The following is a 144,179-nucleotide window of genomic DNA, read 5'->3' on the forward strand; positions in this document are numbered from 1 at the left end:
GCAAAATGGTAAAATGTTAAAGCTTTGTGGTGTGGACCTGAGTTCAATCTCTGGCTATGCCTATCAGCATACTTTGGGACACGGGCGAAATGTTGTTGTATTTGTGAGCCCCGGCTGAGGTGGGCGATTCCTATGCGGATGAGGAATTGACTGTCTTCCATGAGGGAGATGTGGGTTCTGATTGGTTGGAAAAAGATTGCCTCTATGAAGGGCCATGCTTGACATACTGTCTTTTTTCAAAACAAATATCTACCCAAGTGAGATGTGGGCTCTGTTCGGTTGCCTCTATGAAGATCCAGGTTTGACATGCTCTCTTTTTTACAAAACAAATATCTACTCAACATTGATAAGTGCGGTTGCTGAGACATTTCCAACTCTGCTCGAGTCAGCTCTCTTCAAGAGGAGCATTTAGAAAATAAAGTCATGAATTATCTCTGGTCATTTACCATGAAAACTGAAACACTTTGCCTTGATGACGTGGGCAAACTGTCCTAATTATGCAATAAATGGTACATATTGCAATCAATATTTAACTGGTTAATTGACAACAATATTCACTGCTCAGGAAATCGGTCAGGTGGAGTCTGATGAGACATTTTTCAGTCCGCATGTAACTATATGCTCTATGTGCTCAATAAGGCAATAAGGATTGACCATATTCATCCTGATAATGTGCTTACCAGTCCCCCAAAGCTTTGTGGATATCAGGAAAGCATGCTCTGCATTTCAACTGATTTTACAAGAAACAATGTTTAAAGTTGGATTGAGGCATTCCATCTTTTCCATTAGTAGAGGTTAATTTCCACTTCCAGCCTGCCGTGCGGTTTTGAACTTCTTGTCCAATGCGGGCTAAGAATGGACAAATAGATATAGTTTAGGAAAGGAGTCACACATCTGCCTGCTTTGGTGCACAAAGAATCTTCTATGTACTATCACTTGACAGTGGCCCAACACCAACTTTGGATTGCATGGATTTGCTTCTGTAGCATTCACCTGAAAAGTTGCATGCAATTGAAAGCCTTCACATTCTGCTTGAATTCCAGAAAAACCCCTTGTGTTATCCTATCAAGAGTTTACAAATCCTGTGATGGGGCTCTTCCATCGTACTTAAGAGTCCACATTTGTAGTTTACAGAGTACTTGAGGCCAAGGCAAAGCTGAAAGCCTTTTGTAAATGGAAGTCTAAGAGATACCTGCCCAAATCAGCTGCATTTGAGTTCAAGGCAAATCTGAAAGACCATTATAAGTGGAAGTCTTCAGGATTAATGCATTGTGCATTTCAAAAGTATATCTGAGGTATAGGGGAACATTGAGAAAGTGCATAGGTTCTTAATTGTCAAGATATTCTCCTTTCTGAGCAGAAAATGGAAAAAGATAAAATTCCACACACACACACACACACACACACACACACACACACACACACACACACGCGTGTGCGCACGCGCATGCACACGCACACATGCACACACACACATGTATGCACATGTGCAAGTATGCAACAGAGTCATTGATGGCAGGAGTGCTTGGATAACTGAGGTTCTGTGCTCCACTTTGCATGATTATGTTTCAGGGAACTCTACAGCAATAAGATCAGTGGAGACATTCCACCAGAACTAGGAAATTTGTCTCAACTGGTGAGCCTCGATTTGTACCAGAATAGTTTTACAGGCAAAATACCAGACACTCTGGGGAAGCTCAGCCGACTTCGATTTCTGTGAGTTATTTTTGCTTCTTCACACAATCAAAATATCATGGTATATTTATGCTGTCAAATATAGTGCTAGAAAGCTTATCATAGAACAGCTTTGAGATTTAGGATGCACAATCTATAGATTTGTCTTTCACTATTACGAAAAACAGATTTGACTTTCATTCAAATCTTTGTTTAAACAATCCACTGCAAATTTATGAAGGTAGGAATGTTTTCTGCTCTACTTTGTGTAACTGCTGCCTGGTTCTTTGCATGTCGCACAGACGCTTGAATAACAACTCTCTGAATAGCAACATTCCTGTCTCATTAACCGCTGTCAACACACTTCAAGTGCTGTAAGTATTGAGCGCTAGACTGCTCTTTCAAGGCAAAACTACTGATGTATTTTTTAATTATCCTATTGCGATATCTTTTCCAGTGATCTTTCAAACAATAACCTCTCTGGACGAGTTCCCACAAATGGATCTTTTTCCCTCTTTACTCCAATCAGGTAATCGAAGTTGTTGTTAGTGGGCCTAGATTTTGAGTTCATAGTGTGCATTGTCTGCTGGAACTTTGTCATTCAACTAATCTGTGGTTATATGACCTACATGCTGTTTGTGACAATACTTCTTATTGGTGACATTGCAATGAAATGACAGTTTCTCTGGAAATAATTATCTTTGTGGGTCGGTTGTTGGAAAATCTTGTCCTGGAGATCCTCCTTTGCCTCCACCACCACCCTTTATACCACCTCCAGGTCCTTCAAACAATGCAAATAATGGAGGTCAGTAAATCTTTCTTTGATTATTGGTGTTAAAACTTGATGGCTGGCTAAAAAGTGTTGTAGCTTGACTTTTGAAGTGTCTTTTTTTGCTAAAATGGTAGTGTCATATTTGTCCTAAGTGATGCAGTGGATCGTAACTAGTTAATATTTTGGTGTAGGGAGGCAAGCCTCGTCAAGTACAGGGGCTATAGCAGGTGGAGTTGCTGCAGGTGCTGCTCTTATTTTTGCTGTACCTGCTATAGGCTTTGCGTGGTGGCGACGGCGTAGGCCTCAAGAGCATTTCTTTGATGTTCCAGGTAATGATTTACAGTCGATTGCCCTTGCAAAATATAACGCTATTGAACGGACAATCCTTTTTTCTACGTTTGCTTGTTTGCTTAGGAATATGAAGCAATTGTGAAGGGATGGCACATGCATTTGCTCATCTTCCCACATTGGCATACATAAACAAGGGAGGGAGGCAGGCAAAGAGGGAGAAGCTAAGTTACTGAATTGAATGCATGGTGACCAGCAGGTCTTGGGTTCAAGTTCTATATCTGTATGGTCATCTAGTAATAGAAAACAAAGAGTGAGATTTGAACCCAGTTCTGTGTGTTGATAACATAGTGGCTTACCACTAGTGTAGGATGACACAGCAAGCAATTTGACATCTTAAGGATGCCCTTTTGGTTTCATAACCTACATCTTCTATTGTTAGGAAGGTTTGTTAGAGACTCATCGTGCCTAGAGTTTATAGAACACTTCAGGATTGCCCAACTTAATAGGGTGTCCCTTGAGTCTTGGCCTAGCTGTTGGGCTTCTAGCCCACCATGCTTCTGTAGTGGAATGCCTTCCTTGCAACATGGTTTTTGTAAGACATGGGATCCTAAATGCACAACTCAAGAAAAGATGAGAATCCAATAGCAGAAACGATCCTTAAGTTTTTATTATAGCAGTAATGCGCATACAAGTTATGGCTGCTACAACATATCTGTGCTATGCTCCAGCCCCAAGCACCATCCAGGATGCTAACACACTTAGTATTTGCAGAGCAGCTCCTTGCCCAATTCAGGACTGTCCCTCAATCAATCTTGACTAGCCTTTGACCAGCCTTCACCCCTTTTGCATAGCCTTGATCGCACACCAAGCTCTTGTGCTCATCTTGACCCACGAACCTCGGGTTTGGGTGATTGCCGCCTTGCATTGCTGATTGCTCAAGCCTTGATCACCATCACCAGACACGACTATCCACTGACCGTGACAAAAGCAGCCCCTAACCACAATCTAAATAGATCATTGTTTTGCTCAACACATTAATAGCAAACCACTTTGCATCTGGCCGAGGTCCCATCTGAGTTGTTGCTTGCCATTGTGGACTGCAAATCCCACCTCCCGGGCACACTTGGTCCTTTTGCTGACACTCCATGGCTGGCACAACCAAATCTTGGTTCTCTTCCACTAGGGCTCTGAGAGAGAGAGAGAGAGAGAGAGAGAGAGAGAGAGAGAGAGAGAGAGGGAGCATATCCCTGAGGAAGGGCTTTACCGTCTCTTTGCCATACATATAGTTCTCTTGTGACTCCTGTATTTCATGTTCATAGTAATTTGTACAATGACCCATCGGGACCCATTGAGAGAGAGAGAGAGAGAGAGAGAGAGAGAGAGAGAGAGAGAGGGACCATTTCTCGATTTGTGCGTGTCATCCTTGCGCAGGGACCCATTGAGAGAGAGAGAGAGAGAGAGAGAGAGAGAGAGAGAGAGAGACTGATGATAAGTTTGAATGACAGCGGAGGAAGATCCTGAGGTCCATTTGGGACAGTTAAAACGATTCTCACTGCGTGAACTTCAAGTGGCAACAGACAACTTTAATAACAGAAACATATTGGGTAGAGGTGGTTTTGGTAAAGTATATAAAGGCAGGCTGGCCGATGGAACTCTGGTGGCTGTAAAAAGGTTGAAGGAAGAGCGGAGCCCAGGTGGAGAATTGCAGTTTCAGACAGAGGTTGAAATGATTAGTATGGCGGTACATCGTAATCTTCTGCGTCTCAGAGGATTTTGTATGACCCCGACAGAGCGGCTTCTTGTGTATCCTTTCATGTCAAATGGAAGTGTTTCTTCAAGACTGCGGGGTAAGTTTGTCTTGTTTATCTTGGGTTCTAATCTGTTACAAAGATTAAGTTGAATATGTGACTTCCTGTGGCAAGCGTGGCCAGTATATACACTCTACCAGCTGATTAAGTGTCGGAGTGGGTCTCAGGGTCTCAAGCTCATCTTGCATACTTTTTTGCAGATAGAAATCCGGGAGAGGCACCTTTGGATTGGCCTACAAGAAAAAGAATTGCACTAGGTTCAGCTAGGGGCCTCTCATACCTGCATGACCATTGTGATCCAAAGATTATTCATCGTGATGTGAAGGCAGCAAACATTCTTCTGGATGATGAGTTTGAAGCAGTTGTTGGAGATTTTGGGCTAGCAAAACTCATGGACTACAAAGATACCCATGTAACCACTGCTGTGCGTGGTACTATTGGCCATATTGCTCCCGAGTACCTTTCAACAGGCAAATCATCTGAAAAGACTGATGTGTTTGGTTTTGGAATAATGCTTCTGGAGTTGATCACAGGACAGCGAGCGTTTGACCTAGCTCGGCTCGCAAACGATGATGATGTGATGCTACTTGATTGGGTAATGTGTCGAGAGCTGCTGCTTTTATGGTTGTAGAATTATCTTGTGCAGATTGTGTACTAATCGGTTGGTTTTCATCATCATCGTCATCATCATCATCATTGTCCAGGTTAAAGGACTACTTCGGGAACGGAAGATTGACATGCTGGTTGACCCAGACTTGAAGTCCAATTATGAGACCCATGAAGTGGAGCAGCTGATTCAAGTAGCTCTGCTGTGCACGCAGAGCTCGCCAATGGACCGGCCGAAGATGTCGGAGGTGGTGAGGATGCTGGAAGGGGACGGGCTGGCGGAGCGCTGGGAGGAGTGGCAGAAGGTGGAGGTGGTGCGGAGCCAGGAAGTGGAGCTGGTGCCACCGAATGGCCGGAGTGACTGGCTTGTGAACTCAGTGGACAACCTACATGCTGTAGAACTGTCAGGCCCCAGATGACTGATTCTCTTTGTCTGATTGGGTATATAGAAGCTTACAAAAAAATCAGTCTTCAAACCAGGGGCGCGCAACACATTATTATGAAGAGGAGCAGCTTGCTAACCCACCACCACCACCACCACCACCTCCACCACCCTACGTTCCACAACTGATATAACAGCAGGGAGAATCAGATGATCAGCGGCTTTTCTTTTCTTGTTTTTTCCTTTGTTGCATAAAGCAGACGGTGCGTGTGTAATGAGATTATGAGTCAAGCTGCGTGCGTTTGTCTGTGTCCTCTCATTCGAGCCTAGAGGGCTACCTTCCAGGAAGAGGAAGAAGAAGAAGGAGAAGAATTGGAAGAGGGCATCCATAATTATGCCACTTTCGGTGTGTTGGCGCTGCAATCTTGTACCAAAATTCCGTCTAACAGAAATCCGTTTCACCAATCAGAGCAGTCATTTTCTTGCGAATCTGTACAATTGATTTGGCCGAGACAAATGAATACACTGCAAAGGGTCTTTTCGCCACTCTCTTACTAGCAGCGACGGAGACCCCTCGTCGCGTAAATTGCCCAGAATAATGATATCGGAAAATGGAAATGTTAAGAAAAATAAAATGCCATGCGAGGTAGCAAAATTGGAAGAAAAAAATTACTAGATATTACGAGGCGCGTTTTTCTAGCAGCTAAAATTTAGGGTCGTCGCCCAACATGTTTTGGTTTTGACATCTTCTAAAAGGTGTTGGGCATTCTCTGGTTGGGGTATTGCTCCTATGCAATGCAAACCAGGCAAACGTATATTGTTTGGAGAGAACCTACTCAATTGGGTTTTTCAACCAGGAGAGTAAATCATAACTTTGCATCTGTGCTCAAGGGGATTGTAGCCCAAGTGTTCTGAGTGTGTGGGTGTGCGAGTCCAAACCTTGGGTACATCCCTTTGAGGCATCTTCCAAATTTCAAGTCTATTCAAGAAAAAGAAGAACAAAGGCACTTCTCAAGCGTTTGGAGAAGCAATGAGAGGGAAAGCACACAAAATCCGCAAGTTTAGAAATATATTGCTAAAGAGAAAATTGGCAAAATATTCATTGACAACAGTGTTGGTTCATTGGTTAGCCAATCAATATGCTATAATCACCACTCACCAATGTGGTTCTTTGTTTCTAGATGGATAGAAGGATATGTGCACACATTCCTTGCCCTAGCATTGTATTGTGATAATGAAAACTTGCCATAGCATTGCAAATTCCTCGAGGTCACTTCAACATTTTGATTTTTGTTTAGAGATATTTTATGGCACAAATGTAAGGCTTATTGTTGTATGGATGGTTTGAGAAGATTGAGCAATTGATTGTTAAAATTGGGTGTTATCTTTATGAAAATGCAATTACCACCAAAGAGTTATCTCATTAGTTCAAAGATTGCAAGCCCTACTAATTGGTCCCTTTGTTTTAATTGGTGAGAGTATATGAATGGATTGTTTGATAATCACTAAGTTGATGGCTTTCAGATATTAGTCTAGGAGCTTGTTTCGTATTTGATGCGTAAGTGTCATGAAAAACTTGTGTATCTTTACTTTGATTGGAGAGAAAAATTGTTAATAATAATACTATCCACTTTTTTTTTGACAAAGTGGAGGCAATACCAATTACATTGCAATGTTGGAACATGTCTATCACTTGGTAGTGAGGCTTGCAAGTGGGAGATTGATGTATTTCATCAAGCCATGTAATCCAAAAAGAGGGATGAATTTCTTTGGTTTGTGAATTTAAGAGAGCCATACTATTGGATAGGAGCTTCTGTGGCTCTTGTAGCAAGTTCTTGTTGCTCCAAATATCTTATGTGGCTTCCTTGTGGTTGCATTATGTGGCTTCTTTGACACAAATGTGTTCAACTTTCAATGGATGCTTAAAAAGTGAGTTTCTTCTAGGAGGGATATACCTCAAATTGAATTGGATGGATGCAAAATATTAACCTTTTAGTAAGTCAAGTTGCAAACATGGAGGGTGAAATGAATTTTGCACAACGAAGTGTATCTAATCAAACAATTGGTCAACTACAAATAATGCTGTGTTTTTAAAATTGAGCAACACAGATATTAGTAAGAGGCACTTGAGGTGTGTCAAATGTGCACAAAAGGACATTAAAAAGTTGGGAGTGCTTAGGAGAAAAGATGGACGTGCTAAAAAATAAAGTGGGATGCTATCTAGCAACCCCTCTTCATGGTATCTTTAGGACAAAATGAAGTTGGGGACACACAAATGAAGCTCGATGGCAACTCCAAAACAACAAAAGAAATTGAGGTCTAAAAGTAGTTCCCTATCACTATCAACATTGCTTAGGATCATGACTTGCTTTGGACATTAGAGCATGGAAGGAGTAATAGGGTAAGCATCACGTCTCAAAAAGTGTGGTAGGTTTGTGTAGGTGTTAATTCCATACCAAAGAGTCTAGGGGTTGGTACTTGGATTTGGAACTCACAACTTTTGCTCTACTTTGGATTTGGAACTTGAATATCCTTGAATCTTTGGTAAATCCTCCAAACATATAAAGTAATATTCTCTAACATTTGGGATGTTGACATGGATTACGTCCCCAACTTATAGAGAGTTAAAAAATAATTTGCTAGAACTAGTCTAGGCCCACATGGGACTAGGATGCTCCCCCTTTGAGATTGGAAAGACACTTGCTAGCCGACAACCCGAAAGGACTAAAACGATTCCCTTGAGGTGAAATGTATTATTGTGAGATTTAAGTGTCTGAAAGACCATTTATAGAATCTTGTAAACTTCTAATTTGAAGTATCCTTTGAAGGATCTCCCTCTTGTGATAGCGCCATGATATGCTCTATAATGATAAAACTTGTGAGTCTTTGCAAACTCCAAACAAATAGAGTAGTGGGCTCTAATAGGATCCATATGCAAGTAGTTCGTATTGATGAGAGACAGAGTGAAACTAAGCAAGATAATGAAGAAGTAATGCATGATGTAATCTCCATTGAGTTGAGCCTCTTTAAAAAGGCATAGGTGCATCAAGTTAGGGTATAATAGATACTTATCCTTTACAGATAAGCTGCAGGTCATGAATGTAGGCTTAAAGGAGCAAAGCACACCACCTTAGACCCAACAATTTTCTTTAATTCTACTTGATAATGTATTGTACTCCCTTGAACATAAATGTGGTGGATTAGTCCATGTGCAAGGTGAATGGAGGCATAGTGAGTTGTTGTGCCTTGTGTATTGTCATTGACTAATTTCCACAATTTCTTATGCATCAAGAAAAAAGTTACTTGTGTGGACCAAGTGTCAAGATCATGGTTATTGAAATTCTCAAGGGAGACATTTATATTAGAGCTTGCCTTTGAGGAGAGGTCTTACTTTGTTGCGACTGTCATTGACTAATTTCCACAATTTCTTATGCATCAAGAAAAAAGTTACTTGTGTGGACCAAGTGTAAAGATCATGGTTATTGAAATTCTCAAGGGATACATTTGTATTAGAGCTTGCCTTTGAGGAGAGGTCTTACTTTGTTGCGACATAGTAGTATCTCACTCCCTTAGAATGAGAAGAGGAACATAAATCACACACAAATTGACAAATGACAAATCCTTAATGTATATAGAATTGATTTGAAATACAAGATGATAGCCAAAACTCTAGTATTGAAATTGTTGCTATACAAGTGGACTATATTCAAATTGGACTAGGATTTCTTGGGTTTATTGGATGTCTAAATGGGTACTTTTCTGGATGATATTGAACTTATCTTGGATATGACTTCTTCTTGTTGCTTGGCCTTGTTTTGATTGGTTAAACATTCAGTTTCAATGGCCTACAAATAATATATTCATGGAAAGATCGGCTTGAGGATAAAACATGCTTGTTGACTTAGCATAATCGATTAGAAGCTTGAAATTTAAGAATTAACTTTTCTTAATTATACAAGTGGTAATTGAAACCTAAGCTCAAAAAGACAAACCGCAACTTTTGAAGCTCACATAACATTCGGATATGGTTGCACTTTTGGCTCGACCAACTTGGAGGACTTTAATAAATAGCTACTTCAACGATTTTCCAATTACCAAATCTTGTAAAAGGAGGGAGCTTAAATATGGTAGATTATGTCTTTAACCAAATTTCTACCCCATTGCCTTGCTGCCACTACAACTATCAAACATGTAGTTTTGTTGCCTTAAACAAATCAACTTTGTACAATCTATAGCTTCCCAGTTCCAAATTGTTATGAAGGGAAAAACGAGAGCTTTTTGGTGCTCTTCAGGATAAGCTGATGATCATGTCTCATGGTTGTGTGTGTAAGAATCTATGTGTGATTTATTAGAGCTTTGTCTATGTAGTATATGGCATATTGTTTTCTAAGATAGGATTAGAGGACTTCTTGAAGGCCTAAAGACTTGGTATGCCATTATTTTCTAAGATAGGATTAGAGGACCTTATGCCATCTACATTCCAACTCTAAAGCAGGCCACATCACTTCGAGCTTGGTTTTGGTGTTTGCTAGGGCCATTTCAATCATAGAGTGGGCCATCTACTTCATAGTCCTTGAGGGGACATCTATATCAAGTTCTAAAGGGGGCCATGCACTTTAAATTCCTTGAGGGGGTCACCTACTTCATAGTCCTTGAGGTGGCATTTATATTAGGTTTCAAAGGGGGTCATGTACTTCCAATTTTGAGAGGGGGCTATCCTTATGGGGAAATTGTAATTTGAGTGGGTTACTTTTTGACAATCTTAATACAATTTGCAAGAACAATCAAGCTTAACACTTGAGAGATTATTTAGGATGCGTACTTTCTTTTGTAGAGGAGTTAATAAAGCTTTGATGAGAGATTAAGTTCTAAATCATGATCGAGCTAGAGTTCTAGTTTCCATATATATTTGTTGTGCATTTGTGAGGCAACGTTCTAGAAGTGGGGAAGCATGCATTATATATATATATATATATATATAATGCAACCAAACCATTGGAAGGGTCATTTGGTTCGGGTGGTGAAGATTTAGAGGCTGAATTTAGAAATCTACCTTTGGGGACTTTTTACTACATCTTAGGCATGGATTGGCTTGTAACCACCAATTTTGACATCCATTTTGGAAAATTCCTAGTGAAATTTGGGATCCACAAAAGAAAAAGTACAAACTCATGAAAAGATAAGGTCACCAAAGATTAATTAGCTAAGGGAAAACACCCATGAAGGAAAATGAGGCAAGGACAATTGGTTTATGTGATGAAGCTAAAGAAGAAGATAGAAGTTCCCAACACTTTAAGAAGACCTGACTTAGCTTACCATTCAGAGAGATGTGTTTCTTGAAGACCTTACTAGTTTACCACGTGCTTGTGATATGGACCACAACATTAAATTGACCTTAGGAGTGGAACCATCCTGAAAGATTCCTTGCAATATGTTTATCTTAAAGGCTAGTGATCCTAATGAAAAATTAATCATTGATATTTATGAGAAATTAAAGCAATTCATAGATCAAGGATTTATTTGCCCTACCATTCACCTATGGGAGCACCAATTATTTTTTAGAAGAAGAAAGATAGATCATTGATGTCTTTGCATTGGCTACACAAGGCTAAACTAGGTCACTATCAAGAATATGTGTCGCTTCATTAGTGAGTTACTTGATAGTCTTCAAGGAGCAAAAAATCTTGACTAAGATAGACAATGTCATAATATTGTTAGATTAAAATCAAACAATTAGATATTCCAAAGACCACCTTCAATATACATGGCCGTTATGAATTTGGAGTAATGCCATTTGGGTTAACTAATATCCCATCTACATTTTGTTGGCTAATGCAATATAGATTTTCAACCATACTTGGATGACTTTATCCTACAGTTCATTAATGATATCTTGACATATTTAAAATTAGTGCAAGATTATGAGAAACATATACTCTTAGTACTTGAACTCCTTCATCAACATAAACTTTGTGCCAAAAGGAGTAAATGCATATTCTTCTTTGACAAAATTGAGTATTTGGGGTACATTGTGTCTAGTGAAAGAATAATTGTAGATATTTCCAAGATCAAAGATGTATTGGAAAGGTCCCCATATAATTTAGGAAAGGGCATTTGAGGATTTCTAAGTCGTAGAGGATGCTATATACCTTTCATATGAGATTGTGCCAAGATTATTACCCCTTTGATCAACCTCCTTATGAGAAATACACATAGATCCAAAGGAAAGAAGTTCATCAAGTCTATATTGACTAATTAATTTCCTTATTTCCCCCCTTGTGCTCAAACTTCTAATAGTACTTTTGTACTTCCAACAAAGTATCTATATCATTTTCAACACACAAGATTGTGTTTATGAGTCCAAGATTCCATCTTGGAACCTTATTCACTCGTGTGACATTTGGTCTTGATGTCTATTACCTCATGAGCTCACTCTTCCTCTTTCAACCTCCATAGCAATGCTCTAGATTCAACATTTTTACATGGTATCAGAGTAGTCGGTAGGGCGTGGCTCAGCTCTACAAATCACTCCTTCAACTCCTCTCAACCTTTGGTTAGCTTAGCTTGACATAAACCCTTCATCTTCCACCTCCATCTTCACTCTATCTCTCTTGGTTGCCATAGACAACACCTACCTACCTCTGTTGGAGCAGCCATATCTCTTCAATCATGCCATCTATCTTTGAGATTTGTTCTCAAAAGTTGTTCCTTAGGTCACGGGGATCTTTCCAGTCCAAAATTTCTTGACATTGTGCAACATACAGCTAGGCATGATTGAAAAATACAGATCTGGTGCAAATTTCACTGTTGTAAATTGGACATATTCTCTCTATAGGAGATTTGCTGGTCATATAGGTGACTTACTTCAGCTAAGAGGGATTGAGAAAATTCCACTCCAGCAGAGAGATATTAGAAGATTACTTAGAGGTGGTATTGCAGGAAGCTATAGCCAGTAGCCTACTATTGTTCAATTGATGGCGCTATCATCAGGCCTCACAATGTCAAGGGATACCATAGGGCTTTTGAATTTTATCATACGGGCTACCTCTTGACAAAATTTCAACTCAAATGGTCCACTAGGTGAGTTGCTACAACCAAAATATCAGGCTGTTGTCCTGAAATGGTAACTAGCAGCCATATCCAAGTTTCATCTAGCTTATATTTTTACTTTTTTTTCTTCACCAACTGAACTCAAGCAAGGTTTTGACCTTTAGATCCACTGAGTTACTAAAACTTTAGCAAGATTTCAGTATCCAACAAGCAAGCCTTGGAAAATTTTTGAAGATTTGAAGCTTTCACAGAAGGATAAACATCAAGGATAGTGAAATTTTATGCTACCACTGCTTGTGTTTTTCAACACACTGCAAGTCAACTTGGTTACTGATCAACGTCAAACAAGTGAATCCATTTTGAAGCTGAGAAGATTAATGAAAAATTGAAGATATTGAGAACTCAAAGTTCAAGCAAAAAACATTAAGTTTTACTAGTATCTCTTGATACTACATAGTGCATTTTTCACATTTCTTTCACGTGTTTTTTGATACAAATTGTATGCCAAGTATGAAGTATCTTGAGTGGTTACTGCTCATGAAAATCAACATTATTCTTGTTGTCCATTTGCACTACATGGAAGACCTGTTTGACCCACTTGCAGGAAGACATGGAGCTGCCTACATCAAAGAACAATCAATGAACTTATTTAAAGACTCTCAACACATTCTTATTGCCTCAAAGATGATGACATAGTACATATACCTATCTAAAATCATTATTGAGGTACACTCTTTAGTACCACAAATCATGTGTCCTTGTCTCTTCTCTCTCTCAACCTGCATCTCTATACAGAAGCTCCATTATTGTAGCTAACTCAACAAAGTGGTATTAGAGCTTGGTTCAGGTAATTAGGAGCTTAGCATTTCTTTAGGTGCAGGAGCTTAAAGTTGAAGAAGAGTTCACTATGAAGAGTTTTCAGGCAAGGCAACAAGGTTTGAAGCTTCTTCTTGAAGCTTGAAGCCTCCCTCTTCATTTGAGCTTGTTGGCAACCCCATCATTGGCAACTTGGGGACCCTCCCCATCATCCCCAACACTTGGACCAACATTCCAATCTCTTTAGGGCTGAATGCGCCATCAATGTGGGTTTGCAGATTTGGTTTTCAGCATGCTCATGACCTACAACAGTTGCTTCTCTTCATTTGGCATCATGATTGTGCTCCAGACTTTACATCTAATGCTTAGCATTGGGCATTGAAGTGTAGTATTACACTTGGGAGACTGATATACATTCAGCTTTAGGTCTGAAATACACAGTATTCAGATCTGTAAATAAATGGGGCAACAACTATTTCTTGAGTAAATAATTCTTATGATTCACTTATATGACGATTATTTGATGTCCATTTGGTACTACATGACTTGGAGATGTTATGTCCATGATTAGAGATCATTTTGGGGTGACTAGAGTCATCATTTTGCTTGGTTTTGACAAAGATTTGGCTGCTAGAATAACACGACTGAATGACATTTTGAGTGCGTATGCACTATGTCTTGCTTCTAGACTTGGTCTCGAGCATTCTATGCCATGCATTCATGCTTATGGTTGATGTTACATGCTTGGATTTAATTCCGGAATGCATTTGAGTAGTGAGTAAAGCTCATTTTTGGATCATCTTTACCTACATGTCTATTGCTGTACATTCAATATAATTTCTTGCATATTCAGGATAGCATACCTCACTGTTAGGAAATTTGATATGTTTCTATTTTAGAACATTATGGTGATGTTTTGAGCAGCTTTGCATGATTTTTGAAGCTCAATCTCAAAGGTTAATTTAGTTCTGAATTTTAGGATAAATTTTTCATGAATGTCAGACTGCACTCCTAAATTACAGGAAAACCACCTGTATTGTTAGGAATTTCAGGACTGCACTCTATTTTTGACAGGAAATTGGTATGTTTACTATCATTGAATGCTTTTGAGGCATTTTTGGCAATGCTTTGATGTATGTTCTTGCTGTTACATACTTGGGGATATTCCTAACATACTACTGAGTGTATTTTGGAGCTTCCATTGCTTGGCATTAGTTATCATTTATTATCATACAGTTATTTGGTGAATCATGGCTAACAGTAGTGACAATCATCTTATGCATATCAAGAAGCTTGAAGGAGCACACAACTTTCCAGTTTGGAAAAAGCAGTGCTATAATATCCTGCTATAGAAGAAATAAGTAAAGTCGATTAAAGTAAAGGGAATAAAACCAGCTGATGTAGAGTAGGATGACTGGGATGAGCTGAATGAGCTTGCACGCTCGACCATTAAGCTATCAATTTTTGATGCCTTGCTATTTAACATTGAAGGGTTGGATTTTGCTTATGTCATTTGGAAGCGATTGGAAGAATTGTATGCCTAGAAGAGGCAAGCAAAGTCTACTGGTTGAAGAAACTCATGGATTTGCATATGAAAGAGGGTACTGCAATGTCTACTCACCTTAGTGAGTTTAACTCCATTTTTAGCCAACTTGCCGCTTTGAAGTTCAATATCGAAGACGAGTTCAAAGCTACGTTCTTGCTTTGCACTCTGTCAGAGAACTAGGATACCTTTAGGAACGCTATGAGCAATTCTAATGCTATGCTTTTGTATGCTGATGTAGATGTTGGGGGTAAAGGCACCTTTGCCTAGCCACCCGTGTATTACTACACTGACAGTACCTGCCACGCACTGCAGGTGGCGGGCACCTGTCACCATCACTTTATTCTTTATTCTTTTAGTGACAGTTTGAATAAAGGAAGGCCCGGTCACACATTGTGACTGTTGGAGTTCCCATTTGTGTCTCTCTCTCTTCTTGCTCTTGCTCTCCGCCATAGCTCACTTCCAAGCAAGCTTCGATCATTCTCACCTTTCAACTGGTATCGGAGCTTTGGATTAGAGCTTGATCATGGAGCTTGGCCTGGCATTACTTCAACCTGAATTGAAGACCTAGAGCTTGGAGCTTCAATGCCAGTCATGGCTTCTTCCCCTTGAGGTAATATTTCATTTTTCGCCTCTCCTTGGCTCTCATAGGCTCTTTGTAGGTGTTCCTTGGCTTCATCGGGTGCCTTGTATGCCCCCATTTGCCCCCTTATCCTCAGCATAACCAGCAAGCCCCACAGTTAGCTCACATTTTTTTTGCGCCTGTTTTAAAATCTGACTCAAAAATCCCATTTTTTTCTCATATCTCGGGCATCTGGAACCCGATTTAGTTAAGATAAGAGTCTAACTTGGGGTTTTAGCACGCTCTGAACGCGATGGTGATGTCAGATCTGCCAAATTCTGATCACAACATTTTCTGCAACAGATCTGAGTTGATTTACAACAAGAAAATGTCATGCTCTTAGCTTATATGATGCTCCCGAGGCTTGGTATTTGATGCTCAAATACTTTGGGGATGTTTGTCTAATGTTTTGAGATGCTTCGAGACTTGGTTTGAGCTTCCATAGCTCGATTTATGCAGGAATTTATTGATGTACATTGTTTGGGTAGCAAGTTTTTATTAGGGATGGCTTATGCATAATGCTCTTTGTTGACATTTGGGTGTCCTGTTGGATGTATTGATGCTTGATCATCATGGTTTATGCCTGGATATGCTATTTGAGAGCCATTGAGCCTTGATTTGGATGCGTACACTTCATTGTTGGTTGGGATTTATGCTACCTCGGTTGACCGATTATTTTACCTCCAGTTTGGTTATGCCTATTGGTTTCGGGCTATGTCTTTGGGATATGCAATGAAGTATTGACCTTCGGGGTATGGCATTGTGCTTGTCTTTGGTTCAGGATCTTCATTTGAGCTTGAGCTTAGCTTTGGAATATATTTGATGCTCCGTCTTGGATGTACATATGACATGTATGTTACCTATGTCTAACCAGTCTTGACATGCTTGGCCTATGCCACTACTACACGCTACTTACATTGTTTGGGCCGATTGCTACTAGTGCCTTGTCTTGTCTTGCATGTGGCTTCCAGGAACTTGGGATATTTCTTGGCTTGCCAGAGTTGTATTTGGGATACAGTTGATGTTTATGGATACTCTAATTGGAGGCTACAGAGCCTATATGCTCATGATGCCTTATTGATATCTGGTCTTGGATCTTTCACCATTGGTGCTCTCGTATGCCCTTCTTGAGCTTCTTGGCTTGATCCATACGACTTTTGTGCTAGTGGGAGCATGGTTGGATGTTTGACAGACATTGAGCAGGTGGTTTATGCTATTGAGCTTTGAGTCTTTTGAGACTGGGATCTTCTTCACTTGGATGTTGCATGGTTGATATGCGGTGGTTTGCATACATGTACTTGGGCTGATTTGGGCTTCCCACTCCTTGAGCATACACCTCTTTGTGTCAAGTCTTGCCAGTGTTGGGTACACTTTGCGCTATTACAAAGGGGGTATCTTGGCTTACTAACAGATTCGTTTGACATGCCTGGGTGTTTGCTGGATGTCCGTATGACTATCATATGCTGATTTATGCCCGCTTGATGCTGGTTATGCTTTGACAATCCAGTGGTTGACCTGGTGTATTGATTTTGCCTAAAGTTTGCTCTCATTGTACCTAGTTGTAATTTATTACAGCAAGCAATTATGTATGGACTGATGTGGAATTTTCATGATGCTGAATCATCTTGATTTTATGTACTTTTGATAATACTTGGTGGGCAACATCATTAGCTATCAGTTCGTGGTTATTTTGCCTTGGTTTTGGTGGTATTTTTGGCTGTTTATAGCAGAAAATAGCAAGTAGTTTTGAACTGTCTACACAATTTTGGATTGCATTATGGGTTCTTCTTCCACTGACAGTGCTATCTTCAATATCACTAAGCTTGATGTTATGAAGTATGCCTATTGGAAGAGCCAAGTTTGACAGGTGTTGGTGTAGAAATCGCAGATAAAGCCACTAAGGATGCATGGCGAGTAGCTTGAAACTATGATTGATAACAAATGGGATGAGCTTGATGAGTTATGCAAGTCCACCCTCATCTTGTCTCTCACTGAATAGGTGCATTATAATGTGGTTGAGGAAACACAGAGTGCTTGACAGCTTTAGGATAAAATTAAGAATCTCTATGACAAGAAAAGTCCAACAAGTCAGATGTATTGGTTGAAGCAGCTTATGGACCTGCGCATGAAGGAGAATATGATAATGTCTACTCATTTGAGCCAGTTCCATGATATTCTCAAGAACTTGACTTCATAGGATATTACCTTTAATGATGAGGTTACTCCATTGTTTTTGATTGGGATTCTAAGTGAGTCATGGGATGTATTCCGCACTACCTTATGTGCTCCTGCTACTATTTTGAACTTGCCTTATGTAGAGAGTGCTCTTCTGTAGGAAGAGATGAATCGTAAGAACTTGGATGCCTCTCGTGTGTCGCATGCTTTGATTGTTAGAGGTAGAGATGGTAATGGCAAGAATGACCGGGGAATGGTCGTGGCAGAGACTCGTAGAAGTCTAAGTCTAAGTCACGTGGTAAGTCACGCAGCAAGTCTCGTGGGAGAAATGCTAATGTGACATGCCATCATTGTGGCAAAAAGGGTTATATACGCCCACAGTGTCATGAGTTGTGCAATGAGAAGCGCAAAGAGAAGGGGAAAGACAAAGTACAAGAAAAGTCCTCTGATCATAGCATTATGCCTACGAAATCTAGTGTGAAAATCGAGGAGATAAATGTCATGCAGATTGATGATTCTGATGAGGAGTATATACTCGCAGCTAGTTCTTAAGATGCTACGTCATTGACTAATGTTCACTCTATGTATGCGCAGTGCTGGCTTTTGGATTTTAGTGCTTCATTTCATGTTACATCATGTCGTGAGTGGTTCCACTCCTACCACACTGTCTCTGGTTCAGTTCTCTTGGGTGATGACAGGTCACTTGCTATTGTTGGCATTGGAGATGTATGACTGCAGTTCTCTACTAGCAATACTTTTTTGTTACAGGATATACGTCATGTATCTGCGCTCACACGCAGTCTTATGTCTGCAGGGCAGCTTAATGATACTGGGTTTCATGTTTCATTTGGAAATTCTGCCTAGAAGATTACCCGTGACGGACGTGCTTGCTAGAGGTGCTAGATGGCATCCTCTATCCTCTTGTAGTTGATGGGTCCTCTCTTGACCATGTTTTGTTAGTGGGTTCCATCCCACATGTATCTCTTTGGCATGCCCGTTTGGGCCATATGTCCTTGAAGGGAATGCAAATGCTTTCTAGTTTGCAATACTTATCGCCCCTTGACTACACATGTTTTGATTCATGTGAGCATTGTCTTTATGGCAAACAGACTAGGAATACACGTAAGAAGTCTGGTAGGACACGCATGAGTAAGCCCCTGGCATTGGTACATTCGGATGTTTGTGGGCCCATGCCCTGTTAATCTATGGGTGGTGCAAAGTATTTTGTGACGTTCATTGACGATTGTTGGGGGTAAAGGCGCCTTCGCCTAGCCGCTTGTGTATTACTACAGTGATAGTATCCGCCACTGCACACTGCAGGTGGCGGGCACCCATCACAGTCACTTATTCTTTATTCTTTTAGTGACAGTTTGAATAAAGGAAGGCCCGGCCACACATTGTGGTTGTTGGAGTTCCTAGTTTTGAGTCTCTCTCTCTCTCTCTTAGCTCTTGCTCTCCATCTGCCATAGCTCTCGCCGCCAAGCTTCTTCCTACTGGGTTCCACTTCCCTTTCAACTAGTATCAGAGCAAAGGCAATGGAGCTTGCCTAGCATTCTCTTCAGATTGGATTTGAAGAGCTTTAACCCGAGCTTCAATGGCAACAATGGTACCTTTATTTGCAGGTATGTTTTGATCTCCTGCCTCCTCCTCAAGCTTCGAGACCTTCCTTGGCTTCTTCCTAGGCTGCATTGGAGCCCCCTCGACATTGCCAAGTGCCCTTGAGGATTATTGAAGATCCCACAACCCCCAGGAACAACTAGCGCAAATTTCGGCGCATTTTTAGGGGGTTGGTGGATTGATTTGCTCCTGGCATTTCCTTGCTCTTCCTCGGCTTCCAAGCACTCTTGGCAACCTTCCCGATCATTGTTGGACTCCCCAACATTAGTGCTTGGCTCTCGATGATCGATTCGAGTGCTTTCCCCTTCAACCCTTGCTGTGTACACAGTCCCAGGATTGTCAAAACAGGCCAGCACTTGACATTTACTGTTTGATGCTTCTTGGCATTGCTTGTTTGATGTCTATTGATGCCCAGTGATGCCCAGATGTTATGGGATGCTATGTCTATGCTTTGGGACTCATTTGGAGCAGATTTGGACTCCGTTTGAGCTTCACTTAAGAGTAAATATGTTGCTATAATACAGTGGGCTGAAGCTCATTTACTTGGTGTATGCATTGGTTCTTGGATACGGGGTGCTCACTAGAGGTTTGAACAATCATACCAATGTATTTGGAGGTTGTCAAATGATTCTTCTTGGTTTTGGAATGCTTTTGAGCTTGGATTAGGCTCTAAATTGGTCGTTCTTCACTGGCATTTGGCTTCAGTTGGTATGCTTGGGACTGGTTTATGCCTATTGTCACTGCTTGACATTTAGGCTTCTTGGATTTATGCTTTGGTCAGATATGGATGCCACTTGGTTTTCCCATGCTTGACAATTACTTGGAGCTTCGTTTTCGGATGTATTTGAAAATTTTGGATCTACTGGGGCATTACATTTGGTTGTCAGTTACATGCTCTTTGAATGCTTTTAGGCTTATGCTTTAGAGGTCTGAGATAGCTTGGGATTTATGCTCCAGATGTACCCTACTGGGATTTGGCATGTCTGATGCTATGTATTTGATGTATTAGAGTGTTGCTTGCTCTCTTTGAATCTGACTTCACTTCTAGTGGGAGCCTCTTGGTGTATTCGGATGTACACAGAGTCTTATTTACACTTGAGCTTGAGCTTGTGGGGCAGTTACATGCATTTGCTCTCTTGAGAGCTTTATGTTTGCAGTAAGTCTGTAGTGGGTTGATTTGATACGACTATTGGGGCAAGCATTCACAAGTTTGTCAGTTTTGTATGCATCTTGGACGGTTATGTATTGAGCTTTTTACTCTATTAGTTGTGCTTGTGCTTGGTCTCTTCTCTTACCCCGAGACCCATTACATGCATGGCTTCTAGACCTATGAGATGTCTCTTGCCTGATAGGTTATTGGTTTGATAGTTCTTGGTACTTTCTTTGCCCCTTGACACTCACTGTTGGATATATCTTGCTACCTGGCAGTTGCAGTGACATGTATTAGTGATTGCTTCACCTTGGGATAATTTTACATACTGCTGTCATTTATTACAACAAGGTGAAATCTGTAGATTTGGAGCACTTCTACGAGGGTAATGATTACTATTTCATGTTATCTTGGTCATATTTGGTGGACAGGTGCTTCTCTTGGTGATATCCACTCTTTCAGCCAATTTTACCAGTGGTTTTAGTGCATTTTTTACTAATTATAGTAACCTAAAATTTTCCTTTTTTTGCTTTGATTTGGGACAGTATGGCTGGTCATCTAAAAGACACAACTCTCTTTAACATTGCCAAGTTGGATGGTACCAACTATGGGTATTGGAAGTCCCAAATATGGCAGGTTTTGGTGTAGAAATTGTAGATTAAATGCTTGGGTTTCAAGGGTGTTAAACCCGAGGATATGGATGATGATGTTTGGATGGAAGTTGATGAGCTATGCAAGTTTACCATTATCTTGTCACTCTCAGAAAAGGTCTATCATAATGTTGTTGAAGATGAAAATCAGAGTGCATGGGATTTATGGGAGAAGATTCAGAAGCTTTATGCGCAGTAGAGTCCTGCGCCACAGATCTATTGGCTGAAGCAGTTAATGGACCTTTGCATGAAGGAGGGGACATCCCTATCATCTCATTTTAGTTAGTTTTATGCTATCATGAAGAGTCTGTCGTCACAGGGTATTGAGTTCAAAGACAACTTGCACCCGTTGTTTCTACTTGGCACATTGCTTGAATCATGGGATGTCTTCCGTACTGCCATATGCACAAACAAGCTTGATGGGCTGAAAATCAAAGATGTTGAGACTGCTTTATTGACTGAGGAAATCAATAGGAGAAACAATAATGCTTCCTGCTCTTTACATGCATTGACCGTTAGAGGTGGTAGACATGGCAGGTATGATAATGATCATAAGGGCGATAGGGACTCTCAGAAGTCTAGGTCCAAGTCACGTGGTCGCAGTAAGTCCCGTGGTGGACGGAAGTCTGATCTTACCTATCATTATTGTGGGAAAGCAGGACATATTAGGCCGCAGTGCCATAAGATGGATGATAATAAGCACAAGGAAAAGGGAAAAGAGAAAGTGTAGGAAAAGTCTTCTGAGCGCAGTGTTGTACCTGCAAAGTCCAGTGTGAAGATAGAAGAGGTTAATGTCATGCAGGCCACTGATTCAGATGATGATTACATACTTGCAACTTCTTCATGCGATGCCTTACAGGCTTCTGAGATACATTCTTTGTATGCGCAGTGCTGGCTTTTGGATTTGGACAGCTTGATGATGCAGGGTATTTTGTGTCTTTTGGACACTCTGCATGGAAGATTACTTGTGGGGAAGGCTTGTGCTTGCAAGAGGTGCCAAGTTTGGTAGCCTCTATCCTTTACTTGTATTTGGAGCTACATTGGATCATGTTTTGTCTGTGGGATCTATTTCCCATGTATCCCTTTGGCATGCTCATTTGGGGCATATGTCTCTCAAAGGAATGAAAATGTTCCGTGCTTTGCAATATCTTTTGCCTTTTAACTCTTTGCATTTTGATTCTTGTGATCATTGTTTATATGGTAGGGTAGACTAGAAATACACATAAAAAGTTTGGTAAGAGACGCATGGGTGAGCCCTTGGCTCTTGTGCACTCAGACGTATGTGGGCCCATGCCCTGTCCGTCACTTAGTGGGGCAAAGTACTTTGTACTTTCATAGATGATTACTCACGTAAGGTTTGGGCTTATCCCATAAAGAGAAAATCGGATGTCTTAGACACATTTCAGTGTTGGCTTGCATTGGCAGAGAACCAGTCTGGGAAAATGATAAAATGCCTAATGTCAGATAATGGGGGTGAGTATGTATCACACACTTTTGAGCATTTTTGTGATGAGGGGGGTATTAAGCGTCAGTTGACCACCCCTTACACCCCTTCCCAGAATGGTATGGTTGAACGCATAAATATGACCATTCAGGAAAGTGTCCGTAGCATGCTTAGTCAGGCTAGCTTACTGCAGTACTTTTAGGCTGAGATAGTTACTATTGCAGTGCATCTCATTAACAGGTCGCCTAGTAGTGGCATTGACTTCCAGGTTGCAGAGAAGGTATGGGCAGGCAAGCCCCTCCCTTATGATCATTTGTGTGTCTTTGGATATGAGGCATTCTGCCATGTGCCCAAGGACAAACACAATAAGTTGTATCCTAAAAGTATCAAATGCATTTTCATCGGCTATGGAGATGCAAGAGAGATGGGTTACCATCTATGGGATCTGCAGGCATGGAAAGTGATACGCACCCATGATGTCATCTTTCATGAGGATAAACTACATATGCAGCCTGAGAAAGTGGTTGAGGTATGCAGAGTTATCTTTCAGGAGGAGCCACCTGCTCCCGTTTAGCCCACTCCACAGCCAGCTAGACATCATGCAACATCACCTGATGCTCATGGGCCCAATGCTAGACATGCTGATATTAGACAAGATGTCGGTCAGGCAATAGAGCCTGGGTTGAGGCGTTCTAGTAGAGATAGACAACTTCTTGACCGTTTTGCACCCTCTATGGATTATGTACTGGTTATAAATGCAGGAGAGTCTCTCACTTATGATGAGGCTATGCACAGGGGTGATTGTCACTCTTGGGAGAGGGCTATGTAGTTTGAGCTTGACTCATTGCATAAGAATCAGACTTGGGATTTGGTTTTCTTGCCTTAGGGTAAGAAGGCTTTGCCATGCAAGTGGGTGTACAAGCTGAAAAGTACCCCTGGACACCCCAAGCCGGCATACAAGGCTCAATTGGTTGCTAAGGGTTCTAAGTAGGAGCATGTTGTTGATTTTGATGAAGTCTTTTCTCCTGTGGTCAAGATGACCACCCTACGCTTAGTCTTGGCCTTGGTTGCACAACTTGACCTCGACTTGTACCAGATGGATGTTAAGACGGATTTTCTACATGGGGACTTGCATGATGAGATTTACATGGAGTAGCCTAAGGGCTTTGTAGACCCTGGTAGGGAACACCTAGTGTGCAAGCTAAAGAAGAGTCTATATGGATTGAACCAGGCACCTAGGGAATGATACCATAATTTTGATGCATTCATGTAGTCACAGGGCTACAACCGCAGTGCTATGGATTCATGCTTGTACACGAAGAAAGCCTGTGACGATTCTTTATTGATTTTGGTACTCTATGTGGATGACATGCTTTTAGCAGAGACAGCTCATGAGGATCTAGATGCTCTTAAGGCTCATCTCAAAAAGAGCTTGTAGATAAAAGATTTGGGACATGCCTCTTATATACTTGGTATGCGCATTACGCGTGATAGATCTTAGGGACTACTCTATCTGTCTCACAGAGGGAGTACATTCATAAAGTCCTTGAGCGCTTCCATATGAAGGATGTTAAGCCTATCGGTTGTTCCTTACCTTCTCATGTGAAGGTTTCACAGGCCGATTGTCCGCAGATAGATGAGCAGAGGGCCGAGATGGCCAAGATTCCCTATGCATCAGCCATGGGCAGTCTTATGTATGCCATGATAGCCACCCGTCCAGATATAGCTTTTACAGTTGGGGTTGTGACACATTATATGGCTAAACCTGGCAAGAAACATTGGGATGTCATGAAGGGTATCATGAGATACCTGAAGGGCTACACCTGGCAAGAAACATTGGGATGCCGTGAAGGGTATCATGAGGTACATGAAGGGCACAACAGATATGTGTCTTTGTTATGGCAGCCAGGATATAGGAGTCGTGGGGTACACTGACTTTGATTATGTAAGACATGCAGATAGTAGGAAGTCCACTTCTGGCAATGTGTTCACTTATGCTGGAGGGGCTATCTCTTGAATGTCGAGGGTGCAGAAGTGTACCGCCCTTTCTACTACAGAGGCTGAGGATATTGCAGCCACAGAGGCTTGCAAGGAGGCTATTTGGTTAGACGGTTTGATTGCTGACCTTGGTATGACGAATGCTATGACTACACTACATTCGGATTCTATGAGTCTCATTCAGTTGGCAAAGAATCCGGTCTTCCATGCGAAGATGAAACATATCAAGGTGAGGTATCACTTCATTCGCAAGGTCGTTGAGGATAGGTCTATTGACCTTGTCATGATTTCGACTAAGCAGAATCCTGTAGACTTGCTCAAGAAGAGCCTCACTATAAGCGCTTTGCCTTCCTTAGGAGATTGATGGGCATTGGATGAGATGACGTCTTTTTTCTTATCTTGTTGTACATGTGTACATGTTATACTGTCTTTTTTGTTTTCTCTCTCACTGGGGCATATTCGCCTTTAAGTGGGAGGTTGTTGGGGGTAAAGGCGCCTCTGTCTAGCCACCCGTGTATTACTACACTAACAATACCTGCCACTACACACTGTAGGTGGTGGGCGCCCATACAGTCACTAATTCTTTTTTCTTTTAGTGACAATTTGAATAAAGGAAGGCCCTGCCACACATTGTGGTTGTTGGAGTTTCCACTTTTGAGTCTCTCTCTCTCTCTTGGCTCTTGCTCTCCATCCACCATAGCTCTCACTGCCAAGCTTCTTTCTTTTGGGTTCCACTTCCCTTTCAACGATTTTTCGTGTAAAGTCTGGGCTTACTCCATTAAGCTTAAGTTTGATGTCTTGGCTGTATTTCAAAGATGGCTTGCATTTGTTGAAAACCGGACTGGACATAGGCTGAAATGCCTTAGGACTGACAATGGGGGAGAATATGTGTGATATGCTTGTGAGCAACTATGTGACGAGAGGGGTATTAAGCATCGGTTGACCGCCCCCTATACCCCATCTCAGAATGGTTTGGCTGAGTGGTTGAATCGAACCATCCAGGAACGTGTACACAGTATGCTTAGCTATGCATGCTTACCACAAAGCTTTTGGGCTGAGGCAGTCAGTACATCTATGCATGTCATAAATAGATCACCTTCTAGTGGTCTGGATTTCTAGGTTGCAAAGGAGGTATGGACTAGAAAACCTCCATCTTATGCGCATTTACGTGTCTTTGGATGTATGGACTAGAAAACCTCCATCTTATGTGCATTTACGTGTCTTTGGATGTGAGGCATTTTGCCATGTGCCCAAAGACAAGCGTACTAAGTTGGAACCCTTAGAGTGTCAAATGCATTTTTCTTGGCTATGGGGATGCAGGCGAGATGTGTTACCACCTTTGGGATTTGTGAGCACACGGAAAGTCATCCGCAGCCATGATGTAGTCTTCCATGAAGATAAGATGCATAGGCAGCCTGAGAAGGTGGTAGAGATACATAGGGTTATATTCCAGGAGGAGCCACATGCTCCTGCATAGCCAGTTGGACAGCATGTAACAATAGTTGGTACACATGGCTAGGGTGTTGGACCGGAGCTTCTATAAATAGTCCCTCGTTCAAACACACATTCACTCTCTTCACTTTCTCTCACACTCAGCCTCTTATCCTCTCAAGCTATAAAGGCAACAAGGGAAGAAGAGAAGGAAGCATGAGGAGAGTCACTTTTTCTATTTTCAACTATGAGCCATCACTTACTATTTTTAGCACTTACCTTTGTGATAGCTACTAATTTGTGATGATTTGTAAAAATTGACACTTCCAATAACTCCTAATATCCTTGCCATATTTCTTTCACACTTTTGACTACAATAATTGCTATTTTTGACAGTTTTCATTTTAAACAATGGCTAAGTTTAGCAATTCTTGAATTTGGTTAACAAGGAAAGAGGCAAGGGAGAAATTTATCAATGTGGTAACATCATCATAAAGGAGTTTAGAAAGCTTATCACTAAGTCACCTTAGGGTCATTTAATATCTCTAATAGTTATCAATTGGATCTTCTTTTATTTGTGCCATTGGCATCAAAGTGGATAATAACTACAATTTTCCTAACATGTGTCCTTCAAAAACCAATTTGAGGTCCTCTAGAAACTTGGATCCATAGAACCTCAAGTAGCTACACTTACATATCCCATAAGATGTGCACTCTCTTGCCATCCCTAAGGTTGGTCAATCATTTCTAATGGGTGTCCTCCACAAATCAATTTGAGGTCCTCTAGAAACTTGGATTCATAGAACCTCAAGTAGCTCCACTTACCTATTCGATAAGATGTGTGCTCTCCTATCATCCCTAAGGTTGGATGGGAGCACTAGCATGTACAATAACTCCCACAAGTATGCTAGGAATTATTCTAATATCTACCTCAAAAAAGTGTAACCCTAGAGAGCAAATCAAGCCTAGGTATTCTAAGATGAAAATGTCATTTGAGAAAAACTATGCAATTTAGATAGCAATGTACACACGATTATCATAAAAGCTTAGAAAATGAATCTAAAATCATTTTGTTTGGGACTCATGAGCACTTAAAAAGGATCCCTCGTCCAACTTGGTAGTGTAGCAAGTTAGAATTCACTTGAAAAGTTGCCAAAAACCATTTGAGAAACTCCTTCAAAGGGAGTCACCACATGACATATATAAGGATGTTCATCACAAAGTCATAGTATTTAGCTTCCATAGATAATTTGATTATTGCATTGTAAACTTGCTTTTGGGAAAATATTAATTTTTTTCCTTGGAATGATTAGCCTTCTCCATGTTTGCCGCAAGTGCATGCACAAGTTGAAATCTTTACCCTTAATATGCATCACATAGGAATCACTCTTTTAAATCTTCAATCACCAACTTTTGTATTTTGAGGCTCTTTAATGCAACTCGTTTCTTTGCACCCCTTTTGGCATGCATGCAACCTAGGCAATGAATGCCTAAGGTGCACTCCCTCCAACCTATTCCTCAACAAGGCTTTCCTTTTGAGCATGCTCCAAATCTTTAGTACCTATCAATCTAGCACCCATTGAATCATTGACTATACCATCTTTTTTTTGGCCCTTGATAGATCTCAAACACCCCTTTTTTGTAATATTTAAGGGGATGAGAACTTTACAAGCACCTTCAAATGTATAAGTTTCTATGTAAGGCAATGGTAAGTACAATGAATAAAAAATATGATATCATAGTATTAGAACTTTCTAACACCTATGCTTCCTCACCCTTTTTTTGATGCCTATGGCCTAAACTTGCAAATACTTATTATTACTCTTACCTTTTTGTTGCATATATACATCTCAAATCTTGGTGTTTTTGCAAATTTAACAAACAATTACTACTAATACATCATTGCACACATGCGTGCATGTGGGTGTGTACAAATCTAGAGTGCATGCACTCGTGACAAGGTACTCCCTAGATGGATACTAGCACATCACCTTGTTGAAGAACCATCCCTATGATCATTACTCTTTCAAATCTATAATCAATATTAGGATCATGCTCAACCTTGAACTCCATAAATGGCCTAGCATAATAAGACTGGTGATGCATTGAAGTAGCAAAGTTGCCCTCCATTCCTTGCCATACTGTAGTTATCGTTGAGTATGATAGCTCAAGGCAAAAGTGTCGACGAGACCAACTCATTGCTTTACTGCCATTGTAGCTTTAGCAATTTATATTCAACTTTGGATAGAGGTCTACTCTTCTCTAGATATAGCATGGGCAAAAGAGGTATTGATGCTCCATCACATCTTGAGTTCTAAACTTGTAGCAAGTGCTTTAAGACCTAGATTTGCTTGGTAAGGTTGTTGAATATTCTTCATTGTAGCCTTCATAGTTGCAAAGTTGGGGAAAAAGCACCACCTAAGTTTATGGAAAGGAGGTTTCAAAATTGATTAAAGTGAAACCATCTTGCTAGTTGTAAGTTTGGGAAACACCCTTGAGAACCTTGCAAAAAGCTCATTGGAGCTATGGGTTAAAGGCTTTTGTATTAGCTCTCATTTATGATTGTCCAGAATAGTATTGACCAAACAATAAGGCATGGAATAGCAAAGGGTTGCTCTACAATAGTGATTTGTAGTCGATGTTCACGAAAAACAATTTTGATAGTAGATACAAAAACCATGGACTCGAAATTTTCGAGGGATTTTTAAAACAAACTACATGCATTTGCCATTTTTATACGTAGACATTTTGTAAAAGCTAAGGCTTTTAAAATTCTTGTTTAAATTTAAAGGTTTTTTTTTTGAATTTTTTGCAATTCATTTTACATTGAACCTCGGTTTTCTGTGAACACTGTAAATTGTAGTTCACTTTGATTGAGATTCATGTCATTCACATCAGTACAAGACGCTCCCTAATAAATAATAACATTCTGGCACTAGGAGCTCATGTAAGAAACGTGGGACTGCAATGCTGAAACTCTCTCTATAAAAGGTAAAAATGGACAAATTGTGCAATCCATGTGACCAAGCGCCTGCCATATAAAGAGCTTAGAACCTGGATGGGGTAGCGGTTTCTATTGAACTAGTTCCCATCGAACCGGTTTCCTGCAGCCAGTCTAAGAGAAGCTGGTTCACTTCATCAGGTATTTCATCATGTGGACAATGACCTGCCACCAAAGCAGAGCCCACAAGCCGACTCAGAACCCAAGGATAGCTCAACAAACAGACAGAAGGCAGTGCAAGCAGAACTCGTACCAGCATTCACTGGCTTGATTACTACATTGCTGCAGTAAAGCTTCAACAGTTCTGTTCTCTGCACACCGTTGCTCAAAGGATCTTTCATCCCCTACAATCAGCTCAAAAGAGAGACACATAGACATTGGACCTAAGCACCTGCACGCTGATGTACTGATGCACAGCAACAACAACAACATGCTTGCCTTGTTCTCAGACGCTTACTTGAATCACAAAGACCTTGTCCTTGTACCGATCGATGAACCAATTTAAAGGCAGTGGCCGTCTCAAACAAAAGACGCTTTCAATCACAGATTCTGCACCTGGATCATATGCCTTTTTGGAGGATTGAGGACATCAGATAAATAAGAGCATCATCAGATAAATTAGAGCATCAATCAGCCCTACTATCATCCTTAACTAGCATCTATCTAGCATGAATTGACGAGAACCGTAAGGATACTGCTCTCAACACCTCTTCTGCAAGCCAATCATCTGCCCTTAAAGGATTCTGCAGGCAGTAACTTACATCAGATAACTCAATAATGGAGTCTGTAGTGTGCTGACAATACTGTAAGGAATCACCTACCACACAATAGCATTTCTTCAGCAGCCGAGTGCTTGACCACTTCAGAAAAAGCATGAGCAATTGAGCAGCTACCCGTGTAGCTCCAGTTCTTCCTTTTGGCTTCAAATATGAGATTACATTGCATACATCAGCCGAACAAAAAAAAAAGGATTCAGCTACAAATCCACACACAGGGAACACAGACTTAACAAGTATTTCAATCTTGACAGATTAAAGCCATGGCACTCACCAGACCTTTTCTGGATGAGAATGACTTCCTCTTTAAGAAATAGAAAAGGTTTAGTAAATCATACATGAGAAAGAGATTCTCATGGGCATCATGCGGCCACATTATTGTGTCGAACCGACTTTGTGGTGATGAATATCTTTGTAAGGCGGCTAAGTCCATGCAATCGTAGAACAGACAATGAAGTGTGAGAGTCCATTGTCCCGTTAATTGTATTTTGTTATTCTGCGACAGCAAAATGACGCTGGGTTTGGTCTGAGGAAACCTGATCTTGTATGACAAGTTTTCCTGGTTACTGATTGAGGACTATGCAGTGAAACGTCATCGACAAGAACTGACTAAGGTAGAACAGCTTCAAAATGAGGAGCTGTTGCATCTTTAGAAACCTGGAAGAAAGTGAGCGAGTTCCCATGTTTATGTGATCGCCACATACCAGGAGAGGAGAGGAGAGGACACAAATTTTCCCAAAAAACAGCCGCTGAGCTGGCTCAACAGTTTTGTCGAGCAGTCGAGAGGTTTTTTGAAAGTGAGCTTATGTTCTTCTGATCATTTTCAGTTGGTTGAATAGATGGATGGTGGATCAGATTTCTGTCCTCGAGAGACTGACAACACAGGAATCTTACATTTTTATGGTCGATTAAACTCCTATTTACTAACCATTTTAGTGCTGTGATATTACTCTCATGCCGTTCATGTATTGACTTCAGCCCTGATACACTGTTATGGTAGGAAGGGAGGACACTGGTGTGTTCAACGGTTTTCCCTCACCCAGTTGTAGATATCACACCCCACGCCCTCCCTCCCATCCTCACCCCAATCTCCCTCTCCAACCCACATCACCATAGTGCACCTACCTCATCCCCTTGATATCAATGCCCTCCCCCTCAAAAGACGCATTTAAGGGCTTTGTAGGTATACCATGGCATTGCCTACAAAAACACCTATATAAAGAGTAATGGTGACTTTGAGCCATGCTTGGTTTCCACTCTATGTGTGATTCCTTATACCCAATGGTGAACTCTCACATGTGTGGTATCACGAGGGTGTAGTTCTCAGATATGCCTATGTTGTATTGTTTCTTTCATTGAATAATACAAGAGTATACCTTGCTCTCATGTATTATGTTCTCTCTCTGTGTTGTGTTGAGTCAGTGATTGAGTGCAGGTGCATCACACTTGGTATCAGAGCAACTCTTGCTTGGAGTTGAGTGCTCATAGAAGTAGGAGAGAATATCTAGTACCTTGAAATTATGTTACGATGCCCCACATTGCATCACCCCACATCGCAATATCATGGCATGATGCTCCATGGCACGATGCCCCATAGGGTGACAACCCCAGTATACCATATCTAAAGACATGACGTGGCTTCCCTACGGCATCACCACCGCTCCAAGGCGAAATGCAACTTCTTCACAACGACAACCTTGGAGCCTAGGTGCGGCTTCCCCATGATATACCATTTGGAGTTGAGGTGTGGCTTCCCACAACAATATGGAGGACAACGGAGAGAATGTACCCATCCCATCTATGGTAGTTCAAGAGAGGAATAAGAGCCGAGGTCAAAAAAGGAGAGAAGCTCAAGAAGAGAAAGTAACAGGATTATAGAAGCAGTTAGAGGGCATGTTAGGCTTGTTGGATTCAATTTGGAAGGGCATGCACACGAAGGAAGAAGATAAGGAAAGGAGAAGAAAACTTGAAAAAGAGCAAGGGTATAGGGAGTGGATGAAACAACAACAAGAGGAGGAGAAGAGACGAATTACAAGATGAGATAGATAGGTTGACAGGTAGGCTAGCTATGGAAAAAGTATCTAGGAGGTTTGAAGAGATGAAAAAGAACAAATAGGAGTCTGAAGTAGGAGACAAGAAGAAGGATAAGAAGAAAGACGAGAGACAAAGCACCAATAATAGAGAAGAGAGGGAGAGCTAAAAAGATGACTATCAAAAGTTCAAGATGCCCCAATTCACTAAGTACAAGGGAGAGAGAGATGGGCTGATTTTGAAGAAGTGGATAGCAGAGGTAGATAGGTACTTGAAGTATGTCAGGATCATTGAAGAGAGGAAGGGAGAAGTGACTGCCATATAACTCAAAGAGGATGCAACTACACCGTACCATCTTCTCATGGGATGAACTATAGGAGCAAGGATTACTTCATTCCAAAGATGGAAAAATTCAAGGTTAGGGATGAGTGAAGAAATCTCAACCAAGTGCAAGGGAAGATGAATGAACATATTAGCAAGTACTAAATAGAAGAGGTGAAGGCTAAGAGAACACCACATGGCATATATACATTGGTAGAAAGGATCATTTTGTGGGAAAGAGATTGTACATCCCCAATAGTGTAGAGCTAAAAAAGATCATCTTACATGAGGTGCATGATGAAAAACTATGGGGGAAACAAAGGTCAAAGCAAGTTCCTAGAGGCCTTAACGAAACAATTCTTTTGGCCCAACATGAAGGAGGAGGTTATAGACTATGTCAAAATATGTCCCACTTGCCAGCTAGTGAAAGCTCCCCGCACCAACCCAGCTCCTCAAATGTAATTGAGTTGAGGATGGACGGGAGCAAAACCAATAGAAACAAAAAGTCTAGTAGGTAGATACTGTTAGCGAGTCATTCCCTGGCCACGTCAGCAGTATGGACAGCAAAGGTGCCACATTAGCAGTATGGACAGCAAAGGTGCCACATTAGCAGAGCATGTAATAGCACGAGCCACGTCAGTTGCCACGTGGCAGCAAACTGTGCAGTCGGGCAACAATTTGTGCACAGGACAGTTTTATTATTGGGCACTATTCTTTTCCGACTATTTATAGTCAGTTGGTGGCATACTCTCACACATTCTAATCTTGAGATTTGACAGAGACAAACTGGAGAGACGGACAGCACCCAGGCTGACGGAGATCGAGGTCCTCAAGGCGGAGACACACGCAGATATTTTCTCTGCACCCATGTATATTTCTGCATTCCTATACAGCATACTACACTGCAGATTTTCTGTGTTACACTGTCTCCTTTTCTCTCTCTCTTCTCTCTGTGTTCACCCTCTCTTAGTCTTTGTCCTACGCTTCCGCATCGCTGCACTCTGACATGGTATCAGAGTGGTGAAATTGGACTCGCTGATTGAAGAACCCACTTGAAGAGCAGATTTCAGTGCGTCACAAGGCTGTGTTTTTCAGCATTCGAGGGTGAGCGGAAGGGCTGCGCATCGGAATAAGGCTGAAGCGAGTGTGGGCGTGTGGGAAAGGAGTCTAGTTGATGAATTTTCTGCAGGTTATTGCTGTTCGAAGGGGAGGAAGGCTGTGTTTTAGGCCTTCCACTGCAGATTTTACCTTTTCATCGCCTCTGGCAACTGAAGAAGGTTTGGGGAGTGGAGGAAACAGTCCTAACAGGTTGCGTTTACACAATCAGAGGTGGCTGCTTTTGCGTTTGTGCAAGCATTACAGGTGAATATGTCTACAGAGATTGATTTGGAGTTCCAAGCAATCATGGACAGGAAGGTGCCTACTGGCTCTTCCATCAAATCAGAAGCCTGATGGTTACAATTACCGCATCTAGAGGGTGATGATGTTGTTCATTTTGGAGTCTTATGATTGGCGGAGCTTGTGATGGAGGAGATTAATAGGCTCTCGGTAAGAGATGAGTCCAAACTCTCTTCCAATGCTCATGCGGAGTTGACCAAGGCCCAGTCTCATTGGGACAAATTGAATGCCAGGATTCATTCTTTTCTTTTTTTGTCTTGCACTACAACCGTGATAGCTCACATTGAGCACTTGACGGTGGCTCGAGAGATATGACTGGAGCTTGACCAGATGTATAACCAGATGACCCTGATGAAGAGGGTTTCTTTGGAGGTGCAGATGAGGACCTTGTCCGTGAATAAGTCTTCTTCGCTTTGGGAATATATCAACAAGCTTCGGCAGCTTCAGATGCAGGTTCAAAATGCGGGGAAGCCTATTTTCTCCGAAGACATGGCGATCACTTTATTGTCCCAGTTACCGCCATGATTCGGTACCTTTGATTCCGCTCTTATTGCATGAGAGCGGGAGTCGACTCTTCAGTGGGAAGAGTTGGTTCCTATGGTCTTGGACCAAGAGGAATAGTTGAAGGAACAAAATGCTTCCAAATCAGAGGCTTTGGTTGGTCAAGCCTCTCAAAACAAGGTGAAGGACCAAAAGAAGGAGGACAACAAATCCAAGAAGGACAAGGAGAAGGAATTGACCTGCCATATTTGTGGTAAGACCGGACATTGGAAGAAGGATTGACAAAGACAAGAAGGACACGAAGGATTTTGGAGCGGTGGCTGCACCCTCGTTAGCTGCTTTTCTACATTTAGCGGTAATTGAGGATCCTACACCAATGACTTCTCATGCTACGATGGCAGCTCCCTAGGCTCGAGAGTGGATCGTGGACAGTGGTGCCTCACGGTACATGACTTCTCCAGTTGGTGTTGCCCATTTGCGACCTTCACGTGGGCAAATTCTCATTGGAGACAACTCTTTTGTGTCTATTGTTGTGCTGGGTGAGACACAACTGATTCCAGATGGACGTAGTGGTACCCACACTTGTTGCATGTGTCAGGCTTAGGGTATCATTTGCTTTCGGTCCATAAGATTTGTTATCTTGGCCTCTTGGTCGAGTTTGACAGTGATGCTGTTCAAGTCCTTGATCGTGGATTGAGAAAGGTTCTCTCTGCAAGTTATGAGGAGAATGGCATCTACAAATTGAAGTCTTCTACAGCTCTTACCTCTCTTCTTTTTACTTCTCAGACACAGTCCAAGCTATGGCATGCTCAGTTTGGCCACCTGAACTATGAGTACCTTCGAAGGCGTCACGAGGATCGTTTGTTCGAGGTTTGCCGGACATAGTAGTGAGTCATCAGCCATGTGTCACTTGCATTCGTGGGAAATTGCATCGGGATGTGATTTCCAACAAAGTTCGCGGCGGTCTACTTCACCTATGGAGCTTGTATCTACGGATCTTTGTGGCCCGATGAGGACCGAGTCTCTGAAGGGGAGTTTGTATTTCATATTGATCATAGATGACTACGGCAGGATGACATGGGCCTATTTCTTGACATTGAAGTCGGAGGATTGCTCTCACTTCAAGGATTGGCTTCTCTTTGAGGAGAACCGATATGGCCGGCGACTGAAGACCTTGCGTTCCGACAAGGACGGTGAATTTATGTCTAATGAGTTTGCTCGTTTTTGTGCAAATAGGGGCATTCACCAGGAGTTTGCTAACACCAACACTCCTCAAGAGAATGGCATTTTGGAGTGGAAGAACCGAAGTGTGATTGAGATGGCGCGCACCATGATGGAGCGCTGACATACATCTTAGTTTCTGTGGGCCGAGGCAGTGACTACCGCAGTTCACATCCTCAATCAATCTCCCACTTCGGCCATTGACAAGATGATTCCTTTTGAGGCTTACTTTGGGACTAAGCCTGATATCTTTTATTTCCGAATCTTTGGGTGTGACGCCTATGTGCACATTCTGAAGACGCACCATGATAAGTTCGAGACGGCTTCCTGACGACAAGTTTTTATTGGCTACAATTCTCAATCCAAGGTTACCGTCTCTTTGATCCCATCAAGTGCGATGTCTACAGGAGCCAAGATGTGCGGTCCATGGAAGTTCCGGCCACAGAGGGGAGTGAGGAGCATCCTGTCCTTAGAGATCCAAGGAAGAGTTGGGCTCCTGAGACAGTTCCTTCGAAGCCAAAGCCTCTTGATGGAGATTCTTCTCCTGAATCAGAGTCTTCCCTTCCATCGGCCACCCCAGTGGAGCTTTCGCTAGTGAATTTACCGGAGTCTTCAACAAATGGAGAGCGATGGGGAGAGGTCTGGCCTCCTTCTCGTTGGGCCCATGATATACTCCGAGATTCAGGGATCGAGGGGGTCCCTAAGGAGTGGAAACCGCAGGCTGGACCACGGAGGTCATGGAGGAACCAGGCACATTCTACAGAGCTTGTTTGCTCTAACTATTGTTTGATGACCCGTGTTATGCAGGATCGAGAGCCCACTTCCATGAAGGAGGCTTTGCAGTCTGACCATTGGCGGAAGGCTATGAAAACCGAGCTGGAGGCTATTGAGAGGAATGGCACTTGGTCTCTTGTACCTCATCCCTCTCACAAGAAGGTGATTGGTGTCAAATGGGTCTTCAAGACCAAGTACCTTAGCGATGGTTCTTTGGACAAGCACAAGGCTCACCTTGTTGCTAAAGGTTTAGCTTAGTGCCCCGGCATTGACTTCCATGATACTTTTGCCCCCACTACTTATATGGTGACTATTCGAGCTGTTCTTGCCTTTGGCTGGCCAAAGGAGATGGCCTGTCTATCAGTTGGATGTGAAGTCGGCCTTTCTCAATGGTGACTTGCAGAAGGAGATCTATGTTGAGCAGCCTCCTGGCTTTGGATCCTTGGATGGGAAAGTTTACAGGTTGAAGAAGGCCTTGAATAGCCTCAAGCAGGCTTCGTGTGCATGGAACGAGAAGATTAACTCATTTCTTCAGTCATATTTGGGATATCGATGCTCCACGGTTGGATCCGCAACTTTATGTGCACACTTTCGAGGCTGGTCGTGTGTTATTTTTGTTGTATGTTGATGATTTGATTCTGACAGGGGATCATGCACAGAAGGTCCAAGTGACCAAGACAGCTTTACATCGGACGTTCGAGATGATGGATTTGGGGTTTTTTCATTTCTTCTTGGGTCACGAGATTATCAGTCTTAGAGGGGGATTTTCATCTCTCAACAGCGATACATTTAGGAGCTCTTGGTGACTTTTGAGATGGAGACTTATCGGACCATTTCTACTCTATGGATCTGAACTGGAAGGCCACTTCACACTTAGATTCTCCCTTGACGAATGCTTCCTGCTACCGTCAATTGATTGGATCCTTGATTTGGCTCCTCAACAATCGTGTTGATCTTTGTTTTGCTGTGGGTCTTTTGGCGGGGTTCATGAGTGAATCCAACCAGGTGCATTGGCAGGCTGCCTTGAGGATTCTTCGGTATTTGAGGGGGACTTCTGACTTAGGGATTTCGTATCCCACAAGTACATATGCTTCAGATCTTGTTCTTGCAGGTTGGAGTGACTCGGATTGGGCTGGCGATGTGGACCACAGGCGGTCTACTACCGGCTACTATTTTACCTTGGGTGCAGGTGTTATCTCTTGGAGTAGCAAGAAGCAGCCCACGATAGCCCTTTCTTCTACTGGGGCGGAGTATCGGGCTACGTCTTCCATCACATGTGAGGTTGTGTGGCTTCGGAGATTGTTGGAGGAGCTTCAGACTCGCCCTACTCTTCTGCGGTGCGACAGTGAGAGTTGCATTGCCTTGGTACGGAATCCTATATTCCATGCCTGGACGAAGCACATTGAGATCTAGTATCACTTCATTCGGGAGAAGCTTCTGGATGGAACCATTGATGTGGAGTATTGCAAGACGAAGGATAATCTGGCAGATTTGTTCATGAAGGCACTTCTCCAGACTCTTCTTCGGCGACATGCCAGATCCCTCAGTCTTCTGCCCTATCCAGGATCCGAGAGGGGGTATTAGTGAGTCATTCCCTAGCCACGTCAGCAGTATGGACAGCAAAGGCGCCACGTCAGCAGAGCAGGTCACAGCAAGAGCCAAAGCAGCTGCCACATGGCAGCAGACTTTGCAGTCGGTCAACAGTTTCTGCAGTGGACAGTTTTATTATTGGGCACTATTCTTTTCCGGCTATTTATAGTCAGTTGGTGGCGCACACACACACATTCTGATCTTGAGATCTGACAGAGACAGACTGCAGAGACGGACAGCACCTGGGCTGACAGAGATCGAGGTCCTCAAGGCGAAGACACACGCAGATATTTTCTCTGCACCCGTGTATATTTCTGCATTCCTATACAGCATACTATACTGCAGATTTTCTGCGTTACACTGTCTCCTTCTCTCTCTCTCTCTCTCTCTCTCTCTCCTCTCTATGTTCACTCTCTCTCAATCTTTGTCCTACGCTTTCGCATCGCTACACTCTGACAGATACCTGCTATCTTGATAGAAAAAGCTATGCTAAGACCCCTCCAAGTCATAGTGCGGCAAGCATTGACCAGCTTGATAGAATGAGCTGTGTTAAGACCCTGGAATGGGTCAATAAAAACCACCCTTAGATTGCCAAGGATAGCAGTTCATTGTGCGAGGGTGAGTGTAAGGGCTTTGTAGATATACCATTGCATTGCCTACAAAAACACCTATATAGGGAGTAGTAATGACTTCGTCCTCATTGGTTTCCACTCTCTATGTGATTCTCTATACCCAGTGGTGAATCCTCACATTTGCGGTGTCACGAGGGTGTAGTTCTAGGATGTGCCTATGTTGTACCGTTTCTTTCATTGGATAATACAAGAGTATACCTTACTCTCACGTATCACCTTACCTTTTTGTGCTGTGTTAAGTGAGTGATTGAGTGTAGGTGTATCACACCTTGGGGCCACTTGCCCAAGGCAACGATGTCGGAGTGCGCAACGGAAGAAGAAACACGAACACAGAGGAAGAGAGATAAAGCAGAAAATAAAGGAAGAAAATCTGCACTAATTGAGATGAATGCTGAATACAAAGGTGCTGCACGCAGCTCGGAGCGTAAGTGAGGGCACTAGATCACGCTGGAAACAACGGCAGCACCAATGCGGGAATGGGAGAGGAGGGAGAGTGCTGAAATCTGCATAATAGTGTCTGGGACTGATGGGGGGGGGGCGGCTATATATAGGCCCCCAACCTCCAAACTGGCCGACTTGGCCCAAAACTGGCTGACCTAGCCTAAACTGGTCGACTGCACCAAAAAAAGAGACCTAAAATGGCCGATTGCCACACGAGAAGGAAATGCACAACAAAAACAGCAACATGCAAACTGACAGAGCTCCATGAAGAGATCAGCTACATTGTCCACCATGGGATAGTAGGCCGCCGCTAGCTCCGAATCCACGATTTGCTCTCGAACATAGTGGTACTGAACCTCAATGTGCTTCGTGCGAGCATGAAACACCGGATTCTTTGCCAAAGCAAGGGAACTCTGGTTGTCCACCCACAGCTACGTAGGTCCTGTCTGGGAAAAGCCAATCTCTGCCATCATACGACGGAGCTAAACGGCCTCCATAGCGGTCGAACATAAGGCCCGATACTCATCCTCTATAGAAGAAAGTACCACAGTAGGGTGCTTCTTGTTGCTCCAAGAGACACCACTAGATCCAAGGGTGAAAGCATAACCTTTAATGGATCGTCGCGAATCCACATCACCTACCCAATCAGAATCACTCCAGCAAGAAAGAGTGGTCCCATCTCCATACATGATCCCATAGGATCGAGTCCCTTGCAAATACCGAAGGACACGTAAGGCTGCCCTCTAGTGATCTTGAGTAGGAGTCTTCATGAAAGAAGACAACAAAGCCACCACAAAAGAGATATCCGGTCAAGTGTGAATAAGCTAGATAAGTGAGCCAACAAGACACTGTAACGGGTGGGATCAGTAAGGGGAACTCCAGCTGCCAAAAGCTTAGACTCAGGGTCCATGGGGCATGAAATAGGCTGACACTCAGCCATACCAAATTCTGAAAGAAGCTCAGAAATGTACCTATGTTGCAAGATAAAGATGCCTTGTGCCATCTAATAGATCTCCGGACCAAGAAAGAAGTGAAGGATCCCTAGATCCATCATGTCAAACTCTTGCCATAGAATAGACCGAGTGTGCTCCACTTACTGAGTGTCGCTCCCTGTAATAATAAGATCATCCACATACAAGATCAACAAAATACAAAGGTCACCCACAACCCTAAAGTAGAGGTTGGGGTCATGATTGGAGCGCTGAAAACCACTTTGTAAAAAGAAGCGGTCAATCCTCTGGTACCAAGCACGAGGAGCCTGCTTCAGGCCATAAAGGGCCTTCCGCAGCCGGTAGATATGATCCTCCTTCCCCTACACAAGAAAACCTGGAGGTTGTGAAACATAGATCTCCTCCTCAAGGACACCATTTAAAAAGGCTGACTTGACATCCATCCGGTAAACAGGCCAACGGTGGTGAGCTACAAGAGCCAAAAGAACTCGAATGGTGGACATCCGAGCTGTACGAGCAAAAGTCTCAAAGCAATCCAAACCCGCCCGCTGTGCAAAACCCTTGGCAACAAGCCTAGCTTTGTGCTTGTCCAAGGAGCCATCTGCAAGATACTTGGTCTTAAAGACCCATTTCACACCTATCACCTTCCGTTTCTTGGGACGCAGTACAAGGTCCCAAGTCCGATTTCGCTCAATGGAATTGAGCTCTGCCTACACAGCCTATCTTCAAACATCCTGTGCAAGAGTCTCCTCAACAGTGGAAGGCTCGGAATCTTGAAGAATCTATGACATAAGAGCATAGTTCACACAGAGTGAACTATCCCGCAGGGCCCGTAATCAGGCTAATCTGCATGAACCTGTAGAAGAAGCAGGAAAGTGAGTAACACTTGAATCCTGCATAAGCCGGCGATACCACAAAGGAAGCACCGAGTAGCCTTCGGAACCTGCAAAGCACCTGTCGGAGAAAGAGACTCCTCCTCACCAAGGGAAGGGAGATCCTCCTCATCTGAAGAAGGCTCCCCATCAGATGGCCGTGTATCCCTAGAAGACTCCTGAGGGAGGCTGAAGGGGTGGAAGTACTCGAAGAAGGAGTCACATCCGTAAAGGGGGAGTGGAAGCTGAAGTAGAGGGAACACAAGAAGGAGGAATAGGAGGGGGAGGAGCCAAAGGAGGGGTACTAAGAGGCATCCTGGAAGGAAGAGTAGGGAAAGAAGGTGGGGGAGGGTCCATCGATGACGAAGAAGCACCTGTAAAAGAACCATCAATCGAATCTTTGGAGGCTGAAGCCTCATCGAAGATCACATCCCTGCTCACCTCAATCTTCCGTGTCGTCGAGTCGTAGAGTTGATATCCCTTCGTGGTCGTGCTATAGCCCAGGAAGATAAGTTGTCTCGACTTAGAGTCGAGCTTCATCTGCCTCTTTTTCTTGTCCACATGGACAAAAGCATCACATCCAAAGATGCGAAAGTGAAATGCGGAAGGCTTCCTCCCAAAGAAAGCCTCATAAGGAGTCATGTCCTGCAATGCTGAAGTCGGAGAGCGGTTGCGAATATGCATCGCTATAGATGGGAATACTCTACCAGAATGCTGTGATCCCTGCAAAACTAAGAGAAAGGGTGAGAAGTGAACTTGCTATCGTGATCAACTCGAACACCACAAACTTTGGAAGTAGTTTGTGTCTCCACAAACACCTTCCACTCGCAGAAACATCGCCTCGCTCTTGTACTCCAAGAAATAAGGCCACACATAAAGACTAAGGTCGTCCATGATTAGCATCAGATACTTGGCCTTCCCAAGGGAGGCCGTGCCCATAGGTCTGCAAAGGTTAGTGTGAACCAACTCGAGCGGTGAAGAAGCTCTCTTGGAAGCAATTTATGGGTGAGGCTACCTATGCTGTTTGCCCCTCAAGCAGCTGGGGCATAAAGTGTGAAGAGGAGGGAAATCGGGAAGTCCCTCCACCATCTTCCTCCTGGAAGCCCGCTGTATTGCATCAAGGTTCAGATGCCCGTAAAGAGCATGCCAAAGCAACCCAAGCTCGTGGGAAGCCCTCTCAGCCAAGGCTATGAGCTCATAAAGTCCACCCTCCTGTGTACTTGTCCAAAGAGCATCACTGGTAGAAGCATCCTCCACTGTGACCGCATCCTGGATAAAAATGACTTGGGTACCTAGCTGAGTAAGACCATGCACATACAATAGGTTAAAGCCCAAATCAGGTACATAAAAGAACTTTAGCGGAAGAAGACCGCCTATCTAAAAACATAGGTAAAGTCCCCACGCCTCAAACAGAAACTGTAGAGTTGTCACCAATGGTGATAGTGCCCCCTCTCGAACGAAGATCCTGAAGCCAATCCTGCCGAAAGGTCATGTGAGAAGATGCTCCGATGTCCACTAGCCGAGGCTTCTCCTGAGTGGTAGAAGCTAGGGTTGTATCCTCCTCAACAAAGACATGCACAAAAGCAGACTCTGTCGTGGCTAGAGCCGCCTTCGAGTCCTTCTCCTTGGGCTTTAAATGGGGGTACTTCTGCCAACACTTCTCCTCGGGATGAGTGCCCTTCCCATAGTGTGGGCACTTGGGCTTCTTTTCCTTCGCATTCTTCTTGTCCTCCTTCTTCCTGGCCTTGGCCTTCCCCTTCTGCTACTTCTTCTTCTTGCCGCTACCAGTATTTGCAATAAAAGCCTTGGTGGAGCCACTGGCACCCACATCTTTGAGACGCTCGTCATGCTCCAAGACAAGTAGGGAAAGTTCCTCCCATAGGAGTTTCTCGCGGGTCCTCGAGGTGATGAAGCTGGTATAGAAGACATCATACTAGGGTGATGGCAGCTGAGTCAAGAGAATCATCGCCATATCCTCCGACGAAATCGCCCAACCAAGAGAGGCTAACTCGCCTCACATATCCTCCATCTTTGTGATGTGCTTCTTCATGGAAGAAGAATCATCAAGACTGAGCATCCGCAATTTCTTCTCCAAAGAAATCTTGTGGGCGAACGTCTTATGCTAATACAAAGACGCAAGCTTCTTCCACACTTCCGCCGCGGTCTATAACCTGTGAACATGAACAAGAACAGAGTTGTGAAGACTCATAAAGAGAAAGGAATGGACTCAAGGGTTGAGCCTATCCCACAAGGCTGCACGGTCCATAAAGGCCCCATCTGACTGATCCACCGGGGAACGGTCGATGGGTGAAGAAACAAGCTCCCATAGGTCGAATGTGTCTAGGATGCACTCCACCTTGCACAACCATAGGGAGTAGTTGAAGCCATACAACTTGTCTTCCTTCGGAAAGGAAGGGAGAATGGGCACCTGTATCGAGGGAATCAAGGAAGGCATACGGACATCTGAAGCAGTCTTTGCCAATGGAACCTTCACGATAGATGGAACCCTCTGAGATACATGGACTAAAGAAGGACGGGTGCAAGGAGACTCCTCGTGTCGTTGATCACGAAACTCTTGACAATCCGGTCTCCGCTCAGAGGAATGAGGAGAAAGAAGCTCATCCTCTGAGTCATCGAAGCCTAAAAACTGGTAAGACATCTTTCAAATCTGCAAACACCAAACACACCAAAGAAAGTTTGCCGATGCCGAGTGATAACCACTAGAAGGGTCACCAACCACCGATCAGACTGTGAACGGCAAGAAACTGAGGTCGCCAAACACCAGAAGCTGTAAACGCAACTGGAGATACAAACGCTGATGCAAAAGCCGTCAGACACCCAAACGCAGCTTGGGGTGGAGTCGCCTGCAAGAATAGGGCCGCCAGATGAGGAGAAAACCGCCTGAAGAACAAAACGCCACCAAGAGGAGTGTCGCCCAACTGATAGAAGGCCGCCTTGCAGCAAAACGCAACCAGGAGGAGGTAGATGGTGACGTGGCAGCCACTAGAGAAGGCGCCTGCAGCAAACGCAAGGGTTGGGACCTGCAGGAAGAGCAGCCTGGCTGATGGGGAAGAACTAGTAGCAGCAGACGAAGGGGATGGTGTCTCTCTGTTCATGGAAGCTCCTCCGTGCTCTCCATTAGGCGATGATACCATGTCAGAGTGCGCAACGGAAGAAGAAACACAAACACAGAGGAAGAGAGATAAAGCAGAAAATGAAGGAAGAAAATCTGCACTGACTAAGATGAATGCTGAATACAAAGGCGTGGACTGATCAGTCCCTGCACACAGGCCGAAGCATCAGTGAGGGCACCAGATCAGGCTGGAAACAATGGCAGTACCAATGCCAAAATGGGAGAGGAGGGAGAGTGTGCTGAAATCTGCATAACAGTGTGTGGGACTGATTGGGGGGGCTGCTATATATAGCCCCCCAGCCTCCAAATTGGCCGACCTAGCCCAAAACTGGCCAACCTGGCCTAAATTGGTCGATTGCACCCAAAAAAAGAGACCTAAAATGGCCGATTGCCACCCGAGAAGGAAATGCACAACAAAAACAGCAACACACAAACTAACAAAGCTCCTCTGTCTCCTGCCAGACTCTGACAGGAGCTCACAACCAGGAGATGACAGACTGACAATGAAATAGAGCACGCTAACAAACGATTGAGTCCCACACCCCACTAACCTTGACAATAGTAGAGTGGCCTTGGACTCCATGGTGGAAGCACCACATCCCCTACAGTAGGTTATTCCTTTCCTCACCATGCTTAGCTCCCACAAGAGCTCTACTGTTATCACAAAGACATGTATTTTGATTGCTTAGCTTTGGCATTATTAAGTTATGCACATACGAGGTAAACATGTGAAATGCAAGTCAGTTAAGGAATGGTAACAATCTAAAACCCCAAGCATGCACTGGGTGACAATGGCAAAGGTTGTTATAACTTGTGCTGGACAGGTACTTGTGGGTATTTGGTGTTAGTTTGGCCCTAGAGCATTAATTTGACCCAAGAAATATCCTTCGATGACATTTGAGCTAGCCATTAATTGATTAATCAATGCTAGACAAATTCCAATTAAAGTTGGAAACAACTTTTGGTTCCAAAGGGCTTAGCACATTAAATGTGGATGGGCATAAGACAAGGGCATAAGACAATTAATGGGTAGAGGACAAGAGAATAAATAATTCTCAGCAATTAATTAATTGCTGGAAATTAAGTCTAGATGCTGAGTTTCAATTTAGAAGTTGTGCCACTTGGCATTTTGGGAAAGTACCTGCCCATACAAGCTAGCAGAGGCTATCGGGGACTGCCTAAGGCTGCAGGAGAGCAGCTGAAAGAGAGGGAACATCCAAAAATCAGGCACCAGCTGAACATGAGCTTCCAGACAGCAAACGGCTGCCCTAGAACGCTATCAATCAGCAGGCAACAGCATCCTGAGGGTCTATAAGAGTAGGAGACAGTATTTGAAGGGCTTAGAGCTAAAGATGATAGCTGGTTTGGCTATTCCAGCAGAGGCAGCAGCTGATTCCAGCCATTTTTGGCAACAAAAGCCTGAAATTTCTTTCTCTACAACCTTCTGTCATCTCTCTGATAATTCCCTCAGCCATTGTCAGCAATTTACAGCCATTGGAGGCAAACAGCAGTATCTGCTGTCAAAACCCCTAGTTTACAACAGAAATTAAGAGTTTCTCAGTCATTTCGAAGACCGTGCCCATTGATTGAAGACCGGGTGATCAGAGTAGTAGATATGATTGAAGGAATTGCAACTGATCTGAAGGGTTTGCCCATTCCCATTTGATTGTACCCGCATATAAGAGATTGAAGATCAATTTGTGCCCAAATTGAAGCCTAATCAAGGGGCAAATAGATTTCAAGAGCTGCTGGTCATTTGTGATAGCTTGTTGTATTGAGATTTGAAGAGAGATCAACCTATATCTCCATGCACTTCTAATTGGAAGAGGTAGAGGAAGAGGTGGTAAGAGAGGTAGAGGAAAAGGAAGAGGAAGAGATAGAGGTATGGAGCTTGAGAGGGTGAGGTGAGGACTCGAGCCTTGAGGAGTAGAGAAGAAGCTTGAAGGTAGACAGCTTGAGGATGAGGAGTGATGTGGGAGAGTGCACTTTGAAAGGAAGGCCAGCCAAAAAAGGGGGATCATTTTGGGTTGCAATGTTTAGAAAAGTCAAACCAGCACTTTTGGTTCAAACTGCCAATGGTCACATTTTGTGTCCAGTCCAGATTCAACAAAACTTGATGGATTGGATGGAATGGATCCATTCGCAGACAGGATGTAACCCTGGTTGGCTCAATTAGGCATACTCCACGGTTCAGGGTGTGAATGGAGTTTGTCCTCTAAACCAGTCAACAAGCACCTCTACATGGCTTTGTTCCCCATCTTTCGCTTTGATGATGTCAAACAAGAGACTATATGGCAAACCCTAGAGTTTTCCTATGAGCATACATCTGGCATCTTGGAACATGAATAGCCTCCACTTTACTGTAAGTATGGGGTCCTAGGAAGCTGATTGTTCCATAGGAGCTGCAACTAGCACTTGCAAGTCGCATCGACATTCTACTTCTATAAGAGCATAAGCTCCCTCCCTCTTAGGCCATCAAAGTTGGAAAGTGTTTCCAAGAGGTCCTTGTAACTTTTGAACATTGGCACTCATGGTCATAGTGGAGCAGTATCCACCTTGATTGGTTGGAGTCTAGTGTAATCATGTGACTATCATTGCAAGATGAGCCTTATGGGTTTGGCTCGATAATGGGAATTCTTGCATTGGAATCCTCAATGTTTGTGCACGACGGAGGTTCCAGCATAGGCTAGGTTCTGAACAGAGGTAGTGGTTAAACTAGCTAAGGTGGAATCTTAGATTTTTGGAGGTGACTTTAACAACCTTGAGACTTTAGAGGATTAGTAGGGTAGAGGTACAAACTTCTAGGGCGTAGCAAATCATGAGTAGGTGGCTTGGGAGACTTTCATTTTCACAATTCATGCTCAGGCTGTCTGGAGAGACCTAGCTTTCCGTAGGCACGAGGGCAGCTCATTGGACTTCTCTTAGAGCTATAGACACTTGGGAGGCATCCTCCTAGGGTGGCCGGATAGTTTCTATGTAGGTGATTTGGAAGGGCAGATTGAGTAGTTGATAGAGACCATACTATTGGATCATGCCCTATTTCTTCACGGGATGCACATGCTTCAGCCCGTGAACCATGCTCACGTCAAAAGTCAAATTCAAGATGCAATTTATGAGTGAGAGGAGGTGCATGGATAGATTAGACAACTTTGGGCTAGCGATAAGGTGCAAATGGAGAGATTGCAGAGGAGGTGACACAAACCCTGGGAGTCGACTAGGATTCATCAGGTTGCAGCCCTCCATGCGAGCCAGCAATGCTAGGAGGAGAAGAGGGCCCTCCAATGAGATTTGGCAGCCATCTAGCGGCTGCTACAAGAATCTCCTGAAGACCACATCCTCCATGCCCTGGATCTGCAGGCACAAGTAGCTCTCACAAGCTTGGAGGACAAGAGGACATAGTTATCGTTCCACACCTAAACTACGTTTTGGGAGCAAAACGGGGATACAATGTTCAAAGAGTTTTTAAAGGTGCACCAGCCTAGCTCCTTGGGAGACTAGATGCACGACTCACATGATTAGGATGGGAGAGAGAGATCCTACTTGAGGTTATAAGGCTCGCCATTGACTTCCACAAACAGCTTTTTCAGCAGGAAGAGATGATCTTAGCTCATGCTTTCAAGTGCAAAGAGTAGGTGTGAGACCACATCCGATCTCTTGCAATAAGAGTTATATGGGAGAGGAAAGGTACAGAGTTCCACCTAGCGCAATCAATCAAACAAGGTTGCCCTCTTGCTTCCTACCAGTTCTTGTTGTGCACAAAGGTGATGTCCTACTTCCTCCAAGCAAGAATCATTGACCTAAGGGGACTCTGATTGCTTGTGAAAATAGAGGTAGAGCTATTAGATTCGGAGCATTTTGATGACATGGCCCTTTGTGTCCAGGATGATGAGCTGATGTTAGAGAGAGTGAGATTGGCATTGGAGATTGTTTATAAAGTAGGTGCAAAAATCAACTAGTGTAAGTCGGTTGGTTTTCTTACAACCCTCGACTCCAACACTATTTAGGGAGTTCAATTGGGCTTTAGGTGGGTAAGCAAGGGTCATATGGTCAGATACCTTTGGTTTTTGATGGGGTTTAACGCCACATCAGCCCAACAATTTGTACCATTGTTAGACTCCATCTGATGGAAGTTGACCTACTAGAGCACAATTCGTCTCCCTCTTGTTGGCAGTGTTCTACTGGAGCACGATTCATCTCCCTCTTGTTGGCATTGTTCTACTAGTCAATTAAGTCCTACTGGTGACAACTTAGTATATAGCCTCTTGCTTGTGCTTCTCACCATCATGTGTTGCTTGATTATGCAACTTCGTTTGGAATTTCATGTAATCCAACTCAAATGGGTCCAAGGACTCCCACAATAAGGTGGCCTAGCAAACCATCATCACACATTGCTCAAAGGGGGGCTTGGGGACCATTGATCTAGAGCTCCAAAGTCGTGCCCTACAAGGCAAGCTCATGGTCCAAGGGCCTCACTTCAATAGCCATACATGGATATTCCTCCCTTAGGAAGGTTTTTAAGAATGTGGATACCACTTAGGACAAGTGGAGACCATCTCTAAGTTGGATCTTTGCCACAACATTGACAACACTACCTAGATCATCCTTTCTTCATAGTTTGCTACGAATTTGATAGAGTTTGCAAAAGGTCCTAGAGTAAAGGGCCCCAATGTCCTAGGAGAAGATTAATATACAACCAATCATCTGGAATCCATAGGTTCAAGCTTGCGACAAATGCAACTCAAGGAGCACATGCACATCTAGTGGGTTAGTTGGCAGTTTGGCCTTGCCCACTCCATTAAGATATGGAGAAACATCTACAAGGGTGCAGATTTGGAGGTACTTCAACATATAGTAGGTTGACAGAGAGGGTAAAGGCCAAAGAGTAGTGATTCCCCATGATTGGCTAGCCCCTCCTCACCAAAACCTTATGCAACTGGGACATCAATGGGCAACACAATTTTCAACTATGGGCATCCCAAGTGCATAGCGTTATAGGTGCCCCCCTAGACACTTTCTTTTCCGTGCAAGAGGGTGGCCAATTAGCTTTCGACAAAGAATAACAAGGACTTGCCTTCCCCTACATTCCTTGGAAGAGGATAAGGGTCATAGGCCACCAAGGGAAGTCATGTTAGTTGGATCCACACAGCATGGTTAGACATCTAGGACTCACTACTTTGGACCAAGGAGGGCAGGCCCCTAGATGAGGTGCACTAGGATCCACGAGAGTGGTTCTAGCCTACTTTGTTGAGAAACCAAGTCATTCAATACGTTTTTCCCTTCATTCCTATTTTTGGTTTCCATTTACAGCCCCAACAAGGGTTTTTGGGTGCCACCTATGAGAGCCAGGGTACCACTTGAGCGACTTCAATGGGTGTCACTCGAGAGAGTTGGGGCACTTGAGACACTACGCCTATAAGAATGGCACTGACTCCCCTCATTCTTCATCCCACACATTCATTCCTTTTGACACTCTGTCACTTTGTTCCATATTCTTCTCTCCTTTCTCCATCCTCTCCATTGCCGTGTACACCCTACAAGGAGGACATTATGGTTCATGACTTTTGCATCTATCTCTACTTGGCATTTTGTAGCCTACATCATCTAGCGTCATCCCTCCTCCCCTAGAGTCATCATCAAGCTTTATTTACAACAAATTCAGGCAAATTATCAGCCCTACATTAGATACCTGTGTTTTTGTGTTTTCTTCAATCCTAAAGGGTTGCCCAACAGCCACCTAACTGCAGCCACTTACACACAAAGATCTTCATCAAATATTCTTGCATTTTCTTCTCCAACTAGCTGCCCAGCACTTGCCTTGATAGCAGCCATCATCTTGGAGAGATTTCAGCATATCCTTCATCTCTATGAAGATTGCGTTTCGCTCCCTTCATTGCGCATATTATCTACAAGTGCTCCCGCTTGATTCAGATAGGATAGTGCAGTTATCTTCAAAGCTTCGGCTCCATTGTATCAACTTGATTTACTTAGCATGATTTAGTGGTTCATCATTCATCATCTTCTTCTTCTGTGTTTTTTGAGTTTCTTCTCTCTCTCAGTGTTCGCCATACACACTGTGCTTCCCTTCACAAGCCCTATTGTCTCTTTGGTTTGCTTTCACAAAAGTCATATTTTGACATGGTATCAAAACCAGAGGCACTCAAAGAGCCAAGAAGATCCTCAGCACTGAAGAAGGCAAAGATAGGTTGCAAGAGCAGCAACATCTTCTGATTACCTCATTTTCATTGCATTGTCTTCAAGAGTTATCCTTATCTTCTTCTCTCTCCCACCCTCCCTCTTCCAGGTTGACACATTGATGCTATGGCTTCTCCTCACGGACAATCCATTGGGTTCTCCTATTGCAGCACGAATGGTCTTTTTGGGCCACATTGATTATTTTACATCAGCTATTAGATTTTTATGCTCAAGGGAATAAGATGCATCCAATGTGCACTAAATCCTTACAAGCAAAAGGAGATCTAAGATCTCATCAAGCGCTACGACCTCATGGAGACCATTGCAATGTGCTATAGAGGTTTCCCCCACCTATTTTTAAATCCAATTGCTTCCACAACTGCAGCCTGCAGTTTTATAGTCTGTTGCACCGATAGACACTAATTGTTGGATATTGATTTCTTATCTGTTTGCTCCTTTGAGAGATGGTAGTGACTCCTTTCTCTCCTTCAGCTCTATAGTTTGCTCCATTGAGAGACAGTGGCTGTTGCCCACCCATGGCTCCACATGAGCTACCTATTTCCTCACATTCCTTGTCTTGCTCTACAGACACGGATTCCTAAGTGGGAGGAGTTTTTGTGTGATAGCCCTCCCTCCTCTACTCAGGTTCGAGAGGCCATCTCTAGGAGTTGTTTATCTTTGGAGCCCCAAATACCTTCTTTGGCATTGCCAATGGCATATTCTTCGTCATCTTACTCTCTGGAGGCCGTAATCCATGAGTTTCTTGATTCCCTATCTCACACTGATAGGGATTCAAAGGGGGCTCATTCTTCTTCTGCTTCAGAGGGGAATCCCATTCCTTCTGCTTCAGAGGGGGTCCCTACTCATCTTGTGGTTCTTCACACACCATGTCAACAACCGTTTACCTTCTTGGAGTGATTGACATCTCCATGCCATCTCACCCACTGATTCCCATTTCTATTAATCCCCATTGATACCCACAATCTACAAGTTCTTCCTAGTTCGGGGCTTTGGATGTTTCAACCATGGCTTGGTGGCTAGGCCTTCGTATATCTTCCATCATGGAGTAACAGAGCTTGTGGCTTCTTTCTTGAGGTTGAGTTTTGGGTACTATTAGCTCATCATGTCTACTATTCTTCACTACAAGTCACCTTATAGGTGGAATTCTAGGATTTCAGGGTTGATCTTCTCTCTCTCTCTCTCTCTCTCTCTCTCTCTCTCTCTCTCTCTCTCTCTCTCTCTCTCCTCTTTTTTGCTCTTTTTTGGGCCTGAGAGGAGGTGTTGAGAAACCAATTCATTTAGTACATGTTTCCCTCCTCCATTCCTATTTTTGGTTTCCATTTATAGCCCCAAAAAGGCTTTCTGGGCGCCACCTGAGAGAGTGGGGGCACCCCACAAGAGACTTTAGTGGGCACCACTCCAAAGAGTTGGGGTACCACTCGAGACAATATGTGCCTATAAATATGGCACTCACTTCCCTCGTTCTTCATCCCACACATTCATTCATTCTAACACTCTGTCACTCTCTTCCATATTCTTCTCTCCTTTCTCCATCCTCTCCATTGCTGTTCACACGCTGCAAGGATGACATTACGGTTTGTGGCTTTTGCATCCATCTCCACCTAGTGTTTTGTAGCCTACATCATATGCCGTCAGCCCTCCTCACTTGGTGTCATCATTAGGCTTTGTTTGCATTCAATTTATGCCATTTACAGCAGGTTGCACCCTGTTTATCAGCCCTATATCATATACCTACATTATTGTGTTTTCTTCACTCCTAGGGCCACCCAGCAGTTGCTTGTCTGCAGCCACTTACACAGAGAGATCTTCATCAAATATTCTTGCATTTTCTTCTCCAATTGGCTGCCCGGCAGTTGCCTTGATAGCAGCCGTCATCTCAGAGAGATTTCAGCATATCTTTCATCTCTGATGGCTCCTAAGGTGGCCTATGTTTTGCTCCCTCTACAGCTGGTTGTCCTTTCCTGCACGCTTCAGCATTTAGCTTCAATATCCTACTACCAGAAGACTGCATTTCACTTCACTGTGTAGATTCTCTATAGGTGCTACCGCCTCATTCACATAGGATAATGCAGTTACCTTCAGAGCTTCATCTCCACTGTATGAGCTTGATTCACTTAGCATGATTTAGTGTTCTCTTCTCTCTCAGTGTTTGCTGTACATGCTGTGTTTCTCCCCGCAAACCCTATTGTCTCTCTGGTTTGCTTTCGCAACAGTCATACTTCAGTAGTCACCCAGAAGCCAATGAGTTTCTTTGCTTACATAACTTGGATTTGTAGACACAACTTGATGCAAGTCCACATGGATTGAGCCCCATCATGCAATAGTCCTTAGGCAGAGCATAGCATCAGGAATGCTTTCCACCAAGTAGGCAGCCAAGAAGAGTCTCCTATTTCTTATGACATGTGGCACATACAAGGGTATAGTAGTCAGCAAGCTGGTTGGGCTAGATGCAGCAGTTCGCAAGTGCTTCCCATTGCAACACCTAGAAACTCCGAAGCATTGCCTATGGTTGTGCAAGGGGCCACATCTAGTGTGAGTGGTGCCTATCGGCTACTTTGTCAAGCAACACCTAGCCTAGGGTGTATCTCATGAAGGGCCTTTTGTTGGCCGATAGTGAGTGCGGGCCGCCACCTACTATATGACGTAGAGATCGATCATCGTCATCAAGGCTATGGCTCATGTGCCATAGTGGTTTTGGAGCATTTGTACTTTGTTGTATTTTTCTTCTTAGTAATATAACTAGTCACATCTTTTGACACAAAACACAAGAATCTTTGGGGTAGATTCGTTAGTGCACATGTACACTATGCATAGTACATGAGTGCAATGCATGTGCAATGGACTGAATGCAGGTTGAGTAGTGCATGTCTGCACTAATGTGTGCAGAAGGGAATCCACTAGTGTAGTATAGATGTGCACTAGTGGTGTATTAGTACACATATGTGCATTAAGTTGGGTGTTATGCACGAGAGTTGACTGATGTGGCCTAAGCATTGTGTTATAGGTGAGTATAGGTGCACTAGAAAGGTTTAGAACACAAGGCTAAGTGCACATGTGTGAGTTTGTGCATGCTAGTGCAGTGCATTAGTGCACATGTGGAGTGCACTGTGCATGTGTTTCGAGGATCTACCTAGATGTATAGATTCCCAAAGATGAAATATCTACTCCAAGATGCTATGCACTCCATCAAAGATTGTCTAAGCAAGAAGGATAATTTTTGGAATCATTAAAAAAAAGATTAATCACCTTGGCTAGGATCTTGTAAATGCTTTATAGCAAGGTGATCAGTCTCCACCTCCATTGCTATGGTTGGGAATGAGGTGAATCAATCCCTCAAATGGTCTTTGGCAATCATGCCAAGCACCATAATCTCCTCAAAAACCTTCAACATCCCTATATATGATGATCTCCTGGTAAGCCTAACAATCGCTTTGTCTAGTCCATCCTCTCCTCAAATTATCCATCCTACTCAAAGAGGCTTTGTCCAAGAATTTAGTTGATTGGATAATATTGTTACTTCCTGGGATATTACAACTCTCGCTAAATGCAGGAGACATGATCTTAACAGCTTGCTTCTTGACCTTGATAAGGACTCCCAAATCAGTCTATCCTATATTACCTCATGATAGAGCTGATTAGCAATTTCTAGTTAGTACAATGTTGCAGATAGGCTTTTTATAGTACGAGAGCATAGCCTTCAATATATCCTATCAATACATGAGTCACACTCACTTGAGAGGAGGTTGAAGAGGTGGCTATTAACTATTATATTACTTTGTTTGACTCCACAACCAAACCTCTTGTTTGGAGGCTAGGTGGATAGTGTGGCAACATACAGTGAGGGTGGCCATAGAAAGCATAGGAGCAGCACTATTAGCACCCTTCTTTGACGGGGAAATTTTTAGGGGCACTTGCAGCCTTCCAAGGGAAAATGTGTATTTGCTTTGCCTAGGATCTTGTAAACGGATCCTAGCAAGGTGATTGATCTCTATTGATTATCTCCACCTCCTACCCTTAGAAATGAAGTGAGATCAATCCCCTGGATAGTTTTGGGAGTAATGGCGAGCCTCAATATCTCTTGAAAATCCAGCAAAAGCCCTCCGTTGATGATCTTTTGATATGCCTATAAAAATATCCTATCCAATTCACTGTCCAGGACATTTGCCCTCTAGAATGACTATAAGTGCTCTCAAAGTCTCCTCCCCTGAGAAGGGTATCAATAGTGCTGTTCCCATGCTATCTATAAACACATTCCTAGTGCTCTGCCACAGTGTCTACCTAGCCTCCATTTATCTAGGTAGATTAGTCATTGAGCCAAAGAAGGTAATATAATTGTCGATGGCTATTTGTCCAACCTCCTAGAGTGGCTATGCTACAGGTCCATCTAGCTTCCTCAAGCGTTTGATGCTATGCCTAGGCTCAGGCAAAAGAAATCCCTAGTGACTATGTCTCCCATTTGAGTCCAGAAAGAAGCTCTCACATAATATTTGTACCTTTGTTTTTAGCATCCTTTATGGAATCCAGTCTCTATCCTAGTTGCATCTAACTTCTATGCCATCCATCTTTTTTATGAGCCAGTCTCTCTTCTGTAAAAACTTCTCCAAACTTCTGGCAGCATGCCCCTTTGTAAAGGATCTAGTCCCCCCAAATCTAGGCATCACATTGATCCATGGATAGGCTCAGCAAGCACTTCAACACCCCCGGGGGTTCATGATGTCTAGTCATGTAAGGATGGTCATGTTAAGTTGCAAGATAAATTGCTTCAACTATAAATAAGAGATTGCTTCCAAGTTAGGTTTAGCCTGAAGTTTATTTTTTCGGTTCTCATATAGCTCCAAACCAGAATTCTACATCAATTATTGGAAAGACAAAACTTGAGAGTGTTGGTAGGATAATTGGCTCAAGAAGTTCAATAAAAGGGATCCATGGGCTGGCCACTCTTCTCCTATTAACCAATCATGCACCCTTCACTTTTTTTGCCAACATCCATCCCCCTAGCATTATCACCAGCCACCTGTGTTTGCTGCCTAGCCTCATCAGTACCAGCCTGCCTGCCTCATCATCATCTGCTGCTGCCTGGCAACCTCTACTGCATTGACGTCAGCATCCTCATCAATGCCACCCTACCTGCCCAATCATCATCTGTCACTGCTTGGCAACCTCCTGTCGTGTTGACATTATGCACAGCTTGGCGACATCATTCAGCTGTTGGCAACACCCCCTGCTTACATTTTCACTGCTGGTGCCTGTATTCCAGCTCTTGCCCCTGGCAAGCGGCTTTCCATCCCCAGGAGAGCCACCTGACTGCTGCAGTTTGTAGTTCTGCCTGCTGTACAGCTGGTCTGCATCTTGTTGATGTGTTTCTGCACCATCCAGCTCCATTGTATTTTCTCTGATCCAACTGTGTTTCCTCAGCCTCATTGACGTACATATGCTCTGGAACTGCTGCATTTGGTAGTTTCTACTGTTATTGCTGCTACCTAGACTGCCAACAAATTTGGCATTGAGAATTGGTGGTTTGCTGCATTTCAGATCCATCAGAATACAACACACTCCTCCAGCCTCCCTCAATCCACTCCCACAAGAGCCAATGGCTGTTAAACAGCTGTCCACTCCTTCAGCTCACTGTATCACATACCTCACATACTTGGTCTATTCTTTGAGTTCATTGTTGTATTCATTTATTCTTTCTCTCATTCTTCATTTGTATTTGTCAAGTTCATTCATTAGTCATGTTTGTAACACAATTGAACTTCAAAAATATATTTGATGAAAAAAAATTTGGAAATATATTGACTAAAAGTACAATCAATTGAGACCCATTTCTCCTCCTCTACATATTCTCGGTTTGACTCCATCTACTTCAACAAAAGCTATTGAGCAAGTACACTTCAAGGCCTTAATTAAGAGAAAATTAGCATGCATTTTGACCTCCACAAAAACAGCCTAAAAAAGATTTGTGTAAAAAAAAGGCTTTTATTTTAGGAGAGCACAACAAATGCCCAAAAACCTCCTGTAAAAGGACATGATATGGGCATCCATCCTTTCTCTCTCAACGTTATCCTTTTGCCATCAGCCATCAGCCACTCTCACCTTGTCTTGCTATAATGCCCTTACTAGGAGCTGCCCACATTTTGAAGGTGCTGCCCTCTGTTTGGAGGTGCCACCTTGCTCTCTAAGTTGCTGCCCTGATCACCAGGTGCTCTCGCTAGCCTGCTCTAGCTGCAAACCTGCTTGGAGGAGCTGTTGCCAACCATGACAGCCCGCCACCTATTATCCCAGCCATGTCATCATGACATGGAGGGCCTCATTGAGCCACTAATATTACGCTTGCACCCAGTCATAATTGTGGTGCATTAGCCTCTAATCTAGTCTCCTTAAAACAGGCCCAAAAAGCAATTAATTCAAAATTACCAAAAATAAATGGCTTATCTATGACAGTAGGACAAGTGCACCCCCAATCCTCTATAAATACTAGTATTGTGTTTGTTCATCCTTAATCCCCTCGTTCCAGCCAGCTCCCTTCAGCACTCTCACACCCCTTCCTAGAGGATATCTCAATTTGTGGAACCTTCCTAAGTGTTGCACATGCTGCCATGTGGTCTTCCCAGAGCCAGGCACCTTGGTTTGGAGAGGTCTCTCAGGTTCAGCATCATCATCATCATCTAATCCTGCCTTCTACAGGCTTGCTGCAGCCCCACGACCTATTCCAGCAATCAGTACAGCCGTTTTAATTTGTGCACCAGGTTGCCCAGCTGATCTGCTCCACCTCTGAGAGTTCTACCCTGTGTTTTGCAGTCCTATCTAGCCACCCAGCATCTAGACAACCTCAGACGGCTGGCAAAAGATCCAGTAATTGATACTCACAGCAGTTAAATCTTGTTCAGCAAAACACCCAGTAAAAGAGGTATATATACAGCCAAGGGTTTGTTTTTTAAGGATGCACTCCCATCCAAACTCCTACCCTCAAGGCCATATGACCATAGGATAGAGTTGGTCCAAGTGCCGTGCCTCTTAATAAGCTCCCCCACTTTCTTTTCAAGGTATGGAGAAAGAGTGGGATTGGTAATTAGACAAGTTGCTCAGGTCAGGTCTATTATGCCTAGTCCCCTACCCCTTGCAACATCAGTCTTTGTTGGCTCACAACAACAATATAGATAGATTAAAGGTTCACTATCTCAGCAAAGTATACAATTGCTATGTACAAAACAAAAACCAAAATGAAGAACCTTATATATGAATCCATAACCTATTAGCGTTTATGAATGAAAACGTTTAATGAGGATTATACCAGCAAATATTTGAAGGAAAGATAATTGGGCACAACAGCACCTGCACTGTTCAGCAAGATCAGATTTTTCACAATAGGGGGCCACAAGCCTGCAACAACGCTGACCATGTAGCCTGCATCCAAGTAACCACTTTGGCTTCACATGCAACAAGACTTTAACAAAATATGAGTACAACCCCCCTCCACCCCCCAAACCCTGCTCTCCTTCTTTTCAAACCACAAAGAAAGCACCCCGCTATGGCCCCTTTAACTCCAATGGGAAAAATGGATAACAACAGTACTCCTCTTCAAAAGATTACAATAAGATTCCAGAGGAGAAAGAATTCTGAATACATTTTGAAAATACAATTATTTACAAACTGATGCATCATTTTGTAAGAGCAATAAAACCAGAATGAATAAGCTTTGAAGCACTGCTGATATGGTACATAAAGAAAGATGCAATAAACAAAAGAAACCTCCAATGGAGTTGCCCACAAGGCTAGCTGGTTCACCAACAACTTCTACAATGAAGTCTCTGATCATTTCAGCCCAAAAAAGCTCTGTGTAGACAACATTTGGTTTCTCTGATCTTCCAAATCCTAATAAGGTCAAGGCCCAGACTCTGTTCACCTCAGCTAGACCTTTAATGTTATCCCTGTAGTGCTCCCAAAAAGCCCCAAATCCGTGCACAAGAACTATAGGAGGACCAGACGTTCCCATTGTGTTGTACTGCACATGAGAGACAAGACTCTAGTTACATGAAAGTAAGATTAACATTGCCTTGTTCCAATCTAGCCAAGTACAAACAAAAATTTGAAAGTCTATTTCCACTCAAGGATCCCCTTCTCTCACTCTCTATTCAACAAACATATGCATGGAAATCCTTTGAATTATGTGAAAAGGATTCGTAAATACTAGAAAAACTTCACTGGGAAGCATGGTTTTACAAAAGGTTTATTGGGTATCAAGCAACCACCTGAATGTGAAAGCCTCGCCAAATCCAAGTTTTAACCTGCCAACCTCTCTCTTTGCTTTCCTCCTCAGTAACTGCTGCAAGCATGCGGTACCACTGTAAGAACAGGAGCTTTAGGTTAGATATAAACTGCCAGAAAATTTCTTCGTGACCAAATTTTGGGCTTCATTTACTCAGAATCATACACAGCAACGAATTAGCTAAATTAAACACCATATTGCATGCTTCCATACTTCTATTGACTTTATTTCTTGAACAGCAGCTGCAGCAGTGAAAGTTGAAAATCCAAAGGGAGAATTAAATCCTCCATTGCGGCCCTTCTCATACTCAAATGCCTCATGATATATTCTCCGACGGGAAATAGTTCCTAATATAAGAGCATTTCTGAATAATGTCCTGAATGAAGTTCCCCTAGCCCCCTTGTATTCTGCAACCAGTACTTCTTCATGTAGCCTGGTGGAAACAATCAAAATATCATTAGTTCTGTGAAAGCCATGACTAGTACCTTAAGGCCTAGTATGAATGTAAGTACATATAAACCTGCATCTGCATCCAAGCTGGAAAATGAGGCTCACTTTTTCCAATCATTTCTCCGTGTTGGCTCCAAGAACCTTAAATATCCATTCAAAGCATCCAAGGTAACATATACTCCCACTCTAGGACTTTCCAGCCCAGCTTTCTCATTGGCTTGTATGGCTAGCTCCTCTCTCCTCCTTTCCAATGCCTCATAAGGGCTAGCTAAAATGTATCTCTGCCTCCACTCAAAAAAACCTTCCAGTATGCCTGTCAAAACCTTTGTTTCAGAAGGAGCTTGCACTTGCTTTTTTACTCCTCCAGATGTCAAGAGTGCTTCAGCACTATCAGTTCGAATGCTTCCAAGATTTTTGAACCGTGAATCTTCTTTGAATGCACAATGGATATCTTCAAGGATAGATGCAACTGATGGAATTTCTCCTGAAAGAAGTCAAGTCATAAGATTCATACAGTTAATGTCCTTCAAATGGTCAATCCTGCTGAAGCATGTAAGAAAAAGAAGCTCTCAAAAACCTTTGTCCAGTTCTTTGGGCAATGCAGGCAAAGAGGTAGGAGCTGCCAAAGGCAAATTGACTGGACACTTCATCCTTCTCAATTCTGTGTATAGGGATAGAGACTGTTTTTCCTGAACGTGGTACAATGAAGAACATGTTTACAACAGGATATCAAAACTGTAAATAGGGGGAGAAAAAATAGACTTTACCTTGAAGTTATACAAAGGAGCACTCCAAGTTTCAAAATGCTGGACTGGATTTAGAAGTAATTTCTCCTGATAGCTACCAGAAATAGAGGCTGGCAGTGTGCGCCAACTGTCCTCAACCTCCTCCTCACTTATGATGGCATTAGATTGCACCTGCAGGAAAGAGTTTAAAAACACCAGAGAACCTGTTTGTGCATAACAAAGAGTGATGTCCAAGTACTTTATAAAATATGACATCCCTTCATGTGAATTATCAACATTTACTGCCAATATTACCTCTTGTGCCAGAAGACTCAGTTCATGTTGAATGCTCCCCCTCCTTATGATTAGGTCTGATCCCAAACCCTGAAGTGCCACTTTCTGATTTTTCAAAGCCTCCACCAGTGCTTCCAACAATTTTGTTGGCCATCCTGGTAACAAAAGCTGGTTGTTAAGTCCTTAGGAGATAATTGTTGAGCTAAAAATGCATTTTAAACTTAATTAGCTCTCAATAACAGCCCCAAAACTCAAAATTACCAAACTTTTATTACAAAGAAACATGATCCTAGAGAGTTTCTGTGTCCTGTAAGCCAGATGCTAATTTGGGAGGACCCATCCATCTATAAATAGACAAGCTGCCCATCACTCAGCTTGAAAACTGTTTTGCAGATTGCTGGCCATTGTCTTTGCTGTCCACACCCCGTTTACAGAGGATGTCTCAAATCAAGCTGCTGTCTACTGCTGTCCAACATCATGCACCTGCCATCAAGCTATCTACATCAGCTGGCGACCTGTTTTTAGCCTGCATTTACTGCTGTACAACCATCTGCTGCTATCTTTTGGGCCGATTGCTGTTGCTGGCTTGCCACGTGGCAAATAAGCTGTGTTTTGCTGCTTTTGCAACTGACTACACTGCCACATGGCCTTTCAGCCTGCATTTTGCTGATTGTGCTCATCACTAGGCTGCCATGTCATCATTTCAGCCTGCATTTGCTGATTTCCACTGCTGCCTGCCCCATCCGTCAAACATCTCCAAAGACCAGCTACCATGTTTTGGAATCCCTCACAGTACGACACACTCTTCTGCTCATACTTTGTGCCCCAGACCTTGAGACTCGGGAGTTCGGGGTTAGTGTTTCACCTTTGCAAGTGTGTTTGCTACATTGAGCATCATACATATATTCATTCATTATCTTCTTCAATGCTCATTGTCTTTGAGTTCCTTGAATTCTAACCGTGTTCTTTATCAGTCTGTGCTTTGTCATACAATTGTATTTGTTATTTATAGTCAAGTATTTCTTTACATGGTATCAAGACTAGGTACTCATTGAATAAACCTAGGTTTTTGATTGGAGTGCATGTAAGAAGAAATGGATTCATAGAGGGAAGATGACTTTGAAGACATCCACACTACTTTAGTCTTCAAAGCCCTCCATACAAAGACCCGAGAAAGAGTAGGGTTCACAAGTTGCTCAAGATGGATTTGGCACAAGAGAAGAGACATCGGACTACCATGGAGTCCAAAGATCATATGAGATTACACAATCCGAGTACAATCTCATTCTTATGCATTGGGCTCAATAGCTACTAGAAGGTAAACCTTTCTTATCCCCTTTAGATTGGGTGTGATTTTGCAAAGGGATGGACACTTCAGGTGGGATAGGCCATTCCACTGGAGATACCAACACGAAGTAGAAGCCTTAATTTCCTACCCCTCCATTCACTCCTATGCCAAGTATGCCTATTTATAGACTATAGTTCATATTTTCAAGTCCCTAATCCTTAGCAAGATTTTGGTGATATTGAAGAGGATGAAGGAATAGTGAAATCAATCCACAATAGTTTAAGTCTCCAAGAGGATCGACTTCTTTGTGTAAACACAAGAAGAGGTGCATATAAGAAAAGATTAGTAAATCCTTCTGTCAATTTTCCTTGTCCTACTTTTCCTTCAAGTTTTGCTTCTCAAGGTCAATTTGAAGTAGATGAAACATCTCATTCTTCATTTCCATCTTCATCCACATTTCAATTTCGAAGGTTAACTTCACAGAATCAATTTAATGGATTTACTCACAGATCATCACCTTAATTAAATTTCCCACCCATTCCACCCACTTCTTCTATTGCATTACCATTCACTCCATTCACCTTTCCTATGCATACCCCATCAATGACATCTCACATCACATCAGGGAATTCACAAAACACGGATATATCTTATAGGACCTTTTCGGGTGGTGCAAATGCACCAATGAGGGAGGCTCAACCTCCGTTTCACACACTTTCCCGCTTTCTACATGGGATACTCTCCCAAGCTCTCTTGAGTGTGGATCAATTGATACCATAGTTCGCCCAACTAGCTTTATCTAGTGAATGGTTGACTAGTTATGTGCATGTGCCTCAGCTTATAGTTGGGCCAAGCTACGGAGTCCTGATGCCTCCTTAGGTAGCATCATTTGGACCATCAAAGCCTATTCTTGCCTATCCATCTCCTTTTTCTTATTATCATCCTTGTTGTTAGAGTGTAGCGAATGTGGAAGCATATGGACAAGACTAAAAGAAAATGAACACAAGAGAAAGGGAGAGAGAAAAGAGACAGAAGAACACAGAAATCTGCAATCAATGAATGCTGAAATGAAGAGAGTAGATGCACAAGGACTGTTAGTGTATCTCCTTGAGCAAGTTCTCTCTTACCAAGACCTGAAAGCAAAAGTCAGGAGGGCAGGCTGAAATGGTGCCATATATAGCGAAGAAAAGAATGAAAAATATAGCAAGCCGGCCAGCCAAATCTAGTCAACTGATGCCAAATCTGGCCGACCTGCCAAATCTGGCCCAAATCTCACTAAATTTGGCCGCTTGCAAAGCTGCAATATGTGCGACCGGCTTGTCTGCCTACATGGCACTAGACTGCCTGCCAAATCTGCCCAAAATTGGCACTTGCTAAAAAAAGATGCCCAAACAACTGATAGAAAATGAGTGCGTAAGTCCCTCTGAGAGAACTAAATGCACCAACTATGTCCTGAGAAATGCTAGTCCAAGGGATGACTAATCTTTAACACCCCCTCTAAGATCCTAGACACAGCATTAGGCTCAAGGATCTAGAGTGCTGTCAGAGAACAACTTGAGGAAGTGCCTTCGTAGAAAAATTTGCTAGATTATCCTTTGTCTTGCAGTAAACCACATCAATAGTCTCATCCAATATCTTCTCTCGAATGAAATGGTATTGTATCTCAATGTGCTGCGACCAAGCATGAAACATTGGGTTCCATGCCAAAGCAATGCAACTCTCATTGTTGCGATGAAGGGTCGTAGGACCTATCTGACAGCAACCAAGCTCTCCTAGCAATCTCCAAAGCCACAGTGACTCACATGTGGTAGAAGATGCCGCTCTATACTCTGCCTCTATGAAAGAAAGGGCAATAGTGGGCCACTTCTTGCTACTCCACAAGATAACACTTGTACCCAAAGTAAAGCAATATCATGTCGTTGAACTCCATTGGTCGACATCACCGGCCCAATCTGAATCCATACAGCTTGTAAGAACCAAAGATGAATCTCCAATTCCTATTGGATAATGAATGCCAAGATTGGGGATCCCTCTCAGAAACCGCAAAATTCTCATAGCTGCCTGCCAATGTACCATCTTGGGTTCACTCATAAACCTGGCCAATAAACCTACATGAAAGCACAAATCAACCCAACTGTTAAAAAGCCAAATCAATGACCCAATCAATTGCCTATAGCCGGTAGCATCCGTTGCCGAGAATTTGCATGGGTGGTAATCTTCGAGGTCAAATTGATAGGAGTAGAAATGGCCTTACATCCCTCCATCTCAAGCATGGCCAAAAGCTCTTGCACATACCACTATTGAGAGATGAAAATCCCCCTTGGAGTTTGGTAAATCTCATGGCCTAAAAAGACATAGAGAAGGTCCATATCCATCATCTTGAACACCTCATGTAGTGCCTCCTTTGTCTCCTTGACCTTCTGGGCATGGTTACATATCAAAATAAGATCATCCACATAAAGCATGAACAACGCATGCCCTCCAGTTGAGGTGTGGACATACAACTTGGGATTAGAAAAGGAACATCAATACCTAGCTTCCCTTCGAGGAATGAGTCTATCTTCTCGTTCAAGGCACTTGGAGCCTGTTTGAGACCATAAAGGGCCTTCTTCAACCTAAAAACCTATCTATCTGATGCGGAAAAGCCAGAAGGCTGCTCAACATAGATCTCCTCCTTGAAATCGCCATCTAGGAAGGCAGACTTCACATCAAGTTGATAAAACAGCCATCTCCTATGGTTGGCTAAGGTGGCCCTAATGGTAGCCATCCGATCTATACGTGCAAAGGCATCATGGAAATCCATCCCTAGCCGCTATGCGAAGCCCTTTGTAACGAGCCATGCCTTGTGCTTATCCAAAGAACCATCACTATGATATTTAGTCTTGAAGTCCCATTTACACCAATCACCTTCCTATGAATAGGCCTAGGCACAAGATCCCAAGTGCCTTCCACTCAATAGCATCCAACTCTTGCTCCATAGCCTTCTTCCAATGTTGTGACTACATAGGCTCCTTCATGGAGATGGGCTCCTTATCTTGTATGGCACAGGTCATCAAACAATAGTTAGTACAAATAAGCTTGGTGGTATGTGTCTGGTTCCTCGGAGGCCGCCATGGGCCATCCTGTGACTGCCACTGCTCAGGGACTCCCTCAATCCCTAAATCATAGTGTGTGTCTCAAGCCCAACAAGGAGGCCAATACTCCCCCCCACCTCTCCATCTACCAAGCCTCTAGAATAACCACCAAGGTTGACTCAACAAGTGAATCCGAAGGTGAAGCAATCTCCTCCTCCACTGAGGGTGGAACCTCTGTAGGCAAAGGCTGTGAAGGCACTAGAGCAAGTGCCCAATTGTCACCTAGATCTCCAAGAACAGGATGCTCAACACCTCCCTCTGTAGCTAGAAACTCCATGAATGGAACATCACGACTCATGCACACCTCTCGAGAAGTGGGACCATAAAGCCTATATCCAAACACCCTAAAATAAGAGACATCCAGATTCTATCCAAAATAAGCCTCAAAAGGGGTCATACCAACCATGGCACAAGTAGGGGATTGATTAAGAATGTGGATAGTGGTGGCCACTACTTCGGCCCAAAGACATTAAGGTGTCTGCTGATGCTCCATCATAGCCTGCCCCATCTCAATCACACTACAATTCTTCTGCTCTATATGTCATTCTTCTAAGGGGTATTTGTGTTGGTAAACTCCTACTGAATGCCATGATCAACACAAAAACGAGTTAGCTCATGGGAGACAAAATCCCCTCCCTTATCAGAACGCAGGGTCTTAAGTTTCTTGTCATACATGTTCTCTTCAAAAATCAACCAATCCTTAAAATGTGAGAATGCTTCACACTTCCAGGCCAAGAAATACATTGATGTCATCCTACTAAAATCATCAACAATTAGTATAAAATACAAACTTTCCTTAAAGAACTTCGTCCTCCATGGGTCCACATAAGTCCATCGAAACAAACTCCAAGGGCTTCTTAGTTCGTCATGAAGCCTTGCCAAGAATAGCATCCCTATGTTGCTTGCCCCAAATAAAAGATATACATGGTGGGTGGCTCACCCCAATCTCTAGCGGTCCATATACCAACTAACCACGAATTGCCTTTCAAAGGTACTCGTAGTTGAGGTGGCCAAACTGAGTATGACAAAGCTCGGTTTGAGTCTATGAAGAAAGAAGAAGAGAGGAAAAGGCAAAAGAAGGCTCCATCTTGTAGACTCCATTCTCCTCATGTTCTACACAAAGAACCCGTCGAGAAACACTACCAAGAACTCGAAAGGAGTTCTTATCAAACTCAACTGTCAAACCAAGAGCACAAATATTATGCACTGAAAGGAGATGATACCCTAGACCCAGCACATAGATCACCTCTTATGTGTGGACACCGCCTTGCCCATTCGAAATCAGTTGCATATCAACCTTTCCATATGAGGTTTTCCATTCTTGAAAGGCTAGAAACATCTCCACTAACACTGAGTTGATGCAGGGATTACTCCTAGGGTTTCACTATCAGTTACAACATTTTGACCTTGCATCGGAGTTGTGGGAACACTTGATTGATTGCTATGTGGCTTGAGATAGGACCCATCGTATGAATCTCAACCATGAGCTCCAAGAATTAAGGATCATTGACCATGATGAACATAAGGTCAAGTTAGCTGAATATCCATGCTACCAAATAGGCTCCTAAGTCCCCTGACGACTGGGTCAGATTGTTCCTAAACAAGCTTCCTAAAGAATATTTCAATTTCATATAGCAAGTGATTTCACAACCGACTATGCCCATGCTCTATGAGTTTGAGTGTCAACTACTAAGTTATTCTATCAATTCCATAGTATGTCCTTAGAGGGCGCTCTTGTCATCACCTCTTAGAGAGAGCAACAAGGGCAACAAGGGCAAGGCATAAAGACACAAAACCAACATCAAAACTACCAAACCAAAACCCAAGAATTAGACCCCCGCCCCTCAATCAAGTGACCCCTAACAAGGGAGACAAAGTGGTGGCAACCAAAATCAAGGTCTCTACAAAGTCAGCAAAGGATAAAAGCTTAGTAGACGTTCACAAGTTATCTCTTTACAAGGCAACTGCAGAGGTCCACACTACCCAACTAAGCATGTCTTCACGTGTTTGGATTGTGGATAGTGGAACCACCAATCACATGATCCCCCTCTAGGAAATTTTTCTCTCTCGAGCCCCTGCAACTAGGAATGTTCAATGTGGGAAAACCTCCTCACTCAAGATCCATGGTCTATGTCACATCAAGTTTGATATTGATGAGAACAAGGATCTCACTTCGTTGGACGATGTGTATTATATCCCCCAACTTGGGGTGAACCTTCTCGCGCTTTAGCCATCACACATGAACCTTTGAACAATGATCACGCATGGCATTTTCACTTTGGACAGTTTGGATATGACCCGCTCTATGAGCTCTCATGCCATCTTATGGTTGAGAGCCTTCCATGTCTGAAACTCTCCAAGAATGTTTATAGAGCCTATCAACTTGGGAAGTGCAGCATGGTATGCCATTCCCTCAATAATACATAGAGTTAAGGAACCCTTTAGATTGATTCATGTTGGTATTTATGGACGAGCATCCACTACCACCCTTAATGGCACATTGTACTTCTTTTTTATTGTGGATGATTGTTCAAGGTATATGTGATTGTATTTCTTAAAGCATAAATTTGATACCTTTGCATACTTCTCTACACGGGTGAATCTTGTACAAAATCAAATTGATTGTTGTATCAGAACCATGAGGAGTCATAGTGATGTGAGTTTACCTCCCATGAGTTTTTCAAGTTCTTACACGAGCACAACATCTCTCGCTAGCTCACCTCTACCAACTCCACCTCTTAGAATGGAGCCGTAGAGCATAAGAACTAGACTGTGATGAACATGACATGCTCTATGCTATTCATAGCAGAGCTCCCTAGTACCTATAGACTGAGATTGTTAACACATCAATGTATGTCCTCAACCAATGCCCTACTCTTTGAGGCATTCTTTAGTCTCTCATCTCCCACTTCATAGTCTTTAGGTGTCATATCTACATGCACATGCCTGATGATAAAATAGGAAAGCTTGATTCCCAAGATGATCTCTTAATCTTTGTAGGATACTCCTCCAAGGAAAAAGCCCCACTTGTCCAATCCTCCTACGTACAAGGTGATTACCTGAAGAGATGTAGTTTTTGATGAGAGGGATATAGTACAGCCCATTGCACCAACCTCTGAGCCAATTCCTCAGCCTACATCATCAGAGATACTGTCATCTAAGGCGGATTTTACTTCCCTCTCCTGACCCACCTGTAGTGTCTTCCCTCACAAGCCTCCTCCCAAGGACCTATTACCTCAATGATCATACAGGATTCAGAGACTCTTCAACTAGATTCCATCCCAAAGATTTCAAGAAGATCTACCCGTGTGTCTACTCCCTCATTTGTGTCGATCTTTACAACAAAATACATAGTGCAATCTAAGCTAGAGAGTTGACACGAGGTTCTAAAGCATCCCTAGTGTTGTGAGGCAATGGAAAAGGAGCTCGAGAGCATTGATGGATTGTCCAGGCAACAAGAAGGGCATTGGGACTAAGCGAATCTTTTGGACCAAAATAAAAGCTGATGGGACTTTGGAGGTTCCATAGAATGGATGGGTTTCTAGGAACTCATGATTTCTATTCTACCCCTTATGGCCCAAACTTATATGTCAAATCTACTCCAAAGGGGGTTAGCTATATCTTACTCTACATAAATAATTTACTTATCACAGGCTCATATTCTATCGCCATTGCAAACATTAAGGCTCAACTTAGTTCTACATTTGAGATGATTGACCTTTATCAAATGGCTTTATTTTGGGGATGGAGGTACTTCACTTTGGGTATTCCATTTTTGTCTCTCAACAAAAGTATGAATTTCAGCTAGTTAAACAGTTTTGAACTAATCAAACACGACTTGTGGCCACATCTCTAGATCCCACTATGAAACAAACTAAGGATTCCCATGGTCAGAGCACACATATAAATCCTTATTCTCTTGGTGGTGAAAAGATTTTAATTACAAATTGCTTCATTGATATTATGATTATTATTATATTATTGTATCATCATCTACATCATTAGGATGACTATGATTATAAAAGGGCACTTTGGCAAGTGAACAACTCCCCAAAGAGGGCACTATTGATGTGGCACCATTGCATGGCATTTTGCATGAGCATGATGATTTGCATTGTCATTTGCATTATCCCACACATTGGTATTCTGTTTTTGTAAACATGCATCTATGTGCATTTATCCCTTTTTAATTATTAAGTGATCAGTTTTGGATCCACCATATTCACAATAACTTACATAGCAATCTCCTAGGGCAAGTTTCTTCCTTGCTTGTTAGATAACTTGTTTGTTTTGTGATATGTTGAGTCTAACCATTCCTTTTATTCTCCCCTAGGGGCACAAATCACTAAATAGGACGAAAACTATCATTGAAAACACTTAAAACTCAAAAGGGAACAAAAAAGGTTCAATGTGGTTCCATTTGCCTGTGCAAGTCATGGTAAGCTATTGGACAACCAACGAGCACCCTTTGTCCGATACCTTGGCCTCTTTGGGGTGATCACTTGGACCACCTTGGTAAGATAACCATCACCTTTGTAGTTTTGGTAAGTCAGTGGGCAACCAACAAGTACCCTTTGCCCAATGCCCTAGCTACTTTGTGGTGGGATGCCTTGGGATAAAAGAAACTTTGGGCTTGAGCTTTTTTGACTACCCCTTTCCTAGTTCCAGTTTTAGGCTTGAGAGGGAGTGTTGAGCTAAAACTGCATTCTTAACTTAATTAGCTCTTAATAACAGCTCCAAAACTCAAAATTACCAAACTTTTATTAAAAAGAAATGTGATTCTAGATAGTTCCAAGTCCCATAAGCCAAACCCTAATTTGGAAGAACCTATCCATCTATAAATAGACAAGCTGCCCACCACTTAGTATAAATCTTATTTTGCAAATTGTTGGTCACCATTTCTATTGTCCACACCCCGTTCGTGGAGGATATCTCAATTTGAGCTATTGTCTACTACTATCCAACATTAGACACCTACTGTCCAGCCATGTACAGTAGCTGGTGACCTATTTTCAGCCTGCATTTACTGCTGTACAACCATCTGCTATTGCTATTTGGGCCATGGCTACTGTCGCCAGCCTGCCATGTGGCCTTTCAACCTGTGTTTTTCTGACTACATTCATCGCCAGGCTGCCATGTCATCATTTCAGCCTGTGTTTGCTGATTTCCACTATCGTCTACCCCATTTGTCACCAATCCAGCTGCACACTACTGTGCTGCCAAACATTTTCAGAGATGACTGTTGCATTTGGGATTCATCAGAGTATGACAAACTCTCCTGCTCATACTCTCTGCCCCAATCCTTAAGACACAGGAGTTCAGGAATGAGTATTTGCATAGTGCGTCTGCTGCATTGAGTGCTGTACATATATTTATTCATTATTTTGTTCAGTGTTCATTGTCAAATCCCAACCAACCCTTACTGCCAAGCTCTTATGTGCCAATAGCCAAAAGAAGAGTAAAATACCAAGTCCCAACTGACCACTTACTGCCAAGCTCTTATGTGCCAATAGCCAAAAGAAGAGTAAAATATTCCTCGTCCTAAACTGTCTTCCAATCTCTCCTGAGTCTGTCAAACACAGCTGGGAGATACCATACCAATGCTACCTAATACCAGGAATATTTCTAATTCTCCTCAGCTAAATTCTGCTTCCCAATGTGGTCATATATCAAAGAGAGGGATGCTTAGAGCCCTCTCTAGAAAGAGACTCTTTAACATACAAACAGCAATAAATGTTAACACTTCTTTTAATAAAGCACTTCAACAAAATCAAAAAGCCAAAATGCAAACCAGCTAGATTATTCCTGCACAATTGCACACTTTCACCAAGACACCATATCAGATTAGCCCAAAACTTTGCAACCCCTGCTATTGGCACCATATTTGCCAAAAACTTTGTGCCCCTCGCGTTAATTTTTGAAATTTATCCAAAGAGAATCAAGTACCATAGATGGCTGAATACACTCAAGGTGCCCAGACGAATGCCTAGTAGCCCTTCCCATCGACTGCACCTTGCTGGCTTGAGGAGTCCAGAACATAGAAAGCCCTTGGAACTCTTCACACTGTCAACAACACATCCCTGCATCCAGCATAAGCAATCCTCTCTATACATCAACATTGAACTCAAACACCGATGTGCAAACTACACCCTCTGCAGATCCAAACAGCAGCATGCAACATCAGATACCTTGCTATGTGTTATCAAAACCACATGCATCCAGCCAGCAACAAAAATGATGCTGGTTTTGGCCATGAGACAAAGAGAAACCACCAGTTATGCTAAATGTCAAATGACTGCAGTGCAGGCTCTCACATAGCAGCCACGACTGCACAATCCCAGATGCTTATTGCTTGCCCCCACAACTGTCCACAAGGCAACCATCAGCCAGAACTGCTGTCTCCCAAATGACATCAAAACCAACAATATCTTTTCACATATTAAACTTTAAAACCAAAACATGGCTTTACAATCAAAAATCAGGCGAGGCCTGCATGCCACATCAGCACTACCATGTCATTATGATGAAACATGGTTATGTTTATAGTCAGATGAATGGACTCAGAATCCTCATTTTAATGATGGAATTTTTAAGAATAAGTTCCAGCTCTATCAAAACCCCAATTCTCACTCCATCCATTGTCCAAAGCTAGCAACTACAATGTCCACCACACAATCCTATATGCATAGCAGTCTTTTTACACTACCACAGATACTACACATTAGGGTTACACCCTGCTGCATTAGGGTTAGGGTTTATACGCAGACTATATATAATCATAGATTGCCAAAATTATTCAAGGTTGTAACACACTCTCTACGACCCCAATGGTGTCATCTTGATGATGCCCTTCATCGGTTCCTGTGGAATGCTGCTTGACAGCCTTTTAGAGACCTTTTGTTCCTGTACAAATTCTTTTGATAGCCTTGTGGCTTCATGTGTGTTGTTGCTTGGTTGGCTGGAAGGCCTGCTGTAAATATTTCATTACATTGATTTAAACTTCTTCACAAAAAGCAAAAGATCAAGAAAAATGATTCTTTGCTATTAGACAACGAGAGGTTGTACCAGCCTTAGAGAAGAGGAAGCAATGTTGATCCATGTTCCTTTTTTCTGGTTTTTTTCTGGGGGAAAGAGGGGCTCCCTAAAGGCCAGGCTGTTATCATGGTGTGGGCGCCAGCACTCGATAAACTGTTTCTGTTTTTCAATTCATTTGTGATTTCTTAATTCTGATTTAGAATTTTCAGATCTGCAATTAGCTAGCGTTCACATGTTGAAAAACCTTGGGAAAGCAGCAGAAAGACTGCTCTTGTCATGGTGTGGTGATCAACACTCAATAAATTGTTTCCCTTTTAAATTCAGTTCTGATTCCCATATTCTAATTTCAGGATTTTCAGACCTGCAATTAGGATTTACATGCTTGAAAACCTTAGAACAGAAGCCAAGAACACCAGACAAGCATCTCTCAAACATGGATTGGGCTCTTCACCAAAGAAGATATCCTTCCTGCAGTTGTAGCCACCATTGGAGAAAGTTCACAAAGGATTAGGGTCAGCTCATTGTGACAGGACTTGGTACCTAGACCCAGATCCTGAGACATGCATGATGGATGGCTGGAAGCACTGAGCATACAAGAGGAGGCCTCTTTGGAGGCCACAATGGGAAATTGGCGAGTGGGACGGAGAGGCGACAAATTTTTAGCATGGCTGCATTTGGCGGTCAATATATAACAAGCAATAATGCTAGCTATGAGCTCCCATCTGTGTGACAGTGTCCCTTGATCCAGAGTCGGTGAGAAATCTGGCATTGTTGATCTTGCTCACAAGTTGCCCCGGGACAAGGTAATCATGACTCCACAAATTGGGCCTCTATTTGACCCATGCAGCCAACCCCATGTAACAATCATAGAGTCTGCAGTGCCATGAAACACCATCCTAGGGCTCTCTCCAAACCTACAGAGCTAGGGCAATCCCAAAGGCAGTGCCTGTGTCTCCTCTAGCTCCTTGCATCTAAACAAGGGACATTTTCTCTGGTAGAGCAAAGCCATGTATTGATTGCTAAACTCCTATGTCCTAGTAAAAGTGTGTGATCTTTCTTGGTCTAAAATTGTCCTCCAATCTCCTCCAAATGTCAACAACGACTCCCAGTTTCGTGAATCTTGTTGAAGTACTCGTATAACAAAAGGCATACATTAAGTTTGGTAAAGGAAATTAACTAACTCATTCTTTCCCAAAGAAATAGATGATGCAAAGGATGCATAAGGATGTCCTTAGCTTTTTTCTCTCTGGTTGTTGGCCTTGTTCACTAGTTGAAATTTCAGTAATCTTCATTGCTAAAATAAGAATTCACTTCTAGCCAGTTTGATTAATCAATGAAACCAGGGTTTATTCTAAAGGTCATTGACATTACAGTTCTGAAGTTTAACAAGATTACGGTCATCTAGATTCTACCCTTCATGGTCTATAATTGGAGGGCTTTTCCCCAAATTTTTCTGCTGGACTAAAACTTTTTGGGATTTTGCTTCAAAAGAAAACGCCCAAAACAAATTCTACTAAGATATTGATGGACATTCCAACTCTGATTTTACAGCTTGAAACTGAAGCTTAACCAACTTTTCTATGTTATTTTCCAAGCTGGTATAGATATGGAATTTTCTTTAATACCTTCCTCCAGAGGATCTATCATTGGTTCAAAAACCTGGCATCTTCTGATTTTGAATCCTTAAAATTTTCTATTTTATTAGCTCCAGGATTAAACTGCCGTTGAAATTTAAATGACACAAATTTGGACTATAGCCATCAGCCAATTCATGTAATTGTTTGGATCACAAGTAATTTTCTTGTTGTCAATCAGACTTCATATATGTCCTTCCACAAGCCGATATTGTATACATCACACAAGAGATGCCTCAATTGCTGCCTAGGCCCTAAAATCCAAAAGTTCTTTCTGAATTTGGACAAGTTGCATCTTTTCGTGCTGGCTGTTTTTATGGAATGTCTTCTAGAATCAGTGCATCCACTTCCCAATTTCCATGTAAAATGGCAGAAGCAATGGTTCCATTCATAAACAGAAGACCAATACTCCGACATCTTTTTCAGCCAAGAATTCATTAGGAGGGAATAGAAAGTAAGCGTGATAAGATACAAAATAAACGCTGCACATTCCAACCAGAAAAAAGAAAAAAAAATCTATGCTTCTTTAATTTATTGTTATTCCTAGTGTAGAGAATTGGTGATATCTAGTTGTCTATGCCTTCAACAAAATTCATCAAAAGAGTGGATATCATCATATCGAGATTGGTCTGACGATATCAAGATTGGTCTGAAGATATTGAGAAAATAGCTTTCACAACAACATTCAGTTTGTACGAGTATTTGGTGATGCCTTTTATCTTACAAAAGCTAAGTTACTTTCAACAAGATGATGGAACAAAGTTAAGACACATTAAAAAATATGCGTATTCATTCTTTGATGACATCCTCATCTATTCAAACATGAAGGATAAGGATAAGTGAGAAAATTTTCTGGATTGGGAAAAATAGAATGGTATCAATGGAATAACGATTGAAGTCTTCCTTATGAAGATCCATTATTTGAGGCATTTCTAAGAGCCTTCTTTGATTGTAACTTGAGAAAGTATAGGCTATGGTGGAGATGCCCATGTAAAAGTCAACACAATGTTTCCAGTTTTCTTCTTGTTATCATTGGTGGGTTTTGCTAGGATGCAGCTCCAAGTGGACTGTCAAAGAAATGAAAGCCTCCACCTGGACTCAGAAAGGTGGCCAATACAAGGCCAGCAGATTTAATCATACTAGATCTCCCAAAACCTTTTGAAATCATTGCGATGCTTCAAGAGATTGCATGGCTGCAATGCAAACCAACAAGGGCATTTTGTTTGCAAGATTGTTCTCAATAGGACAGTAGACAATTATGACTTCATTAGTTTGCACCTTCTCACGAATGAAGTAATGTCTGGTATCAATCTGATTGGTCCTTTGATGATCCACTAGATGTCTACCCAAAGCAATGCATACTTGGTCATCACAAGCAATATCAGTGGGACGTGCCTGTGCTAGGCCAAGATCTCAAGGAACCAGCAAAGCCAAATTGCCTCACACACTGCTTGTGTAACTGTCATATTCAACTTCCATCCAAGATAATGCAAGAGGCTGCTTCTTACCAGTCCACCATATTGTCCTGCTGCCTAGGGAAAAGGCATATCCTGTTATGCTCATCTTATCATGACTGCCTACCCAATCACAGTCACAACTGCCATGAAGGCAAAGCTGATCTGCATGTCTCACGTAGCATAAGATGCATTTGGCTGCCTTTTCATGAACTGCCTTTGGATGTTTCATAAATTGACTTGATGCACTGACTGCATATGACAAATCAGATTGGGTCATAAGTGAATAGATCAGCTTACCCACCGATGTCCTATACAGTGTCCCACCAATGTCAGGTTCATCAAGGTCGGATCCCAACTTCATTCCCTTCTTTATGGGAGTTGAAATTGGTTTGCAATCATGGATATAGAACTTTCACAATAGTTCATGTGCATATTTGGTTTGCCCGCAAAATGCCAAGTAAATATGTCAGTAGCCCCAATTCTATCATTTCAAAGTTACTGCACAGCGCTACCTTGATAAATGATCATCATTTGAGATCATTGTCATACAAAACCACAGTGACAATGCTGTCCTCATTCAAAATGCTGATGTGACATCCATTTGCCAAATGGGCCGTGACATTGAGCTGCAAACACCATGATGGTTCTCACAGTGTTGGCTTTAGCAACAGGTGCAAAAGTCCCATTGAAATCCGCCCCCTCTACCTCTGAGTGGTTACCAATCAAGCCTAGCATTTATCCAGTGTCATCTGCCTTAACTTTCTTCTTATAGACCCATTTCCATCAATGACATTTTCTGCAGGTGGTAAATCAACCACTGTCCATGTGATTATGTTTGATGGCATCAATCTCCGAATCCATGGCAAGCTTTTAGTGATCATGCTTGCTTGCATATGTATGAGGACTATCCAAGTCCACAAGTTGCATTAGGAGAGCTGCATTCTCCCTTTGCTGTTGTAAACAGGCTGATCACATCCATGTTGAAGATGATTCAGTTATATCTGTGATACTGAAATCCTTAAAGAGTCTACATGTGCCATTTGGGAAGACTCTCTCTCGGAGTAGGTGGTTGTGTGGGCTGCTGGTTACTGCATCTCTGTACCACCATATTCTGCATTGTCATGTGGATTGAATGGCCTGTCCATTGCATCAAAAGATGGTGACATATTGTCTGAGCAGAAGAGGGATTCATTCTCTCAGAAAAGAACATCTATGCTGCCTATTATCTTCTGTATATCAACATATTACAAGAGATCAGCTGTATATTGTCCCAAAAGTGCCCACACATTGTGTACACCTCAATTTTGCACACAAACGAGACAAACAAAAATCTGTCTAGAATTACAGCCACCTGCAAATTCTAATAATGTGACTGAATTTCCAAGTTATGAACATGACTATGGCAGATGTGGTCTTAGGCCGTGAGTGGTTGCTATGCTTGGCCAGCACTTTAACCAACATTGGTAGACAGCAACCCTCCTCTTCTCTGGACAATGCTTCTGCCACAAAAGCAAGCTCTAGATGTTCAAAAACGAGCGAAAGAAAAATTGAGCTAGAGTTTGTAGTTTTTATTGATTATCCTCTTTTACTTCTTTAACAATGATTTGTAGACAATATATTAAGTCTAAGGTGTCTGAAGATTTAACCTGTCCCTACAAATTAGTTAAAAATTATTTCACATTTTGGTTCCTAGCACTTAAGACGCACATTCCAGGGTCATTACACACATCAGTACACCTATGTGCAAGCGTATCACTCCAGTTCAACATCATCCCACATACACATACATTGACCATGCACGTGTCAGTCAGAATCTCCATCGCATCTCTTTTATTTGCCACATAGCACATGCAATTGCATCATCAGGAGGTCCTAAGATCAGAGAACTGCCCATCTTTCTGATTCCAAGTCACTCACTCTTTACAACATTGTTTCCTATGGCTAGGCAAGTGTCAATAATTGGAAATAAAAGGTGATACTACATTTAACCTAGATTTTCTGGTTAAAGAACATAATTAGACTTACAAAATAGCATATTAGTATCAATCTAAAGCAATACATCGCTTACCACCTACAGACAATGCAAACTTAATATAGGAATGCAACCTCGAATTGTTCATTAGATTCACCAGTTCTAAGGCTTGAGTCATAAACAATAAATCTCAAATAAAGTCGAGAAAACATGCGCAATATAGAATAAATTTTATGTGTGCATATCAATGCAGGATCGATGATGACTCCAAGAGAATATGTTTTGGTGTGCTCATTGTCATCTTTCTTGCTTTGTGACAGGGTTGGCGTAGCCAACATTTGAGGGACACATCCTATCTTAGTTGACATGAACAAACTAGTAGCACACGTGCCATTAGTTCTTTAACTACTAGTAAGCTGTCATGTGACCCGTCATATCATCTCGCTAACAAGTTACCTCACTTTGCTCCACAAGGACATGTAGATAAGTCATCATTACAGGCTTCACATGGAAATCTCTTCATTTAACAAATCATGTCATATTGTAGTGCATGGCATTTCATACATCATATTTTACCATGTGTCATTACACACTTAGGGTTAGGGCTTCTGACTCAAGTAGGGTTAGGAACATATGACATCATATCGTAGTGCATGGCATTTCATACATCATATTATACCATGTGTTAGTAAACCCCAATGCATTCATATTGTTCACACAAATTATCATTTAATTGTGCCACAAAATTGGGAGATTGCAAAACTTCAGATTTTCAGTTCAGCTTTCAATTATGCTTTTGAATCATGTGATTCTAAATGCACAATCATTGTAATTGAGCTGTGAAATCAGTAACTAAACATGCTCCGACACCACTAGGACTTGTAGTGTGCATGGGATTTGTGACTGCACATTATCCAACCCATCCACAATATTAAGCTTTTTTAAAAACAAAGATGTACATGGGATGTGACTCATCCTTATCTACCACAAAGTTAGTTTAGATTGGCATTAATTAATTGGTAGTCTCTAGTGTCACCACCGACACTTCTTGGCCAAACCACTGTCCTAGGGTCAAATGATTCCAATTGACCAACAAAACCCGGTCGGCATAACTTATCACAACTTTTTCCTTTGATAACCCCTGCATCCTCGGGGTCCTTGGTATGTTACTATGGAATATCTGCCATGTGCATCACATGTGCTTAAACAACCTTGCACATTTGATTAATCAAATGTTATCAATAAGATTAAAGCATCTCAAAATTTCATGTCCCCATAACAGCCTTCCCCCTTGAAATCCCTGCAATCATCCTCAATTGCATTGCATTGTGCCAAAGGAAAAGCATATTGCACTAGGATTTCCATACGGCATCACAGTCACAACATTGCGCACTGTTGTCCAACCATGCTACATCCCCCAAACCTTGCTGAGAATTTCCAACTAGCACAAACAATCCAAAAATGTTGCTAGAAACCCATTGGATACATCCATAACTTATGTTTCTAAACCGTTTTGGCTTCAGAACCACAATAAAGCATATTTTCAGCATAAACCATGACTAAAACTGTCAATGGCATTTACTAACATGCTGTTGTCCATGAAACCAGTTGTAAACCATTGAAAACTGATCATTTGCTAACTTAAGAATTGATTACAAACTGCTATAAATGTGACCCCAAACTGATTACAAACTCATTGCAAAAATTGACTAGCAATCAATGCAAAATCGATCCCAAAAGTGACCATAAACGGTTCTCAAACTGATCAAAAGCTAAGCTGAAATTGATCAGGATTTTTATCTCGAATATGAGGCAAAATTCATGCTAAACTGATCATAAGCTAATGCAAAAGCATAGTTTCAATGCCCGAGTGAAACTCATACTCATCTACATACATCTCATGGTGACTAGTACACTAAGCAGTGACCCCATGATAGACATACTATCAGCACAGTACCTTGGATGTATGCTAAATACATCTAAGATCCACTACATACAAGAGTTGTTCACAATTGGTGGAGTGAAAATGCTACCTCCCCCTTGAGCATCAGGCAATACTCCAGACCCTTGCTTTGCCGAACCTACAAACTGAAGTTGGCTCTAACTAAAAGGCATCTAAGTAAAGCTACAACAACTGACAATCGACTGCCCACTTTTGCTTTTCCTGTGATCTCTGAAGTGCATGTTTTATCTTCGTATAGCTTGCATCCAAGTTTTCCAAATAACAATCAGCCTCAAAGATCTTATCCTTAATTTACAAGATAGGTGGTATCTTCTTGCCACCCTCAACCACCTCAAATGGAGCTTTGCTAGTGAAACTATGCACTGTGTTGTTGTACGCAAAATCAACCAAGGGCAAAAACTGCTCAAACTATGTCTTGTGGTTTGAAACATAGCACCTCAAAAGATCTAACACTATGAAATTTGCTTCCTCGAACTCACCACTATCTACGAATGGAAAGATAATGAGAATTTCAATGTGGTATTCATATTCTCAAACAACCCCTTCCAAAATAAATTGATCATCCGAGGGTCTCGATCGTTAACGATCAACTCTGGTATATCATGATACTTAAAGATGTACTAGAAAAACAATTGTGCCATATGATCAGTCTTTATTTTCTTCCTCGCTAGAATAAAGCAGGCTTGTTTGCTAAACCTACAAATGATAGTCCATATCCCATTATTCCCTGTAGGTGTCCTAGAAAGCTCAAAAATAAAATCCATTGCAATGCTCTTACAATGCCTATCTAGAAGAGACGAGGGCTGCAACAAACCCGGCATCTTTTGTCTATCATGCTTTACCTTCTGACATACAATGCATGTCCTAACAAACTGTTCTACATCATGTCTCAAAGATGGCCAATAAAATAAATGCTTCATTGTCTTGACCGTGGCATCAATACCTCTGTGTCCTGTATATGAAGGAGCATGACTTTCAGTGATAACTCTAGGCCTTAATTGCTTTTTGACACACAGTTATCCATGCACCATCAGAAATCCATCTCTTAGCATAAAGTGCTCATGCCTCTGACCATTTTAAAGATGATCATAAACATTAGCAAAGTCTGAATCAACAATATATTACTCTTCTATAGCATCCAACTCAGTGTGATAAACCATCCTAATAGCTGAATGTTGTGGCTTATGTGACAAAGCATCAGCCACAACATTCCTTTTACCATCAATATGTACAACCTAAAAATGAAACATAGAGAGAAAATTTGCCCATCTCATAGCTTCTTTAACAACTTTTTCTATATTAGAAAGTATCTCAAAAATTTGACGGTCTATTTGCACTATAAAATCAGTCCCCCAACAAATAGTGTTTCCACATAGATAATGCATGAATTACAACCAAAAGCTCTTTCTCATAGACCTGCAAATTCTTTTTGCGCCATTGAGAATTTGGCTCTCATAAGACACAACTCGGCCATCCTGCATAAGAATAGCCCCAATGTTGTTACCACATGAATCACACTGAACTACAAATGACTTTCTTAGATCGAGTAACACAAGCACAAAATCTAAAGTCATCTTTTCCTTCAACTTTTCAAATGCTGAAATTCCCACTATTGTCCATTTAAATGGCACATCCTTCTTCTGCAAAGCCTGCAATGGAGATGCAATTTCAACAAACCCGCATACATACTTCCTGTAGTAAGAACATAAACCCAAGAAGCTGTAGATCTCATGCACATTTCTCAAAGATGGCCACGATCGTATTGCCTCAACCTTTGCAAGGTCATACGAATACCATCAGCCGATACAATATGCTCCAAAAAGTGGATTTCATGCAAAAAAATGCACTTTTGTTGTCATTGACACCCAACCTATACTCACATAGTTCATTGAACAAATGTCTAAGTTTCTTCTATGCTCTGCCTCATTCTTGGAATAGACAATCATAGCATCAAAGAGAGTGCCCACAAATCCTCCATGTGGCTTGAAAATGTGATCCATCATCGATTGAAAGTGTTCTAAGAGCTGTCTTAAACACATCCTCCTGTCTTATGTGTACTAATGATACCCATTTTTCAAATCTATACGGCTAAATATGGCTGCCCCCTGCAATCTATCCATAATATCATCAATCCGAGGAATCAAAAAGCAATTCTTTATCGTAATCTTGTTTAGAGCAATTCTTTATCATGGTCTATTCTTTTTTAGCACCAAAAGCATTGCAAAACAAAAAGGAGATGAGTTGGGTTGAATTGGCTCTTTTTCTAACAACTCATTTACCTAACTCATAATCTCCTCCTACTGGGTTGCATTGACTCTGTAAGATGAGCTACTTCCAAGGATTAGATCTATGCCATGATCTTCCAGCCTTTCAAGCAGTAATTTCCCTGGAAGTGACTAAGAGATGCAATCAACATACATTTTTAGAAATAATATGCGATCCTTCTCTAACTTAGACATATTCCCAACATTCTCACTATCATCTTTATCCTTAGTAAAAACAAGTACATTGAAAGATAATGTTTCATTACTTTAGAAATGGCAACTGCAAATATAGCAGGGAGAGATTTACCTTTCAACTTTACATCAAGTGTGAGTGTCTTTCCCTTACGCTGAATAGTGATCTCCTTTGCACAAGAATTAATCATTGTATGCATACGATGACACCATGGCATACCAAGCAATATATCACAACCCTCAAGTGGAGCAATCTCCTCTTCACTGTCCACATATCCTTGTACATGCAACCAAAGGCTTCCAATGAGTAGTGTGACAGGCTTTGCATGGCCTTTACATACCATTCCAACTTTTCCCATGGATCCCATCTCATCCTCTCTGATGCCTAGATGGATTGCCATGTAAACAAAGATGAAGTTGGCTCATGCACCATTATCAAAGAAAATCAATGCATACTAATCCCTAATTTTATCCCATGCTTTGCACAACTTAGTAGCATCATCATTGGGCTGATCGCTGAAAACATCGAGCACCAATCCCACTGATGTTTTGGGTTCCTTCCTTTAGAATCTCCCGGATTTTCTAATTTTCCAACTTGCTGCCTATTGGAACAGTCCCTTGCAATGTGACCTCTTGTTCACAAATAAACCATTATTTGCAGCCATCAACTCCCTACGTTGTATCAATGTTTCCGAACCCTTTCTTTGCTGTTTTGGCCTCTATTCAAACTGATTTTCAATTCTAACCCTTTTCTTAGCCTTAAACAACTTTTTTATTTGGCTTCTCCCCACTCTCTCAAAAGCCCGAATCCTTCCCAGGCAGCAAAGCATTGGTTGTAACAGCAGTCTCTATGAGCTAGGACATACTAGATACAGTGGATTTAATGCAAAAATCCTTGATTCCTTTAGTTAGCCCACAAACATATTTTCCCACTTACTCATGAAGGGATACAGGGCGATAAGAAATAATAGGCAGCAATGCATCCCAAAACTTCTTATTGTATCGCTCCAAATTCTTGCATTCCTTAGCATCCAGCTTATTCCAAGTTATCATGATGTCCATCTCAAAGGTACTTGTCAACCAATTCGATACAAACATTTACTTAAATTGTACCCACATTGACAGTGCTCTACCTTGCATCAAAAGAGTGGACCACAACTACAATGCATTCCCTTTCAAGAAAATGGTTGCCTTTCAAATCTTCGAGGGCTCAATGAAGTTCCCCCCTAAATAGGTTGCATCAAACTATTGAATTAAGGTCGAAGCTTTCAACCTACCTTATGCACCGCTGAAGGACTCAAACTTCACTGCTTTTCCACCCTCATAGTCTTTTGCTACCCCTTTGGGTGTCAAGTTGTCATACACTCGCTGTTGCAAAAAGGGTGCATTTGCTGAATTTACATCAAAACCAACACCAAACAAAGCATTTGCATAACTAACACTCATTCCTTGAGGCCCATAAGCATTCCAGGATGCAAATGCATTACCAAACATGCTACTTTATGTCCCAGGCATCAAACCAATGTTGCCATACATAGGGTTTTGTATATTTTCAGCCATACCTGAATACATTAGGCCTTGCATACCATGTATTGGCCGTTGCATACCATAGAGATTTGTGCCATACATTCCCATATACAATCCTTGCTTAACCATAGCATGAAAAATCATGCTTCCACCAAAGTATCTTGGCTGCCCATCATAGCATGCATGTCCTGCTGTCCGAAATCCATTGGATTGGCACTTCCATAATGGCCTGGGATTTGCATTCCTTGCCTTGTAGGAACCAACTGTTTTGCTTCATTAGCATCTTTTGGAGCTTCAAATGAAGGCTTTGGCCTTACCTTTAGTGCACCCTACTATCCTAAAGGTGTAGAAGACGTTTTCTTCTTCTTGTCCTTGTTGTCCTTCTTCGGAGCATTCAAAAATCAGGTAAATTGATGATTCTTTGCCAATTCAGCAAAGAGATTTGCTACTTTCCTCATCTGAATCTTGAACTGGTCATCAAATTCCTCTTCACTTTGTTGGTCATCAGCCTCATTATGCCTTGAAGGCCCTGTATCTTGCCCAACAGCAACATTTTCAGCTTACTCTCCATGGTTTGAGCCTTGTCCAAGATCATGCATTGCATTTTTTTCATTCCCATGTGAATGTTCATACTGAAAGACATCATCACTGCTTGATTGCATCCCACTGTGTGAAGACATATTGCTGTAATTTCTCAGCTAAGGGCAAAAATCAACATTAGCACAAAGCTTTGATTTGCAATCAAGTGCCTTAGGCCCATTAAATCAAGAGATTGAGTGATATCCCAGCAATGAAACCATGAAACCAACCTTTCTTCTTGGAAAGAGTGATAACTCCCTGATTAAGCACTTAATTACAACAATCAACAAATGAACATAACTTGAAATGCGCAAAATACCCTAATAATCTTGGACATTAAACACCCTATTGGCCCCAAAACCGGCATTCCTTTCGGTATTTCTTTAACTTTATTGCTAATGGAATGAGTACAAACTAAGATTCACAATCTCCTTTGCTATTTCAAAAGTCCCTTGCTGTAGCAACAATCAACAATCAATTCGGGCCGATTGCCCCTTGATTTTTCACCCAGGACTCGTACAAATGGAACCACCAACTGGCCAAATGCTGCCCAATTTACAATGAATGGGCTAGCATCTAAATTCCCTGACAATTACACAAATTAAGTGCTGAATTCAATGTACAATGCCTTCACCAATTGGCACGGGTCGTCCCAAGGTGGCTGTCAAACCCTAATTTCCACAAAACTTTAGGGTTTACAACAGTGATCTCTCTACTGTCCACCAAATTTGACTGAAATCTGATCCAAAAGGCTAAAATATACTAAGGATGACTAAGCACAAGCTAGAGAAAGTACGAGAATGCCGAGAGAGAGAGAGAGAGAGAGATTTCTAGAGAGAGAGAGAGAGAGAGATTTACGAGGAGAGAGCCGTCGACGGGGTCTGAGCGTGGAGATGGCGGTCGTTAGCGTCCTGCCCCTGCGCCCTCAGACGAAGCCCTAAATCGCCTGCATCGTCGCTGCCTGCCTACCTGCGAGCGCCCTCCTGCACGCGCGCGCCTTCCTGTGGCGGAGCAGAATCCGCCGTCGACGCCCGTGCCCACCAGGCCCGTCGCCTCCTCTGACGCCGTCGTCGCCTGCAGGCCCGTCGCCTGCGGCTGAGCCCCTCACCTGGCGGCCTGTAGGTCCCTCGATTCCGTCCGTCGCCTTGCCATCGCCCGCCTGGGCTGCGGGCTCTGCATCTGCGTTTCGTCCGTCCGCCCTGCATGTTAGGGTTTCTGCGGGCGAGGCCCCTGCCCTGCCCCCTCGACTATCCCACGTTGCCGTCAACTGCCAGCCCTCTGTTCCACCCTCAGGCCCCTGCTCTGTTGGGGTTCCGCCCTGCCACACGCGTTCTTGGGACAGGCCACGACTGAGGCTGACAGGTAAAGTTCAAGTTTCATCGCCTGTGCTTGTGGAATCCGCCCTTGGACAACGCCGCTGTACAGAAAAGAACGAGAGAGAGAGAGAGAGAGAGCACGCGAGCGAGAAGACAGCAGTATGGCTGGCCTTGATATGGATTTTCTTGACCGGACGATGGCAGCCCTTGGCCCTGATTCCGATGCAGAAGAGCCAGAGGATATGGTGCCATGCACGGAGGAGCTGCCTCCGGGTTCTGAATTGCCGGGTGCTGAACTGCCGCCTGCTGGCAAACGCTCCAAACATACTTCTAATGAGCCAATGGGTCCTCAGGAACATTCCTATACGCAAGTGGCCTCTGATCCTATAGATTCGCAGGAAATTGACTGGGAGCATTTGCTAGACTTCGCCAATACTCTGCTTGGCGATTATGTCCAGCATAATAATGAATCTTTTTCTGAAGCGGGAACGGATGATGTGCTAGAAGCCACGGTGAACCCCAAATCAGTCTTGCGATCCTTCTCGGTATTTTATGATCGTGCGGTTATACTTTTCTTCACTGGCAAGATCCCAGTGCTGTCGCATATTCGCCAGTGGATGCACCATTTATTGCAAGGGGAGTGTGTTGAGGAGATCTTCCTTGGTCCTCGCGGCTTTTATGAGGTGTTGTTGAAATCGGAAATACATCGAGCTGAGCTCCTGTCCAAGTTGCCACTATTCTTTGATCGCCGCTTGGTCCATGTGGTGCCCTAGCGCCCCATGGCCGACTTCCAGCGTCTGCTTCAACGAGAATGCCCGGTGTGGGTGGAAGTGGAAAATTGTCCCGCGGTCTATTGGCCAATGTTGAAGGATGCGATGGCAGTTGTGGGAACAGTGGTGGTTCCCCCAAGCCTCAGGGCAATGAACCGCAACCGTTTATGCATGTTATGGGACACGGCCAGGAAAAGGCCCGCGTGGCTTCGCCTCAATTGTTCAGGCATGCACCCTCTGCATTTTCGCTTGAAATGGAGCAACTTTGCGGGACACTGCTTCTCATGTGGTAAACTGGGGCATTTCATGGCTGAATGCCCTGAAAGGCAACCGTCTTCGGAGGATGCGCAGGTGGTGCTACCCAAGGATGACATGGTGCTTGATGCCCCGCCCCAGGAAGCCCTTCAGTCACCTCATGTCATGGATAAAGGCAAACAACAGGTCCTGGGTTTGGATTCCCATCGCACTGACTGGATTGAGGCACGTCCAAAAAAAGGTAAAAAGTTGGATGCAGGCCTGGCGGATCCGGGGCCTTTTGCTGCCCAAGATTCCGTACGCACGTATACGCGCAGAAAAGAAATGGTCACTTCACAGCAGGCTGCGCGTACCACGGCCCCGTTTGCCCCCCGTAATCAGTCGCCAAGGAAAGCCTATACCGACGGCCCCAAAGGCCCTCCTGCTAAGCTGGCATTTGATACCAATGGTAATGTGATTACGCCCTGGGATCGGCGTTATCCCCGCCCCACTCCCAAGCCAGTGGATTTCCCTTCTACCTCTAAAGCAGGTCGCCCGAATTCGTTTGCAGTATTGGCTGATTTTCTGGATGAGGGCGTCTTGGATGCTCTTGCGGAAAAGGTGAAATCGAGGCAACAGGCGCCTCGTTCCTGACTTCCTTTTTTGAAGATATATGAAGCTAGCCACGTGGAATGTGTGAGGCATTTGCTCTCGCCATAAGCAACATGCCATGTGGACCGTCTTGCATGAGAACCAGTGGGATGTGTTGTGTGCAGTTGAGCACAAAAGTCATGGTGAAGCAGGAAAAGTTGTGGATTGTCATGGCTTCCATCTGTTTTATGCAGGCTCCCATGCTACGCACTATTCAGGCGTGCTGATGATTGTCCATGAGAAATATCAGCCTGTCCTTATTAAAAATGATGTGCAGGGCCGCTTTTTGGTTATCGAAGTCTTATTTGAAGGAGAGATTTTATGGTTATTGGGCCTCTATGCTCCGAATGATCCCGCATCCCGCCGGGATCTTTGGTCCACTTTGCAGGCCTCCATGTCCCTTGGCCGAAGGGGGTTTTTGATGGGAGATTTCAATATGTGTGTTCACTCGTCTCAGTCCACCTCAGGGCATTCGGTTATGGATGCGCCGGAAAGCCGGGTGTGGAATTCATTTGCTTTGCACATACTCAAGCAGGATCTTTGGTCGTGGCTTCACCCTTCTTCTTCAGGGTTTACTTTTCATTCCACACAATATGCAACTACTTGGTCGCGGCTGGACAGAATGTATATCATGCAGGGGGACGATTTTCTTCCTGAGATGCTGGAAATGAAGGTCTTGCAGCAGTATGCGTTGTCGGATCATTTCCCCCTCCAGCTGGAGATGCGGGCACAGTCTATTGCACCTTTTAGGCAGTTGCTGGACCGGCTCCCTTTACGTTTCAACTCCTCTTATTTGAAGCATTCAATTTTTCAAGGCTATATGCAGCAATTGATCGAGAGGTTCTTATTGGACTTCCCTTCTGAGGGCTTGCCTTCATTTGCACGCTTGCTCTCTAATGTACAGCGGGTTGCTCGGTAGTATGGGATCTATCATGCCTCGCTTTGTCGCCGTCGTCGATCTGCAGCAGAGGAGTTACTGGCTTTGGTCCGTTCCTTGCTCATCGATTCCCCGGATGATGATTTTCTGCTGTCATTGGAGAGGCGTTTGGCCCATCTTCTTCAAGTATTTCAGTTGAAATCTTATCAGCAGGCCAAGCTGCATAACTTGACTGACACATTGCAAGACAGTGCCTGCCAGTCTCATAAGTTCTTTCGAGCCTTGCATGCGTCTCCGGCTCGCGACAATATGACCAGACTCCAGGATTCGGAGGGTTGCATGGTCGCTGATCCGCAGACCATTGTCAATATGTGCAGAAATTATTTTATGGAACTTCTTGGTTCTTCTCCCTTGCCTTCTAGCCAGGATACGCATGCCCGCTCGGTCTTCTATCATCTGGTCCGCCAGCAGGTTCCATTGGATATGCAAGTCACTTTGGAGGCGGATATTTGCGAGGAGGAGGTTATGGATGTTTTGTTGCATCTGCCGACGGATAAAAGTCCTGGCTCGGATGGTCTCACTAATGAATTCTTTCAGAGCTCGGCCACACAGTTGGCGAAGCCATTGGTGGTCATGTTTCAGCAGGTTTAGGAAACAGGGGTCATGCCCTCCTCATGGAAAGAAGGCCTTATCAAACTGATTCCAAAGGTCCCTTCGCCGTCAAAGCTGCAACACTGGAGACCAATCTCTTTGATGGGCTCCATGTATAAAATCTACTCCAAAGTGCTGGCAAATCGGCTTCACAAGCACCTTCCCGCTATTGTGCATCCTCTCCAATATGGTTTCATTAAGGGCCGCAACATTCTGCATAATATCTTGAATGTGCAAATGGCTATTGACTATGCGCGACACTCCGGTCAGGAAGTGGTATTGATCCAATTGGACTTGGAAAAGGTGTTTGATTATGTGGACTGGTCTTTCATTGCAGATCTCATGTCTGCCATGGGCTTTGGTACCCGGATGTCCCGATTGATCTACACCATTAGTGCTGCGGCTTCATCCAGAGTTATGCTCAATGGTGGGGTTACAGAGCCCTTTGTCCTTGCACGCTCAGTCAGACAGGGTTGTCCCTTGAGTCCTCTTTTCTTTGCCCTGGCGACTCACCCGGTCCTTTCAATGTTATCCTCCATGGCAGATTCTACTCAGCTGGCAGGGTTGTCTCTTCCGTTGGGCCAGCACTTCATTAGCCAATCTTTGGCTGATGACACCTTTATGATTTTGCAGGCGGACAGGGACAACATTCGCAAGGCATTGGATGTTTGGACGCTTTTTGGTCAGGCCTCTGGGCTTCGCATCAATGCCTTTAAGTCAGCCATTCTCAGTTGCACGGAGCCCGATTTACAATCATTAGGCTGGCAAGGCTAGGTGGTTTCCCGTGGCTCTATTGTCAGGCATCTGGGATACCCATTGGGGGTGGATGTACGGCCAAAGGACCTGCTGGAGTGGATTTCGCAAAAATTGGCGGCAAAGTTTATGTATTGGAAGTCGCAAGCGTGGCCCTTCCATGTCCGCCTCAAAGTGGCTCAGTCAATTATGCTCCCAATGCTAACGTATTTCCTGCCATTGTTGCCATGGACGCCTACTACTTTGAAGACTCTCACTCATCCCATCCGTTTTATGCTATGGAAGAAGGATTCACTGAAGGCAGGCATTTCATGGATTTCCTGGTCACATACATGTACCCCTAAGCGCATGGGTGGTGGAGCTCTTTTGGATGCAGAAAACCATATGCTAGCTCTCCGTTGGTCCCTGTTTCGTGCTATGTGTGTGGATCATCACCCATGGACCATCATAGCCCGTTATTTTCTTGAGGACAGCGGGCTCCGCCATGGTAACACCCGGCTTCGGGCCTCCTGGTGGCATGTTCTTAATGCAGACTCCCGTTTTTCCAGTCCCTCTTCCGCTTTGTTACTGCACTTGGTCGGCTCTTGGAAAGTGGTGCTCCAAAAGGCCCGTTGGCACCCGGGAGGGGACCGCTTGCAGACTAACTCCTTTCAGCTGGAATTGTTGGCAGTATCGCGACTACTTTCATGGGAAGATAAACATCAGCTCAGACTGAGATTTAACCGCATGGCCCGTTTAGGTGTGACGTCGGTTGCGGATGCTACCCTTGCCACTCGCAATGTCCTTGTATCGTTTCGGACTGCTAGACGACTTTTCAAGATCCCGCACGGATACCGTGATTTATGGGGAAAGCTTTCGTCTGAGCTTCAGGGTAGGCAACCCTTTCCTGCCCTAGCTGTGGATCGCCCTTGGCAGGACTGGGACCTTGCAGGCCGGTTGAGTCTGGAAAAGGCCTCTACTAATCAGGTGTACCATCTTCTCATTCAGGATCACCAATGGCTGGGTGACAAAGCTAATACTGTTTGGGGACTGCGGAAATCGCTGACATGGTGGCAGACAACGCTGATGGAGGGCTGGCTGAATAAGGCACCTTTGAAATGCAAGGTCTTTCTTTGGCGGGTAATGATTGGTGGTCTTCCTCTTGCCTCGGCCCTTGCCAAGCGTTGCATCTCGAATGGCACTTGTTTCTTCTGTATCACAACGGCGGAATCGGCCCGACATCGTTTTCTTTCTTGCCCGCTCGCCAAGAATATCTGGTCCCTCTTGTCGCATATTTGGCGCACTGTGGTGGGGTCCTCACTATCTCCTTTCGACTAGGTTTTTGTGCGCCCGAAGTATCCCACACCGCCACAGTTGCATATGAAGATCCTATTTCACTTTTTCAGATTCTGGGGATGCTGGCACATTTGGACCACACGCAATGCTTTTCTCTTTGATTCGGCCTCTAATGTACCGCGCCATATTGCCAGGCTTAAAGGCCTCTTGCATTGGCAACTAGATCTCATCCGACACTCAGACTTGCTCCCTCCGGAGGATTTGCTTCCTTGGCATATGGCAATTGCCTCTGGGTCGCTGCCATGATTGGTGTAACTTTTTAGTGCATTACTACGGGAATTTCTCACACGTTGGCCTAGGGCCTTCGTGCCTCTTGTAATCAGAAAGAGACACAGAGAGAGTGGCCTAGGGCCTTCGTGCCTCTTGTAATCAGAAAGAGAGAGAGAGAGAGAGTGAGAGCACTTCTTCACCTGATGGCTTAGTGTCATCAACTATCTTGTAATCAAGTAATCTTGTATTTTTTCGTAATTAATACAATTACCTTTTACGGAAAAAAAAAAGAGAGAGATTTCTAATTTTCACACAAGAAAGGCTTGAAATATCATTGTTGCCTGTACTAGACAGCATTTAATGTTGTCGCCAGTTGCCAGGAGACCTCAAACTATTGTTGCCTACCCCAATCAGCTACGGCCAGCTCTTGAAGGTCCAAGAATTACTGTTGCCTGCATCAAATGGCTTGATTCTTGCTGCTCTAGCCTCCAGAATATCCTTCACAACAAAAAACTCGGACCAACAACCTATTCTCTCTCTTTTTCTCATCGTGAATGAACTAAATCTCTCTCTCCAACCTCCAAAAACGTTTTTCAAGTCTGGCACGGGTATTTTTGCCAAGTAGCAGACCTCCAAACTCATTTTCTAGCATTATCCAAACATTTAACTAATTTTTACAATTAAATAATTCTAAAATTTAAATTCAACCCTTCTGACCTTGCATAAAATTAAATTCAGCCCTTCTGACCCTACCTAAAATTAAATCTGCCCATCCATAATTAAATTGGCTAGGCCATTTGCAACCTGAAGCGGCCCCCAACCTCTATTGACCCTTAGATTGGCATTAATTAATTAATTAATGCTGATCTCTAATGTCACCACTCACACTTATTGGCCAAACCACTACCCTAGGGTCAAATCTAATTCCAATTGACCAGCAAAACCCAATCAGCATAACTTATCACAACTTTTGCCTTTGACACCCACTTCATCATCTGGGTCCTTGGCATGTTACTATGGAATATCTGCCATGTGCATCACATGTGCTTAAACAACCTTGCACATTCGATTAATAACTTAATTAAATGTTATCACCAAGATTAAAGTATCTCAAAATTTCACGTCCCTATGACAAGGTCCTTGTCGTATCCAAGCCAAATGCCAATTGCTAAGTCCTTGTGAGCTAATAGCCATAGAAAGAGGAATATCTTCCTAGGCCTAAGGCTCTCATCTCATCTCCTCCAAAAGTTTGATAAGAAATATTTTGAGATGCCCTATGAAGGGATATGCACAGCAAGAGTGTAGTGTGTGCAACAGTAAGAGAGTGCAAAGAGAGCAAAAACGTGAGTAGGGTGTATACTAGTGTGGTACACACAAAGAATAAAAGGTCGTATTTATAGTTAGGGTATGGTACACTTACACTTATAGCATGTACAAGTAAATATATACACGGGAAGCAAAACGAAGAGCCTTTACACCCAATAACCTCCCACTTAAAGGTCCGAGTGAACCTTTAACCAACTCCCACTAGTCCAATGAAATGCTCATGTTGAGCTTTTGCAAGGCTCTTGGTGAGAACATCTGCAAGATTATCCTGTGTTTTGATCTTAGTTAGTGTGACTGGACCATCATCTAGAACCTACCTGATAAAGTGGTACCACACGTCAATATGTTTGGTACGTGCATGAAACATTGCATTCTTAGCCAAGCATATAGCACTCCTGACTATCACATCCAAGTACAGGTGTTTTGGTGAGCAGCCCGAAATCCTTGACCAAACGGCCAAGCCATATAGCTTTGTTTGAAGCATCAATGGTTGAAATATATTTAGCCTCGATGATAGAGAGTGCTACTATCTTTTGCAATCTAGAGCACAATGAAACTGCCCCACCTGTCAAGGTGAAAATATAACCACTAGTAGACTTGCGAGTATCCAAGTCACTTGCCATGTCTACATCACAATATCCTTGCAAATCTAATGTACCCTTTCCATAGCATATACATCTTCTTTGTGTGCCCTTAAGGTACCCGAAGATGCATTTCACAGCGAACGTTCAATCACGGTCGATTCACTAGGATCGACTTGAAATCTGGGTTCCAAGTGCTCAAGGTCTCCTGATAACATTCTAGAGTTGGGTCCTAGACATCCTACTTTACGCAGAGATACCCAAGCCAAAGCAAATCCATGTCGCACTTGGTTCAAAGAGAATGGGAAATGAGGAATGCATCGCTTAACCTCCCTACCCGTAGAGCATAGTCCCATTCCGGTTCCCTAAAACGGCATGAACCGGGGTTCTAACCTAACAACTACTAAGGGTCAACCTTGTGAGAAGCCTCCCAGTTCTCTGGGACCACCCTGCCATAGGACAGACCCGTTGTCGCCATAGGACAGACCTATCGGGAAAATAGGGTTTGTTCACGTAATTTATAGCACTGACACGAAAACAATGCAAGCAGTCCTTTTTACAAACAAGTTCCTTAACTTAGCTTCCAGTTAATCTTTGTCTCCTGCCCATACAGAAGAAATTATATATCCCTTTTGCCCTACAGAAGTACCCCGTCCAAATCACATGGCACCATGATTTCCATCATTTATCTAGAATAGGATCTTCCAACGCCACAGACGTTGGGGCCATGGCAGTCTCCAACTCCGTTCCGGACGGGTAAGGGGTGTCCAGGGCTCCACCTGACCCACAAGCTACCTAGGAGTGAAACACCATTCCTGTGGTTGGCCTTTTCACCACTCGATCTTCGGCCCGTGAATTGAGTAGTGTCCTTGGGTTAATCCGTGGTGCGATCTTGGAGGTAATCCACCCGTGCAAAGAACAATTAAATCCTTTAAGAATCAAGCACAAGCAAGGCAAACAACCTAATATCATCTTCCAAGAAATCATTCCTTATTCCCATGGCAATTTGTCATCACAGACCCCTACCATGAATTTATCATAAAGCACAAGCACTTGAAATAATCATCCAAACGATAAACCAACAAGCGGTTGAATGTAAAAGCATTTAGGATGTTGTTTGATCAACCATAAAAAACAATTGTATTTTTTCCAAACAATGCAAAAATAGTCGCGATAACATTTCCATCGCATATCTGCTCTCCCCCTCGAGATCTAAGAGAGATACTATACAAAAATATTTTTTAAAGTCCTTCGGGTAAGGCATATGTTAAGGTCTTATACAACTGTGCAAAATGTAAGTCCTATTGATCACTTGCATTGATCGGCAACCCAACCTTTTTCCCAACAAGTTTGGAAGTATTGGTCTTTACTTGGTCCTACGGTTTCCTAATCCCTTGAGTTCTTCACTTGCCTTTGAGGCCTAGAGATGTTGTTTGTATCTAGCCCAACCCCGAAAAGGATTGATAAACATAGTAGCAATTATCAAACGGATTTCAAGACATCTTAGTTTTAATCCTTATGATTAATTTCTTGTACTAGCTCTAAGTCAAAGCCATGAAGCAAACAGGAAATTATTCTCATATATCAAACATATTATAGACATAATGTGTAAATAGTTGATAAGATAAGTAAGAGATAATCAATATGGCAGAGCATTTATGCCTCTCTCTAAGTGACATATGCCTTTTTGCCTTTCCCTAGCGCAATACTATGTAGAATTTTAACTTCCTTCCTCCTATGGCAAAGAATGCGAGACAAATTTGTAACGATGCAAGACTATCTTCCAATGTAAAATAATTCCTGAATTATTGTGTGAGTTGTAATCAACTCATGGTTTTGGCTACACAAGGTAAACTCCTTAACCATTATTTTATACGAAACCTTCATAGGACAGATGCAAGACTTTTAATGCAAGATTATTTCATGTACTATTGATGTATATTTCATATAATCTTTCCCATGTATGTACCGTCTATGTGCATGACCCTCAAGATAACCTTATATGATTTTCATGCTACATATGATTTTGTCGCATAGCGCCGGGATGCAATGATTGTATTTGGGTACAAGGATTTGTGCAAATCTCAGTGCGCTATATGCATTAATCTATGCAAGATCCTTTATGGTTATGGAGAACCTAACACAAAGAATTATCCTACGATCCCCTATGAGTTCATTAACTATTGAAAAGTAAATACAAGGTACTTGTTAAAATGAATTCATGCGCATGCCAAAGCGGTATAACCTATGTCTCAATGAATAACAGAGATGAAAATTAGTATCTGGATATTCAGAGGTGAATTATCCATACCCAACGTTGTATTCGTATTAACAGTAACGCCCTGACCGGTGGGTCCACTGTTGGACGTGGGATTACCATTGGTGCGTGTCTCCCTTCATTTTGGGGCCATACTTTCAGCTTAGAAATCTTTCTCTCTCTCTCTGGTCGGAGAGATACCGTGCCAAGGCATCAAGGCCTCCTTTAAATTGCCATTTGGAGGGGGAGCGAGGGGTTTTATAGTGGGAGGGGTGGGGAGGAACCTAGAGCGGTAGCGGTGGTGGTCTCCCCCACCTACCACCTGTCATGGCAGCGCTGCTGCAGATTGGTAGTGGTAGGCCCATGGCCTCCCCCCTCGTCGAAATCATCGTCTTCTTCCACTTCGTCATCGTCGATACCATTGTCTTCTTCCTCTCCAACGTCATCTTCCACTTCTTATTCCCCCCCAGCGTCATCTCCTCCTCCTCCCTTGTCATCGACTTCTTTCTCTCCCCACCACCTATTCGGCGACAACAAGGGGGAGGGGGATTTTAAAAAATCAACTAATTTAATTATTTAGGGAGGGGGGGTTCCTACACGAGGGCGGGGATATTACATCCTCTCCCCCTCAGAGAACTCAAGATGTCCTCATCTCGAAAGAATTGGGGATTTCATTTTGGAACCTGTGGGGTAGGATCCATCACGCATTCGTTGCAACACTCTAACCACTTGTAAGCATGCGGTCTTTTGAACAACAACTTATTGTATTTGATATATCCAAGGTTGGATTACAAGTGAAAAGTTTATTGTAGTTACATCTCATGGATATCCTCTGGGTTGTTCCTAAGTATCTGATAATTTCCTGGTAGATTCTAGATCACTGAAGCTTGTATAACTCCATTTCTTGTACGTTCAAGTTCTCTTTGAGTCTTGTTGGGACAATTAGCGTGGATATGTTCGATGTTGTGGCACTAGGAGCATCGGTGTTTAGGGTTCTTTGGGCATTCCCTTTTGAAATGACCCAACTCCTTGCAATAGAAATAGCGCAGAGCTTTATCACTTGGAGCCACAAGATTATTGGTTGTCCTTGGCAGGAGTTTCTTCTTTAGACCAAATTTTCCTAGGATTAGGCTGAATTCAGCTATCTTTTCAATGAATTAATCTAGCTCTTATACTTACCAGCAATAAGCATATCATCCACATAAAGCACAAGACTAATAAGGCTTCCATTATCAGCCTTCTTTGTATACAAGCAAAGATCTGTATTGCTTCTCTTGAACCCATGCGAGTGCATGAAGACATCAAATTTCTTATACCATTGTCTAGGAGCCGGATTTAGACCATACAAGCTTCTCTTAAGCTTGCACACCAAAAGCTCTTTTCCTAGCATAATAAAGTCTTCTGGCTGCTTCATGTACAGCTCTTCTTCTAAATCACCATGTAAAAATGCAATTCTAACATCCATCTGATCAAGCTCCAGATCCATAGATGCTACAATGGCAAACAATACATGCAGAGTAGTTATCTTGACAACAGGTGAAAACACTTCCTGAAAGTCAATCCCCTCAGTTTGTGTATAACCCTTAGCCATAAGCCTAGCTTGGTATTTGGGTTTGCCATCACACAATCCTATAGACCCATTTGTTAGGAATGGCTTTCCTATCTTTGGGCAATGGAACCAAATCCCAAGTATCATTTTGACAAAGATTTCATTTATTCCTTCATAGCTAGCTCTCACTTTTTCTTTAACTCACAAGATTGTGCCTCTTTGAATGTGAGAAGGTCACCCTCATCTGTGAGTAAAATGCAATCCAAAGAGGGATCAAAGCTCTATACAAGTCTTTTGACACGTGTAGACCTTCTCACCCTATGATCTGTAATCTCAAGCAATGGGTCTACATCCAAAGGAATGTCAGTAACCTCATTATTTGGCTATTGAGCTACATTTTCAAGCTACTGTAATTCATTTTCAAGCTGCTGTAATTCATTTTCAACATGCTAATTATGCTGCCAAAGCTGATTTTCAACATCCCTTTGCTGGCCATTTTCATCTAGCTCAATAATGACACGCTGATCATCAAAATCAATATCAAACGAGGCTGAATTTTCAGTGCTAATGGTTGTTCAAGTGGCTAATCATGCTGAAATTTCAATTTCTTCTTGTCTAAGTCACTAAATGTGCATTTTTCAGTAGTTCTTCATCTCCATAACCCATGAAGATGCCTTTGATGGATTTCATGTCAAGTTTGGTTCTGCTATCAACAGGTACATGTACATAACATTCACAGCCAAAAACCTGTGAGTGGTCATATTAAGAAAGTTTGTCAAACCAAACCTCTTCAGGGATAACATTAAGAAAGTTATGCTATCAACAGGTACATGTACATAACATTCACAGCCAAAAACCTATGAGTGGTCATATTAAGAAAGTTTTGCTATCAACAGGTACATGTACATAACATTCACAACCAAAAACCAAAGTTCCTTTTTTACTGCCTCTAGTAACAAACATGGATCCTTTCTGCACCTTCCACATTCCACCACCAAAAGTAGTAAAGTAACCCTTGCTACCTAATTGCCCAATTGAAAGCAAACTCTTCTTGATACCAGGTACATACCTACCATCATGAAGAATCAATTCCTAGCCATCTTCAAGAGCCAGGTGTATGGTGCCAACTCCCTCTATGTCACATGCATAGTTATTCCCTAGGTAAACTTTCCCAAGGTGACCTACTGCATAAAAAGAGACACTCCAAAGATACAGCTACATGAAACAAAGCACCACTGTCAAGAATCCACAATGAGCAGACAACAAGGCATCTATCACATCCTTTTTGGTAATATACATGTCTTCTATTGTCATAGCATACACATCTGAAGATGCAACTAGCAAATCTGCAGTATCTTCATTTCCTTCTATCTCTTCAATGACAACCCTAGATATCACATTTGCCTTCTCTGTTTCTTTAGGGATAGAGTTGCTTTCTCATTATTTTTGTCTTTAACATTTATCTACTTTTTGTGTTCTTGTTCCTTTTTAAAATGCCTACAATCGCGCTTTTTATGCTCTTTGCATTCACACTCGTAGCGAGTGACAACTTATTGTTTTTCCTTACTTTTGCTACAATTTTTGTGTTTATTTGCAACATTTGACTTCTTTTTAGTCCTTCCTCTTACATTATAGATTGATCCACTACTACCCCCACTTGCCTCGCGTCTAATCTCCTCATTGAGAATAGAACCATGCACACCATCAAAAGTCAAGTTGGGGTTGTTGCTCAAAGAGACAACCGATGCTTCCCATAAATCTAGTAAAGTCATAAGCAAGAAGACAACCTTCAACTTGGGATCAAAAGGCAGCACACTTGCATCCTATAGCTGACTCAAAATCCCAATAAATACATTCAAATGCTCTAAGGCATGCTTAGACTCATCAAGCCCCAAGCTAGCCAACTTCCACATGAGATGGACCTGATTGACAAGAGTCATATTCTCATATGAAGCTTTGAGTTTCACCCAAACTTCATGTGTAGTGGAGATCTACCAAGTTATCATCTATGACTACCATTTTGATGTAAGCAATAGTCTTCTTATTCATCTTGGCCCATTCCTCATCTAACAAAGCAACATGCTTTTCTTGTTTCAAAGCATTATCACAATCCTTCAAAAACGGGATAGCCGGCATATGATATTTCCAAAAATCGAAGCCGTTGCCATCAAATTTCCGAATCTCAAAAAGATTCTTTGTCTTAGAAGTGGATGCACTACCAACCATTTTCAGCAATAAATTTCTGCAATAAAGTGCTGAATATTGTCAGTCAATAGCAAGGTTGCTGAATATAACAGCAAGTACACAAAATGCACTTCCAAAGGTGCTCAAGAGGCAGATAATTTGCTGCAATTTCAGTCCAAATAGGCTGATTACAGCATATACATGCACAAAATGCAATAAGTATGCATAAAAGACAACTCCCGCTTCAATAATACATCACCGTAATGCCCATATGCAACAAGCCAAGTGCTGTATATACCACTATTTCACTGCATGATGAGCAATCAACAATATATGTACTAAAGGAAGCTGCCTTTTGACAACATTTGACAAATCCCAAGTAAGAATTTCTCCCACTCAACAATGAATCTACTGTTATTTCATTGCCAAAGCATGAATTAATGCAAAATACATCACCCATGTGAACAGTCCCAAAATTTCTCCAACAAATCTGCCCCAATTGTATTAATATAGGTTCCCGAGTGCCAAACAAGGGCAAATGTTGCAGAAATTTAACAAATTCTGCCAAAGCCCCAAATTTCTGGAGTCCAGACGTACAGCAATGTCAATGAATTCAACTCAACTAAGCAAATTTTCACTAAAACATGAAAAGCCCCAAATGTTCCAAAGCCAATGTGTACAATGTTTGCAAGTTTTGGGTCAAACGTCACTGCACAAGCATTCACTGTGCAAAATCACAGAAAATCCAAAAAGGGCTGACTGTTGTAGTGTCCAGAGATAGCTCCAGATTTTATGAATGTCAATCCAGAACTGATAGCAGGACTGCCACGTCACCACAGGAGGGCCTAACAGCTGTCACACTGTTCCAGAAGGTACTACCAGCTGTCCTATCTGATTTTAGGGTTTCAGATTGTCTGTCTGAGCAAAAACAACCTGCACCTATCTGCTTGAGCAAAAAACGACTTGCGCCTGCTTGCCTGAGCAAAAACAACCTATGCCTGTACCAAATTTAGGTTTCTGGCCTGTCAACTGATAGCAATCCAGCACACACATGACCCAAAAAGTGACCATCTGATGATTTTCTCACATCAAATGAGCTAGATCTAACTCGCACGGACTTTGAGAAGCACGCACACCTTGGCCGAAGATCTGATACCAGTTTGAAGGGGGCATGCACAATAGGAGTGCAATGTGTGCACCAGTAGAGAGTGCAAAGAGAGCAAAAACATGAGTAGGGTGTGTACCAATGTGGTATGCACAAAGAATAAAAGAATGTATTTATACTTAGGGTATGGTACACTTACACCTATAAGGGTGCGTTTACATGCACAAGTAAATGTATACACGGGAAGCATAACAAAGGGCCTTTACACCCAACACCCTATTTGCACCAATGGGAGGTAGGTGTTGGTTGTGCCCTGATCCTACTCATTTGGATCCTCCTCCCCAACCTCAATGTGCAATCAAAGAAGGCCACATCAGGCGTATGGCCTATCTAAAAATAAATCCCTCCACTCCCACTCTCCTCAATCCCATTGTTGTTCTATAGAAGCCTCCTCTAGTAAACCCAATATCTCCATACATCTACCAAACATGTGGCCAAGTCTAGGTCAACATACCACTTTCTCTTACAATGTGCCCATACTAACCAAAAACGTGTTTCACCAAGAATCTCAAAACATGTGAAACGGTTTTTATTTCATTTCACAAAATGGGGACACAAAATGTACAAAGGTTCGTGAAACAAATTTTTTAATAACATTTGTTTTATTTAAAAAAGCATGTGGACTCTTTTTGTTTTACAAATGTTTTTCCATGCCCTTCTCCTTGTGAGCCGGATCATCTCCTCCTACGGCTCTTCCTACTCTATTTCATTTCATAAAGCAAGGTCACAAAACGAAGAAGGTTTTTGAAGGGCTGCTTTTATTTAGAAAAACATATGGGCTGTTTTTCTTTTACAACCCCTATTTTTCCATGCCCTCCTCATTGCATGCCCCATCATCTTTGTTTGCAAATTAGTCAATCCATGTGTGAGTCTAGTTGTGTTTTAGTGGGATGTGCATTTCTTTTTTAGAGAGGATCAATGGGCACTAGTTATTTTATGGGTGATTGATTATTTTATGCATTTCTTGCCTGGTTGACCTATATTTTGGGTCCAAATGCTAGCTGACCTGATCTTGTTCTTTGCCTATTTATAGGTTGGGCTCCCTCCTTGTCAATTGCATTGTTAGCATACTCTATTACTTGTAGATCGTATTGGAGAGAGCGAGCCAATGCCAGTGCCCATTCAGTCAATGACTCATTATAGTATTCAACTCTCTTATGTCTTGGCATATGGACTCCATTTCCTGAGCATTCTTTCTTTGCATTATTCGTCTTTTTCTTTGTAGCCTTTCTTCTTTCTTGCATTGTGCAGTCTAGTATAGCGGTTTCACACACTTCCATTGCTGCACCCACTTCTGACATGGTATTAGACGTTCATGTTAGGTCTTGGAGTGCTTTTTTCCAATGTTGCAAGCTTGCCAACTGCTGTTGCTGATCTACCCTGCCTGCCACTACCCAGGTGGCCTGATTCTGGATCGATCCATTTCCAATCATCCACCACTTGCATTTTGTGAGCAGCAGCCTGAGTTTACATTTTCTGCATTATTTTAATCCTGTACAGCTGCATTTAATGCTGGTACTGCCTGTGTTTTCATTACAGCAACTGCCTGCATTTTCCTGTTTCTAGCCTGGCACAGGCTGGCACAGGCTGGGTGACAATATTTTCAAGCTTTTCTCAATGTCTACTAGCTGTAATGTTCGTGCTTGAACAGATTCTGGCTGTATTTGATCATATTTTCCCTATCTCAGCAATTATTTTTGTGATCAGTTGTCTATCCACTGCGTGTGAACTCATGATACATACAGTTTGTGCGGTGTTATGGCTGTACTCTCTCTTTGCAGTCTCTCTTCTTTCTTGTGTTGTGTGGTCTATTACAACAGATGTACACGCTTCCATCACTGCATCTACCCCTCCATCTCTTCCTACTCTGCCTCTTCCTAATCCTCCACCTCCTTCTCTACCTTGGGCCTCCACTTCCTCTAGCAAAAAATGCCTCCCCACAAGAACTTTGTACATGCATGAATATCAGTTTTTACTTTTACTTTGCATCGTGTATTATATGTGCATTGTAGCCTATATGTTGTGATTTGTGAGTTATGAATGCTAACTTCTAAATGAGTAGGTGAAATGGATGTTTTTGTTTTAGGCTTTAGACTCTTGCCTCTAGGTGAAATGAACATTTTCATTTTATGGATCTATTTTCTTTCTATAATATAACCATATATTGATCATTTTTCTTTCTCTAATATAAAAAATAAACAGTAATTATTTTTTGAAACCTCAAAACTTCAAGGTAGCTAACAAAATGAAAAGTGAAATGAAACCTTGAAACATCGAAACAAGACCAAACATTTCGGGTAACTATGAATGTGCCACTACTTATCCTCTGTCTAAAGCATCCTCTAAACTCTTTATGTGGTCCAAGTCCGCTTGTTGGAGGCGTCAATCCTCTTCAACCAAGAAAGTGAATGTCCTGTCTCTACTAGTCATAATGAAACCAACCTTCCTTCCGTGGAGGAGTGGTAATGACCTGATTATAACTTAATTACATCAAGCAATAATTAATGAAATGCTGAAGAGCAAACATTTACCGATCAATCTTGGACATTGAACACTGTGTTGGCCCCAAAACTAGTGCCCCTTCAGTATTTCTTTTTCTTTAATTGCATTGAATTCAAATACAATGGGATTCCTTCAATCCCCTTCGCAATCCAAAAGCCCCTTGCTGTCAATAATGACCAATAAGTCTTCAGATTAATTTGCTAGTGCAATTGGCCTTCACCAACTCCTTGGAAAATGAAAATTGCCCCAAATTAGAATGATGGCTAGTCCCTCACTTGAATCTTCCTGAGAATTAATTCTCAACCCCAAAAATTCAAGTCTTGAGGCTTCAATCTCTTGGCATGCTTCCCAATGTTGCTGTCAAACCCTAATTTCTGCTGTAAATTAGGGTTTACAACAGAGAAAATGCAATTTCTTAGCCTCAAAGGACTAGAATGCTGAGATCTTCAGGGCAAGGTTGGAAAATGGTTGGCAAGTGAGAGAATGCTGAATAGAGAGAAATTTTAGACTTCATCACGAGAAAATTAAAAAAATCAATCGTTGCCTTATCTAGATAGCCATAAAAGCTATCTCCATTGATGTAACACACCGCATATGATGTTTATTTGGCTGAAACTATGAGAGTGCACAACAGAAAGAGCAAAGTGAACACAGAGAGAAGAAAGAGACAATAGGAGAGAGAAGGAACAATGTGGCTGCAATGGCTAAAGGCACAAGGCTGCAATAGTCAGGCCAACACAAAGCTCTACACATCAATGTGGATGCCATATGGTAGCAAGGGGATGAGAGAACGAGGAGGGTTGGCTAATCACGAAGAATCGATTATGGATAGTGGATGATGAGAGTGGGAGAGCATGCCACCTATTTAAAAGGCAAAAAAGGAGGCATCGATGAAGAAAAGCAACCAAGGAGCAAGACCCTCTCTCCATAGAAAAATCCAATCAAACAAAAGGCCACCAAAGGGCAAAGGAAACAAAGAGGCCTCAAAACAGATCGCTCTAAAAAACTCAAGTCGGAAATAGGTGAGCCAAGCCTCTAACCCAATGAGAAGTCAATTGTAAGGAACTATCAAAGGCACCATAAGCTACATAGAAACATGGACCAAGGGCCAAGGTGGAGGGGATGGTGGCTTGATGACGAAGAAAAGAGGTTGCCGCATAAAAGAATGACCCAAAGTGGATTGAAAACCTTGAAGAAACTCCTCACAATCCTGGGTAGCTCGCTCTAAAACAACCGCATCACCAATATTGTACCCAACTAAAAGGGATGGGAGGCACAAGGGAACCACCAAAGGAGATGGCAAGGGATGAGATGGAACCTGTGGGATAAATGGTGCACAATCGAGAACAAGTGTGGCAATAAAAAGCTACCTCGAAGGGCCTTGCACAAAGGAAGGGGAATGGAGCATAGATAGCCCCCTCCTGCCAACCTGTCACAAAAGTGGCTCCTTTAGAAGAATCCTCAACAAAGACAGTCGGCTCGATGAAGAAGACATGGGTCCCAAGACTAGGAAGATACTGAGAGGAGAGAAAAGCCCAAGTCCAGAACATGCAGGACCTCAAAAACAGAGCTCGATGAATGGTCAAACAATAGAGGCAAGGTGCCAACACCACCAATAGACACTAAAGAAATGTCACCAACAGTGATGTCACCCTTTGGCAGACGAAGATCCTGTAATAAATCACCTTGAGGAGTCATATGACTCGATGCACCACTATCAATGAGCCACGATTGCTCAAAAGACTAGACAGTTGAATAAGGCTCCTCCACCTGATAAATGTGTAGAATCGCGAACTCAATGGTAATAGCAAGTGACAAAGAAGAGATACACAAAGGCTCCGATGTAGATCCACACTTTGCTCCCGGACAAAGATGACCATATTTCCTCCAACACTTCTCGAGGTGCGAGGTCTTCCCACAATGAGGACATGTGGGATATCCTCTACGCTTCCCCATAAAATTTATATCACAGTCGAAAGATGACTCAAAATTCTTCCCCTCCCCTTTCTTCTACTTGACTTGTCCTGTACATGGAGATAAAGCCACATAAGCACAACCATGTGCATGGGCTCCACAAGAATTTGGCTCACTACGACGCTCATAGATATAGAACACATCATATGCGAGTGATGAAAGACGTGAAAGAAGTGTCACAGCTAGATCCTCCAAAGACATATCCATACCAACAAATGAAAGCTCATCCTAAAGCTCCTCCGTCCTGTGGTGGATGTGATCCCTCATCCTTGAGGAATTTGCAACAGAAAGCTCTCGTAGCTTCAACTCAAGAGATAATCAATCCCCGAATGTTTGGATCCAAATGAGAGATGCCAATCTCCTCTAAATCTCTTCGGTAGTGCAGATATGTCTAACATGCACGATCATACATTCAACGGATCCCATAAAGCTGCCAAATCTACGATCACACGATCATGAGAATCCACACTAGGGTGTGGTATAGGAAAAATCCCAAACGTCACAATTATCAAGGAGACACTCCATGCAACACGACCATAGAGGGTACTTCGTCCCATCCAACTTGTCAAACGTGATGAATAGAGAGGGTAGGACTAGCACCTACTCAGGAGATGCCAACAATACTGGCGAGGACTAAAAGCCCCATAAAAATATAACAAGAAAGAGTGATAGGACGGTGGTCAGACTAAACAGTCGCAAACCACACAATGCCCCACAGCATACATGTCAGTCATAGAAGTCTCAACTATTGTAGTAGCTATGGTAGCCTTCTCTCTATCTCGCTCAGCTTGCACAAGGCTAGAATGACCCCTCTCTCTATCCCCCAACCTCAAAAACGTATTTCCCATCTGCATGGGGGCAAATTTTGCTAAGTTTCAACCTTCCAAATTCAATTTTCAGCATTTAATTTTCAGCTCCCAAGTGTTCCTAAGTTTTCTTTAGCCCACACATTGGCATTAAAGAGCACAGTTTTCCCTTCTTTTTTCTGTTATTCCGAGAACAGACAGTTTTCCTTTTCAAATGCACTGTTCTTAATAAAAGGCAGAAATGCAGCTTTTCAGTTAATTTTGGAAAATGAATATTAAACCAGTGGTTTAATTACAGTACATCGAGAGTTTACTGTGCCACATTATCATGCCACATCAAATCATGATGACGCATCATCATGTTTACAGCCAAATGAGTTGCCTCCAAATGCTCTTTCTCAACTATGAGATTTTTATGAACAAATTCAATTTGTGCTAGAAACCCTTATACCTCAAGTTCATTATTTAGCTAGACTATCCACAGTGGATTGTGAGGCAACATGATGATCACAGGGCCGATAGGGCAGCAAAGCCTTTCACCTGTGCAGCCTTGATGATGAAGTTGGCAGTCATAGCAGGCTGCAACTGCAGTAGGGCAGGTCTAGACACAGCAATCCAAATAACAAGGAGCAGCATGATGATCACCAGACAGCAACATGGATGATGAAACAACTGACAACAATACAATGGATCACCAAACAGCAGGGCAGCAATGCCTTTCTCCTATGCATTTTGAGATGTTGAGAGGTGTGGCAGCAACAGAGATGGCAAAGCAGGCTGAATGACAGCACTTGCAACAAAGGTACCAACTAACCATGACAGTGAAATGTTGGGATGAAGAGAGGGCAGACCTTTGGTCCCCTTTTATGGAACTATCAAGACTTCTTGAGTTTTTGGATTTTAGTTCTTATTTATTCTATTTTCCTTTTGGGGTCCTACAAGAGCCAAATCATTTGGCCAATGATCAAGGATTAATTTTGACCTGATGTTTCATACCGTAACACTACCGTGCTTTACGATGCTACAATCATTTCATTCAATCTATGCATTTGCAAATGTTGCTTGCTTATTAGTATAATATTTTCTCTAGTGAATTACCTATATGAACCACTTTGAAGATGATTAGAAATCAGCCCTTGTTCCTTCAGAAACAGACCCCTAAGTTCGCTCAATGTAGGTAGAATTCCCAAACATTTTGCTCCATCTTTGACCCCTTGTCTTGTCCTTGTCAGCCCCTTTTGAAAGTTTCTCTTTCAGATCTTAAACTGAAATAATTTCGAGGCTCCATGCATAAGCTTGTGTGGAAGTGGAATCGGCACAGACCCTTACAAAAGTGATTGTGTACCATCCAACCTTAGAAACACATATTACAAGGTTCTTTACAAGCCTTCCCCAGCGGGTGCGTTCCACTGTCGTGGCCATTCTAGTCATTTGATCAAAGCTCATCTGCTTAAACCCAAGAACCATCCAACCCCCAAAGCATAGTGAGAGAAACCACCCAAGCCCCTCTAAAGGACTAAGATAGCTGTCAAATGTTGAGTGCTAAGGTGACTTAAACTGTAGACTGTAGGGGCAAGTAATATCTCAAACATCAATCTAGAGGCAAGTTCCACTTCTAACAACCCTTTCAATCTCTTACTGGTTTTGAGATGCAATTTGAAATCCCCGAAAATCCACATAGAGAAGCCACAACTCTTTTAGAGTGAAAACCTACCATGAAGTTAAACAGTGAAGAGGAAAGAATCTGAAGCTTGCAAGGATGAGAGGCAAATTTATCCAAGTCAAAGAAAGCCCACATCCAAGAAGCAGTAAGGGTGGGCTCTGCCATGGCATCCACCAGTGCATGGAGAGGGAAAGGGCAAGTTAACACTAGCCATTATGCAAGTTGATTGACTTATACGTGACATGACTCTAAGATAGACTGGTGTAGGCATGGGCCTAACTAGGAAATTAATATGAACCCACCAGATAGCGTTGATCCCATAGCTCACGGGACACTTACCTCACAAGGAATCTTCTCTAACAATAACTACCGTCAGTAAATTTACCTTTCCAGTAAGAATGGGGACAACTCTTCCTTCTAACTTTACCTTGGTTAAAATGCCAACCTTCTCTTCCTCACCATCATAAGTTTGTGTGGACCAATGAATAAGGTATTGAACTGGGCTTATGTCTCTTCCCTAATAAGAATTCTGGTCAACACATTTACCTTTCAAGTGGAAATTTTGGGCAACTCTCTAGTATAACTTTACCTTGGTTCTTCGCCCATCATGAATTTATGAGGGCTAATGAAAGGGTGGTGCACTTGTTATGTTAGTCACCAAGAATAAATAATTTCTTTTCAAAGCCACAATGCCATTTTATCTTGGATGTATTCTACTCTGAGCTTTGGGGAAAATGTGGATCATGTGTAAGAGACAATAGTTAGTTCATTCATCACTCACCTCGGCCCCATTTTTCAAGCAGCACTCCATTGAACACATAACTTGGCCTGCAGGCCGTTGGCATCACAGCCCTGGTTCTGGCCACGATTTCCTTTGTACTTGCCTACGCCAGTACAAGTTCCTCTCCATTTGACACACTTTTCCTCGGCACACAATTGGCTTCCAACTTTACGTACACAAAGGGCCTGGCTTGTTTAGACTCGCCCCAGGTCTGTGAGTTCTTCATCTAAATCTGCTTCACTTTCCTCTCCTTCAACATCATCATCTTCTTCTCGTTTGCCTCTTTACGCCTCAAGGCTCTCTCCACTTGTTCCACCAGCACCTTTCTTCACTCTAACTCAACTCCTCTTCACTCAAACTTGACTCATTTCCTCTTTCGAACTTTTCTCCTTGATACAGATTGCCTCTGCGGCACTCCTTTCTCACTTGGCACAGGCTAACTCAGCAGCATCTTCACTTGACTCAGCACGAATTGCACCTCAGTCATCTTCACATTCGCAGCAGAAGCACTACATCCATTTGATTCTAATTCCCCCCCAACATCTCAACTGTTGCAAGGCACGCACCATGTTCACCAGCAATCTACTCTTTTAACTCCCTTTCCATATCTAGGGCCTCCCACTCGCCCTCTTCAATCAAGTCTTCAATCCAATCGTCTATTTGTGAATGCCCTGTATATCACGCACATGAGAACACACAGAAGCACATACATGAGAGCACAAGAGCATTTGAAGGCATGAGAGAAGTCACAATGGCCCAACATGAGGGCTAAACATCTCATTCACAACCATAGAGTATATACAAGACTAGCTGGGGGCATTGTGAGGGATCGTTCTTGGTCTGCCAAGTGAGGGATTAGCTATCAACCTGCTATTCTCTCTCTCTCTCTCTCTCTCTCTCTCTCTCTCTCTCTCTCTCTCTCTCTCTCTCTCTCTCTCTCTCTCTCTCTCTCTCTCTCTCTCTCTCTCTCTCTCTCTCTCTCTCTCTCTCAAGTTTAAACATGTGGAACGACTGGAGTAGCCGTAGTAGGAGTCCATGACTTACCACGCAGTAAGGAGGGATCCAGAATGTAGAGCGGTACGATTGAATCGTAGCTATCTGCAGCCATTAAGCCCGGATGATCGTCGATTCGCAAGTCTTTCTTAAACCATATGATAGCAGTGCGGCTGCCTGTTGCACCATTGTCATTGGCATTGGCAGTAGCGGCGTATGTCAGCCGCTGGCCCTGGAAGGGCCTCCTCTGTGCATTCACGAACGCATATCGCGGGAAGCTGCGAGCAAACCCTTGAATGAAGGAGCAGTTGCAACACACTGCGAAGAAATCATCGGTTCTCTTCCCATCGCTACTCCTGGCTGGTAGCGCAGCAACACAAAAGGCCACCGGCGCAGCGGGGTAGCCATACATGCTGCTGCGGCTCGTGCTCTTGCCGGATGGCGCACATGAACTGCAGGCTAGGCCTCTAATTGAAGAGTATGTCCTCCCAGAAACTGACACGTGGCAGCATGCTAGACATTGTTTTTCCGACTAGAGGTGCGGTACGAGCCTCTTCTCACCTCGTGGATGGAGGCCATTGCTCACGATAAACATTTTGGTAGCACATATAAAAACCTTTAACTCAATTTTTACACGTGTAGCTTAAGACCATATGTTTTTTAGCTTTTTTCTCTTTTTTCTTTCAACCCCTCTTTTTATCATATTTTTTCTTACAAGACTATGCTTTTTTTTCCCACAATACTATGCTTTTTCGTTTAGAGATTACATTGCTCTTTCGTTTACAAGACTACGCTTTTTCATTCTCACTTCGTTTAGCATACCTCTTTGTGGGCTATTAGTCCTCGAGCTCAACTCTACTCGCTCCTGGCTATGTAGATTTTGTGTGCTCGTCTCGGCACTATGGCTTATCTACACACCTCTTGCTTCTTTTGTTCTCTCTATAGCAAGGGTCAAGGACAATGTCCTCCAGCTCGTCCTTGGCCATCCTGCTTCTTTACCTACTCTATAACACATGCTCTATGGTGGCCTTCTTCACAAACGAGCACTTGTCAAATAGGTATTGCTCCTTGGTTTATTGAAAAGCTTCTTTCTTGCTTACATAATATCCTTTAGGATCTCACAAGGTGTTGTTTTGTGGCGCTCCGTAGCACTTTGCTCCATGTGCTACCATCCATCACGCATCAACTCTCCATCTAGGTTAGTGAACACTTCTTGTCAATATACATTACATTGATGTTGACGTTTCTTGCCTCGTCAATTCCGTCATTCATCTTGTCATTTCATCATGTCTCCTCGTTGATATCCAATGAATTGATCACGTCAATGTAATAAACATACTAATTAGTTCACATCAATTAATAAACGTAGAAATTAGTAACTTTACTTAGTTATTAATTAATAAATTTTAGTTCAAGACAACTAATAAATATAATAATTAGAAATGTTACCTAGCAAAAGGTTTAGTTTCTATCATTTTTATTTCAGTAGTTAGACTCATGTTAGTTAAACTTATTACTAGTATTAGCAATAGTTAATTAGTTAAACTTATTAGTATTATTATTATTTAATTAGTTAGACTTATGTAGTATTAGTAGCAGTTAATAGTTAATTATTAGTTGTAGTATTAGTAGTTAGACTTATTAGTAGTATTAGTAGTTATAGTATTATTAGTTAATTACTTAGACTTATGTAATATTAATAGTATTTGTAGTAGTTAATAGTTAATTAGTAGTAAAATGAAAGGAAAAGAAAAAGATCATTTGAACACATGAAAAAAATGAAAGCATAACAATCTTTCAAATATACTAGAAAAAACAAAACTGTATTTTTTTTCAACAAATGGCATATTTTGAATGGACAGAGGAATGGCACCTTCCCTCATAATATTTAAATACAAAGAGACCTATGCCAACTCTTCAACATGTTATATAGTATGTTTTTTTATTTCATTTATTTTTGAAAATATTATTAATATTTATTTCTTTTAATTTTTATTAATTTTATTTATTTATTTAAATTACTATAAAATGAAAGAATTGAAATTCGTCATTCTTGCACGTAAAAGAGATAAACTAGCCTTATATATATATATATATATATATATATATATATATATATGTAATTACGAAGTATAGCATCTTGTTTTCATGAACAAGTGTAGTGTAGCTGAATGATAAAAATGTATTGTTCTCACCAGTATCAGCATCAATGGATGCTACACAAAAAGAAAAGTCGTTGGATATCCTTCAGGACTTCTAGAAAAATTAAAACTATGGCTTGTAGAAAAACATCATTAAAACCCTTTATTACAACTTGGTACAACATAGACAATTTTGAATAATCTTGGGCAATAAAATGTGAAAGCATCATTGGAACACTAACAATGTGTGCATTCTATAGTATGGTCACAATGCAACATAATGATGTCATCTCACAAAAGAACGATGCATCTACAGAAGAAATACAAGTAACAACACCTTTGCCAAGCACTATTCTCATCCTTGCATGCTAATACAACACAGTCAACATGATGATAATGAAATGTCAACCATGTTGTGCGAACAAACATAGAAATAAATACATTGTCTCACTATTATCGGACTACACAAAACAAAATCTCAATGCAAAGTTATTATAGCTTTAACTCTCGAGTATCATTGATACATCCATCTCAATCTCCAAAACGACCTCAACAATTGCAAATGGAACCTTGGACCATTGATCGATTCTCGACAATCTTCTAGTCGCTTGGAATGATATATCGCTTTCACAGTCATCTACTAGAATTGACTTGACTACATCTAATATTGGGGATGTGTTCGCTTTCAACATGCTATATAATCCAGTGATCCAGAAGTACATGGCTATAGCAAGACGTCCACATCTAAGGACAGGGCTTTGCATCCTCAACAGGTAATCCATAGAAAGGATTCTAGAGCTCCATCATGAAAGCTCTCTTTTCGACCCAATGCTGCGAGCAAAATACAAGAATGAAAGAGGTTATAGTTTGCTCGATAATATAATCGAGCCAAGTCGACAACACGCATTCCAATCAACATAAGTTTGCATGCATCATACTATGAAATAATAACCGTCTCATACAAAGAACTGCAATGTTTAGGATAGACAGCTTGCCTACAAGAACCTTGCCCTCACCTTGGAAAATGCAGTGTTTCCGTTCTTATTCCCACTTGGCCATGGTACCTACGATAGCAACATCTATCTTAGTGAATACATCAAGATATGGGCATCAACCATATTCTCTGTGTACACCTTACGCAAGCCTTATATCTTGATTCTATACCAACAAAAACAGGCTGTCTTGATCATGAATAGTACAAGCACAACTTACCTACAAAGGGACATCGACAACTACAAGCATGCAAACAATAACAATTCCAATGCGAAGGTCATCAGGCACATCCTCTGTTATAACATTCCCGTTTCAATATCGAGATCCCCATCTTGGCATCAATGTAACTTTGGGGACCTTATCACAATGGTCAATGTATGGGGCATGACTCATTTCTTCCTTATGTTCATTGTAGATGAGGTTACCAATACAAGGTGGGCCAAGATCAACAAGTTAAAATGCATTGCAAAGAAGTTTAATTCTGAATTCTCATGGAAAGACTACCCTATCGAGTGCGCCATCCTCTTCTACACTAGGTTCTACCTTTTCTACATCCACTCAAATTCTCAACAACAAATGAGGTCTTACATCAAATGACAATATCAAAATTGGTACACAACCTTCTACAAACTTTACAACCTTCATTTTTACTTGAAACAACAACATTAATTCATATGCACTTAACATGTAGGACTCCTCAAATACATGCTCGATAGACTCAAACTTGAGTATGAAGACTCAATTTACAATCCATTATGAACAAGCACGGCCCAAGCACTTATGGACATAAGAATAAACAGCATCAAAACATACCCAATTGAGTTGATGTACTATGGATTTAACATCTCACTTAACTAGTTGGTAGAAGTCACGAAAAAAGAGACATACTAGAATATTACATTAAAAAGAACCACTATAATCACGATCGTCATAATCTTGCAATAACGATCAAGAAGGTCACATACCTATTGAGCAAAGAGGTCTACACCTAGAAACACGGTTCCAACTTTGATCCATTTAGCAACATAAGCTATGTAACATGCAAGTTCTTAAACACAACTTCTTCTCAAACATTTTTTTTAAAAACTAACAATATCAACTTTTCTCATAAAAATGCAAACAAAAGCAAACCAAGAAGAAACCAATCTTTTGCTAGTGCCAAACTTGCAGCTTCAATCACTACAAGTCTTGCCACCAACTCAAGTACTTCCATGTCATTCAGCACCATATTCAACCAAAATCCATAAGCCAGTCCAAAAGCACCAATGCAAAGACACAAAAGTAAGTACTTCATCTATAGCATAAGATGTAAGAAAAATGGTAAGGAGCATGTAGGGCCGACGACTAATATCAAGAAAAGAATCCAACAACACCAAAGAAATCTCGTTAAGAAAATGAAGAAAGACCATGAAACATTCCAGCCATTCGAGGATAACTTCGAGGTTAACATAGAAGCAATAGTTGATAGCATAGACAAGGCTAGGCATTTTGAGCAGGCCGCCATTCATAAGAAAAATGCAACTGTGATAGGGTACAATAACCTGCACGGAGACCCAACAAGATGTAAAATGTATCATTTTTTGAAGAGAAGAAACTCATTTAATATAACAAAAAAAATGTAAATGTTCAAACTCGTGATCATTGACTCGAACTATATAAACATACATATTCTCTTTTCAAGATTCTTCATGTATTGAAAAATTTGCAAATCTTATCTACAAATGTACTTCACTTTAAAACATGTCACATGTCTAAACACCATCAGTAAAACTACTACATAATAAACATGCAAGAATTGCATATGGAACTTCATACTCCTTTACTTAGCTGAACATGTCAACCTAGTGGAATCAAATTGCATACATTTGAGATTTTTGTAACAAAAAATGTTGGAAAGTTAAAAGTTTTAAACCTTCTTTCTTAAATTTTTGGAGGGTTTTTCAAATTCTTTGCAATTCATTTTACATTAAACCTCAATTTTTCATTAGCACTAATAGAGGGGTGCACACCTCCACAAGTGCCACTAAGACCAGTTATGCACTGGGAAAAAGCTTCCATCTACCCTCAAAACTATCTAAAAATTCCATTACATATTGGGGTGTGGACAATTTGTTCAAGATGATGTGGTTGGCCCACTGGTTGAACCTCATGGCTTTGAGACTATTGGCTGTAGGTTCAAACCCTGCCAATGACATTATCCACTCTTTTTAATAAAGTGGATTGTCTTTTCCACTTAGTTGTGAGCTTGACCCATGGGCGAGGACTCCATGCCCACATTTCATTACTCGGATGTTGTGGACTAAGTCACTCATTGATATGTCAACTGAACATTCCTTCATTTGACACAATGAACTGACCATTCAAGCCAATGTGTAACCAGCCTAAATTCCTTTCCTACCATAGAGGAATTGGTGCCCTGAAAAATAGGATGACTCTAAACATGTTGCATCATCCTTCGTTCCAACAGTGCCTTGGTCCATTCTCCAACCTACCATGGCAACCATTGGCATGACCTAATACCACATTGATGCCCATTCACTCTTCTTGTTGGGGAGCATGTATAGATCCAAGTAGGTATAGCTTTTTTGCACAAGTCTTTGTCTCTTCATTCTGCTTCATATCAGCCTTGCATATCATGCTTTCCTCTCACAAAGGTTTCCTAAAGGTGTTGCATGTTTTTTCACATCAAACGTACAATTTTTGCTCTATTTTTCACTTGTAAACCTAGTGGTGGCATAGACTGTGTGTCATTTGCTTCCATTGACTTTGAAAATTGAACCATCAAATTCGTCCCATTAAATGGGTTGCAAACAAATAGCTTGAAGAAATTATAAAATCCATGTATTGTTGTGTGTACAATTTTATTTTTAATAGCAGCAACATGATGTCGTAACATGTATAGTTTTGTTATCTTTGATTTTGTAAGTTTTAACAAGGAAAGGAAGAAATCACATGTAGAAACATATCATTCGGAAACTAACATTCTGCAACACAGCCACACAATAGTAGACATTGTTGACTTAGGTTCTCATTTGGGAAGAGGTCATTTCCCCATGAATGCTTGTACTATTGTAATAACATTAATAGTGGTTGCTTCCCAACCAAATTATGAGCTTACCAGTGCATTTTTTATTTTCCCTCATTTATTCAAGTCACTCAAATGGACAACATTTGAATGATGATTGATATCTACATTTGAAAGCCCTTGAAACCTACATAATCACATGACACAACATGAGGCCTTGATTCTTGTTAAGTAAACCCCAAGCAATAGCAATGTTTTCCTAGCATGTTTGTCTCTTGCATTGAGTTATCCATTGTGCATGCAGAGGTAGTGGAACTATCCCAAGTATCTAATAAGGTAGATTCCATGCTACTAGAATAGGCCACTGATGCATCAAATCTCTAGGTGCTACAAAGAATTGCTAGCGACCTCCAAGAGCCTCATTTATTTGACTCATTTAGATGGACAATATCATTAATTTGAAATAGAAACATCTAACAAGTAGCCCTCTATAGCCTCCTTTGCATAAAATTAAACATCTTGCATCTCAACTTATCAAATATAGTGTGTGTACATAACTCAATCTATGGGTCTAGATTCTCTATTTTATAACTTAAATTGTGCATTATCAAGCTTGTAATGACTACACTAATGCGTACAACCTAGGATATTGCAACCCACATCTGTAAGGTGAATAGTGTTCAAGGTATTAATTTGTTAAAGCTTTAGCCTTCAACAAAAATGGCCACTAGATTCTCAACATTTTTGGTCTCATGTGTGTACTTTAAAGTTAATGAATTCCACTTATTAGTTCTACATCCTTTTATGTGTGTTTTATTAATTTCAATATCATTTTATCTTAGGTGTATTTTCTATTATATAGTTTTGAGATTATGAAAACGAGCTGCTTGATTTTGCTTTCAAATCACTCCATTGCTCTAGACTTTCATCAGTACACGCTCTTTCGTATTACAATCAAATCTTTTTTGACTGTAAGTGATTTGAAGGCAATTAACTTTGTTGTTTAGTTGTATGTGATTCTTTTGGTATTTTATGGCTTTACTCCTCCTCAAGTTTGCATCACAAGTCAACAATATCGAGTGATGGTAACATTATGCTTAATGCATCCTTTGACTGCCAACAAACTTGCTATCATTGTTGTTAAAATGTGCATCTGTGAGTCCTTGAATGGGCTTGGATCAAAGTAACAACATTCTTGGAACATCCAACAAGTTAGAGAGTTGCTTCTGACTTGTACGTCTCATTGTGCTTTGCTTATTCATGGAAGCATGCTTTAACTTTGAGCATATCATGGTTTGGTAATTCGTGGGGAAGGGCAAGAAGCAAGTTTTTTGAGTGAGCTTTAGAGCAAGTTTTTTTTGGCAACCCCTGTATTCTTATTCCACATAGTTTACTTATTGTAGCCTTAGATGTATCCACCTCCAATTCCACTTCCACTTCCACCGCTGCCGCCGCCCAGCTCTACCACCACCACCTTTATTCTCTCTCTCTCTCTCTCTCTCTATATATATATATATATATATATATATATATATATATATATATATATATATATATATATATATATATATACACATACATATATACACATATATACATATGTTAGTAGCTCATTCTCTCTGTCTATGCCTCTCTTCTCTCACACAACACACAATCGCTCCCCCCCCCCCCCTCTCTCAACCCAAAAATGATTTGTGCTAGCACTCTGAATTGATAGAATCTGTATTATATTGTATTATGAAAGGTGTTTCAACAAATCGTTCTCTCTCTCTCTCTCTCTCTCTCATGTTTGCAATATGGAAACATTTGTACAAGCACTCTAAATCGATAGAGCTTGTATTACATTGGATTGTGATATGTGTTGCAATGAACAATTCTCTCTTTACTAATATATATAGCGTTCTCTCTCTCTCTCTCTCTCTCTCTCTCTCTCTCTCTCTCTCTCTCTCTCTCTCTCTCTCTCTCTCTCTCTCTCCTCTCTCTCTCTCTCTCATTTACAACACAAAACTATTTGTGCAAGTACTCTAGGTTTGACATAATTTATTATACATTGGATTATAATATGTGTCGCAATAAATAGTTCACTCTTTACATGTAGATTCACACACACACACATACATTTACAATATAAAATAATTTTTGCAAGCAATTTGGATTTAGATTTATATTACATTGACCTGTGGCAAATGTACTATTATTCCACAAACTGATAGACAATGATAATAATAGATTTATCATAAATTTGATCATAGCTAACCAAGCTAGGTATGTCTATGTTTTCTCAACAAAATAAAATGCATCTGCTCTAAGAATTAGCAAAGTCTTTACTTTGCTAGTCACACTATGGGCGACGTTAAAAAAGTTCTCTTTCCAAATATGAGATGTAAGTTCTCTACGGTAAGCATAGGTTGGTGTATAAACATGTTTACATTTGCATCCATTCTAAATACTCACTAAACATTTTTCTTTGTACATGGCTCTAGTAATCTCATTAAATATTGATTTTAAAAAAACTCATTATTAAGATTGCACATTTGTAGATTATATTGTTGTGGTGGCAAGAAGGGATATTGATATAAATTCAATACTTAATCAATATGCTTAATGAGAGAGAGAGAGAGAGAGAGAGAGAGAGAGAGAGAGAGAGAGAGAGAGAGAGAGAGACCATCATCTTTATCTTTCATTGTGCATATCTTTGCTAACTTGACATTATGTTGTTATAATATTAATATTCTTAGGTTATAAAATATAGTTATACTTATTTGAACTAATCACATGTGGGTACATGTGTGTGTGCGTGTGTTAAGACTTCCAATATACACACATAAATATATGCACATATACATATGTATACATAGTTATCCTTCTTGGATTGGTAAAAATAAGTATAAATTCAATACTTAATCAATATGCTTAATGAGAGAGAGAGAGAGAGAGAGAGAGAGAGAGAGAGAGAGAGAGAGAGAGAGAGAGAGAGCATCATCTTTATCTTTCATTGTGCATATCTTTGCTGACTTGACATCATGTTGTTATAATATTAATATTCTTAGGCTATAAAATATAGTTATACTTATTTCAATTAATTACATGTGGGTACATGTGTGTGTGCGTGTGTTAAGACTTCCAATATACACACATAAATATATGCACATATACATATGTATACATAGTTATCCTTCTTTGAACCAATCATATGTGTGTGTTTGTATGTGGGCATATTAGGACTTCCAATATACACGCATAAATACCTGCACACATACATATGTATATATATTAATGAGAGAGAGGGAGAGAAAAAGAGTTTTTTAGTGACAATAGTTTTTGAATAAGAGAGAGATATAGAAATAAATTCTTAATGAGATACACATTAATACTACCTTAGATCCCCTCCTACATTAATAGCCTTGGATCTTTACACACACACACACACACTCTCTCTCTCTCTCTCTCTCTCTCTCTCTCTCTCTCTCTCTCTCTCTCTCTCTCTCTCTCTCTCTCTCTCTCTCAATACTACAATATTAACTTTGGGCCTTTCTTACACATTAATAGCTTTGAATTTTTATCAAAATACACATGCACACACACACACATACACAGACACAATCTCTCTCTCTCTCTCTCTCTCTCTCTCTCTCTCTCTCTCTCTCTCTCTCTCTCTCTCTCTCTCTCTCTCTCTCTCCTTGTGGCTTTAAGAAATTCTAGCAACTCTCTCCTATATTACCACAATACTACATTTGGATTTCTCCTATATTAATAGCTTTTGACATTTATCAAAACACATACACACATGCATGTTCTCTCTCTCTTTCTGTGTGTGTTTGTATAGCTTTTAAAAATTCTTTTAACTTTCTCTTACAATACTACATTTGGGCCTTTTCTATACATTAATAGCTTTGGATCCTTATCAATACACACACACACACACACACACACAACACTATATATAACACACACACACACACACACACTCTCTCTCTCTCTCTCTCTCTCTCTCTCTCTCTCCAACTTGAGATCAACTTCCTCTATTTAAAAGTTTTTAGCCCAAATACAATTAAACTAAAAAGTCACATTTTGATTATAATTTGACTAGTATAAAACTTTTTTAAATCTTTGATAAGTCTTTATTTTCCATATACACAATGCAAAAAGACAACAACCATTACATGTTATGTTAATTATTAGTTTTCTATGTTAAGAGAAAAAAAGCCCCAAAAGAGAGAACTCCTTTTTGTTCATAAGGTCCAAACATCTCGATATAGTTCATTAAAAAAGTCTCAATCTACTACGTCTCATATTAAAATATATAATAAATATACACATAATTTGATTTTCCTAATTAGTAATTATTTTTAATCTCTTTTCTCTCATCAAATATTATTTTAAAACTTCTCTCTCATCAAAAAATTATTTAGATATAATCTCTCTCTTCTCTCTTTCTCTATTGACTCTATTGATCCTAATGACTCTAGAGAGAGAGAGAGAGAGAGAGAGAGAGAGAGAGAGAGAGAGAGAGAGAGAGAGAGAGAGAGAGAGAGAGAGAGAGAGAGAGAGAGAGAGAGATGAAGATAAGGGCCATGCACAAATACATATATATACACACATAAAGAGAGAGGCGTATATACACATGCACTGCTTAATTTATTGTTTACTTGCTAGCTTGATTACAAATTATTTTAATTAATTACTAAATAAAAATATAAAGAGAGGAGAGATAGAGATAGAGACAAATTAGAGAAGGAGAAAGCGAGATGAATAAAAGAGAGAGAGAGAGAGAGAGAGAGAGAGAGAGAGAGAGAGAGAGAGAGAGAGAGAGAGAGAGAGAGAGAGAGAGAGAGAGAGAGATTATGTGACTTGCTTTAACTTTTTTTTGGTTGAGAAGGGGGTTGCTAACAACTTGTCGAGAAGAGGTTTGCTTACAATCCCTTCTCGAGATGAATTCTTTTTTCACAAGTCTCTTCCATTATTTCTTTGAGGGGACTTGTGAAATTTTTTTCGCCAAACAGGAAGTTGCTGGCAATTCCTTCTCAACGGAATTTTTTTTCACAAGTCCTCTCTAAAAACTTTTTTCACTAGACATGGATATGTTATCAATTCCTTCCTAACCAAATTGTTTTTAATAAGTCCCCTTAGAGAGATGGAGACACCTTGTTAATTTTTTTCGCCAAGGAGGGTTGCCGGCAATCCTTGTTTGGCGACAAAAAATTTCACGTCCCCTTAGAGAGATGATAGAGGGGAGTTGTGATTCAAAGCTTTCTCTCTCTCTCTCTCTCTCTCTCTCTCTCTCTCTCTCTCTCTATTGCCAAGAAGGGTTTACTGGAAACCCTTGTTTGGCAAAAAAAAAATCACATCCCCTTAGAGAGATGATTATAAAGCCACATAATGTGTGTGTGTATGTATGTATTTCTCTCTCTCTCTCTCTCCAAGAGGGGGTTGCCGACAACCCTTGTTCGGCAAAGAACATTACATGTCCCCTTAGAGAGATGATTATAAAGTCACATAATCTCTCTCTCTCTCTCTCTCTCAATAAGGAAACAACTACAACATTCAAGTGAATAAAGATTTGTTATTCTAGTTCACATAGAAGATAAAGAGAATTTCAAACCAAATGATGATATTGAGTCTCAAAAGTCATGCAAGTTAGTATGGTGACTTCTCTATATGCATAACTTGGTATCTTTCTATAGAAGTATATTTGCAATGGTATCTTGTCAATGTGTTCTCTATATGTAATAGAATTATTAATAGTAAGTTCATGTGTGGGCAATAGGAGAAGGGGATGTTGTAAACTTTTCCAAGGAAATGCACAGATTAGGTGCGCTTGAAGGAGGAGTAGCTTATATATAAGGATCACTAGATTGAGCAATAATAGAATGAGGAGGTCTATCGAAGATGTTCTATCTTTCTCGACTACCTACATGTGAATTCCCCTCCAACAAGAATGCATTACACAAAAAATATTTGAAGAAAAAAAGGTGCAAGAGACATAAGGATCCAGATTCTTGGTAAGTAATTCCACATGTATTTCTTAGAATATGTCACACTTTTATGTCTTCTTCTAAAGAGAATAGGGCTGATTGTACTAATGCATTTGTTCTCGTAACTCATTCTTTGGTAAGGAGTCAAGGTGAAGCCACAATTTCTAAAATGTTTTGATGATATTGATTGGCTACACTTTAGCCCTACGATACTATTTGTGGATGATAGGATAAAGAAGATACAATGTAACCCACCTAACTCCTTTACATATTCATTTACATTTCAAGAAAATCCCATGGATACCATTCGCTTCAAACACATGCTTCCCTATTTGATTGAGGAGAATCCCTTCAATACTATCTTCTTGGAATACATGCTTCCATGTTTGACTAAGCTAGCAAGTTTTCACGGGGGCGTTTAGGATTTTGTTAGAGAACACCCATTTCACCCTCTAGCAATGGACAATTGGATTGATATTTAATGTTTGCAATAAATATGTTCACCTGCTTTGCACATAATAGTTCACTAACTTGCAAATGCATTTGTGAATTTAGTATTTTTTTGTAGTTTTTGTAGTAAGTTCATACAATACAATGTGAAATATATCAGTATATTAAAATACTTGATTGTTAAAGTTTGAAGTTTAAAATGAAGAAATCTTGAAAGGAATAATAGCACAACTAATAAAGCAATATGGAGTTATATTTTATGGAGATTGTGAAGCAATTGCTTGCAAGGGTCTAATGCAAATGAATGCATAACTTTAATACATATGTAAGCCTAATCAAAAGAGGAAGAGAGAACAATGTGCAAGTATAAGTGGACGTGTTTGTAGTTTGCTCGTGTGTATATAATTAAATACTAACACATCAAGATATACTTATGAAATACGTCCAAAGAAGGGAGAGAGGGGGATGTGAATGTATATGTAGTGTGCTAATATGTATGCATAATTGAACCATTAATATTGTGATAATATTATCAAAGATAAGCAGATAAGCTTAATCTAGTGATGTAAATAAGTTAGGGAGAGAGAACTACTAATGCATTGTTAGAGAGAGAGAGAGAGAGAGAGAGAGAGAGAGATGATAAATGATGATAGAGTTGGGGAGAGAGAGAGAGAGAGAGAGAGAGAGAGAGAGAGAGAGAGAGAGAGAGAGAGAGAGAGAGAGAGAGAGAGGATAAATGATGATAGAGTTGGGGAGAGAGAGAGAGAGAGAGAGAGAGAGAGAGAGAGAGAGAGAGAGAGAGAGAGAGAGAGAGAGAGAGAGAGAGAGAGAGAGAGAGATGTGTGTGTGTGTGTGTGGGTGTTATTGAGGGGGAGGAGGAGAGGGAGATGCATGTTGTGGGTCTCCAAGAAATCAGAGAGAGAGAGAGAGAGAGAGAGAGAGAGAGAGAGAGAGAGAGAGAGAGAGAGTGTGTGTGTGTGTGTGTGTGTGTGTGTGTGGGTGTTATTGAGGGGGAGGAGGAGAGGGAGATGCATGTTGTGGGTCTCCAAGAAATCACACAGAGAGAGAGAGAGAGAGAGAGAGAGAGAGAGAGAGAGAGAGAGAGAGAGAGTGTGTGTGTGTGTGTGTGTGGGTGTTATTGAGGGGGAGGAGGAGAGGGAGATGCATGTTGTGGGTCTCCAAGAAATCACAGAGAGAGAGAGAGAGAGAGAGAGAGAGAGAGAGAGAGAGAGAGAGAGAGAGAGGAGAATCGATTGTGGTTCTGATGAGGAGGAGAAGAGAGAGAGAGAGAGAGAGAGAGAGAGAGAGAGAGAGAGAGAGAGAGAGAGAGAGAGAGAGAGAGAGAGAGGAGAATCGATTGTGGTTCTGATGAGGAGGAGAGTAAGATGTGGTGGTGTAGTGGCGGTGCTAGTGGTGAATGTTATTGAGGTGAGTGAGATGTTAGTGGTTTGTCCCCAATATATGAGAGAGAGAGAGAGAGAGAGAGAGAGAGAGAGAGAGAGAGAGAGAGAGAGAAGAATTGGTTGTGGTTCTAATGAGGAGGGGGAGAGTAAGATGTCATGGTAATGCTAGTGGTGGTGGTGGTGGCAATGGAGGAGCAGCATTGGTGCTTGATATATGCCCAAAAGAAAAAGAGGAACAAGTGGACTATCTGAAATAAAACTCGAGGTTGCCAAAAAAAGCTTGACCAAAAGGTCGCTACAAAAGCTCACTTCTCGCATGCACTCGTAATTCATATGCAAGCAATGTTGGAAATTGTTCTTAGATTTTTACTATATATTGGTGCGCTTCTCATACTAGTTTTGTGCAATCCAGATTTCAATGCTAGTACCTTTTGTGTACTGCCTTCAGCAACACTTGTGCCTTTACACTTAAGAATGCATCCTTCATTGAATTGTCTGTTTGAGAATGTACATAAATCAATTCCTTCACGTGTTTTTTGCACTTTTAGACTATTTTCAATGCTTACTCTATTGTTTATCATGCTATCGTTATTCACATGCTTGCATTGCTACCATGTTCTGAAAAGATTTTTAGCAATCTTTTAGTTTCAATATTATGTTGTTGCATGGACAATTTGCTTTCCTCTTCTATATCACGTCATGTAGAACCACTCCATGTCTCATTTACATGACCATTTTCATGCACTAAAAGATAGTAATGTCATGGTGGACACAAAGGGGAACTTTTGAAGAGATCTTTATATAAGTTGAGTTGAACGATATGTTGTGGTGCTATAATTTAAGTTTTATTTCAAGTATGCACTAGAATGCATAACAAGTATCATGCAACTTGTTTATCCTTTCTTGGAAACTTCCTACATGTGATTGCTTTTGCATGATTGTTATAAAAGAATAATGTTACCTCTAGTTAGCAAACACATTAGTAAGATGGACACACGGCGTGGTCCTAACTCACAAATCTTTATAGCTTGATTCAATTGGCATATTGACTTCACCTTGTCAGTAATAACTAAACCATATTCTCTTATAAATTTTCATTATTCCATCCTAATTCTTTCTATAGTATAAAGCTATATACTACTATTTGTCAATTACTATTAGACATTGTTTTACTTATTGTTTATCATGCCATGGTTATGCACACATTCTCCAAAGTAATTGTAGCACTCTTTTAGTTTGAGCATTATGATGTACTCATAAATCTTCATAGCTTGATTTAGTTGGTATACCAACTCCACCTTATCACTATAAACTAAATTACATTCTCATGTAAATTTGCATGATCTCGTTCAGTTCTTTCTACAATGCTAAGCTATATAGTACTACTTCTCAAGCACTATTACACTTTGTTTTATGTGTTGTTTATCATGCTATGGTTATGCACATGCTTGCACTACTGCCATACTCTCTAAAGCAATTGTAGTAGTCTCTCAGTTTCAACATTATCTTATTGCATGGAGTACTTGCTTTCTTCTTGTATCACATCATGTTGAAAAAACTCCATGTCTAATTTACATGACTATTTTCTCTATAGGTGATATGCATGTGCCATAAGCTTCAAGACTCATCCCAACACCTTGATTGTCATTTTCAATGCAATGATACTTATCAAGAAATTGGTCCCAATAGAAGGATGACAACCCCTTCAAAGGAATTCTATTTTTTCTCCTCCACCTTCTAGAAGAATAATTTTCAAGTATGGTGGTTCTCATGCTAACCTAGCAATCCATGTCCTCTATGTTGGACATGCCATACCTCCTCCCCCAATGATCTGCTCTCCTCAAGCAAACACAATGGTAATCCCATAGTGTCCTACAATGGCATGTCCTAAGAAAATAAGAGAGTCACTTAGTCCTACCAGAGAGGCCAATGTTGAGGCTATTCCACCTCCATCATAGGGAATGAAAGTGAATGTATGCAATAATGTATTCCTACTACCACAAGTACATCAAGAATAACCATGCAATCTCAACTTTCTCAGACCCAGAAAAGGGGTCGATAGTGGAACGGGGGAAACTAGTGTGACAAGTTCTAAACTAGTGAAGATAAATGGAAGGATGTTGTAGCTATTTGTGCAAGTTAAGGAGTGATCATCGATTGGAAGTAAGCATATGAAAAATGGAAAAGAGTCTACATGGCTTTTAAAGAGATTGTAGATTGGGAGAGGAACTTTCCTAATAAGAAACATAGTTATGGGTAAATGTCCAATGTTGAGCGTGGGAAAGACGAAAGGTTCTCACACATTAATTTCAATATTGATATCATTGAGTTGATGGAGTGAATTTTTTGGTATTGAAATGATCATTGATCCAATTGTTTTTGTTGTTGACACAACTTACAAGTAACTGCAAGAGAATATTACAATCTTTCTCAACACTCTTGACCTCTTTGTAACTTAGTATTTGTGTAAATTGGAATTCATGTAGGTGACCAATGATCTCAATTAAGAAGCCAAGCATCACCAACTATTGTTGCCTTTGACAATTTGGAGTTCTCTAACGACAGAACAAGAAACTTAAGTATTTAGAAGAAGGTAAAGTCTAAAACCTAAAAATTTGATGTGGGCCTAGATTTGGTCACAAAAAATCTCACAAAAGGGTCCCAATTAATGGAGGTAAACACTTTAAGAAGTTGTCAGTGAGGTTGAAGAGAAACAACATAATGAATTGGCTGAAGGACAATAAAATATGTTGGAAATATCAATGTTATTTTCCCAATGGCATGGTGTTCTAGGCATGTTAGAAGCCTTGAAAAAAATGCCAAACAAGTTGTAGGGTGTTTTATCCTTCCTAGGATGCATTTGATTCCATGCTTATTCCCTGTGCATATGGCATATCGAGAAGCATATAGAGAAAATACATTGGAAATATCAATGTTACTTGCTAATGGTGTTCGAGGCATGTTAGAAGCCTTGAAAAAACTGGCAGATAAATTGTAAGGTGCTTTATCCTTCTTACTATGTATTTGATTCCATTGTTATTTCCTATATGTATGACACATGGAGCAATATATATAGGTTTCTCCAAGACATTCCCTTTTTACTTAGTCTTATGCAAAGACACTAACTATTATGTCATCTTCCCTTTCTTTGAATAAAATGTTAACATGTTTTTGAAAAATGGTTTGCCATGTTTAATTAATCATGCCTAAGCTTAGTAAAACTACATCACAAAAGAAAAACTATCATGATTCTTGTTCAAGAAATTGAAAAAAAAAGTAATACACATGACATGTAATAGTCCATTTCAAGCATGATAGCTCCATTCCATCAATCGAGTATGCCTTGACCATCAAGGTACTCCATCAAGTCATCATAGCTTTTAAGGGATATTGGAGGTTCTTCCTCAGCATCATTACCCCTAATCAAATCATGATCTAGGAGAGGGTCATTAAGGTCAATATTTAGCTCATCCAAAAGGGGAAGGGGAAGGAGTAAGTTTTTGAGCGAGTTCTCTTTGGCAACCCCCTATTTTTGTTCCACATAGTTCGCTTCTTCTACCCTTACTTGTAACCACTTTGCACCACCACCACCATCCTCGATGCTGCCATCACCTCCTTCACCACCAGCACCACTATGGCCTCCTCTTCCACCTCCTTCTCCCCTTTGACTTTCTCATTCTCTGATCTCATCCTTTCCACCCACACACACACACACACACACACACACACACACACACACACACACACACACACACACACACACACACACACACACACACACACACACACACACACACACACACACACACACACACACACACACACACACACACACACACACACACACACACACACACACACACACACACACACACACACACACACACACACACACACACACACACACACACACACATTCTCTCTCTCTCTCTCTCTCTCCTCCCCTTCACTTCCTCATACTCTCTCTCTCTTTCTCTCTATCAAGCTATTGCTAGGTGCATGTTGCTACTCAATCTTGAATATTATTCCACATAGTTAGGCTACTTCTTAATAGTGTAACTAAAGAACCATCACTTAAAAGTAAAGGATGCATGGCAAGATGCCTAAATGTTTGAACGATTGGCTTTTGCACATGCATTCTTCAATTATTGGCCTTGACTTTGATTGTCAATCTCATGAATATGTGAGTATATCACATGGGTTCAAAAGAAGGGATTATTTAAATATCATTTTTACACATTTTTTACATAGGGAAGGTACCATATAAAAGGCCCATTTACGAATTGAATAGAAAAAGGATTGTGTTTTATTTTGAAAAAAATCACATATAAGGGTATTTTAAATAAGACTCGAACACACATGATATGGAATATTTATATATAGTAAACCCCTTGAGGGCCTTAATTTGCTCACATTCTTGCTTAGTTCTCTAATTTGGTCCTAGTTAAGTTTGCAATAGTATTTAGCTTCATTGATGTGAGACATGATGTTCCAAACTAATCCTTTTATTCATACTTGGCTATCTTATCATTCTTGTTTTCCCTACATATCATTCTTGTATTTCCTCGATTAGACGTATGATTCACTATTATAAAATTTGGCATTGGGTAGATTTGGCTAAGGACTTACATCTAGATTTCATACTTATGATTTCCTCAATCCAATCTTCTCTTAAGAGTCCACACAAGATCACTAGTAAGTTTGAATTGACCATATTAGGCTATGTCAGCTACAATACAAGCAAGCTACGTATAGGTGGACTCTTTTAGATTTTACACAAGTTAAAGTCAAGTGCTTATTGTTTTAAAATAATTTCTACTTCCTTTGATAGCCTAAATAAGGGATTTGGAGTTAAAAAATGCATCATTTGTCCTTCTAACATATAAAGTTAAAACATGGGATTTGGAAGCTTAGATTTTAAGTTGCCATCTAGCATATCCATTTCAATCCATACGTTCTCCTAACCACTACTTTTATAGATATGCCAAAGTTGATAACATGCATTTTAGTAGTTACATCAAAGCTACAAAAGCTTTTATTGAATGTAGACCTCATGACCTAAATTTATCTCTTGAGATCACTCATTTTCTCCCACTAAGAAAAGGATATTTGGATTGAAAGTGTTGATGTGAACAACTTGCTCTCATAGGGAAGCTATAACTCCTAGGACCACAAAAACCTGAAGCTTTGAACTAGCAAAGATTCCCTTTGAGCTTGCCATTATTATACATAACCACAGGGGGAGAGAGAGAGAGAGAGAGAGAGAGAGAGAGAGAGAGAGAGAGAGAGAGAGAGAGAGAGAGAGAGAGAGAGAGAGAGAGAGAGAGAGAGAGAGAGAGAGAGAGAGAGAGAGAGAGACTATGTTTTAATATATTAGCATATATAAGAATATTGATTATGGTAATATTTTATTATGTTAACACATCTTAATATAATAAGGTTCTCATTATTCTAATACATTAATATTACCCATATTAGTAATTTATACTTCATTAGGATATATTTTAATGTCTTAATTGTATGTCAACATATAGATAACATATCAATATTATTATATTTTAATCTAATATCACCTACATTAATATATATGTTAATGTTAATGTATTATTATAAGTATCATTACATTAATATATGATATTCTACTAGATTAATTAGATTATAATGTTAATATAGTGATATAAGAATATTAATAGATATATTAATATTAGTTATAAATATTAATAATATTATTAATTTAGTTATTAATATCACATTTATATTCCAGCATACATGTTAAATAAGTTAATATAGATATGCCTTACTTTAATATAAACTACATTAATATAGATGCTAATGTATATTATCATTGCATTAAAATAATAATATTTATTACTTTAATTATTTTATAATGTTAATATATTAATATTAAATATCTTAATATCCATATTAATATTACTATTGTCATATATATAGTTATATGATTTGTATAAATAATATTATCATATTATCATATATTATAATACTAAACTTATTGGAATATTAACATTGTTGTATATATTAATATGAGAGAGAAGAGAGAGAGAGAGAGAGAGAGAGAGAGAGAGAGAGAGAGAGAGAGAGAGAGAGAGAGAGAGAGAGAGAGAGAGAGAGAGAGAGAGAGAGAGAGAGAGAGAGAGAGAGAGAGAGAGAGAGAGAGAGAGAGAGAGAGAGAGAGAGAGAGAGAGAGAGAGAGAGAGAGAGAGAGAGAGAATGAGAGACGGGTGGTTATGGTGCAAGCACTAGTGGTATTGGGGAGGAGGAGATGGTGGTGGTGGTGGTGGTGCAAGCAGAGCTGGTCGTAAAGGGGGTGGTTACAACAACAAAAGGTGGAATAAGTGAACTATGTGAAACAAATACATTGCATACATTCCATTCAAATTTAGCACCTCTTCATCTAAGCAAATTAACATGTTATAAAGCAGAACACATGCATAGCTCAAAATTAGGATTCACAATTTTCCCATCAAGAATATGCCAGGTGCCTTTTAGACAATTGGATGCTCTCTTTGCTACCATTCTAGTTGAGGAGATTAGATAGTTATAATGGTGATATAGTGGGGTCTCTAGCTATTTTTTGAGAAAGGAAATCATGAGCCATGGCAAAAGAATGAAGTCCAGCATCGACTGTGTACTTTGGAATGCTTATCAAGGCACCAAAGCGAGCAGTTGTCAATCTTTGCCTAGCTTGAGAATGACGGTAGAAAGCATAGTTCTTCAAGACATGCTTATCATTGGCAACACTAGGCCATCCAACGTTGATGTTAAGGAATTATTGGTGAATATCAACATTACCCTAAGCAATGGTATTATTATTGCTTTAATGATCATGCTACGTCTCACTGGATTGGTTTGGAGGTAGGTGTATATCAATATGTGTATAATCAATTACACCGCAACAATTTGGCAAACCTCTTTTTTTGTGAAATCCTTGTTTCACTTCATTCAATTTGATTCCACCCTTGGAAACCTAATCAAGTGTGATCCTCATTGCCTACAAATTCAAAGACAAATTTCTTGAGAATTGCTAAGATAATAGGCTTGCCACATCCAAAGGTATTGCCCACATGTGCTCATCCATTACGTGATACAAGGGCCATTATGGCAATGCCAACCTTCTTTTCAAGAGAGAATAATCTTCTAGATATTGTTGGAATCTATAAGGCATGTCCTCTTGCTGCATATCCTCTTGAAGCATGTCACATAATGTTGTCAATAAAACATATGGAAATTTGGAAAGCTCCCATCAGCATTCATCATCATCTTGACATGGAAAACAAAGTGTTCCACCAATAGTAGATTTGCCACATCCAAAGGTATTGGCTACATGTGCTCATCATTGCCTGATGCTAGGGCCATTATGGCAATGGAGACCTTTTTGAGAGAGAATAATGTTTTGGATAGATGTTGGAATTTATTAGGTATGTCCCCTTGTTACATATCCTCTTGAAGCATTTTGCATAGTGTTGTAAATAACATGGCAATTCGAAAAGCTCTCGTTAGCATTCATTGTTAACTTGAGCATGGAAAACAAAGTGCTTCCAACAATGGATGTTAGAACAAGGCTTTATGTACCAAGAAACAAGTCTCTCAGCATGCAAATTTTTGGCATGCAAATGCAAGGAGCTACTTCAAATGCAAGGAGCTACTTTCTTCTTTCTTTGTTGTTGCAAATTGACTTCAATGCAAATTCTCAACCACATTAGTGTCGGCCTTGGTGGTTGATAGCAATGCATTGTTATTGTAGAGAAGTACTTCATTTGTCATCCATACTAGTGTTGAATTGCCAAAACACTTCCCTAAACATTAAGGATTAGGTGCACAAATATATTATGGAAGTAAGGAAGTAGATATGTTTATATTGTAGTAAGAGAAAATAGATGCATGAACAATAAGGACAATATTTCAAGTTTTAAGAGAGGGCACAAGAGTGAATAATATCTAGTAAGAATGAGATTCATTACTACCCATGCCAATTGATTGCAATACATAACAATCTCATATTCAACATTCACTTAAGACCATGGTTGTATTGATTTGTAGTGGGAGGCACAGAAGTAGTAGTAGTATCAAAACGACTTGATTGTGCTTTGTAGGAGCTGTAGACAAGAGAATGAAGGCTTGAGTGCGGTGAGAAGAGATAGGACTGATGAAATTTTAGTAGGAAGGAGTTCCATTGTTTCCCATTTAGTTGATGGTAGTACATACCAAACTCACAAACAATTATGACTAAAATACAAGAGATTTCTTGAATTGCAACAAGAGGCACAAAAGCAATAGTAGTGGGAAGGGGTTGATATCTCTTTACAAGAGGTGCAATTGATGCACTTTGTAAGGAATTTTGATTGAAAGAAGAAAGAAATCCAAGGAAGGAAGAAAGAAACTCTTGTGAAAGCAAGAGTCTGTTTGAAACATTATGAAACTCTTATGAAAGCTAGAGCCTTTTTTAAATGTTATACAAGGTCCTATTTTAGCTATCTTTTTTGACTTGTTGTAGACAATGGAACCATATCTTATGAAATTTTAGTAGTCTAATTTGTGTGATCATTATTTTAAGGGTTTTAATGTTATAATTCTCCTATCTTTCTGGGCTCCTATATGCACGAGGTGGGAAGGGGCTCTAGGTAGTCCTTTGAATTTCACATACAAATTGTGCCCTCCATTATTAGTGCATTACTTTTTGCACCTCCTTTGCACCTTCACACGTAAAACTATGCTATGATTTGGAAACTATTCTCCTTTTGGCATGATTATAGTTTATAAGAAAAACTTACACTTTTGATAGTAATTTGGCAAAACATTGCCTTGTTCAAAGCCCCTATACACATGTCATCCTCTATTATGACTAGCCTAATTAGACTTTCTCAAAGGCTCAAATTCCCAAGTAAACTGAGAAACATTTCTCATGACATATACAAAATTTGTATGTGCATGTCACGTTTGTAAATAGCATAAGTGCATAGACACTTTCTTGCACTTGGACCTTGTCAATCTAGGGAATCCCAAGCAATTTTGATACAATACCCCTTTTGGGGGGGTACTTGATGAACTCTTCCTAATTCATTTGATATGGAGAAAAAAGGGCACACTCACCCAAGAATGTTTAAAACAACCAATAAGGAATTTGTGTGTGTTGTGTGAGAAGTTATGTTTGATTCACAATGACAACCTAGTAGACTTATGACTCTACCCACATGAGGCGATAGAAGGGTGCCAAATAAACTACTAGAAATGGCATTTCACTTTTAGAAAAAGGGGGTAGTTGATGAATTCCTACTAGTTGAGTCAATATGGAGTTGTCTGAGTGGATGGCAAATCTTCTTTCATTACTCAATCCATCTTCTCTCTCTTGTTCCTAGTAGAGATGATAATGGGCTCCATTAGTTGTTGGTAACTTGCATGTGGATGAATTTGTCATCAATTTAGTTCCTCCACCATATGTTAATTTGCCTACAAGTTGTGTAGGGCTGTAAGGCTTCAAACAAATCTAGTTAGTCCATGTAGTGGCACTACTCACAAGGTTTTGCCTTTTTCTTTATAAAACACAATCCCTATTCTAAAATACTAGAAGAATGACACTTTTTCCTTAAAACCATTTTTTGTAATTACAAGTGCAACTTAAGATTATCTCTTGCCTAGACATTTCAATGGCTTTCAAATTAGTTACAACAACACATGAATATTCCCTAACATGCATCATTGGGTCCAAAAATCCCTCTTGTCCTCCCTCCCTATCTATCTCTCTCTTTTCTTTGGCATTTGTAGAGCAACTTAGAGCACTTTCTCATGATGAGTTTCAAACATGTAGAAAGCAAGGAACTCTTTACAATAAAAAGGTGCTCAATGATATCACACTTCCTTCTAATGAAACACAATTCTACATGTTGGTGAATTCAAAGTCACCATGGTTAGCAACCACCATGGATGCCTCGAAATGCTTGAAAATTGTTGCAAAAATGATGAAAATGCAGAACTTCCTCACACTAAACAACATTATCTCAAATGAATTCAATGAAAGCAAAAGCTATTGAAATGTATGTTTCCCCTCTCCCATCTAGATGCCTCATGAGGCAACACTCGTAGAATTGAAGCCTCAATGAGTTTATTCATGGATTCCTTTCACTTTCCAACATTGATGATGATTATTTAAATACTTGATTTATCTTCTCATTTCAAAAAGCATTCCATATTAATCCTTCAAGTTCAAAGTGTTTTATGTGATCTACATATTGATGAAATATTTGCAATGCTAAAGCAAACTCTATAATGAGGCTAATTCTTTTCTCTCTCTCTCTCTCTCTCTCTCTAAACATGCAATCACCCCAAATTATGGGATATTAGACAATTTTTTTAACGCACAATAAGTAAGACTAGGCCTCTCTCTCTCTCTCTCTCTCTCTCTCTAAACATACAGTCATCCAAGATTATGGGATATTTGACAACAATTTTATTACATACAATAAGTAAGACTAGCTTGCATCGCAAAGCAACATTGTAAAGGAATCTTCTCTCTCTCTCTCTCTCTCTCTCTCTCTCTCCCCCTCCCTTCCATATTTTTTTTCTCTCTCCTCTCTCTCTTCCCTCTTTTCTTTCTCCTCTCTTATCATCATCATCATTATTCTTCTCTCTCTATGTAATTCTCTCTCCTCTCTCTTCTCCCTCTTCTTGTTCTTCTTATCTAGGGTAAGAGGGCCAATTGTGAAAAGAGTGTCAAAAAGTAAGCACCTTGGGATTAGTAATGTGACAAAAAAAGGAAATAAGCTGAGAATCTTGTTTAGGTTTACCTATTAAATTGTTAAAAAGTGTGACATTATTAGCTCTCATTAGGTGTAATTACATCTTCACACACACACACACACACACACACACACACACACACACACACACACACACACACACACACACACACACACACACACACACACACACACACACACACACACACACACACACACACACACACACACACACACACACACACACACACACACACACACACACACACACACACACACACACACACACACACACACACACACACACACACACACACACACACACACACACACACACACACACACACACACACCATTGCATTATTTGTCACTGGTGTGTTGGTGTATTTGTACACACACATACACATGCACATGCACAAAACTTATTTTCAAAATTACCAAAACTTTAAAAAAGAGAAACCCGTGCCTACATTATATGCAATCGATGCATTCAAAAAAAAAAAAAACTTTTTTTCCTTTCATTTTCTCTACTTTTTCAATAGACTCATCTCTCTCTAAACTCTTTCTCTTTCTCCCATCTTGCATGTGGGCCTATGGAGCATTGCTTCAATTAAAAGTAGCATATAGATTCATCTCTCTCTCTCTCTCTCTCTCTCTCTCTCTCTCTCTCTCTCTCTCTCTCTCTCTCTCTCTCTCTCTCTCTCTCTCTCTCTCTCTCTCTCTCTCTCTCTCTCTCTCTCTCTCTCTCTCATGTCTTGCATGGAGTCCACATCCCAAACGTTTTGTGATTATCTCTTTTCTTCTTTAATTTTCTCTACTTTTTTAATGATGTTCGCTTTATTTTTGTAGTTCTTTTCCTCATGATTAGTTAATCCACAATGATTGAATTTAATCCTTGAATCATTTTTCCTTGTAGTCATGAAGACATTGTCCTAAGTAGTGGTTGAAGTGCTCCCAATGTGTTTAATTTTGTTATTCTCTCTAATAAGGATGCATCAATTTCATGAGCTTCAAATCATCCATATGACATAATGTTTCAACTAAAGTCTCATAACCTTCTACATCACAACTTGCTAATTTAATAGCCTTGGCCTCATCTTTGTCACATATGCGTTTTAGAACAACTAGTTGTTGTATAATACCCTTATATTTAGTCAAGTGACTTGTAAGATCATCTTTTGGGTTGTACGTTAGGTTATAGAGTTGCATTAGTAATTTCACCTTACAGTGCTTGGATTTGGTACTAAATACCTTGCTGAGCTCCTCCCAAGCTATCTTTGCACTTAGAATACCATCAGTATGATGTTGCATTCATCACCCAAGCTTGCTGCTATGTATCCCAATGCTTTCTTGTTGCTTTCTTCATAGTCTTGAAGCTTGTTGTTGTGTCTTGTCCAATAATGATGCCCCATAGACTCTTTCACATGAGTAGGTACATCATCTTGGATTGCCATGTATGGAATCCAAATCTCATGAATTTATCAATAACATCTTGAGTTATCATGGTGATCAATAGATAGGTCTAATTTTACAAAAATAGGAAGGATTGCAATTGGGTTTTGGGCATGAGAATATAATCCTTTTATAATTGGTTCAGGACAATAGTTGAATGCAGTTTTGGTACAATCAGTGTGAATGGGGGTTGAAGGCAAACTAGTTAGATTTATACTAATGTGAATGGGGTTTAATGTTATGAAGGTCAATAAGTGTAGTAGAGTGGCTTATTAAAGACATACCTTATCTTTTTGTGGAGGCCACCATTTTGATCAATGGTGTGGAGCAATGCATGCATGAAGTATGCTCTCATTGACTTCATCTGTTGCAATAATGAATTGATTGATTTGGTACTTGGTTGGATGGCAAGCTAGATTTGGTAGCAACGGCGGTTGCACCTCTTAGATGCCCATTTGTGGCATCCGTCCTATGCGTTGTTGATGAATACATGAAGGTAGCCATGTCTTTTTCCTTGCTACCTTTGTAGTTGATGGTGGCCACTTTGAATCAGACAATTATGAAAGCCTTTGTCTAATTGTTTGCATATTTTATTCACTTGTCAATAGCTGCACACTTATATGATGGGGTCTCAATGGTATCAACTATTACAGTTGAGGTTGTAAATAGCAACATATCCTTGCTTTTTTCTTGCTATATCATAGCTCACAACCTCCTAATGATGAAGCAACTATGGTGGATGGGAGTGCAGAGATGGATTAAAGTAGGAATGAGAGAGAGAGAGAGAGAGAGAGAGAGAGAGAGAGAGAGAGAGAGAGAGAGAGAGAGAGAGAGAGAGAGAGAAGGCAGAGGGAAAGAGAGGGAAGACTTTAAAATTTTGAATTTTGGCTTGGAAGTTGGTAAATTTGGGAGATGTTGTAGGCTCAAGAGCTCCTCTAGAGGTTTGGGATCTTGGTAAGCTATATCGAAAATAATACATAAATGAAATGATGAATGATGATGGTGGACAAGTTAGATGCATTGCCATGCCTTCTAAAGTGTAATCCATGCTACAATGTTGTGAAAATGTGCCACATCTCATAGTTTAGACCAACTATGTGCATTTAAACCAATACTCATTTGCATAGATAGAAGATATTATGAATTCATAGATACATATAAGCATATATACATAAAGCTCAATTATGTAGTGATGATGAGTACTTTCATCATATACATGCATTGAAACCTAACACATAAGCTCAAGTATGGTAATATATGTTGATGACATGCCTTATGCAAGGATAATAACATGCATGCCCTATGCATGAGAGAAGATAATAGGCATTCCTTTGTGCTCCCTTTATAGGGTTAATCACTCTTTCATGATTCATGTACATAGGAACTTCCAATTTCTCCTCTATTTGATCAAACTCAAAATTTCCTCTATTATTTTCTCATATGCACTTCTTATAGTGGATGTAGAGCCAATTTGACATGCCCTAATTTTTGCCCAATAAGTGATTGTAGCACTCTATGTCAACTTGAATAACAACCCTAAAAGTACCTAAAACCCTGTGCTCATAAGTACATTAATTAGATCCTCCTATGTAGTAGAGAAAGGGTCTTTGTTACCTAAAACATCAATTCCTTACTCCTTTTATGATTGACTTTTATGCAGTTCAAAAGAGTCGGAAAGAGTAGGGGATTTAAACGAAGCTCGATGTAGTGGATTCTTGTTGAGAGGATAAATGTGATAACAAATAAAATAAGGCAACATATGTCAAACTTCATCAAATATAACATATGTTTTATATAATATTGCCTCGTAAGCTCCAATATGTGTACAATCAGAAGAAAGGAGCCTAATTTAACATGAAAGTGAGTTAAAGATGGAAGCAACTACACTCCTTCAAGGCACATTCAAATTCATAGGCGAGTAACTAGGGTTGTGAGATGACTTGTTGTACAAAATTAGAATATTTAGGTGGTAATTGGTTCATAAAAGTGACTTGATCATCCATTGATTTTGGTGGGTCATACATTAATATAATGTTGACTCACTAATCCAAGACCTAGACCTTTCATCTATTAGAGCTCTTTTGAGTGGGAAATCTCAAGTTCATACTCATACATAATTGCATTCAATTCTCACAACATGTGCCTTAAATAACTTTGATAGAATGTACTTCAATAAAAGCTTGCAAGACAACATTATGGGATTTAAATAAGAAAGAATGCCAACTAAAAGCATGGGGGGAGAGAGAGAGAGAGAGAGAGAGAGAGAGAGAGAGAGAGAGAGAGAGAGAGAGAGAGAGAGAGAGAGAGAGAGAGAGAGAGAGAGAGAGAGAGAGAGAGAGAGAGAGAGAGAGAGAGAGAGAGAGAGAGAGAGAGAATGTGTGTGTATGTGCACGCATGTGTGTGTGAGAGAAAAAATTGAGAGTTATTATTAAGAAAATTGTTAGAGTCGTAGAAAAATCTTGTAACTTTTGAAGAGAGTTCTTAAATTTTAAGCTACAATCATTTTAGTTATAGTATGACCCAAAAATCTACAAAGTTTAAGAAAAAGCTACAAATGATCCAAGTTGAACATTTTCTAATGTGTTTCCAAAAGCATCCTTTGTGAATACTCTATGTATGTATATATATATATATATATATAGAGAGAGAGAGAGAGAGAGAGAGAGAGAGAGAGAGAGAGAGAGAGAGAGAGAGAGAGAGAGAGAGAGAGAGAGAGAGAGAGAGAGAGAGAGAGAGAGAGAGAGAGAGAGAGAGAGAGAGAGAGAGAGAGAGAGAGAGAGAGAGAGAGAGAGAGAGAGAGAGAGAGAGAGAGAGAGAGAGTCTAGCTTACATAATTTAAATATAGAAGTAATGAATTTCCCCCTTAAATTTTACTTGTCACTTGATCTTGATCTTTTCCTCTATACTATGTATGAAAGCCATGTAAGATTAGTAGGTGTAGGTAGGAAGTCTCCTCAAAATACAAAAGTTTGGACTCTCTCTCTCTCTCTCTCTCTCTCTTTCTCTCTCTATGATATAATTTTGATTGGCACATGTACAATAGAAATCATGAAAATGGGTCTAGAAGATATAGCACCTAGGCTAGAAAACGATCTTGGGGTCGTGATTGTCATCTCTTAGTCTCAGTCTCTCTCTCTCTCTCTCTCTATCCTTGAGAGAGAGAGAGAGAGAGAGAGAGAGAGAGAGAGAGAGAGAGAGAGAGAGAGAGAGAGAGAGAGAGAGAGAGAGAGAGAGAGAGAGAGAGAGAGAGAGAGAGAGAGAGAGAGAGAGAGAGAGAGAGAGAGAGAGAGAGAGAGAGAGAGAGAGAGAGAGAGAGAGAGAGAGAGAGAGAGAGAGAGAGAGTCTAACTTGCATAAGTTAAACATGGAGGTAATGCATTTCCCCCCTTATATTTTCCTTGTCACTTGATCATAATCTTTTCCTATATGATATGTATGGAAGCCATGTAGGATTAGTAGGTGTAGGTTGAGGATCTCCTCAAAACACACAAGTTTGACACTTGAAGTTTTAACACAATTTGACTTTTATGCATTGCATGTTAAATATAAGCATTCCAATTCATTAAATGTGTACAAGCACTAGCGGCGAACATGCAAGAGATTGATCATTCCAAGGAGAATTGATGTTGTCCTATAAGCAAGTCCACAAGGTAGTGTGATCAACTCACTCGTGGAACCTAGAGATTATGACTTTGCAACTTCTACCCTCTTTATATATGCCACGAGGTGACTTCCATTGAAGGAGGAGTTTCCCAAATGGTTTTTTACAACTTTTCAGCAAAAATGTAACTTGTTACACAACATGTTATTAGATATTGTGATGAGTTTAGTATAATAATGAGCAAAATTTGTAAGTGAACCATGTAGATATTAAATGGTGTAAGATCACAAGGCAATGTGGCACTAGGCCTTGCTTTTCCACATCTCCTTTGGTTCCTTACAAATTGTAGCATATGAAAGGAGAATTTGTAGTAATCATGTCAACTCATGTTATGGATTTTTAAAATATTGTTAGTGTAGTGAAAACTAGGAACTTGTAGATAAGAGAATAATGTGCATAATAAGAGAAAGAGATAGAGATAATATAGAGAAAGGAGTGAACTGCAATTAAACATTTCATTGCTAGTAGTTGTATATATACATGGTACATTAAATGAGGTAGGTGAGCTTCATCTCTAAATATGAGATATTTACAAAGTGGATAACTATGAAGATCCTTTTGTCCACATACTGACTTGTCCTTATTTTATCCAAACTTTTATCCTTATCCATAACTTTATCTTAACATCCCCCCTCAAAAGGATTCCATAGGTATCTGTAGAGAAATAAAAAATTACATTCAATTTATCAATTCAGCTTCAAGTGAGGAATGATATCTCATATCAATATGGCAGAGTCTAATACTTAATTTTGGGCCTTGACTAAAAAAGATGGATGCTTTATTGTCGGTGAAGATTGGAATTTGCTGAGGCTAATACCTAAAACTGATGTCTTCCAAGAGTTTCTTCAGATAAATTATTTCCTGGGCAGCCATGTTGCATGCCACATATTCGGCTTCTGTAGTAGAAAGTGCTATGGATGTTGTTGTTTGGTGCTCGAAGAGATAGGACCGGTCGCCTACTAGAGTAATGATAAAACTAGTGAGAGATCTTCAGGTAGCAAGGTCACCACCCCAATTTGCATCGAAATATCCTCGTAAAAGAAAATCATTGCTATCTTTTGTAAAACAAATCCCCACATTTGATGTTGCCTTTAGATATTGTAAGACCCGTTTGAGTTGCTTCCAATGTTCATAAGTGGGTTGATGTATGGCTTTGGAGAGAATGTGTCTTGCATAAGATAAATCCGGACGAGTACAAGTAATTAGATATTGAAGATATCCAAGTGCTTCCATATAAGGAATAGTCTTCATTTCACGAGCCTGGTCAGTTGAGAGAGAATGGGATGAGGATGGATTCAATTGGAGATTTTGGGCAAGTGGAGTGACCATGGGATTACATTTTAGCATGGAATAATGGGAGAGAATAAACATAATGTAGGCATGTTGATGCATTTTGATGGATGTGGGTGACTATTCAATTTCAATGCCAAGACAGTAATGCACAGGACCATAGTCTGTTATAGCAAACTATGAAGATATAATTTTGGCTTTGGACATCACGTGAGGAGAGTTGGCAAGAATTGGAATGTCATCAACATAGAGACCTAAGATAATGACGGTATTTCCCTGAAGAAGAGTATAAATGTTGTGATCTATTTCTAGCCGCCGAAAGCCATGGTGTATTAAGTGAGAATGAATATGAGTGTACCACTTCCTTGGTGCTTATTTTAGGCCATAAAGAGCTTTATGCAATAGACAGACATGTGTAGGAAATTTTGGATCAACAAAGTTTGGTGGTTGAGACATATAGATTTTTTCTTCTAAGTGACCATGTAAGAAGGTAGTTTTGACATCAGTATGGTGAAGAATTGATTTGAAATGAGCAGCTATAGAGAGTAATGACCGTAATGGAGGCAATCAATTTATTCGAAACCACGAGCTACAAGTCGAGCTTTGTACTTGTTGATGGAGCCATATGGTTTGAGCTTTTTGCGAAGTACCCATTTGCAGCTTATTGCAGATTCTTTAGGAGGAAGGGGTACCAATTTCCAGGTGTTATTGTGAAGAAGAGTTTTGAATTCATCGAGCATTGTAGCTTGCCATTAAGAGGCTTGAGGACTTTGAAGCACTTGAGTGACAGAAGGGTAGATTGGAGGTTCGAGAATAGTGATTGGAGGCAAATCTTAAGCTTGTCCAATGACAATGTTAGCTTGAAGATGAAGATCATATAAGTTTTTGAAGTAAGGAGTTGATTGTGATTGTATCTCTTCAGTGTTGAAGTCGGAAGTACTGAATAGAGTAATGGGCATTGATGGAGAAGTTGGAGATGGATGCTGTAGAGTAGTAATAATGAAAGCAGTAGGGAAAGGATGTTGAAGACATTGCTGCTATGCGAGTAGACTTGCGAAGTTTGTGTTCTACAATGTTAGAGGATGGAGGTAATTGTGGAGTAGAGGCATGGAGAGGCATAGAAGGAGCTTGTGGGATTGAAGGATAGGAGACTTGCTCTGTTGGGTTAAAAGGCCCTTGGGCTTGCTCGTGTATGGTGACCGTCCATATTCTTTATTCATATATATGAGATAGTGCAATAAGGCTATCATATCATTCTTGAAAGCACCTACATTGTGTGTACTCTTCTCTCCCGCATCTTCCTCTTCTCCTTCTCCACTGCCATTGCTTTACCTTCAACTAGTATTAGAGCTTTGGATCATAGCTTGATCATGGAGCTTGGTCCTCCCAGATTGAAGACCTAGAGCTTGGAGCTTCAATGCTAGCCATGGCTTCTTTCCCCTGAGGTAAGATTTCATCTCTCGCCTCTCCATGGCCCTCATAGGCTCTTTGTAGGTGTTCCTTGGCTTCATTGGGCACCTTGTATGCCCCCATTTCCCCCCTTATCCTCAGGATAACCAACAGGCCCCACTGTAGTAGCTCATGTTTTTTTTGCACCTGTTTCAAAATCTAGCTCAAAAATCCCATTTTTTCTCATATCTTGGGCATTTGGAATCCGATTTAGGCAAGGTAAGAGTCTAACTTAGGGTTTTGGTACGCTTCAGAAACAATGGCAATGTCAGATCTACCAAATTCTGATCTTTTTTTTTTTTTGCAATAGATCTCAGTTGATTTATAACAAGAAAATGTCATGCTCTTAGCTTATGTGATGCTCTCAAGGCTTGGTATTTGATGCCCAGATGCTTTGGGGATGTTTGACCAATGTTTTGAGATGCTTTGGGACTGGTTTGAGCTTCCATAGCTTGATTTATGCAGGGATTTACTACTATAAATTGTTGGGCACAATGAGATTTTATTAGGGACGGCTTATGCATAATGCTCTTTGTCGACATTCGGGTGTCATGTTGGATGTATTGATGCTTGGTCATCATGGTTTATGCCCAGATATGCTATTTGAGAGCTATTGAGCCTTGATTTGGATGTGGACACTTCATTGTTGGTTGGGATTTATGTTACCTTGGTTGACAGGTTATTTTACCTCTAGTTTGGTTATGCCTATGGTCTACGAGTGTGTCGGGATGATATGCTGATGTATTTGGATGATGCCACTTTGATGTTTATGCTCCCATATGCTTCTTGAGTAAAGAGTAGAGCTCAATTCTTGGTTCACTATCATTTTCTTTGCAGTTGGCATTTCACTTGACAAGGTTTATGCCCCGTGCTACCCATTATGGGACTGATGTCTGATGTGGATGCTTTTGGGTTCAATTGTAGTATGGCAGACATTTGGGCTTGAATCAACTTGCATTTGAGAATTTTGTGGAGCAGTTTGCATTTGGTCGGCTTCTCACTTATGCAGCTTGGATGCTATTTGGCCCTTAATGCCCTGATTATGGATCTTAGATTTACTTGGATGTAGATACATGTTTGAGCAGTGCTTGCTCCATTGTCTTGGCAGTTGGTTATTGAGCTTTCATCGCTCATTGATGCTTGGTTCTTTGTGGGTTAATCCTTGATTAGTGGACTTCTTGATAGTGCTTAGGTTTAGCAATTATGGCTTTGTTGCTTTTGTGTTGCCTAGCTTCTATGCTAGTTAGGTTGCTTTTGCCCATACAGGTCAGAGAGCAGTTTCTCTTGATGCTTACTCGGCTATGCACTTTGTCTACTGTCATGTACTTTATAGAGCCACTTATTTGGATTTTTTTTTATAGACACTTAGGCTTCTCCCAGAGCTTGACCATTGCAGGATCTTATACCACTTACCGGTCTTGCATTGACTTGGATGCTACTATGTGGTCTGATGTACTGCAGAGTCATGTCTGCCATTATGGTTATGGGCTGATTTCATGGCTGAATACAATATGCTCTTTTGATAGATGTCTTGGCTTTTACACTATTGTGGTTGGTTATGTCATGCACTTAGCTACATGCCTTTTTCATGTGGGAGCTTCTGCATCCTTGGTTGATGCCTTTATGTCCTCCCGTCCGTTGAGGTTTCATGAGTCTTTGTAGCATGCTTCTACCACTGATGTACTTGCAAATGATTGTCTTTATGACCAGGTTCCCTTTGTTGGGACATGCCTCGACTCCTTGAGCTTCGTGGATGCTATATATAGCCCTATTCACGATGACTTGGATTCCTTATTGTCTTCTACATGTTCTTCAATTACAGATGTTGTATGCTTCCATTGTGGAAAGCTTGGGCATGTTAAAAGAAAATGTTTTAGACAGATTGGAGAGCAGCAGAGACGGAGACGGACTTGACATGAGCAAAGGGTCAGAGATACAGGAGATGTAGCGGGTGTTACCACTGTTGCTAGTGGTGAGGTACATGTTGTTACCCATGACGATGCAATTGAGCATGTGCTCCTGTCATCTAGTTTCCCTACAACTTTCTTGCTCAGTGATATGGCCTACGCTTTAGATTGGCTATTAGATTCTATGGCATCTTATCATGTTACTCCACATAGAGCATGGTTCTCTACTTATAGAGAGTTTGATGGATGCATTTCTTTGGGCCTTGAGCAAACTTATGCTATTCTTGGTACATGGGATATACACCTAGCTTTGCCTGATGGGACTTCTCTCATGCTCCATGATGTCTTACATGTTCCTATGCTCAGTAAGAGCTTGATGTCTATCCATTAGTTGCATGATACAGGTTTTAGTGTCTCTCTTGCAGATCAATCTTGGAAGATTAGTCGTGGTTGCTTGGTCTTGGATAGAGATACTAGAGATGGTTCTCACTACCTAGTGCATGTCTCTCATGTGGGAGATTCTATGGTTGCAGTTACACAAATACCACATACATTGTTATTGCATTATCGCCTAGGCCGAGATGGAGATCTTGTCTCGTTTAGACTCATTGCTGCCTCCTTTGTCACATGTAGATCTTGATGCTTTTCCTAATTCTACTTATGGTCCTTGTAGAGCCCCTTTGGCTCATGGTGATCATGAGAGGCATGATCCTCTAGATCTTGTCCATTGTGCAATATATGGACCTATGCCTTCCCAGTCACTTGTTGGTGGAGCATCATACTTTATGACCTTCGTGGATCATGCTACCCATTGTTGTTGGGCTTTTCCCTTGGTATGGATTGAGGATGCCATAGTTATGCTTGACATGTTTATGGATTCTACTTGTTGCAGGCCTAGGTGCTTGCAGATGGATTATGAGAGTCATGCTATCTCTCCTAGCTGTCAGTCCTATTGTCAGCAGTTTGGCATTGATTTCCTATGCCCACGATATTACAGGATTGCTCATGGCAGGTGCCTAACTCTATAGGAAAAGGTTGCTTCTATGCTTACCACAACTGGGTTATCTTATGGCTTTTGGACTGAGACCCTTATGGCGACAGTCTACTTGCTTAATAGGATGCCGTGTCCGACTTTAGATGGTATAACACCACACGAGGCATGGAGTGGCACGAGACCTTTCTATGAATACTTGAGATGTTTGGCTGCTAGGCATCTGTATGTATGCTAGATATGCTTATGTCACGTAGATGTATCCTCCTTGGTTATGGAGATGGTGAGTTTCAGGCTTATAGGTTATGGGATTTGGATGCCCAACAGGTTATACGTAGCCGTCATTTTGTCTTTTATGAGACACAGAAATCTCTCAAGCCTCTTGATGCATGTTCAGTGCGCTTTATGGTTGATGCTACATCCGTATATCAGTCTTCCGCTTCATTGAGGCCACATACTCTCTTGAGACCTCGTCTAACATGTGTCTGGGATGCTTGCCCTTCTTTTATGATTGACTTTGGAGAGTCTATGTGCTCTCAGCTGTCTCTTATGTGTCACGCTGATGCTATGCGCTACTTTGATACTTATGCATTACAACCTTGCACTCATGAGTTGTGCTTGCTTCATGAGAAGCATTCTTGGATTGCTCCGCTGTATGGAGCTACATGATCGCTTGTCTCTTGGATGCCATGGACTCGTGGATGCTTGACTCTTCTTTCATAGAGGTTCTCGCTTATTGCACATCTCGCTTTCTGATTGGGTGTTGGGTGAGATGTCATGATTCCTCACCTTGTCTCTTTTTTTTTTCTTTGTTTTTTCACTCCTTGGCCCATTGACCTTTTAGTGGAAGGTTGTTGGGGTAAAAGGCCCTTGGGACTGCCCGTGTATAGTGACCCCCCATATTCTTTATTCATATGTATGAGATAGTGCAATAAGGCTGTCATATCATTCTTGACATCACCTACATTGTGTGTGCTCTTCTCTCCCACATCTTCCTCTTCTCCTTCTCCACTACCATTGCATCTCCAAAGACCCTTGGGCCTGCCCGTGTATAGTGACCACCCATATTCTTTATTCATATATATGAGATAGTGCAATAAGGCTGTCATATCATTCTTGACATCACCTACATTGTGTGTGCTCTTCTCTCTCGCATCTTTCTCTTCTCCTTCTCTACTGCCATTGCATCCTCTTTATGCTCTTTATATACAATTTTTGTAGCATGTAGAGAGCTTCCAAGTTGTGAAGAAGTGAGAGAATGGGGCTGAGGTGAAGTGTGAGATTGGATTTTGTCAATGTTGGTAGTTGGCTGGCTTGGAGAGGGATTATAAGAGGTCTTATACTGCACCAAATGCTGTTGTTTGTGATTCAGTGTAGATGCCTATGTCTGTATGTCGTTAAGTGGAGCAGCTGGCGGCCTAGGATTGAGGGAAGTCACCTGCTTGTGTGAT

At 41.2% G+C, this 144,179-nt stretch overlaps 2 protein-coding genes across 4 annotated transcripts in view; one reads left to right on the top strand and one right to left on the bottom strand.

The window, feature by feature from the left end:
* LOC148040096 (LRR receptor kinase BAK1-like) overlaps positions 1 to 6,079 on the top strand; it is a 12,125-nt gene extending 6,046 nt beyond the window's left edge. The window contains exons 4-11 of the mRNA XM_087696604.1: positions 1,573 to 1,716; positions 1,977 to 2,048; positions 2,132 to 2,203; positions 2,355 to 2,479; positions 2,638 to 2,775; positions 4,243 to 4,584; positions 4,746 to 5,140; positions 5,250 to 6,079. Of these exons, the coding sequence (XP_087552730.1) occupies positions 1,573 to 1,716; positions 1,977 to 2,048; positions 2,132 to 2,203; positions 2,355 to 2,479; positions 2,638 to 2,775; positions 4,243 to 4,584; positions 4,746 to 5,140; positions 5,250 to 5,570 (1,609 nt within the window). The 3' untranslated portion in view covers positions 5,571 to 6,079. The remainder of the gene's footprint in view (positions 1 to 1,572; positions 1,717 to 1,976; positions 2,049 to 2,131; positions 2,204 to 2,354; positions 2,480 to 2,637; positions 2,776 to 4,242; positions 4,585 to 4,745; positions 5,141 to 5,249) is intronic.
* A 6,973-nt stretch (positions 6,080 to 13,052) lies between these two features.
* LOC148040097 (DNA photolyase) lies at positions 13,053 to 107,788 on the bottom strand. 3 transcript variants are annotated; one of them, XM_087696605.1, is made up of 14 exons: positions 107,293 to 107,785; positions 59,640 to 59,773; positions 59,367 to 59,516; positions 59,177 to 59,288; positions 58,705 to 59,083; positions 58,363 to 58,582; positions 58,133 to 58,225; positions 57,633 to 57,885; positions 57,175 to 57,287; positions 29,852 to 29,950; positions 29,726 to 29,773; positions 29,488 to 29,598; positions 29,284 to 29,374; positions 28,795 to 29,195 (listed from the first exon to the last, which is right to left on the bottom strand). In XM_087696605.1, exons 1-14 carry the CDS (start codon positions 107,651 to 107,653, stop codon positions 29,077 to 29,079), a joined length of 2,283 nt encoding a protein of 760 aa, XP_087552731.1. In that variant the 5' UTR covers positions 107,654 to 107,785; the 3' UTR covers positions 28,795 to 29,076. The 3 variants fall into 3 exon arrangements, with proteins under 3 accessions (XP_087552733.1, XP_087552732.1, XP_087552731.1); XM_087696607.1 differs by lacking the exons at positions 28,795 to 29,195; positions 29,284 to 29,374; positions 29,488 to 29,598; positions 29,726 to 29,773; positions 29,852 to 29,950 and adding an exon at positions 13,053 to 13,203 and having other exon boundaries at positions 107,293 to 107,788; XM_087696606.1 differs by lacking the exons at positions 28,795 to 29,195; positions 29,284 to 29,374; positions 29,488 to 29,598; positions 29,726 to 29,773; positions 29,852 to 29,950 and adding an exon at positions 13,059 to 13,199 and having other exon boundaries at positions 107,293 to 107,788.
* Positions 107,789 to 144,179: the final 36,391 nt, after the last annotated feature.

Source organism: Lygodium microphyllum, chromosome 2 (genome assembly GCF_053477565.2).
Source record: "Lygodium microphyllum isolate KBCC chromosome 2, Lygodium_microphyllum_v1.1.10, whole genome shotgun sequence".
Taxonomy (NCBI): Eukaryota; Viridiplantae; Streptophyta; class Polypodiopsida; order Schizaeales; family Lygodiaceae; genus Lygodium; species Lygodium microphyllum.

Coding starts and splice junctions, on each gene's coding strand:
- LOC148040097 (XM_087696605.1), bottom strand. CDS start 107,653: ATGTATGGCTACCCCGCTGCGCCGGTGGCCTTTTGTGTTGCTGCGCTA. Junction 59,084..59,176: donor GCCCAAAGAACTGGACAAAG/GTTTTTGAGAGC, acceptor GACTTCTTTCAG/GAGAAATTCCATCAGTTGCA. Junction 57,886..58,132: donor GGCGAGGCTTTCACATTCAG/GTGGTTGCTTGA, acceptor TCTCATGTGCAG/TACAACACAATGGGAACGTC.